The 121,896-nt window shown below is 44.6% G+C and overlaps 4 long non-coding RNA genes and 1 pseudogene across 4 annotated transcripts; 4 read left to right on the forward strand and 1 right to left on the reverse strand.

Annotated features, from left to right (window-relative positions):
- The first annotated feature begins 13,226 nt into the window (after positions 1–13,226).
- LOC144374338 (uncharacterized) lies at positions 13,227–14,988 on the forward strand. The gene is made up of 2 exons (XR_013433783.1): positions 13,227–14,151; positions 14,734–14,988. It is a non-coding gene; the product is annotated as an uncharacterized LOC144374338 (long non-coding RNA).
- Positions 14,989–41,033: 26,045 nt separating this feature from the next.
- LOC144374331 (uncharacterized) lies at positions 41,034–98,000 on the forward strand. Its single transcript, XR_013433776.1, has 3 exons — positions 41,034–41,223; positions 54,175–54,271; positions 97,495–98,000. It is a non-coding gene; the product is annotated as an uncharacterized LOC144374331 (long non-coding RNA).
- Positions 70,440–81,214, forward strand: LOC144374332 (uncharacterized). Its single transcript, XR_013433777.1, has 2 exons — positions 70,440–73,920; positions 74,659–81,214. It is a non-coding gene; the product is annotated as an uncharacterized LOC144374332 (long non-coding RNA).
- A 6,763-nt stretch (positions 98,001–104,763) lies between the features above and the next one.
- Positions 104,764–113,241, reverse strand: LOC101977913 (ankyrin repeat domain-containing protein 33B pseudogene; annotated as a pseudogene).
- A 1,613-nt stretch (positions 113,242–114,854) lies between these two features.
- LOC101977638 (uncharacterized) lies at positions 114,855–119,732 on the forward strand. Its single transcript, XR_013433766.1, has 4 exons — positions 114,855–114,968; positions 115,533–115,613; positions 116,030–116,238; positions 118,175–119,732. It is a non-coding gene; the product is annotated as an uncharacterized LOC101977638 (long non-coding RNA).
- The last annotated feature ends 2,164 nt before the right edge of the window (positions 119,733–121,896 follow it).

The following is a 121,896-nucleotide window of genomic DNA, read 5'->3' on the forward strand; positions in this document are numbered from 1 at the left end:
ACTCTATTAAATTTTCTCATTTTAAACCACGCTTCCATTCTTGCAGCCTCACATTTGCACATTATTTTTTAAAATACCACTGTTTTATCTCTGATGTTGTAATGATGACATTCTTCTGTGTTCAATGTGGGTGGGATTGGGCAGTTTTCTCACATGTGCCCTTCTCTGTAGGTTACAGGGTTAACTGAAATCAGGAAAGAAAAAGGAGAGCCTCATCCTTCCTGATTTGAAGGAAGAGTCTAGGATTTATCAAGAAGATATGACAGAATTCCCCAAGGAAGGCAACAGTTTTCAGATGGAGGTACAGGGTCTTTTTTGATTACTTTCTTAATTTTTTCCATCTTAGGATTTTCTTTAGATCTTTAGAAATAAAATCCTAACACAGCATAGTTTTACAGTCCCCATAGTTACAGCATCATAGTCCTACACATTTCTCTTGCAGCAGATAAAATTATTCTTTTGGAGACTGGAGACATATTTCACCATGAGTGTTTTATCTGTGGGAACTGTTTGGGGTTTTTTTCCTACATTCAAACTTTTCTTTCAAGTAAAATAAAATCATCTCCCTCAGTCTTTCCTCTTGTTATTACCCAAATGAAAGATAGCAGATTGGGGAAAATTGCCAATCTCTTGTCTAAACTATGGCAATTTCTACATGTCTGGTGGTTCCTTTTCAGCCAGTCAGAACATTACAGTGACAAAATATTCTTCTTAACAAGAAAGCAAAACCAAAAGAGAGATCTGGGGGAGAGAAGGACAAAGCAAAAGGAATTTCTCAGCATCAGAATCTTAAAAGACCATCATAACAATTCTTGTACTTCTTTCTCAATGTTCATAGGCTATTGCTACAAGGTGGACATTAGAAGTCAACTAAGATTGTTGGTTAGAACAGTTTTAGGCAAAGGAGTAAAGAAATCCAATATTTCAGTTATAATATCAGGGTCAGAGTCAGTCTATAGACCATTCAGAACAATGACTTTCTTTTCCATAACAGAAAAAAATATTGTTGAAAATGACTTTTAACTTTTTTAAACTTGCCTTTCATAGATTTACAACTGATTCAGCACAGCATTTATTAACAGTAGTTATTATGGCAGTGTCCATTTTTCTAGACATTCCCAGTCAATATTCACTAAAAATCCTCATTGGATTTTTTTCAAGTATTCTAAGAAATGATAATAAGGCCCAAGCCTCATGTAACTGGAGCTGGGTATCATTTCTCTGTGCGTATTTCTAATTGTGAGGCTCTTCAAACCTGGAATGATAGAAGAGGTGCTCATAACTGCATTAAGACAACAGCCTCTCCTCACCCCCAGTTTGTCTTAGCTCAGATTTGAGAATGTGGCTTTTATCTGCCCACGCTATGCGATCACTCCATAACTTACCTATTTAGGTAAATGTGGAATATGGCAGGCTGCAACCGGTTTGCTGCAATGTCTGAGACCAGGACCTTTCAGGTTCCACTGAGTGTGATTTTTCTCTCTAGTCCTTCCCAAGGAAACAGGAGAATAATGGGTGGGAGCAGGGTCTTGCAGGCCAATAGCTCAGAGAATCTGCTTCATTTCATTTACTTCTTCATACTTTTTTCATTTGCTTCAAAAACGCTCAGCAAGTCAATCCCTAAACTTCTGACTTCTTATCATAAACATGTCCCCACCATAGGAAGGTTCTAAGGATTAATCAAGATGTCATTTACAAAGGGCTTGTCATGATGCCTGGAATGTTGAATGGTTCCTAGGTAATATTTTAAAGGCCTTAAGGAGTTATCTAAAACAATGACCTTTCCAAATTTCTGAAATAATATATTTCAACAGCTCCCAGGATTAACAAGAATTCTTTTCATATTTTCCTTAATGTAATATTGTCATCATCTGGATCATGGCAATCATGTAGGACCATGATTTCTTAGGCCATGTGCTATAGAAGTTTATGTTCCCCCAAAACTCATATGCTGAGATCCTAACACCAAGGTGGTGGTATTAGGAGGTAGGGCCTTCCAGAGATGCTTAGGTCATGAGGGAAAAATTCTCAGGACAGAATTAGGGTCTTATTTTACTTAGGTTTTGGATTGCTATGACAAAAAAAAAACAGCAAAACAACTTAAAGGCCAGGTGCAGTGGTGCTTTCCTTTAATCCCAGCAGCTCGGGATGCTGAGGCAGGAGGATTGCGAATTCAAAGCCAGCCTCAGCAAAAGCAAAGCACTAAGAAGCTCAGTAAGACTCTGTCTCTTAATAAAATATATAATAAGGCTGGGGATGTGGCTCAGTGGTCATGTGCCCCTGAGTTCAAACCACCCCACCAAAAAAATACTTAGAGTGACAGTTTATTTGGGTTCATGGTTTCAGAGGTCTCAGTCCATAGATGGTTGACTCCATAGCTCTGGGCCCAAAGTGAGGCAGAACATAACAGGAGAATGTCCCAGAGGAGAGCTGCTCAGCTCATGGCAGAGACAGGAAGCAGAGCAAAAGATAGAGGGGAAGATGTGCCCTTCCTGAACATTCCCCAGTGACCCTCCTCCTCCTGTCACGCCCTACCTGCCTACAGTTACCACCAAGTCAGTCCACTCAAAGTAGAATGGACTGATTAAGATACAGTTTTCATAATCTGAACAATTTACCACTGAATATTTCTGCAGTAATAGGAGATTTGGGGTAACACTTCAGGTCCAAACCATAACATGCTTTTTTCTTGGAGACCCAGAGAGACAGTTTGCATCCTCCATCAAGTAAGGACACAGGGAGAGGCCCCATGTGTGGACCAGGAAGAGAGCCTTGACCTGATGCTAAATTCACCAGATGCTAGCAGCTTGATCTTATAGGCTCCCAGCCCCCCAGAACTATGGTAAACACATTTCTGTTGCCACTAAGTCACAGGGTCCATGTGATTTGGCTATAATAGCCCCCAACAGATTAAGGCACTTGCTCCTCCCTTGTTTTTGTGTTTGTGAGAGGTGTCATCCAAATTCCTTTGCAGAAGATCTCACAGAGATGTCATAGTCCTCCAAGCAGAGAGATGAGGTGGGAGAACTGAGTCATCACTCAGTACTGTGGAGCATGAGCAAGCCTACTCAACACCTGCACAGCAGGAGAGAGCCCCTGGCTCAGGCTGCAAGGTGAGCAGCTAAGGCCCACACCTGCAGCAGTTCATTGGCAGTGAGCACAGCAGAAAAGATTCAATGATGACATTTTTCATTAGATGCTATTTTTATGCTTTGCCATTAGATTTGGGAACCACTTTTGCATTAACTGATTCATCAAAATAATTCATCACATATTTCAAATAAAGTCATAATTAGAAAGGAACATTTAAACCCATAACTAACACTGGAAGGACACTTATGCTACATCATGCTATGTGCAGGGCATCCTTCTAAAACACCTCACTAATTTCTATAAATGTGTCACATCCTCTAATTCTTACTCCAACCCTCAAAGGCAAGTGCTAGCATTTTATCCTTATTTTACAGATCAGGAGAGCAGGAGACAGAAGCAGAGTAACACACAGGGCCATGTAAGCCCATATGGCCACCTCAGGCTTTAACATCGACAATTTTACCCACATGTAGTGGGTATTTCACTGTGACAGTTACTCAGGTGACAGGCCATCCTCAGGAAAGTTGTATAACAGTCTGACAAGAGGAAACCATAAGCCCATTTCTAAGTCCATTGTAGGCAATTTAGGTTCAGGGAAAAAAAAACACTCATCAAATTAAATTAAAAGTGAATGTTATTGGTTTCATGGTTTAGTTTGTATGTAATTTACAAATATGCTTATAACATCCTTCTTAGAAATGTATATTTAGTTTTATATTTGTATTTAAATAGTTTTGTAAAAAAAATTGTTTAGGTCAACACTGAAAGGTCAAAATATTCTTACAAGGCCCTGTATCCCAAGTTTGAGAACACAGTGGGGTGACATTTCTTGTCTAACCCCCTCATTTTATCACTTACAATGTTCCTCCTGCCCCAAGGCCCAGTACGACTCTGTTTTCTCTTACAAACCTTGACCCTAGAACAACATGGAAGAGCACACCACATGCACCCCTGGGGTACACTGGACGCGGTAGCTCACCTCCCTTTGATTCTCTCTCTCTCTCACCCTGTGTGTAACTATCTCCTCACATGATATTTTCATCCATGAGGACAGGAAATCTGTTTTCCTTGCTGTTCATGCAGGGTCCTGCATCTAGTAGATGTCCCATATCTGTTAAATAAAAAGAGCTCCACCCAAAGACTAAGACCATCCTGCACTGTTAATTTATCTGCTTCCATGTTTCACAAAGCCCTGGGGGACTGAATTTTGTAATCTTACTGCAAGTTCTCCAGCAAGCACCCTCTGGTCTGTGCTCCAAGGCCTGCAGGAATGGAGAGCTCATTCTGGAGGAGGCACCATGCTGGTAGGAGTGCTATGGGGGTCAGTCCATCTTGAGACAATATTAGGCAACCTAGTATGGTCTTTGTGCCATTGCATTAATAGTATCGTATTAGACTTTGCACTGCTGGGCCCAGATCTGCTCTCTGGTGTTGACAGAATCAGCCTTGTCCATCAGTACAAAGAAACATACCTGGAAGTTGGTTTCCTTCTCCATTTTCTCATGAGAGAACTAAGGCCCAAAGGATCTAAAACATTTGCCTAAGGTCACTCAGGTGAATACAGAGGCAGAGATAGTTTCACATGTGAACTAGGCCCTCTGGATTGGAAGCTACTGGAGATCTAACCCACATCTCCAGTTCATTTGTACCTTCCTTACCACTTCCTTACCACTAGTCCTGGTAGATTTAAAATGAGTGTTTCTTCAGTGGAGGAATAGGTGCATGAATTAATCATTCTGGGACCAATAAATGTAAGCTAAGTACCCAGATACTGTACCCTGCAGTTTCAGAAGGCAGGCAGCAATTAGCCTGTGCTATTTTGTGGAATAAAGCCACAAGGTGATTCATGAGACTATTTGGAGATGATACAGGATTCTGGTGAGATTCTTGCCAGAAACCATACACTACAATATGCTGCAAAAGAGGCAGCATTTGGTGACTTGGCTCATGAAATATACAACATGGGAACAGCCTGAAGTGCTGTTGAGCTCTGTCCTGGCATTTCCATGAATTCTCTAAAGACATGGAGCAAAAGCCTCTGAAGAAGAGGGGTGAAACTGCTCACTCCACCTGGGAAATCAAGTGGGCAGACACTCAGTGCTGGAAGGCAACCCCTTTTGCAACTTCCTCTGGTGGAAGGAAGAAAAAGCCAGGGCATCCTGCCCTGGACAGAGGCAGCTCTGCCCAGTCAGTGGGGGTGGCTATGGTATTGCAGCAGAAAAAGCAATGGAGGGTTTCTTGCCAGGAGAAACAAAGGCCAAGTGTCCAGGCAGGGCCAGCATTTGGTCAAGGGTGATAGCAATGGTAGGTATGCCAGGTATCTGCAAGGGAAACCACATCATCTTTTGTCAAAACCAAGACTTGTCCTTGTCCACAGTGGCTATCAGTGTGATGACTCCCAGATGGAGAACAGAAAGGAGCTACAGGAGAGGGACTTGGGGTGACATGTGCTGGAGGGTTGGAGGCTGGTGCTCAGCCTAAGGGAGTTCAGGGAGCTGGAGGGCAGCAGCCACGAGAAGGAAGCTCTATAGGGCTGTAGGAGCAACTTGCAGAACAGCCATGCAGACCACGAATGAAGCAGATTGAGTGATGGTCCTGAGAGTGGTGGCAGCTGGCCTGGCAACCAAAGGAGATGGGGACATCCGAGAACTCCCTGAAGCTTTCCCAATATCCTTGGAGAATTGAACTGGTTTTCCTGCAACTGAGCAGGATGAGAATTCAAGTGATGATCATTTGGAAAATTAATGTGGCCTCATGAGTCTTTTCATGGAAGAAAACTGAAACTTCAGCATTTGACAGCTTCCCTGGCAGACAGGGGACATCCACTGGATGAAAATGAACTTCCCCCGAGTGCTAAGACTTCAGTCATCGTCATAAGACCCACACCTCCAACTTCCGAAACCAGCTTAATGCCAAGAAAGCTTTTGTGGATCCAGAATTTTGCAAGGTGGTACTAATACAAAAGTTGTGAAAAAGAGTACTTTACCCAAGTGGCTGGCCGTCTTTAACACAATCCACCCATCTTTCAGGAGTGAGACTTTGATTCCTGCATGCACTCTTAAAGAGTGTCCTCCAGGTTTACGGCTTTTCTAGTCTTCTAAATTTATATTCTTCATTTCCTAAGCAGCGAACTTCATTTTAAGGAGTTTTAGAAATGTCTAAAAAAAAGTCATTTTGAGTGAATTACCTCTCTTGTAGATGACGGGAAGGATGTTTTTTTTTATTTATTTATTTTTATCCCTTTGTTTCCAGAGCTGTAGGAAACAGACAGTAGGGGTTTACATTGGAGGCAGGACAAATCAATGGCTGAAGAAACCACACACAAAGAACCAGTTAACCAATTACCTGACTTTTCTTTGGCTTCAGGTGATTCGCTCATTGTTCCTCCAAATACAGCCCACCTGTCCAGTAGTGGCCCTCCATACAGCAGATGTCCCAAAGAGAAAAGTCAACTTTCATTGGAATTAATACATTTTTCTTACACTGATCTTCTTTTAAAGAGGTTTCTTTCATTTTTCTTTGTTTAAGAATAAAACGTGCTATTGAAGAGAGCAAGATGGAGGGCCACATCTGAAAGCCCTGGACTCCTTGAAGGCCAGGCTGATCACCACCTGCTGCTCCTCCCTCTTTTATTCCATGGCAAAACCAGCTCTGACTTCCTTCCTGCAAAGGCCTCTTTTATCTCATTAAAAAAAAACTCATTAGCACATTTTGTCTTTCCCTAAGAATGTTACTGAGCTTAAGCTGTAACAAATGGAATTATGTAATCAGCCACAATCTTTGAATATTCCCCCTAAGTTCATAGAAGGAATGAGATCATCAAAATAATCTCTGTGGTCCCACAAAACCCAGGTCTCACAATCATCTCAGGTGGCATCTGCCCATGACTTGAAACTAAAGCAATTCTGGTTGCTTCTTCTCCTTAACACTTGGTCCTGTTGATGGACAGTTGTTCCAATGTTTCAATTATGTCACTGAGACGTGACTTGCCCCCTCAATAGCCATGGAGAAACTCCAGAGTCAGGCCAGCTGCTAGGCACTATAGATCCAGCAGTGAGGTAAACTACCCCTGCACATGTGAATTTTCCATTCCAGAGCAAGGAAACATACAATCCACTAACAACTAGCAAGTAACTCTGCACTATGTCAGATGGTGACAAGCAATATATTTGCCATTTGATATGCGTCATTTCAGAAATGCCAAGTCAAAACACATAAATTTGAATGAGATTCTGTAATAAACACAAGAGATTTCTAATAAGCCAGAAAATGGTGAGCCCAGTGAGCTGGATGATGGCACAGTCCAGAGTTAGCATCTTCGTGTCTGAGCTTCTGCAATCCAAACTAATGTCTGAATTACAAAATTGGATTTGATCCACTTGGCAGGGAGGAAAAAAAAGATGAATCAGAGACTGAGAGCAGAAAAAATGTAACTAGTGACATCTACTTAAAAGCATGGGTATTATGCACCTAATGTTATCCTCAGAGCAATCTAAGAAAATCAACAAACTGGACATCACCCACCACACACACACACACACACCACCCCAGTGGTCACAGGTCACAGGCCAGCAGCATGGGACCCAGGTGATTATACTCTCACTGGATGTCAGGGCAGGGTGTGCACTGGCCCCAGTGCCCTGCCCCAAAGTTCCTTCCACTAGATCAAGGTGTCTTCTTAGTGAAGTTAAATGCAAGGTCTCCAAAATGACAATAGGTGGTAATAATCCAAGCATCTGTGCTCAGCTCCATACTGAGAATTCACCTGATTGAACTCCCTGATGCCTCCCAAGTAATCTCTGTAGCAGATCACACCTTATCTCTGCCTTTTACAGATGAGAAAACTGAGGCACCAAAATGTCATGAAATTTACGATCATTAGTAAACTGTAGGTGGTGACTCTTGGTGCTAACATCCTAATCGATAGCAGACATCAGTCTCAGTCTTATTGCTGCTGCTATAATAGAATATTACAGATAGTGTAACTTGAAAGGAAAAGAAATGTTACTTTCTCACAGTTCTGGAGGCTGGGAAGCCCCAGGTCAAGCAGCCAGAATCTTTTCTAGCAGTATCCAAAAGGGTGCAACAGAGAGACAAAAGGGGGCAAATGTCTTTCCTTTTATAAGGAGTATGTTTCCACAACTTGAAATCCATTCCTGTGACAGCAGTGTTACCATATCCACTGTGCCTTCATGACCTCATCACATCTCAGTAGACCCCTCCCGACATGATTGCCTTGGGGGTTCAGTTTCCAAAAGGCACCTTTTGAGGATACCTTCAAAACGGTGATACCCTAGCTGGAGATTGGATAATCTTACTTATTCTGGAATTCTCAAACACCAATTCCCAGGATGAGCCCTGGGAACTGAGCTGCACACACCTGAGTCCTGACAATTCAAGGCCAACATCCAGATATGAATATCCACTTTGGCCTGAGAAGCAGACCAAGGAAGATGCTGCATCTGGATGAATAGAAAGAGGCTGTTCTTGGGCAGAGCTATTAGGAATTAGAGAGATGATTTTCAATTCATTTTGCTTCTCTAGATGAGGACTTATGGGCTATGTACTTTAATTTTATTTTTAATGTTTATTTGACAGAAGAGCTGAGATGCCTCCCCCCCACACGCACACACCACATCTTCCCAAGATGGTGTTACTTTCTTCCATCATTCTATTTTCTGAGGGAACCTTGAGCTGAGTTGTGTGCTTGTTAACCCTAACTTATTAATAGCACCTCTGTCCAACAGCAGGCTGCTGCAACTCTAATGCAAACTCACAGAGAGCAAGGAACTCAGCACTCCTTCAGGTTGAATTAAATAAATATAGAGACAGTATGAAACAAGGATGGCCCATCTAGCTCAGGAATGGCGAGTGTCAAGTTTGTCACAATGAGTAAAATCACTCTGGCCTCCTGAAAAGGCAAGTCAGAGTGCCGAGCCGCAACCTCACCTCTTTGTCTGTCTGCTGGGGACACAAAGCCTCAGAGACTTTTTTCAGCAACTCTTCCTGTGATATGAGGTGGTCTAGAAAAATCTGCTCTGTGTTGTGCTGTGATGATTATCACATCTGGGCTGCTGCAGGAGCCAGGAGGAAGCACAGAGACAGTTTGAATTCCCACACACTGGGATTCTGCAGGCATTTCTGAGTCTATGTTGATGAGGAAACTGCACTGACTCTTGGTGCCAACATCCTAAGGAATAGCAGACATCCCTGTTCAAGAGCAGGTCATGCATTCTGGCATGACTAAGAACATAAAGAGAATTAAAGTACTATGAGTTAGGAAAGGCCAGCTGGGAGATGGGAGGGATGCCTCATCACACCATCGCTGTATTAAACTGCCCAGAACAGAAAGTTAAGTGAAGAACACAAAGGGTTTTTTTATTATTATTAATGAGAATACCCCCAAGTTATTCTTAAAGTAGTTTTTTCAACTCCCATTTCCACTCAAATTGATTTCACTAAAACTTTACCAATCTCTCATCCCATCTCATACCCAGCAGGTACCAGAATTCCATGAGCTTCCACTACTGACTGCTCTAAGTCCCTGACAGAAGGGACAGAGAATGACTTCAGGAAACAGCCAGATGGCTCCACATGCCCCCGTCTACCTGCCACGAAGAAAACTCCTCAGCTGCATGGCTTGCAACAGAGCCAAGTACGTGGTTCCTCCTGCACCACTTGGACCACAGGGGTCGACAGCCCCAAGTGACCCACCCAAAGGCCCTCTGAGCTTTCCAGAATCATATTCCTAATTACTAATAGCTTAGCCCCAAATTGGACACGGAGGGTCAATCTGGGATGGCTGCAGGTGAGTTAGTGAGACAGTGTCTGGGATTGTCCACCCTATCAGAGCCCATTATCTCCTGCTCTGTTTGAGCCTGGTTCCAGGATTTATGACCAACCAGCACCAAGGGAGCCCTGGCTAAAACACAGACTCCTAATCCCCACCTCCCAGACCTGGGGAACTGGTATGGCATTTCATGAGCCCCTCTTCATGAGGAGGTAGGACAGGACCACAGGCAGGAATCAGTGGAAGGAACCAACAGGGGCACAGGGAAGGGGCCTGGGGACACGAAGCCGGACAGCTGGGCTCTTGGGGAACAAAAAAGGAATATTTTGTGGTTTGGTTTGGGAATGGCCTGTCACTGTGGATGATTTCCATATTGGCCAGCATGGGGACAGAAAGATTTTTCTTCTCATAACTCTGTCCCTGTCACAGGCCAGTCACAAACCTATGCTGATTTATTAACAGGGCAGGCTGACCCACCCTTCCTTGACCTCACCTCAGAAGGCCCTGTCCAACCTTTCCACCTCCTGCTTGGGCAGATAAAGTCAGAGAAGAGCCAAAACCATCCTCTAGGGCAAAACGTGTTCATAAAAGCATTGCCCTGGTGCACAGTATTTGAAAGCCCTCCTCCACATCAGCCCTGCTTTTCCCTTCCAGTCCTATGAGTAGCTGGGTTCTTGGCCTCTGGTTCCCTGGCAAACCAAATTACAGCACAGGTAATGGCCCTGGTTGTGGTCACTTACATGAGCCCAGAGATATTGCCAGAGGTCTCTCTGGCCAACCTAAGTTCTGCTTTCCTGGCTCCATGACAAAGTCCTCAGACAGCCCACATGCATTCCAGGGGCCAGAAAAAGCTCTGCCACATGAGGTACCAAGGCAGCAGAAGTGTCCATTTACCCAATGTCCTCCACAGCAGGACTGCTTGTCCAAAATTCTGCATAGTATTGCAGTATTGATTGAAAGCCTGCAATAAACGCAGTGTTCTACAGCTTAGAAAAGTGGGTTTCAGAGAAATTCAGAGTGCCTCTCCCAAATCAAGCAGCCAGCAAGTGAATTATTGGTGTTTCAGTATTCCAATAAACTAGACTCTTTTCAAGTACTGAGATATGGTACATGTGTCAAAATTGCTTTACAGCAACAAATATACAATTGGTTGTTATAAAATCTACTATTTTGTTGTTGTAAAATAGTCCTGATTTTTTTAAAGAAAGGACTCTGAATCACTTTATGATTTTTATTAAAGATCAATGACTCAATTATCCAATCAAGGAAAAAAAAGCCCAGATCCTATGTCCAAACTGCATGTCTGAACAGATCTCTGCCTGAGCTGCCAGGATAAATAAATATTACAGTATCAGCAAAAGTTTTTATTTCAAGAATAAATCTTAGTCTGCATTTTTAAAGTTTTCAAACAAATGGAACAAAAACAACAGTATGAAATTGATGTAGCCACCTGCCTTGTCTTTATCATCTGCACCCTAAGAAAGCAAAGAAAGAAAAGATCAAACAACACACTCTCAGAAAAAGCAAAAAAAAATATGTACTTAGCTCCTGTCTTAGTCAGATATGGCTGCCTATCAAAAGACCAGAGGTGGGGTGGCTTAGATAACAGACACCTCTTTTCTCACAATTCTGGAGGGTGGAAGTCCAAGGTCAAGGTGTGAGTGGGGTTGGCTTCCCTTGAGGCCCTCTCCAAGTCTTGCAGGTGGCCATGTGGCCTTCCCTGTGCCATGCATGCTGGTTTCTCTTCCTCTTCTTCTAAGGACAACAGGCATATTGGATTAGTGTCCCACCCTTCTGACCTTACTTAACCTCAACTACTTCTTTAGAGGCAATGTGTCCTACTGTGGTGACACTAGAGCTTAAGGCTCAAAATGTGAATTTGGGGGAAGATCACAATTCAGTCTGTAAAGCTCAGCAGTAAGAACACATTCCAAGAAAAAAAAAAGAGTATTCAAACACACCTCTTTACAATGATCAAATTTGAAATTAGCTGATAATCATTCCATCACCAATTCTTCTCTAATTAAAAAAGATATTTTTAGCAGCTGGAAGAATTTGCCCCCTTACAATCTTTCTTTTTGGTCTTGAGGATTGAACCCAGGAGTGCTTTACCACTAAACCACATTCACAGTGCTTTTTACTTAGTATTTTGAGACAGGGTCTTGCAAAGTTCCTAAAGACCTCACGAATTGCTGAGGCTGGCTTCAAAGTTGTGATCCTCCTTCCTCACCCTCCTTATTCACTGGGTTGACAGTAGTGTGACATCATGCCTGATTCCATACAAGGTCTTGAATGAATCAGTGATGCAACAATGTATTTTAATATGGCACTTTGAAAAAGAGATCAAACTGGGCTCGGAATATAGCTCCATGGTAAACACTTGTCTAGTACATGCAAGGCCCTGGGTTCAATCCCCAGTACATAAATGATAATAATTAATAAATTAAATTGAAGAAAAAAGACATCAAATGACATTTTATAATTTTTCACTCTTATTTAAATTATTTTCACTTGGGGTCAATAGTTTTTTATTACTATTATATTTGTATTCATTTAATCTTCTGAGAATTTATATGGGTATGATAAAAATGTTTTACCTTCTCTACGAACTCTCTGCTCTAGGGAGATCTCACCTATCTCCACAGCAGTTGTGTGTCACGTTAGTTCTTTACCTTTGTATTAGTTCTTTACATTACATTTGACACTTAACCCTAGTGTGACTTTTGGTGTTAATCCAAGATCTACATCATTGTAAGATTATAATGTTCTTTAGGGCCAGGAGGACAAGCTTCACCCGTATTTGCACAATGTACATCATCAAATATTTGCTGAACTTGGGACCACTTACCTAGATCCAGAAGCCAATCCACAGCATTATTTAAATGGTTCTTTCCGTCAAATAGTCATTCAGCGATTGTTTTCTGCACTTTTATTCTGCTAAAGTTTTTTACTGGTCTTGACAAAATTTCAAGATGATATTAATGAGACAAAAAATAGAGCTTGATTGAGAAGATTATTGCACAAATGCAGATGCAGGGAGCCCACAGGGAGCTATGGTCCACAAGAAGGTCTAAGGGAGCTAGCAGGATACCTGTTCTTCCTCACTGCAGTATGTGCTCAGAGAAATATCATCCAAAGAAAGGATGATATCAAGCTGATTGCAGAGCTGGGAACTGCTTCAAGGTGGCCACTTGCCTGTGGTTCTCAACCGTGGCAGCCCATCAGAGTCACTGACAGGGCTTGAGAAGGAAATGCTCGTAGGGCCCACCCCAACCCAATGAACTCACAACCCTGGGGCTGGACTCACAAGTGGACTTTGTTATGCTCCCTGGGTGGTCTAGAACACTGACTTGTTAGTCAGTAAGTTTGTTGGGGGTAGGGGGTCTCAGCAGGGGCTGAAGCATTCAAGAGCCCATCTTCTTCCTGATTTCTTTCCCTCTATATCTTCCTCTTCCTCAGTTCATTCCAACCATCACCCAGAGAACTTAAACTCAAGGAGCACAGGAGAGGAGGATGGTCAAATGGAAATGAGCCCCACCACCACCATCATATGGGATGTATGGCAATATCTGGAAGTGCTCTTAATGGCCACTCCTGGTGAAGCAGAGTTACAGGTTCGGGCCGAGTGGCACCCACTGAGCAGAGATTCCCCTCGCAAAACCTGAGCGACCGTTCCATCAATTGTTGGGCTCAGGATTGCTGGGAGCCCAGAACGCTCCAAGCGCGAAGGCAAGGGGAGAGGAGCCGGCCGCAGGCGGGGGCTGAGCGGAGCTTGCCTACCTCCCTCGCTCGCCCCAGCAAGTCCTTTCGCCCAGGACGCAGGGCGCAGGGCGCGCGCGATGAAGGCGGTGAGCCCGGTGCGCCCTTCGGGCTCCCTATTTTATGTAATAGTCTCATGCGGGATGAGACTGTTGAGCTATTGGCCTCCGTTGGGCTGTGACAGCGGGGAGCTGGCGCTGTGCTGTCTGGCCCAACACGGCCACAGGGCGGCGGCAGCACGCTACAAGGCAGCCGAGGCTGTGCCTACAGTGCGATAAGAACCACTGCTTCAGTCGCCTGCGGAGGCTGGATCCCGCCCAACAAGAAAGTCAGCAAAGTGGAGATCCTGCAGCACGTTATCTACTACATCCTGGACCTGCAGCTGGCGCTGAAGACGCACCCGGCTCTGCTGCAACAGCCACCACCGCCCGCGCCACAGCACCCACCCGGCCGGATCTTGTCCAGCAGGGCCGCCGCTGACCCTGCTCACAGCGCTCAATACCGACCCGGTGAGAGGCCCGGTGGCAGCTGGGGCCAACGACAAAGGGGGTGCAGGAGGGTGGTATCAGAGTGGCGGGAAGTGGGTATTTCCTCTCTTCGGAGTGGGAGCCGGCCGAGAATGACAGTCCCCAGTTGCTCTCCTGCAGCCCTTGCAAACTCCCAGGTAGGATGAGTGTGCAAACTAAATGAAGAGGATCTGCTCATCGCAGATACAGTAGGAGCAGTTACAAGGCAGCAAAAATGTCCAGGCAGCCATTCTGCTGTGTGCTCCGTGGCCATTTCTCCTGCACTTGGGCCCTAACTTTGCTGACACCGCTGGGGAAGCTTCTGCATTGCTCATAGGGCAAGAGGCTGCCGCAGTTGGCAATGTGCCTCACCTGCTCAACATCGCCATGGCTCATCAAAGGCCATTAATCAAGCATTTACTTTTAAATCTAAACAGTTCTAGAAAAACAAATTTCTGGCACAGTGGCCCTAGCCTGCCTAGGGTTGTGAAAACCCAGCAAATTTGCTGCTGACATTCCTCGGGTTACAAGCCACCTAGCCCTGCCGGCAGTGCGAGTCATCTGCTGCCCTCTTTTGAATCTTAGGACACACTGCACCCTAAGAAGGGCCAATGGCCTGAAGAAGGTCTCTTCCCCCTGTCAGGGGGCAACTTCAACATGGCTGATCCAGGCTGGCACAGGGCTCTAACTCTCCCTGGTAGCACTACTTTCTCTGAAGGTGCACCTCTGAGGTGAAAGCAAACCGGACTCTAAAGCAGTAAAGGAATTAAAAGACATGAGGTTATGTTTTTTTTTAAATTTATTGATATATAATTGATAAAACTGTATATATTTAAGGTATGGAATCTGGTGTTTTTCTATGTAATACAACGTGAAAGGGTCACTGCAATCCAGTTAAGTGACACATCTCTCACCTTAATGTCCTTACTCTTTGTGTATGTGTGCTGAGACACTCAGAAAATATTCAGTACCTGACACAGTACTGTCAACGCCAGTTGCCTTGCCATGCGTTAGAGCTCTAGAACTTCATCCTGCAGGACTGGGACTTGGAACCCTTGGGCCAGCATCTTCTTATTCCCTGACCCTTTCCCCCCAACCAACGTTTATAAGTCTAAGCTCTACTTTATGAGTCTCGATATTCTCAATGCCATGTCCAGGTGCAGGAGGCATCTCTCTGGGCCTGGCTCATTTCACTTCACACTGTTCTTCAGGTTCATTCCTGTTGTCACAAATGGCAGCATGCCCTTCCTTTTTTTTGAGGGCAAATAATATTCCATTGTGTGTATTTGTGAGTGTGTGTATGTGTGTCTGCACATTTTACTTATCCATTCCTCCACCAGAGAACATTTAGTTTGTTGTTCCACATTAGATATTATGAATAATTTCTTTTCTTAATCCAGGTTTTCACCCAAAAGGCTTCCCCTCTGACCTAATTTATTTAATGCCCTAAAGTGCCCAAAGCATTGCAGGACACATTTCCTGAGCCTCTCCAGTGGGTCCTGTCCATGTAGGACAACAGTGAGATGAGGTCTTCCCAGGTCCTCACCTGATACACTCATGCAGCTCCTCCACACAGCACCCTGAAGCCTGTTGCCTGCCTCTCCACCAGCTGTGTCTGCTGCTATCACCCCCCACCCCCACCCCATGCTCCTTCTGGCATCCCACCACCCCCACCCCTGTGCTCTGGTAGTCTGGGCCCCACTTCCCAGTCCTTCCCTGATCACATCTCCTCACTTGGACTTCGTGCCCCCTAGTCAACCCCTTACTCCCAAAGAATGCACAAAGGAGCAGGTCGGAATGTGTTCCTGAGAACATAAAGGAAGAAGGAATTGCCACCTTCTCATCAGGGTCAAGGGGTTATGTAGAGGACAAGAAAATGGCATCAAATTAGTGCTGGGAAAATCAGGAGGCAACTTGTCTAAAATCTTGGCCATGGCAGTCTCACTTTGAGAATGGCCACACCACAACCATGGAAATGCAGATCCTGGTGGGAAAAATGATGATAGCACATTCCTCTTCCTGGGGGAAAAAATGCTGGAATTTTCTGATTTCCCAATCAGACCATTAGGAAGTTAACATGCACCCAGAATGTAGATACCCTCCCTGTCCCTGGGCAAATGTTTCTCTGCATCATGGCCCACTCCCTGGGCACACATCTCATGAACTGAACAGGGTCCTGAACATAGTTGGGCACACACAGTGTGGCTTTGCTACCTACCACTGTCTTGTAATTCTTAATAATTTCTGAACAAAGAGCTCCTCTTTCCTGTTTATGTTGGCCCCACAGAATATGTAACTGGTCCTGCCCAGCACTCAGGGATGACCGGTCCTGTGGCACCCTGTCCCTGCTGAGATGGATGTCTTCTCTGCAATTCCCAGATCTCTGTGGTCACTTCCTACATTCAAGGAAAGAAAAAAAGGAGAGTTCAATATTTGTATATCGGTATCCCTTTTTCTAGAGGAAGCAAAAGCTTTCTCAGAAGTACTCTAACCAGACTTATATATAGCTTATATACCTTGTGTTCCCAACCCTTAACAGAACATGACACCTTGTAAGTGACTGTTAAATGCTACAAAATGTTTTTACATTAGCAATCTAGTCAACAAAACTCTAGCCTTAGAAATTCAGACAAGAGGGGATATAAATGTAAAATTAAAATACAAAGCAATCAAAAACCTCTCATTCCAGTCAGGCAGGTGGCTCATGCCTGTAATCCTAACAGCTCAGGAGGCTGATATGGGAGGATCACGAGTTAAAGCCAGCCTCAGCAACTGTGAGGCACCAAACCAACTCAGTGAGACCCTGTCTCTAATAAAATACAAAATTGGGCTGGGGATGTAGCTCAGTGGTTGAGTGCCCCTGGTACTGCCCCCGCCCCAACAACAACAAAAAAACCTCTTATTCCTCTTTGAAAGAAAACCTTAAGTAACTAAAGTGAGACATATTTCAATATTCTTTCTTGCTTGCTAGTAATTTAAAATGAACAAAAGAGGCTTCAATAATATACAGCTGATGATGTTTCTGTTCAAATAAAATAAAAAGAACAAAGATAAAATAAGTGATTGATAAATTTTTGTTGTAAAGGTTTTCCTGGTGAAATATCAAGATACCAAAGATGAAAAGGAAATAAATATTCAAGGTTTACAGGGAGGAAAAAGAAAGTTTAAAAAAATCCAGAAGCTCGTTAGAAATGCAAAATCTCAGACCTCAACCCAAACCTCCTAAAAAAAAAGTATGTTTTAGCAAGATCCCCAGGGAATTTGTAATGTGCCCATATTTTTATTCTTTCTTCACCCTCAATTTTTAATTATACTATCATATAAAAAGTGTTCTATTATTTCACATAAACCTAGGAAGGATTCTCAATGTTATTATAATTATGTATATGACATTTATATAGAGCTAAGTAATATGGTGTGATCTAAGGTAAGGAAATGTATAGTCGACCTCCATTTACATTCTATTTAGGCATCAGGGTTTCTCAATGTTGACACTATTAACATTTGGGGACCCATTGTTCTTTATTATGAAAAGCTGTCCTGTGCAGTGTAGGCTGCTTAACAGCATTCCTGGCCTCCTCTCCCTAGGTGCCACTAGCAATACCCACTCTAGTTGTAAAAACCAAAAGTGTTCCTAGATATTGCTAAATTTCCCCAAGGGACAAAATAGTCCTGATTGAGAAACAATGCTATGCATTAAAAGTTTGCCATTTGACAAAGAATCTTCAATGTAGTGCTAATTTCTTTCCTCTTTCTTCTTTTACTTCTTAGTTTATACCCAGATCTACTGTTTACTATATTCCATGTCATTCTCTTAGCTTGTATTTGTTTCTTCATTTTGTTTCTATTTTTCTTTGAATAATTTTTTCAGTAGAGGTTGTGTGGATAGGAAACTTAACAAGTTCTTATTTATCCAAAAATGTCTGACTTGACACTTACTAGTTTGACTCAGTATGGAGTTCAATATTCAGTAACTCTGGCTAATCCTATGTTGCTAATGTGAAGTCTGATACCAGTATTATCATTTCTCACATATCTTGGTATAAATCTGCTATCTTAGTGTGGGTTGGGTTATATGAAATTGTCAATATTTTACCATTCTTTATACTACAACCCAACAATTTCATGTGGTTTAATCTAATTTGCCTTCTATTTTTCTTGCTTATTCTATACTTACTTTCTCCCTTTAGTCACCTTCTTTGGGAATTTTTGTTTGCTTGCTTGCTATTTTTTTTTTTTACTCATCAGTTTGAATGTATACCTTCTTTTAGTATTAACGATTTTACTAGAAATTATAACATGCATCACTGACTTGCCAAAATCTAGTGGCACATGATATTTTTACCTTCTTCCAGACAATTCTGGGCATCCTTTAACTCCAATTGCTCCCTCAACTTGATGCTTTGAATGTATATGTGAACCCACAAAAAAGAAAACAGTTGTTATTATGTACCATGTTTATTTAGATTTATTCCCCTGATTTTGCATTTTGGTTGCTTCCTTCCTGTATCTCTTGACTGTCACCTGGGACTATTCCTTTAATACAAGGAGGGGGTGTGCACATTTTAGATCAGTTCCCATTGTCAATCTGTGAGGTTTTGTTTACCTGAGATTGTCTTATCCCACCTTTATTCTAGATGGATATTTGGCTGGTTATAGGATTATAGTTTGTCATGTGTTTCTTTTAACACATCACATCACTATCCTGGTTTCTATTTCTGCCCTGCAGAATTTGGTATCAGTCTTACTTTGTTACTTTCCCAATAATCCTTTTCTCTTGCTAGTATTAAGATTTTCTTTTTGTTTTTCTACAGTTTCATTACATTTGGGATTTTCTCTCATTCCTTACCTCCTTCTCTGCCCCATCCCCTTTCTTTCTCCTTCTGGGAATTCAATGGAAATGTGGAATCTATATGGAAGTCTTTTATCAGGAAAACTTTTCAATAATTATCTCTTAAATACAATATTTTAATCATGTTCACAAAACTATCTTTTATACTTGCACCATTAATTTATAGCACCAAGAAAATTAAAAATAATCCCACAGCCAATTAAATAAACTTTAAGATATACCTCTGTCATTGAATTTTTCTTATATTTTATGTAGAAATTCCCTTTTATTAGAAAAATTATGCCACATACACATATTTCATTGTTCATACCTGTATTATGGTTCTCCAGATAAATATAACCACACACACATTTCATTCTCTTGAGAGAAAGGGAATGGGAACACAAGTGTATTTTATGAAATCGATTTACATGGTTGTGAAAAGTTGACAAGTTCAAAATTTGACAGGGAGGAGATGAGAAGAGTTAAAATGCTATTCCAAAGGCAATCTGTTGGAAAATTTCCTTTTGCTTGGGAGAGGTCAACATTTTCTTCTGTTTGGACTTTCAATGGATTGAAGAGGCCTACCTAAATTGTGGGGGAAATTTTTCTCAAAATCTATGATGGAAATAAAATTCTCATCCAAAAACATCATCACAGAAACAAAATATTTCCTCAAATATGTGGGCACTATGGCCCAGGCTAGTTGACAAATCATCACAATACCCAATAAGGAAAATATCCACAAAATAAATTTCCACATTTGGTCTACTGTCTGTGTGGGGTATTTCCTCAAAGATTCCATGAAAGAACTAAAAACCATCAGTTATGGACTCTTAATCTGGCCTTGGATGTATGTAGAAGTAGCCTTATTACTGACTTCTTAGAAAACATATCTGCTTGATCCCCTTCATCTCTTTCCCATGACTATTTACTTTGTAGGGGGTGAGAAGAGTGCTTCATTATTGTATCTGGGATTTTGTTCCAAACCACTGACCCCCTTTCTAGCCATGCTTACATTTTTTTTCCTTTTCTTTTCTTTTTGGTACAGGGGATTTAACCCAGAGGCACTCTACCACTAGGCTACATCCCAGCCTTTTTTATTTCTTATTTTGAAGCAGGATCTCACTAAGTTGCTTAGGGACTCTGAGTTGCTGAGTTTGGCCTCTGACTTGAAATCCTCCTGCCTCAGCCTTCAAGTCACTGGGATGACAGGTGTGCACCACTATGCCTAGCCATGCTTATATACTTCTGATATGCATTAAGACACAGGCAATGAGCATTGACAGCTGCTGCCAAGGTTTATTAAAAATAACATTCTATAAATTTTAAGAAACATCCTGATTTCAGAAAAGGCAAAATGTGAAGAGTATATGTATCAGCAATGAAATTTTGTATAACCTCTATCTTTTCATCTGAGACTTCAATTAAATGCATGCTAAACTTCCTATGTACTTAAGTACCTCCATCCTTCCACTTTTTTCCTTTCTTTTTTTCTTTTTTTCCCCTAATGTAAATCCATCATTTGGGTCTTTAATTTTCCTTATTGCAGGCCTGGGCTGTGGCTTAGTGGCAGAGCATTCATCTCCGATGTATGAGGCCCTGGGTTCGATCCTCAGCACACATAAATAAATGAAAGTTATTATGTCCACCTGCAACTAAAAAAATATTTAATTTTTTTCCTTATTGCATTTTTCAGTTCTTGAATTTCCAGTTGTTTCTTTTGAATATTAGCAATATTTTTAATTTTATGGTTTCCAATTTCTTGCTGAGATTTTTACGTCTGTCTTTTATCCCCAGAATTATTGTAGGTATTATTCTACAGGTATATTTCTACAGAGGACAAAGGTCTTTTAAAAAATAAATGAATTCGCTCTGTGGAATAAAAGCCACTTTATACAACATGCAACCACAAACAATATACACACAATTTTATATTTAATTTTATATATATAATTATATATATAATTTTATATATATAATTTTTATATATATATATATATAAAATTATATATATATATATATATATTTTTTTTTTTTTTGGTTACAAAAGTTTTCCCCAGACTCGGCTATAGTTATAATCATTGGGAAATATTTAGTGCCTGTCTGTGTGTATAGCCTAAATGAAACATGATAATGGTCATTTGGGGACAGAAATTGGAACCCACTTATTAATAACCGTTCTCCTATTTGAGGCTAATTCCTCCACCTGTGCTCTGGTTCCCTCCCCTCTTGATCACTCCTGAAACCTAATCCATTAGTTGTATCTTTTCTAACACTTGCCCCTTTATTTCTCTCCTTTTCTCTCCTTTTGGGATGTCAGTTCCAGGAGAGCAGGGACTTTGTTGTGTTCACTGTTGTATCCTTGGCATTGAGAACAGTATCCAGACTACTCAACGTGCACACTAAGTGTTTGTTCAATGAATGAATAAGAGTCAAATACAATAAAAAGGAGTTAATAATAATAATAGTGATAACTAACCTCTATGAGTGGTTCTATATGCGAGCCTTGTGATAAGTATTGACATACATTATCACCTCAAATTCTACAACAGAGAATTCTCCCCATGCATTGGTACAGGAGGAAACCAGAGTTACTTCCCATCATCCCATTCTCCATGAGGCAGTGTTTGGCTTAGGGGTAGAATTCATAGTATCAAAGAGAAGCTCAGAATCTGATGGTTGGAGGAGAAACTTCTTTCTTCTGGATAAGAAGCAGGAAGTATGTGGTATCCTGAAGCAGGATACCACAGCAATTGTTCCACTACCAGAGACTCAACTTAAGGATGAAACTAATAAGAATACAAAGGAAAGAGAGGGAATAAGTTGGGTTCATGCCCGACATCATACAGCTGCTGGATCAAACCTTACCTGAACTTTGTACTATTTATTTTATTAATATAAACTAATAAATTCCCTTGATTATTTAATCCAGTGTGTGTGTATGTGTGTTACTTGCAATTGCAAATATCTCAACTAACCCAGGTAGGTACTATTTAGTAGTGTGGGCTCTAATACAAATTATTGAGGCTCTCTTTTCTTCTGTTCCTTCATCTGTAGAGTGAGGGTGAGAAGTTAACTCTGGCTTTTTGTGAGGATTAAGAGACACTGTAGATAAAAACACTGCATACAGTGTCTGACATATAGTAAGCAGTTTATGTATAATATTATTTCAAGAAGCATTGAAAGATAAGAAAAAATAGAGGACTGTAATTACTTTATATCTTATGTGAAATATCTAACCATACTTACTCCCATGGCCACCTCTACTTGATGCTTTTATTACCACAGAAATGTATTTCAATACATTGTTAACATGTCAAACTCCTGAGCTATACTGTGAGCTTCTAGAATCTGGCAGGAAACACAATGTCTTAGTATTCTTTGTATCTGTCCAGATGCCCAGAATTGTGCCAGGCTTATGGCAAGAGATTCCATGAAGTTTATTGAGCTATAGATTTATCTTTCAAGGAAGGCACCTAAAAAGGAACAGCTGTATAATGTCAGCATAGGCCCAACTTATTTCCCTCTCTTTCCTTTGCATTCTTATTGGTTTCATCCTTAAGCTGAGTCTGTGGTAGTGGAACAATTGCTGTGGTTTCCTGTATCTCATGCTTCCTGCTTCTTATCCAGAAGAAAGAAGTTTCTCCTCCAACCATCAGTTTCTGTGCTTCTCTTTGATACTATGAATTCTACCCCTAAGCCAAACACTGCCTCATGGGGAATGGGATGATGGGAAGAAACTCTGGTTTCCTCCTGTACCACTGTGTGGGAAGAATTCTCTGTTGAAGTATTTGAGGTGATAATGTATGTCAATACTTAGCACAGGATTGGCATATAGAACCACTCATAAAGGTTTATTATTATTATTATTATTAAGTACTTTTTATTGTATTTGACACTTATTCATTCATTGAACAAACACTTAGTGTGCACGTTGAGTAGTCTGGGTACTGTTCTTGATGCCAAGGTTACAGCAGGGAGCACAACAAAGTCCCTGCTCTCCTGGAACTGACATCCCATATCAATGAATGAATAAGCATATAGTAAAGAATATAAATGGAATATGTACAATGAAGAATAAGGAAAGGAGACCTGAAAGAAGTACGCTCTTATCCAGTTGTTAGAAAGTGACATTCGGGCAGAAGATTGAATGAAATGAGCCTGAGAGCCAAGTGGGTATCTGGGCAGCAAACATACCCAGAAGAGTGAGCAACAAATGCTTCTAGCTTTGGGGGATCCAGGATAATGCAAGAATCATAGGGGATTTTCTGACAGTGTGAGCAATTCACAGTAGAATGCCTGCAAGTCACTATAACATTTCATGTGTTTTTAAGTCCACAGCCTCTTTCTCTGCTACTGCTTGAGAAACAAGGAGGCTTCTACTTTTCTTCTTCCAACTTCACACACCAACATTTTTTATTAAATCTGTGTTAGTGCTCAGCTAGCAGTGTTTCTGAACAACATACTGCCCCCCCCATATTTGCAATCCCTTCACTATATGAGAGAGCTTAGGAGGGGAAAGTGGTGCTGAATTGTCAAAAAGACAAAGGCATTGATGGGCACAATAATTATTTATATATATATATATATATATATGTATTTATATAATATATATTACATACATGCACACTTTAGAGGATTAGAAGGATAATATGCTGCTTTATACTTCTTTCATGAATACCATTTTACTCAACTCAGGTTTGGGTAGGAAACTAGGTTGCTGTCAATTTAAAAGTTAATTTCTGGCATGTGCCCAGGACTTGAATTTTGAATGAGAGAAACTTCATTAATTTTCAGTCCTATCCGTGAGCATGATAAAAAAAAGAAACTATTAAAAACTCAAAATGCATGCTCAGTTATTTTAGGTGTTGGGCGACTCCACTGACATACTATTGGTGTGCCCCAGGACTGAAGTAACACCCATTTCTTGTAAATACTGGCAAAATATCAGGAGTTGGTCTTTCTGGGTTTTGCCTGCAAACAGGCAATACATTCTTCAGGTGTGGGAAAGCAGTAAAAAACTTGGGGATAAGACTATGCCTGATAACAGACAGATCAGAGTCTATGTGTACACTTGACTCAGGGTGAGTACAGCTTAAAAAAATAAAAGGAGCTACATCCCAATAAATCCATCAGAAGTGGAAAATGCATTTAATACACTTAACTTAGCAAACATCACAGCTTAACCTAACCTTCCTTAAATGTATTCAGAAGACTTCATTAGCCCAGAGTTAGGGCAAAATCATCTAACACAGAGCTTATTTTAAATAAAATATTGAATGTATCATGTAATTAGTTGAATACTGTGCTAGCAGTATGAAAAAAAATGGGCATGCTTTGGTATCATGGTAATGTCAAAAAAAATTATAAGCCAAACCATTTTAAATTGAACATTATCTGCATTGAGATTATGTCCTGTGTCATCATGATTATATGATGCGCATAGAAGTTCATTTTGCTTATTTTCACTGATTAGAGCTTCTTATCATTTCCTGACTTTAAAAAAAAATCTAATCCTTCATTTAACACCAGTTTAATATGATTGATTGTTCTTCAAGAAGATTGATTGTTCTGTGCTAGATATTGACTTGACTTTATCCCAATGAAATGAAGGTTAAAATATGCATAGTGCTTTTCTTTTCATTGTACAAATATTGCAATTATAAGAGGAAATTTTATTAGTTGTTTTAATAATTACTGCCATATTTCACAACCTTTGTTTGCAAAATTGGGCAGCCAAACCTTAATAAACCATGTAAACAAATACTCTGGGGAAAGCAATGCTAGTCTCCAACTTTATATCTGCCACCAAAGAGGGCAAGTTGTACAGTATGGCATCTACCACCTGACAACTGAAGGCCTGTTGAAATATACCTTCTTATTGAAAGGTATTCTTGCATCTGTTCAGACCCCACTAACTCCCTATTTATAAAAAAAAAAATCACAAAAAAATGGTGGAAATGGTTGACATAACTTCAAATGTAGACCTGGAATGCAGATGTTCAACCTTCATCACTGCACAACTCTGTGAAGACAGGGTTAATGCCCTCTTTATTGTGAAGTATTACAAAACTACTGTACCCTCTAAGATCTTACCTTTTCTCTTTCAATTAGAAGACAATAAAAATATACCCAGAGTTAGGATTTTGTCCTTTCTAACATTTCTAAATATCACCAATCAAAACTTTATTTAATAACACTTAGAAACTGTAACTAAATTCTTCATGCCTCATTATCCTAATAAGTCTGTGGACTTACAAATCTGGGAAAATAGTGAAAATTTTAAAAATACATCTCTTCAGTCACAGGAAGTTTTTATGAATAAACTTCAATTCAGTACTCTAAGTTCAAGTAAAACATTCTTAGCTTATAAACAGAAATAAGAGTATTTGAAATTTGGTTTTCACAGAACATTTTAGGAGTCTGTGCTTATAAAATACAATCAATCAAACAAAATAATAAATCACTATATAATGTATAAAAAGTGAAGCAATACTTCTATAATATACCACATTCCACACTTAAGTCAACTGTCAAAGGGCAGATCATTGGAAAACTCATTTAATATAAACTCAATTATGCTTTATGAAAATCTCATGGGGCAAATGTCCCACATGATGAACTTAAAAAGCAGGTGAGCCAAAAAGAGATATAGCTCAGTGGTAGAGCAGTTTGCTTAGCACACACAAGACCATGGAGTCAATCCCAAGCACTGAAGGGGTAAAAAGACAGCAAATGAAATTAACTGATTTAGTTGATCCAAAGTGTGAGAAAAAACCAAAAACAAAAATGATAGAGCACAAATTATTTTCTACCAGTTTAAAACATACACTAATGTATTAATGTTAAGGAACAAGAATAAATTGAATTTTATGAAATATCTAATTTTCCTCACACAAAAATGATGCACATTTTAATAAGAAAAAAAGTGACATTAAAGAGATGCCACCCATGAATATAATTGTGATATAATTACACAGAACCACTTAAATCAGCTATGTGATCATTAAGTGTTCCATTTCAAGACCATGTCTATTGCTATGACCTTTACTGGGCAAAAAAAAAAGTTTTTTTACAACTCATTAAGATGACCCCAAATTGGGAGCCCCTGGGATGCATACTCAGTAAAGAGAGAGGGCAGCTTGTCCGTCCGTCCCATTTGGACTCCAGTGAACTGGCCATTTACTGCATAGCTCTCTATTTCCTCAATTCTACAACACTACAGCTCAATACTACAGCACCCAGAGGAACACAGAGCAATAAATAGTATTGTAACACTCAATTATGCTCCCAGAGGGCAGAGGACTTCTAGAGAATTCTAAAACAGAACCCCTCTCTTTTGCATGAAAAAATTAGATAGCTCTCTAAGTAAACACACGAGTCCTTGAAACATGCTAGCTTGTTTTCTAACATAAAGCCTCTCTTGTTAAATTTAACAGTTTTCCAGAGATCTCATTGAGACCCTCAAAGAATAGACATGTAGGGTCTGGTTACACAGTATCTAATATTTGAAGACCTATAAATGTATTTTGGACCTACATCTTATTTTCATGACATTGAGTAAAATAGAGTGCTCGGAGCTATCCTATTCTCAAATGAAGAGACTCAGGCAGAGAGCTCAGACCGAGGCTGCAGATCACTGACTCAAACAGGGCCAAGGCCAGCACCTGCCTTGGACTGCTCAAGGCTGTGCATTGACCAGAGGGATCTCGATGCACTTCCCAGTGATCAGGTCTCTGCTTTGTGTCTAGCTTTGAGACTGCTGCTCAACAGAGAGAGCAGACGGGAAGGGACCTCAAAAGCAATGGATTCTGTCTGAATTTAAAAAACTAGAACCTAAGAGTAAAAAAAGAGAAGTGAGGAAGACCAGGCAGAACACAATTGCTCAGACAACATTAGACTTTTTAAAATCTACCTAGAATGATGTCCACTCATCCATCTGATATAGACTAGCATTAAAGCACAGTGAACATTTCCATTTGCAGAGCTGCATGGAGCCCTCTGGAGGTGTGGCAGGGATCCTGGAGAAGATCCATAGAAAGAAGTAGCTTGGGAATGTCTAATGGGTCTGCAGGGCCGTCCCCTTTCAATCTCTGGCTCCTCTCCCCGGGGACCCTTCTGCCCACCATGCCTTTCCCTGTGTGAATCCTGGGCAGGGAAGACAGCCCTATGCTTATGTTTTGCTCTGAGTTACCACAAAAAGAACACAGGACTTCAAGTCAGGAGCTGGTCCCTTGCTGGTCTGCCTTCACCAGCTCTGTGACCCATGGCCAGGTGGCTATAGCCCCTGGGCACCTGATTCTCACTTGGGAAAGAAAAGGACTGAACTGGCTGATTCTAAGGTTATGTTTTGCCTTGAACAGTAAACCAGGCCAGACTAGAGACATCTCCAAGATGCCAGGATCTCCAGGTTTGCCTTTCCCACCTTTTTTTCCAGAAGCATCTTTAGTGTTTTCATGTTAAAACAGGGTGAGATATAATGCCATTATCTGTGCTTTGGCAGAAAGCCTTTATGCTGCCCCGTTGTCTCTATTATATTTACATGGAAGGCTCTGAGTCTATGTTCATCTGGTTGAATGAGCAGAGTTTGAGCCAAAGGTAAGAGTATGAACTTGATGTGTGGCAAGGAGGCAGAAGAACCATCTTTCAGCTCCTGCCAAGCCTTGTGCTGTGGGTGATCTGGCTGGGATCATCTCAGAAGATCTGGGGGGCCTGAGGAATCATGGAGAAGTAATGCCTTTTCTCCCCTTCCCCACTCTGTCCTTCTTTGAACCACCTTTTCTTCCAAAGAGAGAGGTGGGATGTGGCAGTCCAGGCCATATCCCAGTAATCCCCTGGAACATGCTCAGTGGAGATTCAGGAGAAAGAAGCTCCTATGGCACAGAGTTAAAGCCCGTGAGCATGTTTAGGGGAGCAGAAGTGTGTGTGAGCAAGACATGGAAATTAAGTATCTCAAGGATCATGGAAAATGGTCCACTGGAGACACAGAGCACCAGTGAAATCAAGTCAATATCGAACACAAGGGAACTGACAGCATACTTTGTTTATTCTTAGTTATGGTGAAGCCCAAAGAACTCTTAGGTACTGTTCATCAGAACTACCTGTAAAATGTTCTCTTTGCCTACAGAAGTGCATATTAGCCTAGCTGCTGCACTGCAGACAGGCCAGTGGGCTTCCAGACACCTGGACACCACACCAGGGGTGATGGACTCTGCAGGCTCAGGCTCTGGCAGCAAGAAGACTCTTCCTGTTGAGGTTCTGTAAAAAAAAAAAAAAAAAAAAAAAGGAGCTGAGAAATAAACGTCAGCATGCAGTTGCATTTGCTGCCTTTGCTCTGCATCCCCTGTGTCCTGGTTTTTTGTGACCCTTACCCAGGGACCCGAACGCACTAGACGTTCACATCTTCCCACATCCTGATTTCCAGAACTCTGCCCACATCCTCCTCCCCTTCCCGTTGGTCCTCACACCTGAAGACTCTCTGATACCACCCAGGTTGAGGGCTCCATCCTCAGCTCAGTGACTGGATGAATGCAGAAGAATCATGGTGCTCAAAGGAGGAGAAAAAGGGAGACCCCAAACCTCGTGGGGTGCAGAGTGTTCATTTTCTCTGATTCTTCCAAGGACACTTCACTTACCTTTATTTGACTTTTGTCTTTCATGTTTCTTCACAATGGCAGAAAGATAGCTGAAGAGATTCGTAAATCAGAAACACAAGAGTACGTACCAAGAGCATGAAATGAGATCCCAGCTCTAAAATCTGATGCATCCTGTAGACTGTTCCCTTCAGATCCAGTGGCTCAACACCTCTGAATGCACATGAAGGGCTCATCTACAGGAGGGGGAAGGGCTTCCATGCAGAAGAGGGCCCAAATTCACAGCCCCAGCCAAGGTGCAGTGATTTGCAGGAAAAGCAGAATATCAGAAAACAGAGAATGAGACTGAACTCCAAGAAGTGGCCCTCTTCACTGGGAAGGCGAGCCTTTGAGTCTGGAAGTCCCTTGTTCAGTATCATTTTGAGACCTGCAAAAATTAGAATTCCAAAGATGCTGCAGGTTGTGACTAACAAAAATAGATAAATAGCAAAAAAAAAAATGACTTGCTCTAAATATGACTTTCTTCCCTTTGCTAGAAATCAAATTTTAGCATAACTACTCTTGTATCAGGAAGAAAGGGAAAAAAGGCAGAAAATGTGAAAAGCCAAGAAAAACAGCCCCACACTGTAATGCTTTAAAATAAAGCAAAAATATTGACTCCAACTGGAGGGGTAGCCACATGCAATTTCCCAAATAAGAAGTATTTATGGTTACTGCACTTTGGAAAGCAGGTGTGGAGGGGAAGCCTCACTTTGGACAACTGCAATTTAAGTAAAACAACACCTTAATAAAGTGTCAGCAGCTCCCTTGCTGTTTAAAAATAGATGGGCCTAGCTACCCAGGAAGAAGGGGAATTTTTAGATGTTCTGCAATTTAGAGAGTCTACCTCCACCCTTTACTGAATTGTTAAAATTCTGAAAAGCATAAATGATGATAATATCTCCAATTCTCTTCAGACACTCCTGTGCTATGTGTCGGATTTGGTCAACAGCAACACCATCATCAGTTTCAAATTACAATGCAGAGAATAGGCATTTATACACATGAGAATTTTGAAGAGACTGTTAGCCAAAGTATTTTTTCAATTCTTTTCTCTTTTTACAATGGAATAATCCTCAGGCTAAAACTAACAAGACAACAAACATTTCACAGTCAGCCATATGAAGCATATCTGTCTGTCTGTATACATATGCATAGGTACACATATGTCTAAACATACACACATATACATATACATATACTGATAAATAGGAAAGTAGGTAGGTAGATGGATGACAGCTATGCAAAGTATAGATGTCCTTATGATGAGCTTAGAAGCTCCTTCCAGTATATCCAGAACATCCCCATTTGGGGTCTTAAGCAGCATTTTGGGTGGTTGTTCACCCTCAGCCTCAATGTTCCTATGAGCTGCCAAAATCAGCAGTGCCTTTCTCATAAGGGGCGGTCCTGCCTGTTGACATAAGGAAGATGGGTACCCATTGGTCCCTGACCTGACATGTGAAGCTGTCACCTGCCTTCCTGTCCTGTGGAACTGGAGGCCACTCCATTGGAGATGGAACACACAGTTCATGAATCCTATTCCACAGACAGTCTTAGGAGTTACCAAACTCTCAGTTGTTCTGTTGTCAGAGGCCCTACAGGATGCTGAAAATGAGGAACGGTCCCTTTTTCTCACAAAGGCCCTGACCTGTGCTGTAGACTTCACTCTGGTTGACCAGTCAACTGGAAGGCCAGGCTCAGGGCTGTTATCCCAGGAGTCTGACTCTGGGTGTTCCCTGCTTGCTGCATGTTTGAATCTGCTCAAAGAATATTTAAATGTGATTAGGATTACCTTATTACCTTTGTCCTTTATGATTAACTAGAAGAGTCCTGCAGGCTGATAAGTATTCTTTGCTTAAATGAAAACTAAATTAACATCAAGGCCAGGGCAACAACTGAATCCAGATAATTTAAAATGATAGATTACAGTATTACTAGTAAAATAGATGCTTCATTATACTAAGTATCTGATCATTGATTGTATCTATCTCTCTGTATTATCCGTCTGGTCCCCTGGTGATCAGCATTAACATCTTGCAAAAAAAAAAAAAAAAGAACACTTCTAGAACCAATTATAATTTCTACCACATGAAAACAAGTTTCTAAATGACACTACACCTTATGTTTACTAATGAAAAGATGACAATATGGTGCCATCTGATCAAACTACTAGATACAGTGGCTTTTCAAGATAGAAGAAATGGTGCTAGACCATTAGCCTGTCTCCTTTAAGTAGAGACATCACACAAAGTTTTATCTTAATGTTGTGTACTTTTCTCATTAAAACTTGATTCTCTTTGCTTTAGTCTTTAATCCCATCTTGGCATTTTATCAAAAACATAAGTTCTTATCATGCCAAAGTAGAAATGATGATATAATGAGATAACATTGTACCATTGTACCATTGTGGCATTACCAAGTTGCAGATCTTAATACACCAAAGCTCTATCCCAAATTGAAAGAGAATGAATCCATCTCCCTCTTTACTTTTTGCCTTTAGTAGGAAGGTCTGCAAGACCAATTCTTTATCTATTCACACTTTTCGTGTTGAAGGAGGAGTAAGTCAGTACAAAATTAATTAAAGGAGTTAGTTAAGCAGAAAAGAGAATTTACCAAGCAATTTTCCACTTTTTGGTAAAAACTGTATCCCAGGCCACAGAGTCTCCTGAACAAGTGGCTTTATTCTGTGATTTAACAGTAGGATATTTCTTAGCTCATCCCATCTGTATCCATTTTCACCTTGATTGAACAAATGCAATTAGCTTGCAATGAGCCAAGTAATGGTTTTCTTAAAGGATTGGGAACACTTTCTTAGACTCTAATGTGTACAGACGTCTACTGCAGCTCTTCCAGCCAGGCTCCTGATAGGAACAACCACATGTCTTTTTCCAGTGCATTACAACAAAAGTTTTGCAGCAAGAAAACAACATCAAGGGACAGAAGAGCTGGCTGAGGAGTAAATGTGTAGATGCTGGGTCTCCCTGTCATTTCAAGGTTGTGATCTTGACCAGGAAAGAAAGGAAATGAACATCTTGGTACTCATACTGAAGGTTGATGCTGCATCAAGGAGTGGACACCCATGCCAGCATTCTAGAACCTCAGTGCACCAGAACAGAGATTTTCTCCTGCCTTGCTTACCACAGTATCCCTAGTGCACATGGTAGGCACTCAAAAGACAACCCTGAGGAGTCATTCTCCATCCTTGGATTTAGTGGAATCTAAGGTATTTCCTCACTGTTGGGTAGTCCTAGAAATCAGTTGGCCTCGTGGGAGTCATCACACTTAGGAATGCTCTGAGAGCCCAAATATAGTTTCTCCAAGACCTTTAGATTTAAAAGCACTGGAAAACATTTTATCAGATAAATTCAGTTCACTAAGACAGAGGACATAAGTACATACTACATGCATGACTATATATGGATAGAAGACTCCTGCAATGCAGACCACTAACCATATTTTATCAAATTCAGAACATACCCTGTCACCTCTAAGATGCCTGCTGATTTCCAAGATGGTAGGAGGTGAAGCTCTCTACATTAGTTCTGCTCTGTGTGATCTCACACATGTGTGCGTGCGTGCATACACACACACACACACACACACACACACACATGATATAAGAAATCTGAAATATAATGATCATGGATAGAAGTGGGTCTGTTCTCATGGTAATAAATGCTACAGTGTAGACTCCCTGTTAAGACCTTCATTCCAAATCTTGCTAACCTTCTACTCCCATGATCCACCCCATCACCTTCATTTGGTATTTACTTTGCTCACACGCAAAAATATTTAATTAAATTTGAATTGACAGAAATACATTTGAATAACAAATAAAATAAATTGATATTGAAAATTAAAAATAACTAGATTCTTATACTTGTGTACTATTTGGTAGTCCATATATAAATTCAATTCAATATTTAAAAAATGAATTGTAAGTTTTTCAAAATCAATACAAAACTATTCACAGGATAACTTTTGCAAATTTCAAGTGTATTTTGTTTTCAGTAGAAACTTTGCCTAGTTAATACAGCAGTTATATCTAAAGGTTTTTTTTCAGAAACTGATACCAGTATTGCTTCTGTTTTTGTAGCCCAGAGGAACTTGTTCAAACAACTTAATCAAAAAGTAAAAAGAAGAAGGAAGGAAAGAGGAAGAGGAGGAAGAAAGAAATTAAAAGTAGTCTTATTTCTATCATTTTTGGTACCTGGGAGAGGGGATTTCACCATTACTAAGTAGATTTTTACAGATAAATAAGTCAGGACTTCCTAGTTATAATGATTTCTAATACTGAATCTTGGAGACTTTTACGATACAGAAAATTGATCAGTAAAGAGCCCATTGTACCATGAAAGGTTTACTCTTTTGTAAAATTACTACAACAAAGATATTCAAATAGGAAAGCAACAGGCATAAAGACAAACTGCCCTGAGCATCAGCCTCCCAAGGGGCAGGATGGGTTCTAGGTGTCACAACACCGGGCAGCAATCAGTTCTTGACACTTATGTATTAACTGGAGGACTGAGTGAACGAATGGCTTGCATACATAGCCAGGTGAGAAGCAGTTGTGGTGAGCAAAGGGTGGCAGCTCCAGAACTGCATAATGTGAAGAACAGCTGGCAGAAATCTGCACAGAGTTCCACTGGCTGGAGGGGAAGAACTTGGAGAACAAACTGGCTAAGTGAAGGTCATCATATACTTCTGGAAGGATCATGGGTGGGTGCTATGGTTTGGAAATGAGGTATCTCCCAAAGAGCTCAGGTGTTAGACAGCGAAGCAATGTTCAGAATGAAGCAATTAGGTTGTGAGAGCTGAAACCCAATCAGTGGATTCATGCATTTGATGGATTAATAATCTGAATGGATTCTGGGTGGAAACTGTTGGCACGTGGGCATGCTAGTAGGTCGCTGGGGGCATAACTGTGGATTATGCTCTGCTCCTGGCTCCACCTGCACACTCTGCTTCCTGGCTGCCATAGGTGACTGAGTTCCAGTAGAGTGTCCTCCTGCCTTGATGATCTGCTCATCTCAGACCTACAGCAATAGAGTTGACTAACCATGGATTGAACCTCTGAAATTGTGGGCCCAAATAAACCTTTCCTCCTTGAAATTGTTCTTGTCAGGGCTTTTGGTCACAGCAACAAAAAGCTGACTAATACAGAGGGTTTATTCTGATCTATAGAGCCAGAGGGACTGCACATGACCACAGAGGCAAACTCAGGTGAACACAGATGGGCTTTCAAACAGGGATTGTAGGAGTTGCAAAAGCCACATATGATCCTGTTGGCTTCCCCTGTGGACTCTGCAAAACCCAAATGTGTGGGGTACACAAAATGGGAGGACTCCATGAATTGTTTCTTGGAGGGCACACATCCCACAGACAGATGTTGACCAGGGTAGACCTCAAACCTGTGATCCTCATCTGGAGCTGGTTTCCCTAAAATGTGATACTTTCCTGGCCTCCTGCAGGGGCTCCAAGGGCACAGCTCTTGGGTTCAAGTCCTTAGAATAACTGAAAGAGCATTGGAAGGGAGACAACAGTGTCTTCTGACCCAGAATCCCCCATTCAGCTGTCACATCTCATCATCAAGGAGAGAGGAGCAGGTTATGGTACTGAACACTTACTTGCTGCCCAGAAGCTGCAGTACAGCTTCACCAGAACTGCTGAGCTGGTTTCTGCTGTGCCTCAGGTGTCACTGGCAATACTGTCAATTAAGCAGGGATTGCCGAATCTTTATTCCTGGCAATGAGGTGAGAAATAGAATGTGCACAGCTGGATTTCCTGAACACAGGTTGGGCTTACAAGGCTTAGGGTTGGGGAGCCTGGGAGTCATCTTTTACTGTGCTAACAGAACAGTCAAGCTGGAAGTCAAAATGTATAAAATCAAAGAGGGAATCCCATATTTTATCTGCTTCTGGTTCTTGGATAGAGCTGTTCTTGAAAAAGAAGTAGCGATTTTCTTTCAAATAATTAAATGAAACAAGCAAAATGCCCTGCCCCCCACCAAAAGTGGAAATCATTGGATTTAAACAATTTAAAGACAAATCCTGTCTTCTCTTCATAGCTAGCCCATCAATATCTTGAGAGAAAGTCCCTCGCTGTCCACCTCTTTTATCGTTCGTGGTGCATTTTATGGTGTCATGCACATGGCAGAAATGAATACGTATTTGGGCATAAGGAAAAAAATACAGACTGAGCACAGCTTCATTCTCCGCCAACCAGAAATGCACAGACCTGAAAAGGAGGTGTAAAAGAAACACAAAGAATAAAAAAATGCAACTAGTAGATTAGGCAGGAAATGCTCCTCATAGGTACAGCAGGGACCTCAGCCTCATACCGGGGTTCACGTCCTAGCTCCACTACCTTCTCTGTGTGACTACTAGGAAGTTTTTCATGTCCTAAAGGATGAATCACTGCCTGTGCAGGGCTTTTGTGTCCTGTGAAAACACAGGTCAGATGGGTCAGTGCTCTGCTCCAGGTCCTCCCCCAGTGGTTCCTCATCACCTACCAAGTCAAAGCCAGTGTCTTTCTGGGAACTTAGAAGCCCTCCACCACACCCCTTTACCTCTCTGAGTTCATGTAACGAGATTCACCCTCTTACAAACTGTCCTCCCCATTGGTCACCACTGCCTCCTTTTTTCCCCTTGTTCAAAGCATCAGCCCTGCCCCATCACCTTCTTAACAAAATGGTCTGGCTTTCTGATAAGCCAGCGGAAAGCATGATCTGGGAGTGTGAGGAAGTTAACTTCTGTGGGGAGAAGTTTCCCAGTAGACAGAGAAGATGGTTTCGGGCCAGGCTGAGGAACTTCTCTTGTGAATATTCCCAGACACTCGTCCTTGGGAGCCCCTTCCCCAGGACTCCAGTGCATGAGAACCTGCCACTTGCCACACCCCTATCCAGCTCACCTTCAACCTCTGTATCCTTGTTCTACATTCTCCCAGCCCCAGGTCTCACATCTCCCAAACTTTCTAGAAAAGGCAGAGCTGCAGAAGATTCTCTTCAGTCTGTGGATTCATTTCATAATTTTCTGTCCTCCTCCTGGAAGGTAAGTTCAGTGAGGGCTGAGGTTTCCTTGTATGCACAGCAGAGTGAGCAGTACCTGGAGTGGATGAGTTTCTAGCCTGGTGTCTGGCAGTGTACCTGGCCCTGAGGAGCTGCCCATGGGATGGAGATCTTCACAATTATACTTATTACCTATGATGTTCAGGAAGAGCTGTGCTATATGCTAGGTCCTTTGCACCAAAACAAAACAAAACACTCCCTCCCCCCAGAAATAAAATAAAAAGACATGTCTGGAAATATTTGCACATATTTTTAATACCTGTCCTGCAGTGGATGTTTTTTGTTTAGTCCTGATTATACTCCAATGTTCTTTCCAATGGAAATATAACCAAAAAATATGGCAAAAATAAGAGAAGCAGAAACAGGAGACATAAGCAGAAGAGTAAAGAGGAGCTAAAATGAGCCCTAAACAGCGGAAAGGTAGAGAATTCATGAGGAAAGCAGACCCTGCATGCTGCAGTGACTCTCCTAAGAAAACACAGTAAAGGAGACAGGAAGAAAGGGCTGTCAGAGAGACCAAGAAAACAGTGACATGGTTTGGTAATGTTTTTCTAGCCTTATGAGTTGCAAGACGAACACTTAAAAAAGCTGTCATCATCTGTTATACCACAACAAATCCCACTCTTGTAAATATTATAATGCACTAATTAAAATAATGATGACAATAATAGAAGGGAGATCCATAGAGTAGAGCCGGCACATTGGCAGGTGGGAGGAAAGAGGCTGAGGGAAGGTGACTAATGGAATTATGTCAGGTGCATGTACAAATATGGCCATGAATGCTGCTATTATGTGACAGTAATAAACCAATAAAACAACAAATCTTAAAAAGCTCTATTTGCTTTCCATGCCAATATTTTACCTTATATACTTCCCACAAGTTTTGGCAATTGCATTGACTGCATTCACAGGGTTCCTAAGAGGCACTTATTTCTTTCTTTTTTTTAATATTTATTGTTTAGGTGTAGATGGATACAGCACAATGCTTTTATTTTTATGTGGTGCTGAGGATCGAATATGGGTCCTGCCCATGCTAGGCGAGCGCTCTACCACTGAGCCACAATCCCAGCCCCAAGAAGCACACTGTCTCAGAGATTCAGATTTCAAACATTTCTTCGAGTTGGTAATATAAAACACTTTTTTTTTCACTTTTCGATTACATATGTGGAAAATTCAAAAGAATCAAAGGGAAAGATACTATGGCATTAAGAGAATTTAGTGACGAAGCAAGTTTAAAATTATCAGAGAAAAATAAGTGCACATCATAAAAACCTGGCTGGCATTCTCCCTTGAACATGCATTCCTTGCTTTACCCTACAGTGTCTCTCTTGTGAGCCCCCTATGACCCTTGGAATATGTACCTACTTTCATAAACAAACCCCTGTATATGCCTTTAGGGGGAAAGGAAAGGAAGAAAAACTTAGGTGTGGATCTTACAAAAAAGCGTCCAAACCTTATGTGGAAAAAACCATAAAACACTTCATTTATTAATTATTAATCCTCCATAAAACCACAAAACACTCATGGAAAGTACAAAAGCAGACTAGAACACGGGTGCCAAGCCAACCTGTGTTCTTTGAAGGGACTCTGCATTAAAAAAGTTATTGGAAACACAAGTTATTGGATTTGTCAAGTTAATAAATGAATTTAATGCAATCTAATTTTTTTAAATTCCCAGGTTTTTGTTTGGGGGCAGATAGACTGATGAAAGAGTTCATTTGTAATAACAAACAAGCAAGTATAACTAACACCCTAAGAAAGAAGTGCTGTGGGGGAGAGGGAGGCGTCAGACCTCTGGGATGTCAGAACACACTGTGATGTGTCTATCCTTTAAGAAGCTTCAGATAGACAGGATGCAGAAGAGAAAATCCAGAGACAGACTCAATTGACTATGAAAATTTAGTATACAAGAAAGAACACATCTTAAGTCAGTAGAGCAAAGCTGTACAACTTTGCATAGCTGTACAATCCTGTGGGAAACAAAGTGGAATCTACTAATGCTGTATGCTAGGATAAGTTTCTATTGTTGAATATTTAAATGGAAAAGAAAACAATTAGGTCCTAAAAAAAAACTGGACAAACTCATCGTTAACCTGAGAATGAAGAAAACCTTAGTAAATATGGTTTAGTGTCTAGAAGCAATAAGATTGATTACTTTTATTAATTAATTTATTAATTAAAAAATTATGGAAAAAAAGCATAAGTAAAAAGACATATGATATACTAAGGGAAAAGTACAAGTATCCATCAATAGACTTAACTCATAAAAATGTTTTTATAAAAGACAAAATAAAAACCACCTTGACTGAAAAAAAATCTAGAAATATGAACACATACTTTGTGGAAAAAACAAATAATCAGTGCAACTGACTCTTTGACACATGGGAAGATATTCTAGCTTGGATCTGGCCATCCACACAGCCTCCAAGCACAAGGACTCCATATAACAGGGACTTGTTTTCAAGTCCCATGTGCTTTGGACTTGTGCCCTGCCATCCTCCACGTGTGGTTTTCAAGTCTTTGGCTGCCTCAAGGTGATAATTCATTTGTTATGTTATCAAAATACCTGATGCGAAAGATTTATTTTGGTTCACGGCTTCAGAGCTCTCAGTCAGTGGTCAGTGGCCCAAAGTCTCCATGGCCTTGGGCAGGAAGTGAGGCAGAACACCATGGCAGAAGGGTGTGGAGGAGGAAAACTGCTCAGCTCATGGTCACAGTGAAGAGAGGGGATGGGTCAGGATGGAAGAAAGATCACTCCAGGAAAGGCCCCAGTGACCTTCTTCCTCCAGCAAGGTCCCACCTCCCTATGGTCCACTTGGCTTCAATGGCTTTGATGAGGTCACTTCTCAAAAGCCTCATCTCTTAAATCCTGGGAGGCATTCCAGATTCAAACCAGGACACTGTCCTCTGCTTTCCCTCCACAGAGTCCAAGTACATTTCAGAGGTCAGAAAAGCGACACCTCACCATCCCCTGCAAGGGAGGTTGAAAATCTGTGTTTTTAAACCTAAGTTCAATTCCTCCTTAAATGACAGTGTCTTATTCAGCAGGAATGCTGCCCAGTTGGCACACTGCTGGAGTAGCTTAGCCCCTGCTCCAGAGAGGAAGCTATTGGTGGGTAAGTAGGTGACCAGGAACTCTGCTCTGAACATGTGGCACTGTACATGCTGTTACACTAGAGGGCCACATCAGTCTAGTCCTCTTAGACCTCAGGCCATCCCATTGGTGTCTGTGGTCTCCAGACCCTTGGGTCACTCTGCTCTTTCCTCAGAAATCTCCTCCTTTTACCCCAGCATTCCCTAACAATCCTGTTTGTTATTGAGTCTGAGATGCCACAGCTTATGCCTGCTACTTTATGTGCCAAAAAAAGGAAAACATTGCCAATTAATCTTTAATATAATGTTTTCTTTCAAACTAAAGTTTTATTTTGTATTTCTGAGATATAATTATTTTTACAATTGTTAAGCCTTGAATTTTTAGTCATATACAGAAAAAGGAAAATATTCATAAAATTAATTGGTTAGGTATTCTTAAAGCTTCTCAGTTCAAAATCCAAAGCACTGTCTTCAGATTCTCTCTGTTCCTTCAAAGGTGTTAGTGAAAAGAGCACTTTGGGGCTGGGTTGGTAGAATGCCTGTCTAGTATGTGCGAGGCCTTGGATTTGATCCCCAGTACTACAGAGAGAAAAGTGCTTCACTGTTATTCCAGGATTTCCTTCTAAGCTGTTCTTACTGGTTTGCAACTTCTGGTGTGAATGCAAGACAATGACAATGTATCACAACCATAAAGTGGCCCACAGCCATTAGTGATAATGAACCATGGAGGGTGAGTGCAAGATCAGCATATGGCCAGCATCAGTGTGTGTAGCCTGACACAAAGAACTGGGAAGCCCTGAAGGAGGCATCTTCTTTGATGGAGTTTTAGAGCCAATGGAATGTATCAGTCAAGACTTCAAGGACACAGAAATAGGTTTGCAGGGCTGGGATCTGTAAGCATGTGGATAAAAGTCATACTTGTGGGCTTGCCTGTGATAGAAGGCATCCAAGATGTTCTATGGTTTGACACATTCCTCCAAGGTTCAAGTGTTGAACTTAATCCTGAATGCAACAATTCAGGAGATGGGGGCTTAATATGAAGTGATTAAGTCATGAGAGTTATGCCCCCATGAATCAAGTTTGCTTTTACGGGGTCACCCTTACAGTGAATTCATTAGGAGAGTTCAGCCCTCTTCCTCACCCTTTTACTTTTCACTCTGAGGTGTTGCTGCACCAAGGCTTCACCAATATGCCATCATTGTGCCTTTGAACTTCTCAGCCTCCAGAACCCAGGCAAAGACACCATCTAAGCCTAGGGAAAGGGGCGCGGGGGGGGGGCAGGAAGCAATATTGAGGCTTGGGACACTCAAATATTTAGAAATCTAGACTGTACATCCAGGGTGGCCCCAAAACTGCAAGACGAGGCACTAACATGGCATCCCTGAAGCTGAACAGGAGGATTGATGGCTTCTTCAAAGTACTACTAAGAGGTCATGTAGAATCAATGGAAGAGTGACCACTGGATTTGGCAGCATGGAGGTCATGTGTGACCTTGTCTAAGGGATTTTCTCGCAATTGGGGGAAGCCACAGGGGAGCTGACTGAAAACCATGTTGACTGCTGGTAAGAAGGTGCCTGACCACTTTGAACACTTCTGTCATCACAGACAAACATACAGCCAAGAGAGGTGATGGTGTTTCCTTCCAACGTCTTGGGCATGTCTGATTGCTAATCCAGCCACAGACATGGCGGGCCTGGAGTCCCTGGAGCTGCAGGGCGCTGGGGAGACCCGCGAGGCTGCGCAGCAGGGAGCCCAAGGCTCCAAGGCCGCACCCACCCAGCCGCTTGGGAACTAGCCTTTTCAGGCGCTGCCTTTCTGTCCTGGGGAGCAGGCTCATCCTTTGCGTCGTCTCTTAACAAAATCCGACCCCCGGTCCCATGAGGGGTCTAGCTGAGGACTTCAGGACGAGAGAGATCTCAGCTCCCCACTGCGTGGCGGTCCACGTGGGGACACTGGCGGCCGGAGCGGTTTCGTGGAGGAGGGAGTGTTCTCAAGCTGGGCCCTTTTTAGTCACCAGCTACTCTCCAGGTCCTCAGCCAGCCAAGACCCCTATTTCCCCTAAAACCGAACGCCACGCCCTCCTTCCCGTTCGCTTCTCCCCACTATCCCCAACGTGGCATGGCCCGCTGCGCATGCTCTGTAAGCCCGCGCAAGAGGCCGGCGGGGCAGGGCGTCCGCAGTGACGTCGGCGCGCCCGCTGCAGGAGGGCGGAGCGTGCCACATTGACGCTCATAGGCCACGCCCCCGCCGTGTGGGGGGAGGCGTGCCCTGTGGGCTGGCTCGCCCTCTGGGCTGGCTCGCCCCCTGCGCATACTCTCGCTCTCACACACGCTCCCTTCAGTTCCTCCAGCCGCGCCTCCGCGGCCGCCCAGCCCCAGGGAACTCTGGTGGCACCATGTCTTCTCCTCCCGAAGGGAAACTACAGACTAAAGCTGGACACATGCCTGCAGGTACTGACTGGTTTCCGCTTACTCTCGGGGCGCCAGGCGCAGGAGGCCCCGGAGGAACTGCGAGCCCTGATGCCCAAACGCGGAGCGCAGGGGAGTGCGGGCGCCCGGGCACGGTCCGCAGGCCTGTGCGGGATTCCACCGCTGCACCACCCGCTGTGGTTGGCGCCCGCCAAGACCCGCTGTCGTGACGAGTGCGACACTTAGTCTACCTGTGACCGTTGCTTGCTAATGACAACGGCCTAAGCCTAGTTGCACAACTTTACAAAAGACAAAGTTTGAGCTGTTATGGTTTACTAAGAATGTACAGGGTTTCTTTCTTTCTTTTTTCTTTTTTAAAGAGTAACAGGAGTCTGTGTTTTTAATATCGGGATGATTAATTGTAGCCCGACAGCATTGGGTACTGATAAAAGAACCAAAGGGGTGGAAATCATTTTCATCCTTATTCACTCAGTATGACTTCTCTTACCCTACTTTCTTTCAAGTTCAGCTTTTTTTTTTTTCAAATGTGCTTTAAAAAAAAGAAAGAAAACGCTAATCTTCTGAGCCAAACAAGCTAAACCCAGGAAAGAGCCATCTTTCTTAGAATATAGGAATTTAAGCAGCCTTTGGGTTCACTGGGGCCTTCTCTCTCTCTGCTCACAGTTCTGTTTGCTGTGATGTTTTCCAGACTGGTCGATTTCCATTTCTGCTGCCCTTTCAAGGGACAGTGGATCCATATGGAAAGACACCTGGTGAGCAGATCAAAGTATTTAGGTGACAGAAGACAGGTCACATTGAGGTTTGGGGTTCTTTTAGGGTCTTAATTGCAAATGTCAGTACTAGAACTCAATCTTATGCTGACAAATCCTCAGAGGACTGAAGCTTTTTTTGGTGACACATCTATGCCATCTATAGTGAAGAATTCGTAATCTGTCTCCCACTGTAGGACACAAATTCTCTGCCTCATTACAGGGAATAGGGACAATTCTTTAAATATGTTACACTGCAGAGGAGGAATATACTTCACTAGTGACAGCCTCTCAACAGCAACAACTTGCGCTAGAGTGAAAAAAAATGGCTGACTGTTCCAAGAGGACTTATCAGGACCTGTTAGAAAAGTGTCCCACTGTAATGGAAATGGCTTTGGGAGCTTTTGCTCATAACAACGAAAACAAAGAGCTAAGGTGTTGCTAAGAGACAGAGTACCTGGTGCCCTGAGTGCTAGCAGTAGCACAGAGAAACAAAATACAAAACACAAGCAAAACCACCTTCGAAGGGATTTCCTTTAAGGATAGCTCTGATCTTTAATTCCTACAGCAAGGTGTCCCTGCCCAGCTGCCTGTAGCTCTGTGCTTTTGTGTTGGGAGGAACACCTTTATTTACCCTCATGGTAGGGTTGACACCCCAGAACCTTGCAGCAGCAGTCTTCCTGAGACTGCCCACTCTCCCAGGGTAGTGAATTCATTCAAATATATTTGCTGGAATGATACCAAATCAAAGTAGCAGTAATTAAATTGCATATATAGACATATCCATATGGAGATTTTTAAGATCATAATTATCAAGTGTACATGTTAAATCTGGGAGAAATTTTCATGCAGAATTCTAATTTTGCTTGAATTTTAAACTACAAGGCTTTTGAATTAAAAAATTAATGACTTATTTATGCCTAACAAGAGAAGAGGCAATTTATTTGCACCTGTATATCAGTGAACTTGGGTTCCAAATTTGGAGACAGGCCACTCCATTTCCCTGGGACTCAGATTTCCTTATCTGTGAAATCCCAGGATGGCATGAAGATCTTCCTCTGGATAAGTCCCAGCACATAGCCTTTGCTGCTGTGACTCTTTCAAGCTCTCAGCTGCCCTCCTCAGGATCAAAGCCCCCAGGTGAGTTAACCACAGTAAACTCCAGGGATTTCAGGGCACACCTCTGAACTGTGGCGCCCAAGTCTAGCAGGAGTGCTTTGGGTAGCTGTCACTGTCACAAATTTTCAAGGCCAATAAGACTTGGCCAGAGTTGAAGGAAAGGCCCTGGGCTCTGAGCCCAGAGGCCTAGGTAGACTTGGAATGTACAGTAGTTGGAAATTGCAATATTGGCTCTGCAGTGCTCTTGGGAGGCATGCTTTCCCCAGTTTACAGAGGACCTGTGTGCAAGCCTCTTTTCCCAGGAAGCTCTCAATGTTCTTCAGTCTGGTGTTGCCAAAGAGTAAGCTATTCTGCCAGCCACTATAATAATCATCAAAGATAGCCAAGAGCATAATTCATAATTAAAATAATTGCCTTGAAAACTTTGGGAACACTTTTATTAAGTGCTTAAATTGGATAACAAACTTGTGCTTAAATCCTTAATCAGAAATAATAAAATTTTCTTACAGTGACTGTCTTGCTGTTCTTTTTGTGTTTTCTCTTTATTGCTCTCTGGATCAGGTCCCCTCTTCCCTCTCCCCACAGTAGTCCTATTTTCTTTATTGCACTTACCTCCCCCTGTCTGCCTCTCTTCTCCTGGCTTCCAGGGCTGGGTCTTATTGATATCTTTAAATCCCAGGGATCTCAATGTGCCTGGCATGAGATACTCCACAAACAGCTTTTTCCTGGGAGTTACTTTAGGCCCTTTCTCACCTTCTATTCCCCAAAGCATGGTAAGCCTCCAACTTCCCTGTGTGAGACCTCTCCATTGTGTGCTAATGGTGCATGTGGTCCCCTTTCCTCATTTAGGTTGCGGAATGCAGGAAAAGGTGACTGTAATTTGCTGGGTGTAATACTGTGCCAGCATAGTTCTAAGCACTTGGCACTGTCATTAAATTAGTAGTCACCTTATCATTGGGACTCTGAGGACAGTGCCATTTAAAAAACTGTCTAAACTGTTTGGAGTATGTGACTAGGGGACCAGGCTGAAGGGCCTTTGCTGCTTACGGCCAGACAGGGGACCCTGTCACTTGCCAGTTGCTGCCTCTGAAGGTGTGATCTTATTGGGGCAGTTTGTAAAGGCTTCTGGTTAGTGTGAAAGGAAGGTTCTGTTCAGATACAAAGTATCGTCACTTGAGAGTGATGGATGACCTACACTACATTCTGCCAACTCTTTGCAGAAGAAATCCATTTAGTGACTGGAGACCCCACCACTGTTCTCCACTACAAAATATTTGCAGAGAAATGGGGTGAAGAATGCTTATTTTATGAGAAGTTTTGCAAAACTGGATTAGCAAAGTTAAAAGTTGTGAGATTCCTTGCTATTTCTCCCAACAGCAGCAATAGCCTTCCACAGCAATAGCTTCCATGATTACAAGCCATACTGTTACTCATCTCTGCCAGTCTCTGTGGGTTTTGGCAGTGATGTGAATACATACATGTTGCTGGCCAAATTCTCCTGCCCCCATTTTTCAGAGGAGCCAAAACCATGTATCAGTGAGGTCTCATAAGTCTGATATGATAGCATTGAATGTTACTAATGTTATATAGTTTTCTTCAAAAAGTAGGAGGCACCCCCCGCTGCATAGAACTAAGTCAAGTGAATATATGAATATGAACCAGTTGGTAAGTCATGAGTTAAGGGAGAATTTATAATGTTGTAGGTAACATTTCTCCCTGAATTATCTTCCTGTAGGAGGGTTTTCAAGTTATCCAGGCCATTCTACTGAGACAAATGTGAAGCTACATTGTTTTTTATTGTATTAAGCATATAGTCACAGACTGCCCAACAGCATCCTCATGTTCTCAGCTAGATGCAGGTCAGAGGTGTGCTTTTGGTTCCAGCATGCCAAGGGGAAAATATCCTTCAGTTAAGCTTCTGGTCAGGCTGGACCATAGCCTTTCTAGATTTTGCTATTGTTCCCTAGCCACCTTTGGTTATTTTCCCCTTCTAACATCTTCTATGTGTGTGCTTTTCATTTCAGCCAGTGCTCTGTGTGTTCTGACTTGGTTTTATGTATAGTTTCCCCTTCTTAACCTCAGAAGTCTTTGTATTTATATAAAGGATATTCACTTTTGTAAAAAGTACAGTAAGTGAGCTGAACAAATTAAGGTTTATTTGTTTCCTGGGCGACCCTCTATAAGAAACAGTACAGAGGCCCAGACCACTCCTGCTGCAGGACACTGCTGTTTCAAGGCAAAGCCACTACAGAGAGGGATAAGTGTGGGTCAGCATGCTTGGGGCCCGCAAGCAGCATGCTTCACTGGGTTAGTTTTTATGACTACTATAGCAAAACACAATAACCTTGTTATTGTTTAAAATCACTGTAAACTTAAAATCATTACACATGAGTGTATTTATTTAAAGTCAAGTGGGAAACAGGCCACTGTGTTTGTTTTAGTAACTGCAAAATAATTCACTTCTTTATTAACTTATGATTCTGGAGGTGAGAAGTCCAATACGAGTCAAGGTGTCAGCTGGGCTGGTCCTTCTGGAGGCTTCGGGGGAGAACGGTTCTCCTGCCATTCGCAGAGTCCAGAGGCAGCCACTCACCTTGTGGCCTCTTCTCCATCTGCAGAGGCCACATTGGCTGCTTACATCCTTCTTCCTTCACATCCAACAACCCTGACTCTTTCTCTACCTCTTACATGTTTGAATACCCTTGTGATCACATGGGCCATGTGGATAATGCAGGCAATCTTCTCATGATCAGATCAGCTAATCAGCCTCTTACTCCCAGCCTTGATCCCTCTTTGCCACATAGCACATCTAAGGTCCTGAGATGAACAGCACTATGCTGCCCACCAGTCACTTTTCCCATTCCTTTGTCTAGGACCCAGTTTAATGGCCCCAAACCAATTGCAAGGGACACTGGGAGTTGGATAGGAAAACACCTGACAGTCCCTGCCTCAGCCAACAATCCTCACTGCTGGGCTTCTCCAGTACCTCCAGGCAATGGATCCTACATTCCCCTGGCAGTTTTAGAACTAATTTCTTTTCCTAAATTCTAGATTCCCTACACTGCTGACCCTCACACTTCTCAGCTTGAAGGGGACATGGTTATCTGCCCACCAGCGACCTCTTCTAGTTCCCCACCCAGTTCGTCATTGAGGTCAAAGCTGTGTCCTGAATGGAGTATAAAGCTATGGAAGATACACCCAGCCCTTCTAGCTGAGACAAAGCCCTCAGGGCCTGTGGGCCACAACAGTCTCTGGAAAGTGAAAGGAGTGGCCCTCTGTGGCCTGAGTGCCTTAGCACCTTCACAGTGGATTCTCCTTGCTCAGAAGCACTTTCCCTTTCTTCCATCTGGGGTGCAAGTTCAGCAGCATATTGGGGGCTCAAGTTTTAGCACTTACACCTGTGTGTATGTACGTACTAGAAAGCCCCTGTCCATTTCTACAGTCTGGGGTACCCCACAGCTGGTGTGCTCTCAGTCCAGATGTCAGAACCCAGTGCCCCACAGCTTCTTTCTGCCTCTGGCCTCTTATCCTTTCCACTTTGTCTTTATAGGGTTCCCGCCCTGGGGGTGATGAGCTTCCATTAAAGGGGGTTCTTTTTCTTGCCAAGTGGTTCTCTCCTAGTAGAGCCATTTCTCTTGACTAAAATAGATGGCATCCCTTGCCCCGTGCCTCTCAGGAGGCTCACCCTCCAATCTCACATACCAGAGGAGAGGTCCGATTCCATGTACTTATCTGCCACCACAATGCCCTAGCCATCAAGTTTAATCCTAACCTACACACTCTGCTTGTTTCTATTTTGTTTTCTTTTGTTCTTCCTACCAGAATGATCCTCAGAATCTTCATTTCTTGTAGTAGATTAGCGTCCCTATGAATAATGTTTCAATAGCCCTTCTCAGGCAAGAACAAAGGCAGCAACACTTCTAAGTCACGCTCCAGTCTCCACAGTCAGTGCTTTGGGGACATTTGTGTGCATCCACAGCCCTTCCTCTTCCATGCTGGGCACCACACTGGGGCTCACAGGTCTCCTCAGGTACTGAGTGACCCTGGAAACACCCTTCTCTTTCCCTGCTCCATTTTCCTGCTATAGGTTTTTCTAGCTAGCTATTGAGCATTGCCAATAGCTAACTGCCAGTGACTTCCTCACACAGTTCCCTCCTGGAGGGGATAGAGTACTCTGGACCTACCTGTAGGCCCCAGACTACATCACTGAAGAGCCTCCATGCTCTGCATCTTGGAAGAATCCCCAGCATTGGAAGATCTGATTGGGGAGCAGATCCTGGGTCTCAACCTTCTTTGCTGCTGGCTGCCTATGCATGGTGGCTGCTGCTTCAGGCCCTGCCCCATGGGGAACTGATGAAGTGGGACCATGCACATGAGGGCCCAGGGCAGTGCCCAAACATTGACAGCAAAGAAAGCAGAAAGTGGGAGGATTGTCCAGGATTGTCTGGAAGCTTCACTGCTTAGGTGGTGAGGTAGTGGTAACTACCTGGTGATGGTCAGCTGACTACATGATCAGCAGCAGCACAGTGACCAAGCATTTTGCAGGCCTCTCCTTCATTCCTCAATGACCCGGAGGTCATAGGTTGATGTTGTCACCACAGGGAGGAGACATTCAGGCACCAAGGATTTGAGTACTGTAGAGGTCTCTAAGCACGCAATTCTAATTTTTAAAACCTGCCTGTCATGGTTTAGTTGGGAGTTTTCCCACAAAAGCTCTTGTGAGGTAATGCAAGAAAGTTTAGAGGTGAAATGACAAGGGATCAACCTCCTAATAGAGATTAACTAGGTGTTGACTGCAGGCAGGTAGGGTATGGCTGGAGGAGGTGAGTGGCTGGAGGTTGTGCCTTTGGGGGCTATATTTTGTCCATGAGGAGTGAGTGCACGTGTTCATTCTCTCTCTCTCTCCACCCCACGGCCCCCCTCCTCTCCTTGCTAATCATGTCCTGACCTGCTCTCTTCCATAACACCCATCTGCCATAGTGTGCTGCCTTACCCTGGGCCCTGACGGCACTGAGGAATGGAATTAGCCATCTAGGGACTGAGGTCTCTAAAACTGTGAGCCTCAAATAAACTTTTCCTCCTCTAAACTTGTTCTTGTCAGGTGCTTTGGTCACAGGAGTGAAAAGCTGACTGAGACCCCGCGTGGTGAGACTAGCTAACAGCTACACACCTCTGTGTTCCAGGCCTACTGGAGGTATTTCTAGGGTGCCAGTTCACATAGTCTCAGCTGTCTGTGGGAGGAGGAATACTGACGCTCTCTTCACAGAGGGGGATCTTGAGGCAAAGAGAGCTTTGACAGCTTGCTAGGCAAATTCACACACATGCAGATGCCTGTGCACACACGTGCACATACATGCACACAAACACGCAGGCAGGGGTGGAAGTGAGCCCGAGGGTCTGGCCCCAGGATCACGCACTTCTCCTCTGCATAGCACTTATGCTGAGAGGTATGTAGTTCTTCCTTAAATTAGAAGCTCTTGTTTAAATAAAAACCACCACTACAAAAATTCAAGTTTTTTTCCTAATGTCTCACAAAAATATCTAGATTGACAAATAATTCTACAAAGATTTCTGAGAAAATAATTCTGCCATTATAGTTTTACCAATGGAAAGTTCTTGAGACATGGATACAACAATCACAATAAATCTGTGTTGTCATATTTTGGGGCAGTATTGCACCGTAAAATTAGTCTGTCTCAGTTTTGGATTATTATTATTGTCACTTCTTATTGCTGCATTAATCACCAAACATACTGAGAGAGATTAATGAAGTTAATTGTTTTTAGAAACAGAATTAAATTCAAGTGCTAATGCTGGGTGACTGGCCCTGACACTGTGCCCTTATTTCAATGGAAGAATGGACAGGCCTTTCCACAGTGCTTCCAGAGACTTGATTGTTTCAAATGTCACCTTGGTGCTCAGTATCAATTTTCTTTGTAGTTGGTTTCACAGCCTTTTTTACTTTTAGTTTGTTTATGGAATACATCTTTGAGTTACAGTTCAAAGGTTTTATGTCTGCCAAGTAGAAATGATTCAGAGATTATTTTTAAATGGGCACCTGAATGAGTTTGCTAGGGATGCCATAACAGAATACCAAGACCTTTTTTCTCACAGTTCTGGAGGTTGCAAGTCTAGGATCAAGGTGTGGGTAGGTGTTTTTTCTCCTGAGGCCTCTCTTTGGCTGGCAGTTGGCTCTTCTCTCTGCCTTTTTTTCTGTGCAGATGCATTCCCTGCATCTCTTCCTTTTTGGGAGAGGGGTATTGGGGATTAGGAGTGCTTAATCACTGAGCCACATCCCCAGCCCTTTTTATGTTTTTATTTAGAGACAAAGTCTTGCTGAGTTGCTTACGGCCTCATTAAGTTGCTGAGGCTGGCTCTGAACTCAAAATCCTCCTGCCTCAGCCTCCTAAGTCACTGGGATTATAGGCTTGCACCATTGTACCCGCTTCTTATAAGGACATCAGTGTTATTGGTTCAGGAACTGACCTAGTTTTAACTTAATTATCTCTTTAAAGACACTCTATTTAAGGTGTTAAGACTTCAACATATGCATTTTGGTGGAATAAAAAAAAATCTCTAATCAATTTCTGAAGGGCATGGGATCAAGGTGTGAGAAAAGAAAAATGTATTGTGAAAAACATTTCATGGGGGCTGGGGCTATAGCTCAGTGGAAAAGCACTTGCCTAGCTTGTGTGAGGCACTGAGTTTAATCCTCAGCACCACATAAAAATAAGTAAATAAAATAAAAGGCTTGCTGTCTGTGTACAACTATGAAAAAAATTTTAAAAAGAAAGAAAATTCATGGGATGGTTCTAGTCTCTTCTTTTGGTCAAAAACATAATTCTCAAATTCCACATTTCAAGAGAGTGGAAAGACATTTACTGTACTGCAGAATTTTATTTTCAAACTCCATTTCTAATAGAGTACTATACAGGCTGGGAAATCTTAAATTTAAAAACTGTCCACTAATAGTAGATTTCTCTCTCTCTCTCTCTCTCTCTCTCTCTCTCTCTCTCTCTCTCTCTCTCTCTCTGATATTGAACTCAGGGGAACTTAACCCCTGAGCCACATTCCCATCCCTTTTATTGTATTTTATTTTGAGATAGGGTCTCACTGAGTTGCTTAGCATCTCACTAAGTTGGTGAGGCTGGCTTTGAACTTGTGATCCTCTTTCCTCAGCTTCCTGTACTCAACTATCTTTTTTTTTTAAATATGAATTTAAAGTGAGGAAAATCCTTAGAAACCAAAAACAAGGAACTGAAATTCAGATGCCAGGATAGTTGGTTCACAGAACCCAGACTCCAGCATAATGCTTCATGCTCAGAAGCCAATCCCTGGGGGAGACATGGCAGAGGGGACCCTCCCCAGCAACACAGTGGAATGGCAAGGAAGGGTCCTTGTAGCCTTGGATGTCAGCATGGGCTCTGAATGGAGGCACAAATCTCCTTGAGAATTGGTAAATGAGGCCGGCTTCTATGAGTGGGGTTCAGATTACACTGTCAGGTCTGGCTGTTCCAGTCTAAGAAATCCTTGGTAATGACTTTCAGGCACCTTCCTCTTGATCTAGTAGAAACAAAGCAGCATTTCTTGAAAGAATTGCTGTCTACACCACAGGCCCCATAAGATCTTCCTGACAGATCTTCACTTCCTGGTGAAGTCAAGTATGTGATCCATAGTCGCCTGCACGAGAGAAAGAAGGATCAGACAAAAAACCAACAGGAGGACTAACTCCTAGGGCTTCAGGCTGCATATACAACTCTAAGTGCACACACAAGTGTGCCCAAATGGTTAAGTTTATTATAATGGGAAACATGAGAAAAGAAGCAGAGCCTATCAAGTAAAGACTTGATGAGTTGGAGACCACAAGGCATAAGCTCTCACAGTCAGATGCAAAATGATTAGAAATGAATTCCTAGAATAAAAAGCGGATCACTAAACAGGATCCTATTTCTTTCTTTCCAAAGTAGAATGCCCCCACTCCATGAAAGAAGTGGTGGGGCACAGGGAGATTGTGGTTCCAATCCCAGACCAGCATGGGCACTGTTTAAACTGTTTAAACACAACCCTTTATTTTACTTGATGCCTGTTTTGCCTTCATCTGAGGGACAGCAGCTAGGGTGCCATTGTCCCTGAGAAGCAAGTGTCATCGTCTTCCTGAAGTCTGAGAAATTTAAGACTAATCAACTTGGAGCATGTGAGCCTGAGGTGACTTCAAAGTCTCTTCCTGTTCATCAGCATCATCAACTTGCCCTGGACTTTTGTGAACCAGCAAGGTCCACCCAGATTTGGGACTCCGGAGGAGCTGGAGTGACAAATGGATGGTACTGTTGGATGTGGCTGCTTTGTGGCCGAAGACCCAGTAGCTGCCCTGAGTAGGGCAAGGGTGGGACTCCCTAAGGCCTGCATCAAGAACCTGGGGTAAATGCAAAAAACAACCACAACAACAAAAAAAACCAGCCCTTCTTTCCATCAAGCACTCCCCTCCTTGAGAGTTGGTAAATGAGGCCCGTGGTGTAAACTGCTGTTCCCTCCTTTGAATGTCTTCATCTTAGAGTTTTCTCCCCTTTATGCAGATGAAGCAACTACTGTCCATGTAAAATAACAACTGTGCTTCAAAGGAAACAAGAAAATAGTTTATTCTAAGCCAAAGAGGAGTGACTGTGGTCTGGGAAGTGGCATTGCATGACATACTCCACCATGCAACTTTTTACAGCCACAAAACAAAGGAAGTCCTAATCAATACATTTAGCAAACATTTGGTAGATCATCAGGTAGGCTGGCTATAAGCAGAGGGAGAAAATCTTTCCTGTAGTTTTAGCCATTACCTTAAACATGCTTAGCTTGGTGGATTCTTATAGGTCTGCAAAGCGTAGTGGTTTATTCTGAGAGTTTTATCTGAAGTTATAATGGCAGATACAGGAGTTGAAATTAAGTGGCTACTAAAGAGCCTAAGAAATACCAAGATGCTTGGGATCCCGATCTGAAATCTTCCATCTCTCCTCAATCACAGTCCTCTTGCTCAGCCAGTCATCAGTTTGCAAGATCTTCTATAAGGATGCAGCTTCTTCAGAGACCCTCAGCTCCATATAACCCTGTGAGGTCAGTTTTTTGGATATATGGATAGTATTTCCAAATTCTATTCCATGGGACACTATGGTGCTAAAAGATGATAACAGCATTACTGCAAAACCAAAAATAGATCAAAACAAAAACTGAGTCAAATGCATCTGGGGCCAGGCATACCAGTAATCCTAGCAACCTGGTAGGCTGAAGCAGAGGGATCACAAGTTTGAGGCCAGCCTGGACAATTTAGTGAGATCCTGTCTCAAAATTTGAAAAAGGGATGGGGATGTTGCTTAATGGTAAAGCTCCCCTGGGTTCAATCCCCAGTGTGTCTGTACGCACACACACACACACACACACACACACACACACACACACACACAAAGAAAAACATCTGGGGGAGACTGCATGCTCTATGCCCCTCATAAAGCTTCATGTTGCACATTAGTATGCTAAAGTGCCCCAAAATCTCTCTAAAAGAAGCCCATTTGCTTTTGTTCAGCCTAGTATTTCCTATACCCATTAGATCCTAGGTCCCATGTCCCACTCTCTTCCTCCTTGTAAGATAGTATTAACATGTTAGTGTTTGGCAAATGTGAATCAAATTACTATGAAATAGCACATCACACCCACTAGAATAGCTATAATTAAATAGACAATAACAAGTGTGGACATATGTGCAGAAATCCTCACACCGGTGAGAATGGAAAATGGCGCACAATTGAAAAGCAATCCTGGTTTCTCACAAGTGTAATGCAGAGTCAATATGTGACCCAGCCATTTATTCCTAGATGCAAACCTAAGAAAATGAAAATATGTACACAGAAAAAGTCACAAAATGTGTTCAAAGCTTATTATCCATAACAGCTGAAAAGTGGAAACAACCCATATATCCACCATGTGATGAATAGAGGAATGGAAAGAGGTGAGTCTGTTCCATGAAGTGTTTTGTCCTAGAGAAGGATGGAGCCCTCACACTGCAGCACAGGAAAACCTGAACATGTGCTCTCTGAAAGGAGCCAGCCACCCAAGCCCATGTGTTTTATGATTCCATTTCTATTCCAGGTGTCCAGAAGAGACCAGCCCAAGTAACTGTTGTAAATGGTTGCTGGGAGCTAGGGGACAGGTGAAAAGGGAACAACTGTTCATGAGTGTGGGATTTTCTGCTTGAGTGACAGAAACTTATTGTAGTGATGGTTGCATAACTTTCAATTCACTCAAACCACTGTATTATATAATTTACATGAATGAATTGTACATAAATTAGATCTTGATGAAGCTTTTGGTGGGGGAGATTGAACCCAATGTGAAGAATGTGAACCCAAGGGCACTTAAACCACAGAGCCACATCTCCATCCATTTTTTATGTTTTATTTAGAGACAGGGTCTCACTAAGTTGCTTAGGGCCTTTCCAAGTTCCTGAGGCTAGCTTGAACTCACAATCCTCCTGCCTCAGCTTCCTGAGCCGCTGGATTACATGCATGTGCCACCATACCCAACTGCAATGAGGCTGTTTTCCTAAAAATAGAATGATCATCTACCAATAGGAGGGTTTCACAGCACAGCCTGGGAAGGGCTGCTCTGGAAATCTTTGCCACTCCTGACTAGGCTCTGTGACTAACATAGTAGCTGTTCTGTGTCACCTGTAGCTATGTCACCTATAAAAAGCATCACTGGTATTTGAGAAAATAATGCTTACAGGGAAGGGCAGGGTTTAGGGAGTCCCTGTATCAATAAGATGTGCAGAACTAAGCAGCCACTGCTCCGCATGCTTCACACTTTGGTTATGTGACTCTTCTTACAAAATATGTGAGAGGTAACCAAAAAGGGACCCCAGAGTCTTGGAAAGTTTCTAACATCTGGAGTAAGAGATAGCATTGCACAGGTAACACATTGAATCTCCTCCAAACCACACTGCCCCCTACCCCCAGTTAATGATTATCACTGCCAGGGTCTCCAAACTGACTTGTGGCCACTGGGCAAACCTCCAAGGCAGTTCCCCATCTGGACTAATCATACTTGCCTTTTGTTTTCATTTCAGTGAAAGCTGGTGGAATGCTGATGGTGCAGAAACACCCACATGCTGGAGACACCAAGGAAGAAAGAGACAAGGATGACCAGGAATGGGAAAGCCCCAGGTGGGAGACGTCTGATGACTTTTAACAAACTTTGCAAATAATGATTGTTCTGTTAAACATTAATGTTTGTCCTTCCTCTGTTCTGATAAGTCCTGGACAGCTGGACCTGTGCTGTGTATTCTTGCCTTTCCTGTCAATGAGGTAGAATTCTGTGCCACTTGGGCAGGAGACAGGGCATGTAAAGTGCACCATTTTCTCTGTCGGCAATTCACGAGCCCAGGCAGGTGCAGGGACTGCACTGATGTTGGCAGGCACAGGCAGCCTCTCTGTGCCCTAGGTAAGTCAGACCCCCTCCCTTCCTGCAAGCCTAGGGGCTGTTCCAGCAGGAGCAGGAGACCCTGGAGAAGCTTACTGTGGCTTCTGGGTCTCCGGTGGGGCACAAAGCCATCATCATTTCCCTCCTGGCCCAAGTGGAGGAAATAGGTTAATTCTTGGGACTGCGGGTCCTTTACACTCTAGCTTTCTATTTACTATTCCATAGAAGTGTGCACTAACAATCTGTGGACTGCGGTTCTCCACTGGAACTACAGTTCTGAAACCCCTGGGAACCCTGAGATACTACATTAGTTGAATCTTGGCCATCTGTGCAGCTGGGATGGAGAATTTCTGGTTATAGAAATGTTTATGGGAAAACCTTATGTGACATCTCTGCTCCCTTTGGGTCTTGGAACCTCTCTGCTTACCTTTCTGTTGGGCACCTCTTTTCCTTGGAGGTTCTGAATTCAATCTTGGCTCAAGGGCCTTGTCCTTTGCTGTGCTTGACCTTGCTGTGTACAAGCAGGCACCACAGACATATGCACCTCTCTAAGTGTCCATGAGGAAGAATGTGAACATTCAGTTTTCTGCTTATAACTTGTCTCCAGACAGCAGAGGAGGAAACAAAGGGTGGGAGGGAAGGAGGGCGTGGACAGCAGTGAGCTCTTGCTCCTGTGGGTCGGGCACATGATCTGACTTCATTTCACTCCTGTAGTGCTGAGAGGCAGGAAGTATTCTCCCCGATTTACACACAAGGAAATGGGATCCACATCACGCTCCTTCCCAGTTAATAGAGCGGTCATTTAAATGCAGTCTAGTGGGGTTCAGAGAAGGCCAGGTTTCCAAAAGGGGACTCCTGGGAGTGTACACCAACAGGAAGGCAGGTATACTTGGTACCATGTGTCTGGTGGCAGGTATCCCCCGCTGGGCATTTTCCATAAGCCTTGTATGGGTGCTTCAGATTCTAGCCTCTCGTTCACACAAAAGATTGCTCTCTCTCTGTGTAGACCTAAGGTTTTGAAACAAGCTGACCACAGAGTACAGACCCAGTCAAGTGCTACTTGAGGGGAAGACATCTGCATGAAGTTTCTGTGCAATCATTTCCCATTTTGAATTGAGTGAGCAACGTCAAAGAAAGTTCAGCCTAAGTCCTTGTTTTATTTTTTTAACTCGTTTTGTCCATTTGTTTGATGCTGGGGTTGAACTCTGAGCCCTGCACATGCTCAGCATATACCCGAATTCTGGTTTTAAAAGAAGAAAGTAGTTTAAAGAAAATTCCACAATTATTTTTCACTGACTGTTTTCCAGAGCTGCATATGGGTTTCAACAACAGCAGTAACTCCTCCAGGTCCACAGTCTGGGGCCCAGGATGTCTCAGGCTCCATAAAGGTTAGGGTTTTAGAGAGTGATGCAGTGTTGCACACACCATCAAGCTACCAGGGCACAGGCACCTGTCACAAGCTGCTCACTGCCCTCCAGCCAGGTGGGCTGAATGCTCACCTGTAGGGACCTGTAAATAGTGCAGGTGAAGTTTTGCCTCCATAGGGGACATAGGGAAACTCACAATTTCAGAACTTTCCAGAATAGAGGGCAAGAGGATCTGGCCTGCAGTGGTGTCCTCCTCCGGGACACCTGCTGCTGCCGTCCTTCCTCAAGATGCAGGAAGAGGTTAAGAGAGAGAAGGTGCCATTGGAGTGAGGTCCTGCATGAGTAGGGAAGGTGCCTTTCTTAGTGTCCCTGGGGCAAGGACACATGGCTCATCCCCTGCCCAGTCAAGTGCCAAGAAGCCAGAGATGCATGCTTAGAAAAAAGGGCAGAATGGTTTGTCAGTTTTCTTTCTACTGATATTTCCCTGAAATCAAATACAGCATACATGGAAGATGAGCAGTTCAAATAACCATGCCAGAGGATGAACAGTGGAAATGGAAAAGGTGGCTCTTCCCAGCACTTCAGATCTATCTTCTTCACCAGAAAGATCACTCCCTCTCTCTCTCTGTGTAGACCTGAGGTTTTAAAGCAAGCTGACTACAGAGTACAGGCCACAGCTGACTGCTGGTTATCCAACCCAGTGACAGGTGGCCCATCAGTGTCCTGGCCAGGACCGCCTCCTGGGTCTGTCTTGACTTAGCTGCTGTGTGGTGTCTGCAGACACAGTCGGGGGCTTTGCTTGTCAGTCTCTGCAGCTGAGCTGCAGTGTGTCACTCTTGTCCTCTTCACCCTGGCTGACTCCTGTCCAATATGGGTTAAACCACATGACACAGAACACAGGGAGTGCAGGGAGCTGTGCTCTTCAGCTTCTGACCTGTGTAGTCAACATAGCTCCTAAAACCCTGCATCAGGCTGTGGACCCTGCATAACTATTTACTTCTACCACCAGGCCCACCCCATTTTCCAGTTGGTAGTTGAATAATTGGTAATCATTGCTAGCTCTTATGGAGAGGAGGGAATCTGCCAGTTCTAAGGGCTCTGTCTCCCTTACTTCATTGAATTCTCATAACTGCTCTGTTATTTTCACTATTTCAAAGAAGATTTGTGATTATTATCTTCATTTCAGATTCTAATCTCTTTTTGGTGCCTCAGAGAGTTAAATGAGTTTTCTAAGGTCACACAGCAAGTAAGTGGCAGAGTGCTGGCAGCTGGGTCCAGATTCTTCACTCTTAGCCATGAAGCTGTGCCTGCTGATTCCCATTTCACATCAGCTTTAATTCCACTTTCACCTTGGTGTTAATATGTCCCTCGCAGAGATGAAGTAGGAAGGATTAGGGTAGTTATCCAACCCCATGATAGGTAGCCAGTCAGTAGCCTGGCCAGGATTGATCCCTGAGTCAGTCTTGACTTAGAAGCTTTGTTAGTCAACTTTCCACTATGAAAAAATACCTGAGAGAAACAACTCAAAAGAGGAAAGACTTATTTGGCTCATAGTTTCTGAGTTTTCAATACATGGGCAGCTGGTTCTGTTGCTCTGGGCCTAAGGTGAGGCAGAACACCATGGCAAAAGAGCACTGCAGAAGGATGATGCTCATCTCATGACAGCCAGGAAGCAGGTGGGGGTGGGGGGCATTGTGAGGAAGGGGCCAGGACAAGAGGGCCCCATCCCATCAACCACCCCCCCAAAATGCCATTAAATTACGAACACATAGGTGATTATTCACTTCCCAAAGGCCCTGCTCTGAACACTGCTGCACTGGGGACCCAACTTTCAACACATGAGCCTTTGGGCTCCAGAACTAAACTATAACAGAAGCCCAAATCTCAAGTTGTTACAGAAGCCCCTGATCAACATAGCCTGCAGTCTGGATCCTTTCTCAACGTCATCATTCTGAGGTTGCCTATGATATTGTCTGTGCTTCTCAAACCCATAATCCTACCCATCTTTAGCCTCCCATTCCAGAGATGGCCTAATTGTCAGTTTACAACAAGGTTTCAGGGGGTTGGTTTTATTTTACATATGGGAAGATCTTTTTATTTGCAGAATTTGTAAAACATGAAATGATCCTTTTGGAAATGTCATATGGCCTATGACTCAGTCATATCCCAATTCTAAAGTTTTGTGTTTTGATGCAAAGTTCTTCAGATATGATGATAAGTGCATTGTGTTGGGTGCCAATTTCCTCTTTCAACATAGATCTACATTCAGCTGCCAGCACTCTGCCACTTACTTGCTGTGTGACCTTAGAAAACTCTTTGTTTTCTTTCCCAAATATTTACAACTGTTCTTAATTTACCAACTGATTTCTGGTGGTTTTCTTCCCCACTCATTGAGAAATCATACAATGATTATAGAGAAAATGAAAACTTGGAGCATTAAAAAGGTTATTTTGTGACAAATAGAAATCCCAAGACCTTTACTAGTAATTACTTTTGTTTTGCAAATATTTGTACAATTCTTGCTCCCTTTAATCTTGTAATTTTCCAGAAATTTAAAAATAATTTCATGTGGCTAAGTTGTTTTGAGATAGTATTTAAAAAAAAAAGAAAAGAAAATGGCTGGAATGTGAAAATGTTGCCTAAGAATTCCCATCAGGCTGTGTTCTAGCCATCTATGAATCTTCACATCCAAGGAGAGTACAAGGTTATTTGTGCTCTCCTGAGTGGCTCCTAGTTTCCATCTAATAAGTGACCCAATTGAGAAAAGCAGAGGTTGTCCTCAGATCCATTTTTGGGGAATAATAAAATGATGCGCCCAGCTTCACTGTGAACAGGAGAAACTGCAGGTGTGGGATGGGCTCCAAGAGTCAGGATTCATTGAAGGAAATGATTAATGTTGAGTATTATGGAGGACCTACCACGAACCAGGCTTAATACAAGACATTAAGAAGCAATGATTGTCAGAAAGAGTGAACCAAAAATGAATGCGCTGTTTACTTTGTTGTTGTTTTGGGTTTGGGGTCAGAGACTGAATCCAGGGCCACTTTACCACTGAGCCACATCCCCAGCCCTTTTTTATTTTTTTCTCACTAAGTTGCTTAGGGCCTCTCTAAGTTGCTGGGGTTGGCTTTAAACTCGTGATCCTCCTGCTTTAGCCTCCCCAGTCACTGGGATTACAGGTGTGGGCCACCATGTGCAGCAAATGAATGCATTTTGTTGCCACCAGGATTGGGAGGATAAAGAGTAATAAGAATGATTGGATGGAATGAGCAGTCAGGATCGGGAGGGAGCAAGCGGCTCCTCACTGATCTTGGATTTTTGTGTTCCTCTGAGCTAGAACCATGGTATTGTTCCACACATCCAAGAAATAAGCAAACCATTGACATCAACCAAATGCAGGAGTCGGGGATCCAACCTGCATACAAACAGTAACATATGAGACTGACTGTACTATAATATTAATATGACAATATGGAAGGGAGTAGGAGGTAACCTAAGTAACTTTGTAAAACAACAGTTTGGTTGGATACTGTAAGGCTGAAGATAAAAAGCATCACACCCCAATGTTGTACTACAGTTAGTAAACAGTTTTCCCACAGGGGGTTGGAGTAGCTCTAAGTATATACTAGAATTGAACAAGTTGGTAAAAATGTTGTAGATAAAGTTTCTCACTTCCAGAACAAGGGATCACAAATAGAGGGAGGACTGAAATGGACTTTGTGCTGATTGATGGAGGGTGGAGGTAACTGTCAGAACTGATGGTTTTAGATGGGTGGGTGGATGGAAGATGAATTTATATACATACATAGGCACCAAAATAAATGAAGATGAGGGGTTAGTATACATATGATTATTTCCTGCTTCTATGCCCTGCCTCTATTCACTGAGGGGACATAAAAACCAACACCCATGCAGCCATAAACACCTAGGGCTGACATCTTGGTTTCTACACAGTATTCCCAGTCATGGGAACAGGTCCCTTAGAGAAGTTGTGGATTCCAGGACCACAGAAAGGAAAGGACTAGATTAGCCCAGAGCATTTGTAATGCCAGAACATAAGGAAGTGCTTCAGAAAGGCCTAGGCATGGCAGAACACACAGAGGCCCATTCACAGGGTCTCTTAATGCCAAAGTTGAAACAGTCTGCCACAAAATATACAGGCGCCACAGCAAAATTAATATCCACAAGTCCATGCTGACATGAACAAAAAAGGAAGGGATAATACATCTCTTCTTTACTGAATAATTCCAATTAATAAAAAAGGAGGGAAGTAGAATATCACTAGTAGGCAAATATTACAGTAATTTTTAAAAATATTTTTGTAGTTGTTGATGGACACAGTATTTTTATTTATTTATTTATTTTTACATGGTGCCAAGGATCGAACCCAGTGCCTCACACATGCTAAGCAAGTGCTCTACCACTGACCCACAACTCCAGCCCAGTATAGTTATTTTATAAGCAAAATTCACCAGTGGAAATTAGGATTTGTGGGTGTAAATTTGGGAATGACAAGAATATTTGCATAGTCTCAAAGTATTTTCCTCAATATATTTATTAGTTATAAGACAACACAGAGAGAGTGACTTTATAGTAGAAGCCATGAAGAGGACATGTGTTTACAGGATGAAGAAGGCAAGGGTTACCTGCACGACCCCAGCTGGGGAATGCATATTGAGACTGAGTTCTGCTGCTTGTGTGAACATCTGTGAGTGACCCTGTGAGCACTTCCAGGGTTTGCAAGTAGGCAAGTGCATAGCAACAGGGATCTGTGAGCAGAGAAGATGGACCACTCACTTACTATGTGGCCCTTTTAGAAAAGTTTGCCAGCCCCTATTTTAATTTAGTTTATCTCCAAAAAATATTGTACTTCATAAACAATTAAGAACCTTACAACAGTATACTTTTAATTTCCTCTTCCCCACTTTGTGCTGTTGTCAGATTCTTTACTTCTACCTATACTCCAAGGAATAATGTGCAGATAACTACTTCACTACTCACTCTACAGCAGCACAAAATCCCTGATCTGTGGCAGTTACTATCTTTATGGTGTAAAACCTCCCACCATGGCCAGTTCTAAGTGAGCAACATGACGTTACTAAACATGAACTTCTGAAGAGATGCTTCCAGTCAGCTCTGTCACACTAGTGGCTACAACCAGTTATTATTTTTTTGTTTTAAAGATCAATTGTCTTTTAAAGAGATTTAAAGAAAGTTGTGAAGTATTTGTAAAGGTCCACTATATATTTCCACAAAAACATCTCATAGTGTAGGCACTCTGATTTTGCTGTGACTGGAGTGTGTCTCCCAAGGGTTCACATGTTGAGATATAATTTTCAGTTTGAGGTCTTAGGAGGGTGAAAAGTTCATATGACTATGGTGTTTAGAGGTGAGGCTTCTAGGAGGCAATTAGGGGTAGATAAGATCATGAGGGTGGATCCTCCATGATTGATTCTAGTGGGTTTTTAAGAAGGGGGAAGGAAACCAGAGGACACCACCATACATCTACATTCTGTTCTTGCCATTTGATGCCCTGCACCACCTTGGAACTCTACCAGCAGGAACGTCTTTATTGGATGCAGACGCAGGACCTTGGATAGAACAATGAGCCAAAATGAAACCTCTTTCCGTTAAAGTTATTCTGCCTTAAATTGCATTATAGTAACAGAAAATGTACCAATACAGTGTAAGAAGGTACTTATCTACTAGGGATGAATTCTTTCTGCTTGTCTCTCTCTGAAAATAAATTTATTTTGCTTTAACTTTGAAAAGATAGTTTTCACTGTTGAATTCCTAATTATGTTTTTTCTTCTAATACTTTAAATGTGACTTTCCATTGTCTTCTGGCCCCCATTGTATACAAGGAGAAATCAGTGGTTTTTCTTATCATTGTTCCTATGTGTAATAATTCTGTTTACCTTTGGTACCTTTCAATATTTTCTCTTTGTTTTTGTTTTTCAATAGTTTGTGATACAAGAATCATAATTTTCTTTGTATTTGTCTTATTTAAAGTTCTTTGAGCTTCTTGGGTTTATGATTTAATATTATCCATTTAGAAAAATTGTTAGCCATTAACTTTTTAAAAATTGCTTCTGCTTACTTCTCCTTTTCTAAGACTCCAGTTGCTTCATTAAACCAATGGTGTGCTCTCAGGTCTCAGATGCTGTGTCCTTTTCCTGTGCCCCAACTCTATTTCATCTTTGTATTTCTGATTAATTTCCATTAGCCTGTATTCATGACTACCAATTCCCTCCGCTGTTGTACCCAGTCTCATTCTAAGTCCCTCAAGAATATTCTTCATTTCTCATATCCTGTTTTTCATTTCTAACATTTAAATTTTTTAAAAAATTCTTTAAAAAAATTCAGAGTTAAAAATTCAGAGTTAACTTATTTTTTTCTTTTCCATTATTCTTTTTTTATTTATACATGACATCAGAATGCATTACAATTCTTATTACACATATAGAACACAATTTTTCATATCTCTGGTTGTATACTAAATTTTTTAAAAATTCTTAAAATTAAAATTTAAAAATTTAATTTTAAAAATTATATCATTTCCATTTCTCTGCTGAAATTTTCTACCTTTTCAAACTTATCATAGTTATTTTTAGATTTATACCTGATGAATCCAACATCTGGGTCATGTTTTCTGGATCTGTTTTCAGGTCTGTTTTCTACAGAAATAATCTTACTGTTTATTTATTTACAGTGGATCACATCATCTTTTCATGTGTCCAATAACTTTTAGTTGAAGTAATAACTCGTATGTGAAAGAATGGCAGTGGCAGAAGTAAGAACACTGGAGACTGATATAAATGATTTTTTACTCTAGTCCAGAAAATAGTATGCCTTTTGGATTAAGCTCATTCATGTGTCTGTGTGTGTGTGTGTGTGTGTGTGCGCACGCGCTCGCTCGAGGGCTGTGTCATTTCTGTGTCATTCCTCTAGTTGGATTCAAGTCGCCACAAATTTCAAGTTAAGATTTGAAGGTGGGATCATAAACTTCTCACTACTTATGGTCTAGATTTTCAGTGCTGAGATTTGTCTCTGTTTTCCTGTCCTGGTCTCAGACATCAGCAGGCCCCTTGTGTGATGCTGACATGCAGTGGAAGGTTCTCTGCTCCCCTGCCTCTCCTACCTTGCCAGGCCTCTCCATGGTACTCTGGGTGAGGTATGGAGTGCTGGCAGGAATTATATTTGAAATATATATTAATGCTTCAAACCATTTCAGGTATTCAACAAGAATAATAATTATTATGATTATGATGATGATGATTATTATTATTATTATTATTTTAGAGAGAGGGGGAATTTTTAAATATTTATTTATTTATTTTTTATTCTCGGCAGACACAACATCTTTGTTTGTATGTGGTGCTGAGGATCAAACCTGGACCGCATGCATGCCAGGCGAGCGTGCTGCCACTTGAGCCACATCCCCAGCCCAGATAATCATTATTTTTTTAAACTGTATTTTGAAATAATTTTAGACCTACAGAAAAGTTGCAAAAAAAAGTACCAAAAAAAACCTCATATACTCCTCACCACACTTTCTGCATGATAAGATTTTTACCTTGTTTGCTTCTGTTTCTTACTATTGTATACATCCAAATCTATATCTGTCTACATGAACTCTCCCCTGAATCATTTCAAAGTGAATTCCAGATATAAAGTCTTTTACTTTTGAATGCTTCAACTGCCTTACTTAAAACTTAAGTATCCCATGAGCATTAAAATCAGGAAATTAGCATGAAAACATAATTATCTAATCTGCAGACTTTTTAAGATTTGATTAATATCTCCAGGTCAGATTTCTATCCAGGATAAAAACTTCATGTAGTTATATCTTTTAAGTCTTTTCCAATCTAGAGTGGTCCTCCAGCCTTTTTTTAACCTTCCATTACCTCAGTGTGTTTGAAGAGTGTAAGTCATTTATTTTGTAGAATGTCCCTCAACTTAACTTCTCTGATGTTTCTCCATGATGGCGTCCAGGTTGTGATGGGCAGGGATACCACACCTATAGGATGAATCAAATCAGAAGGCACATGATATCTTCATGTCCCTCTCCTGGCAGTGTCCACTTCATCATCCTGAGTAAGGTGGTCTCTGCCAAAATTCTCCTCTGTACACTTTCTGTTTTTCCCTTGGTTATCAGTAACTGTCTTGTGGGGAAATAACTCTGAGGCTATCTAAATATTCTAATTCTCATCAAACTTTGACCTGCTACATTAGCATTTACTGATGATTTTGCCTGAAACAATTATTACCGTCAGGGTATACTTTTTAGATTTCTGGAGCTGCCTTAACAAAGTACCTTAAACTGGATAGTATTTCAATATTCTTGGGTCTGGAAGTCTGAAATGGAGGTATCAACAGGGTGAGTTCATCTGAAGGCTTGGGGGGACCCATTCCCAGCCTCTCCCTGGTGCTGTAGTCGGGCTAGGCTGCCCAAGTACGGCTAGGCAAAATAACCAAGAGGTGACAAGCAACTTGAATGTTGAAGCAGGAACTACTTTATTGCCAGTGAACTCAGCAGGAACTGAGAACTCAAAGTAACGGGCACCCAGGGTAGGAAGAGCCGCCTCTCTGCCAGACTGCAGAGGTACATATACCTAACTAATTACACACAGCTTAACTTAATTGACATCATCTTGACACAGCAGTCAGTCATTAAGGAATCCTAATCATCTTAATGGCTTGCTGGCATTACTTCACAAACCACTCCTTTTGGCATGCTGCCAGGCGCCATCTTAACTTGGTTGTGGCCCTCATCACCCTGTTTATGGGGACTTACTGGCTGTCCGGCATTGCTTGGCCTGCAGATGCATCCCTAGGATCCTCTGCCTGTACCCGGTGCTCTTCCTCTGTCTTTCTCAACATTTTCCCTCTGTGTGTCTGTCTCTGTGTCCAAATTTCCCCTTCTTATTGGATCAGGGCCCACTCTGATGACTTCACTTTAACTGATTACATCTGAGAAGTCCCTATTTCCAAATAAGGTCATATTTTGATGGCCTGGAGGTTTAGGACTTCAACACTTTTTTTTTTGAAAGATACAAGTGAACCCAAAACCTATGCCATGTTGTGATCCATGGCAGTTTTTAAAGGTTCTCTCGAGAAAAATAATAGTTAAGAAATAAAATATTAAGATCTCTGAAGCTTAAAAGTGGCACAGCTATAAGCCAGCTGGGATCTCATGGCCTACCTGCCTGGGAATGCTGTGGTCTACAGGTGTAACTTTAATGGCTCCTTGTGGAGAACCAATGTCCATAACCCCCACAAGTCCCAATGTCATATTTTGTATACAGGCTGGTTGTCGGCTGCCTGTTTAAAGAGTACGTCCTTCTCCTGTGGTATCTGCAGATATGCCAGTTGAGCAAGGATACTGAGAGCCAGCCAGCACCAAGTCCAGGGTTGCTTTGGATCCCCTACAACAAGACAGCAACAGCCAGCCCAGGTGTGGTATATAGGGGCCACAGAGCCCTATTCTGCCAAAGGCAGCCTTTCCATGTATTCAGTGTTTTGTGTGACATACCATGTCTTTATGAGGTAGCTAATTGGCTGTCCCCTGCTTGTGGACTTACATGCCTCAGTAATGAAGGTCTCAGAAGGCACAGTGAGATGCTCAGATCCAAAGCACTTGAAAAGTAAATTTTATGGCAGCACAAAATGGTAATAAATATCCGGTCTGCCCTGTTAAAAAAAATGGAAAGAGTAGTGGCTATTTGGTGGCTCTTCCATTGGGACTGTCCACATGAGCCTCAGAATTAATGCTCTAACTCTGTAGGCAAAGGGGGCATTGCTGAAGTGAGCAGTTTTCATACCAGCCAGGGAGAAGTGCAGGTCATCTTTGCCTATGGTAACCTGGGCAGTGAAAGGTGGGCAGAGCCAGCTCAGGCCCTGCATCCCTCACCAGAGCCCAGGTCTGCTTGGAGCATCAACTGTACACTACGTACCTCTGAGGTGGCATCACCAGCGGCCATGGAGGGAGGTTTGGTGACGTCTGCCTTATCCCCACAGTCTGCCCTAGGAGCCACATCTCTCCATTGCCCTGCAGAGGCTCAGGCTGACTCCGTCTCATTGCCAGCAGGCTGCAGTGGGCTTCCTGGGGCTACCCTAGTAACATGCCACAAACTGGGTGGTTTAACTGAAATTTGTTGATTCACAGTTCTGGAGGCCTGATGTTTAAAGGTAGCAGCAGGATTGCACTCCTCTTGGAGGTGCTGGGGAGGATCTGCTCCAGGGCCCTCTCTTAGCCACCTGAGTTCCTTGAATGTGGCCACAGAACTCTAATCTTCCATTTCTCTCTGTGTACATGTCTGTTTCAAATGCCCCTTTTCAGAAGGAGAGCTAGCCTATTGCATATACCCTACTTCAGAATCCTCTCTTCTTAATTACATCTGCAACAACCTTATTTCCATATACGGTCACATTTTGAGGTTCTAGGGCTTAGGACTTCTGACATACTTTTTTTTTTCCTTTAGGGCACAATCCTGCTGTAGGCATTGGTTGGCAGTGCCCCACTCCCCCAGTCCTTTGACATCCCAAGGGTAATTAATGGCTGCACAATAATTTATTAACTGAGGTATACTTGGCTTTTTCCTCCTGGGCCAGCACTTCCCGTTGAGCAATGTGGCAGCCTGCCTTCCATATCAGGTGGGCGCTCTACCGATCCATTAGCCTGCCTGTCAAGTTAAAAGGAATGTGCTCCGCATTCATCTCCAACATATATGCATATGTAAATTAAACATGTGTAGGTTGTAATATGTATACAAAAATGGATGGTGACATGTTACAGGAGAAATAAGCAGTATTTTAAATGTGTTGCTAAGCACTGTGACTTCATACTCTCATTAGCTAAGATCACAAAGTCCAAATACCCTTTAGGTGAAGTTTCTCATTAATGATTCAGGATGTGAATCTGAATTTCTAAAGACCTTCCGGTAATTCCAGGTTTTGTGGGGAAGAGTGCTCCTTGTCAGGTCTGATTAGATCCCTGGTATCTGTGCTGCTGTTGATGAGAACTCATTCCTCTCGTACTGTTTGCTATGCTGTATACAGATCAACTTCAGCATCCAGCATCCAGAGTGTCTTTTTGTAAGAATTTTCCTTTCTTTTTTTTTCTTTTCTTTCTTTTTTTTTTTTTTTTTGGTACCACGGAATGAACCCAAGGGTGCTTAACCACTGAGCAACATCCCCAGTTCTTTTGTATATTTTATTTAGAGACAGGGTTCACTAAGTGGCTTATGTCCTCACTAAGTTGCTGAGGCTGGCATGGAACTTGCAATACTCCTGCCTCAGCCTCTGAAGCTGCTGGGATCACCAGCCTGTGCTACCACACCTGGCTTTCAGGAATTTTCTTAATCTACTTGTCCATTTTGTAAAAGTTAGTTTAAATTTATTCATAATGTAACATTTGGGCATAATTCTCGTACTTGGGATACATTGAAGATATAATCAGAGAGTTCAGTCACTCTATCCCTCAGAGTTCAGTCACTCTATCCCTCCTGTGTGAGTTTCAAAACACTGAGAGTAAGTGTTTGGACACAGAGCCTGAGGGTGGCGACCCCAGATCTTCCTCAGGAGCCCTTAGGACCATGGGGCCAGCTGAGGGACAGTTTTTCTGTGGACAATTTTTACAGTGCATGTAGTAAACAGTGACAAAGCACAATTTGTTTTGTTTCTTTGGATTAAAAAAATGTGAAAAGAACAGATTTTCATGTTAATCTCAATTTCCCATCTAAATCATAGCCTTCTTAAGCAGAAGGAATTGCGTTAGCCATTGCTTGTCTCCTGGTGATCCCAATACAGTTTCATTGTTGTATATGGTAGAAATTAAACATTTCATTCCAAAACCTGCAGGCACATGTGTTTTAACACAGTCAACAGGAGTGCGATATGTGTGTTTTAAGAAGCTTCGCCCAGCATCACCTGTGAGTGCAGATCAGGATGTGTGGGATGCAGACACTTATTTCTCCTCTAACATGTCACCATGTGCTAGAAGTCATGGCTTCTGTGCTGTCAGGATCTCCGTCTCTGATTCCTCCTCTCGATGGATGGGCAACAGAGGAAGGCCCAGGTCTGGCAGGTTCCAGTGCTCTGCAGCCATGGAGCATATGGGTACCCATATGTCCCAGGATCTGGGCTGGACTCCTCGTGTATGGAGGAAGGAAAGCCCACCAGGCTGGCTTCTTTCCCACCCTGGTGCTGGCGAGAGGCTTTGTGGTAGTGTTTGTACAACATCTGGTTGCGTGAGAGGGGTGGAAACCAGGTGTGATTTACTAGCTTCTGAACCTCCTCACACCAGGAGAGCCCTTCTTGTCAGATGGGAAGAGACAGATAGGAGTTGCAGCCCTGGGCCTTCCCTCCCAGACCCTGCTCTGCACATCTATGCTGGAGTCGGCCTCGCCCAACAAATGATGTTCCGTGCTTCTGTTGCTATCAGGAATGTTCTATATAAATGTGTGAGCCAGATTCAAATAAGCGGTCTAGTAACTGGATTTTATGAGATTAAATACATAATAACTACATAGAAAAAAGAGCCCTCTATTGAGCTTATTACATCAAAATTACTTTGCTTGAAACTTAAGCATATAAGCAAACCCCATTGACTTCAACTGTGTAGGAACACACAGCACTCTGAAAATGCTTGGCACGTCAGTGACAATTAGCTTAGACTTGGATTCTTTGACAGTTATGTAACTTAATAGCATAATTACTTCTTACTTCCCAGATGGTGAAAGTGGGTGACTGGGGCAGTGTCAGTGTCGGAGAAGAAAATTCTTAGTCTTTGTAGCCACGTTTTGCAGGCTCTCTGCTCTCTCTAGGCAGTGTGTTTACTTGATTTTTGGTTGTGTACATCAGACTGTCTGAATATAGAAATGATGTGGACTGAAGGAGGTAATAGGGCTGTAGGTGGAGCTATACCCAGAGACTGCTCGTAGACTCGTCACATTCAGAGCTGGACCCACCTGAGGGATCCTCAGACCTAGCGCTCTCAAATGGGACCCCCAAGGGGCAAAATCCAAGACTTTGCTGAAGATCCAGAAGGATTCAGACACCAAAAGCAAAACATGTGCCAGGTAAGTGTCTTATCAGCTTTTTTCACGGCTGCAGCTAAAAGACCCAACCAGCACAATTTTGGAAGAGGAAAAGTTTCTTTGGGGGTTCACAGTTTCAGAGGTCTCAGTCCATATACAGCAGATTCCATTCCTCGGGGCTCAAGATGAGGCAGGACATCATGGCAGTAGAGTGGGGCAGAGTAAAGCAGCTCAGATAATGATCAGTAAGCAGAGACACTCCATTCAACAGATAAAAAGTAAACCATACCTCTAGGGACCTGCCTCCTCCAGCCACACCTGCCTTTAGCTACCACTCAGACAGTCCCTATCAGGAGATTAATCCACTGATTGGATTAAGGTTCTTATAATCCAATCGTTTCTCCTCTAAACCTTGCATTGTCTCACACATATGCTTTTGGGGGGCACCACATCTAAACCATAACAGTAAGGACCCACAGAGTTATTTCATGCTAAAAGCAAATCCCCACCCACTTCTGAGTAGGTATCCTAATGCAATGTCTCCTACATCCACAGATGCATTGTGTGCATAGCCAAGAGAGGGAGCAGTCAGATGTCCATTGACAGATGGGGGTAAACAAAGGAAATCCTGCCACAGGCTGCGGGATGGATGAGGCATGAGGATGTGGAGCTGATTGAGAGAAGCCAGTCACCAAGGGGCAAATACTGTATAATTCCCCCTATGAAACATATAAAGTGGCCACATCATAGATTAGGAAATAGGGCAGTAGCTACCAAGGGCTGGGCAAGGGGTGGGGAGTTAGCATTTCATATATCCAGAGTTCCAGATACACAAGACAGAGAAGTTTTGGTGCTCAGTTTCATAACCATGTCAATAGACCTGGCACTATGGAAGTGTACACTTTAAAAGTGTTTAAGATGATAAGTTTTATTATATATTTTTATCACTTTAAAAATAATTTTAAATTATTTAAAAAATAATTTTAGAAGACAACAAAGAACTTAACAATAACCCACAACCCGCGGACCAACTTGGGTTTTGAACTCCCCAAATACATAATACAGACTCACTTCTGTTACATACTCACATTTTTACATAATGGCATATTAGTGACTGTTGTATTCTGCTACCTTTCCTATCCCCTACTATCCCCCCTCCCCTCCCCTCCCCTCCCATCTAGCCAAGCCCTAAAAAACAAATGTCAAATGTCTTCTTTGATATAAAGAGAGCCACTAAGAATAGAACAGGAAGGAAGAGCATGAGGAAAAGACTAACAGTAAACTAAGACGAATGGGGGGAGAGAAAGGAAGAGAGAAGGGAAAAAATATGGAAATGGTAGGAGACCTTCAGTGATACACAAAATTATAAGAGGTTATGAGGGGCAAGGGGGTGGGGGGAAAAAGGGGGAGAGAATTGAACAACAGCAGAGGAGGTAGAGAGGGAAGATGGGAGGGGAGGGGAGGGGAGGGGGGATAGTAGGGGATAGGAAAGGTAGCAGAATACAACAGTCACTAATATGCCATTATGTAAAAATGTGAGTATGTAACAGAAGTGAGTCTGTATTATGTATTTGGGGAGTTCAAAACCCAATTGAGTCGAATGTATGAAAGATGATATGTCTTGAGCTCTGTAATGTTTTGAACAATCAATAAAAAAAAATAAATAAAAAAAATAAAAAAAAGAAGACAACAAAGAAGCACTGGCTGCTGTTGTAAATGGCTCCTAAAAGAGCTAAAGAGCATTCACATATGACCAACAATTCTAACTCTAGGTTTTACCCAAGAGAATTGAAAATAAGTGTTCAAAACAAATGTGTTCTTGAATGTTTATCATCTTACTATTGACAATAGCCAGAAAATGGAAACAAGCCACACATCCATCAACTGATGAATGGGTAAACAAACAGTATATCCATGCAGTGGAATATTATTCAGCCATAAAAAGGAATGAAGTGCTGACTGCTGTCACAGCCTCAGATGGACCTTGAAAAACAGGTAAAAGAAGGTAGTCCCAACTGCTCACAGGTTAATTGATTCCACTTATGTTAAATATCTAGAAGAAGCATATCTATAAAAACAGAAAGCAGATCAGTAGTTGCCAGTGGCTGGGTAGTGCCTGTGTATGGCTCCTTCTGAGAGCAGAGAATGTGCCCAGGATCAGATAGTGATGAGCAGTCACTATCTAATAGTAAATGCAAAATTTAAGATGGTTAAAATGGTTAATTCCATGTCCTATGAATATTTCTTTCAAACACAAAAGGCTTTATATATAAAGAGTCTTTGGTCTAGCCCAAGTTTTTTAGCTGGGAAAGTGGAAGCTCACTTCTGGGGGACATGGCTTTCTGGAGGCCATAGCCACAGTCCTCAAGACACCAGGGCGCTCCTGGGGGAGGTGGGAAGCAAGGCATCCTCGTGCAGCAAGGCCGGATGCTCAGGTAGTGCAGGCATGCCAGGTTCTGTGAAGAAGGGCCAGCATGGCATTGGCTGCAGCAGAGGTGGAGTCACTGGGGCTCCTCCTAGAGTTACTTCCCAGCTACAGGGGCTCGCCACAGCCAGTCCAGGCTCACACCCAGACACGTGTGATCCAAAAGACAAAACAGGCATCTCTTACATGTCTGTTTAGGAGCAAAACAAGATTTGCTGGAAACTCCCTGGCAAAGCCATCGGCCACGATTGGGTCAGGTGACTCCCTAAGTCCAACGAGGCTGACAGGCTTAGGCCCATGGTGTGCAATGGAGAGCATAGGGGGAAGTTAGACACAAAGACCAGTCCCATAGGCCAGGCATCAGGCAGAGGCCAGGAACCTCACGTGCACCTCTGGGACGAGCAGGTGGTCAAGATAAGCTGACAAGGAGTGATGTCCAGGGAGAGCAGCTGAGTTGTGCATCAGAGACTAGAAAAAGAACGTGGGAACAGGGTTCCAGACCAAGGCTCAGGATCCTATCTTGTGTGGCTGGCAGCAGGAGGTCAGCATCCCAGTCCAGGCTCTGAGAACAACTGGCTTCCAGCAAAAACTGCAGAAAGATTCCCTTCCCAGTATCCCCAGTAGAGCCCCGAAGAAAGCAGATCTGTCTCCAGAATGCACACACTTGAACCCAGAGGCCGACACAGCAGTGCCCAGGCACAGAGTGGAAAACCGGGGCTTCTGAGGAAAGCCAAATCATTTTAAAGTTCAGTCCCTGCATGTACCATCGGCACAGAATAGAGATGCCTGGGTGTGTTCCTAGAATCCTCTGTCCCCCACTGTACAGTTGACAGACATGGGAGAGAGAGGTCAGGTCACTAACTTCTCAGCAGCAGTTGTTACCTATTTCGAAGGGTGCACACATCCACGTGGCCCACTATGCAGTCCTTGACCATTCACTTGTCCCCTGGCACCTATACACACCTGCTATCCATTAGGCACTCTTCTACACAATGGGGACATGTTTGTGGACAAAATAAAACCCATCCCTCTTTTCCCAGACCTTAAAGTCCAGTGGGGGTGATACACATACAGATGATCAAATTTGTGGCATGGCAAATGAAGTTATCAGTGCTGCAAAGAAACCAGAGCAGGCAGAGGGCACTGGGTGCTTCAACTTCTAAGAAAACTTCATGGGAAAACAGCCTGATGAGTGCTCTTAACCACCATGATAGCCAAGGCCTGTGCAGAACGCATGTGGGAAGAGAGAAATGAAGACAGATGCTGAGCAGATGTCCCAGACATGGCCAGGCAGGTAGTGTCTGTGGACCCAGGAGCTGGCGGGAGCTCTCTGAGCCATCCTTCTGCTGCATGCCAGGATGACAGCGCACTTCCACTCCAATGTTGACTTGGACACCACAAAGATGAGTTTTCTGCTAACAGAAAGCCAGAATGCAATCTTATGGGTGTGGCTTCAAGATCAATGGCAGGTTGGCCGGAGGCTAAGGATTTTGCCAATAACACACAGTCACATCAGAGTTGTTTGGTGCTCTGGTCTGAGTTTAGTTGGCTGCTCCCTCCCTGGTATTCTACAAAACAGATCCCCAAGTGGAAAACCACAGAGCACCAGAGAAAGAGCACCATCTTCAGTGTGCCAAGAATTTGTCAAAAAACCTGGACTCCCACCACTAACTAGATAACTTGGAATTTATTCACACTGAGAATAAGAAGATTGTGAGTGACATCTGCTAGGTGTTCCTTTGTAGCAGTTCCTCCCAGAGCGATGATAAAGGCATTCAGGCAACTTCAGGCAGCCTGACTAACTGAGAAAAGTAATGGCTGCTCACTCATTGAGGGTCATGACAGCAAGAAAGGAAAGGAAGGGGAGAGAAGGGAGAGGAAGAAATTCCAAGACAATGCAGCAGAAATCACACATTCTGAGGCAGGGGCCTATTTTGAAAGATGATGGTCCAGGATAAAGTTTATTTCACTTACAAGCACTAACTCATAGCATTCCCACCTATGGATTAGCAACAGCATGACCTCTGTAGGGAAGATTAACTTGCAGCTACACAGGGATTCAGCAGAAAGCAGACATGAGGGAATTGTTTTGACAGTTTTGAAATCTATATTCTTTGTGGGAAAAACATTGTTGAAATCCTGCTCTATTAAGCCGTTTTGCATTACTTTCACTAATTACCAGGGGTTGGATAAATTTATCAAGAAAAAATGTTTTATTTTGTCTCGTGGTTCCAAAGATCCAAGGCCAAGGGGGCATATCTAGTGATATCCTTCCAGCGAGCAGAATTCCAAGGCTGTGCATGGTATCACATGGCAAGAACAAGGAGTGTACACGTCTGTGTGCCTCTTCTGGTCTCTGCCCCTCTCTTTATAAAGCCACGAGGATTCAGTCATGGGGCCCCCACCCCACTGACCTTATCTATCCCTAATCACCCAGAGGCAGCACCATGGTGTGATGAAGTCTCAACCCTCTAAAACCTCAAGGTGGCAACTAGAGTTCAACACGTGACCCCATGGAGACACACGCCAACCATATCCAACCATAACACCTGGGATATTAAGTAAGTTTTGTGTGTTGAGAGAAAAACTCAGACAGTTAACATTAGTCACTAACTAATAAGCGATTTAACTTATATGGGAAAAGTGATTCTCTCTGAACCTAGATGCACATGTAGAATTTTGGTAGGTTGCTACACAGGCAGTCTGTGCTTGTCAGGAGACAGCACATCCATGGACTTTTTGAAAAAGGCAGAATCTTTTGTGCTGATGCTGGAGAGAGTATGGGGCTGCCTCCTTCCCTTCCCCTCTCATCTCTCTCTCATCTCTCTTTCTCTCTCTCCCCCTCCCTCCCTTTTTCTCTCTCCCCCTCCCTCTCTCTCCCTCCCTCCCTCCTCTCTTTCTCCTTCTCTCTCTCCCTTTCTCCCTGTCTTTCTCCTCCCTCCCTTTCTCTCTCCTTCCCTCTCTTTCTCTCTTTTTCTTCTTCCCCCTCCCCCTCTCTCTCCCTTCCTCCCTCTCTCTCTCTCCCTCCCCCTCCCCCTCTCTCATAAGTATATTATGGGGACATATTTCTCCCTAAGGCTTCAGTGTCTGATAGGGGCCCCTGGCCCAAGTGCTGTGTGGGCCACAGTCAAACAGTTGCATTTTGGGACAAGATAGGTGTTCCTGGTTTGCCATGAATTGGAACGTAGGAGTTTGATGACTCTCCACACCTAGATTTACTGGCAGGCCAAGTTTCTAAAGAACACTCAGAATTGGTAAGATCATAAATATGTATCACTGCTTTACCTCCTTAACCCCAGGATCTGTGGCTCTGTACATCTATCTGTATCTCCTTTCCCTGAAGCTCTGAAGAGTAGGGCAGAAGACCGTGGTTGTGGGCCACCAGGGCCCCTACTGTATCTTTCTTGCCTGTACCTGGGTAAGTCTAATTCTTCCCCCAGGGTTTTAAGTAGCTCCATACTTATCTTCTTAAAAGTAAGCATGATAATTAAAACCCAATACAGACTGTCCAAATGAATGGGAAGTTTATACAAATGAATAATAAATAAATCAAACTCCCAACAGATTAAAAAGAACACAGACAATTCACAAGAGTAAATATTTGTAAATAAATACTATTAGTGAATCAACAAAAAATAAATAAAACTTCACTCTCCCTGGCATCTAGAAAAAGAGATTACCTCCTTGATGTTGTATCTTGTTTTTACTAATCATAGTCAGATCTGCTCTCAGTCTATAAGCCCTGCCATTTTTCCCTCTCCCTTCTCTCTTCTCATGGCTTTTCAGAACCTTGTTGGGTTCTCATTTCTGAGTTAACCACACAAGGATCAGGTAATTGGTGTTTATTTCTCCTTCTCCCGAGTCCCCCAAGACCAGAACCTCAGAATAAACCAGGTCCTTGGGCATCAAGAACTAGGTTGCAGCCCCCTCCCGTGTACCTCTCACACACACACATCTGTCCTGCCATTCTGAACACTGAGCTCAGCTGGGAGTCAGCAGCTCTAGGGACCCTTCCCAAACAGCATCTCCCCCACCTCCCTGGGCTGAGGGTGGGAAAGGCAGGCTTTGGTGGCCTGGTGTTCCCAAGGACACCTGGGACTTCCCCTCTCCCAGCAGGGCCACTAGATTGTGGCACCCTCTGCTACTAGCTTCTGGGGCAGAGCAGTGTTGTCCCCTGCTGTGTTCCAGGCACCTGTCATCTGGACACAGACACACCAGGCATCAGTTCTCCACAGACATCTCTTGTTCCTGCACTCTGGATTCTCTGAGAAAAGAGAGATGCAGCCGGGTTAATAGTGTTCATGTAAGGGAAATTTCAGACCAGGGAAGCTCAGAGAGCCTTCCCTCCCCAGAGGTGACCCAGAGCAGTAACCCTCCCACCGCCACCTCCCAGGACAACTGCATACTTTCTGCCCCGTCTAGTCCCTGTCTCTCCAGACAAGACGGAGGGAGGTCAGCAGATCCCTGGGTAAGATGAGGATTCCCTAATTTCAGATCCTTCTCCTGTGGGGGTGCCCTGCATGCACAGGTGACCCCGTGTCACTGTCACTGTGGGAACAAGTGCTCCAGGAACAAATTCCAGTCCACCACTCATATCCAGGGGTTTGGTTTGTCTGTTTTTGCTGTGAGTTATAAATGTTCTTTTTCTCTGACTTCCCACACCCCATGTCTGTCTGTCTGTCTGTCTGTCTGTCTATCTGTCTGTCTGTCTGTCTGTCTCTCTCTCTCTCTCTCTCTCTCTCTCTCTCACACACACACACACACACACACACACACACACACACACACACACACTGTGGCAAGTTCAGAGGCTGAACAATCAGAATCCTGGTCTCCTAAGTTCCTGGCCAGCACCTTGACCTCTGCATGACCTGTGTGACTGAGGAGTGAGCAGAGCTTCTCATTGCAAATCACTTGGGAGCCAGGTCAAAACTCAGGCTCTGCACTAGTAGGTCTGGGCAGGGCTTGGGGCTACTTCTCTCCAGCCTGGCCAAGGTGGTGCTGTCTGGCCTCCCCCACCCACACTCGCAGCAAAGCTTTAAGGCCTGTGCCACAGTCTAAGTAATGCACACTCTGTAAAAGGAAGAAACTTTTTGTGAATAACTTACCTGTTAGTTGTGGCTGAGAAATTACTCTTCTGATCGACCCCCATGTTTATAGGTGCTCTGGAGGGGAACTGGGAGACAGTGTGAGAGCTGCTCATAGAGCAGAACTGGATTCTTTTCCCCCATGGGACTTTTTGTATTTTGGAAATGTGTGACATTCAGCCTGTTGAATTTATGTTTAGGTCTCATCTTTGTGTCACCTTGGGGAATTAGAAGGTTAGAATATTGTCCTGAGTGTTAAACAAGCAATTCAGCATCATTATGAAAGTCTAGAAGTCAAATAATGGCAAATGCTTTCATCCTTAGCCTTCCTTTGTCTTCACATCCTACAGGGGTGTGGACACAACTTCACTGGATGGTCAAGGAGATCTGATGTGGAAAGCTGAGGATATGTACATTGTCATCCAGCAAACTGTCAGAAATAATATTTAAGTCTGAATGTGTAGATTGCAGAGGCTCTGGCTACTCCCCTGCCCACCATTTCTCTTCTAGCAGCTGGTGGTCCTTTTCTAAAGCAATAGGGGGTGTGGTTGTGAAGAACACCTGCAATTCTACCTGCTATTTTAAATTCAGAGGTCTTTTGGCTAGCAGAGTACACTACTAGGCACCGGCTTCCACCCAAGCTCAGTTAAGATGCAGGAGTTCCTGTTATTTTCCATCTCTGATCATCAGCTTGGGCTTGTGGTTTTACAAGGCACCAGGACAGTGTAGGATGCTGTGCAGGGGCATCGCGTCTGTGGAACTGCCACCTCCCCAGCACCTGCCACACCAGGAGCCCCAGAGCCAGCAAAAGACCATCCTAGGTGAATGCTTTGTACTGCCTGTGGGCACAGTGACACCCCCACCTCGATTTCAAGGCCAGAAAGTGGGGTTCCCCAAGGAGGCTTCCAAGAAAGGAAATCTGGATGGAAAAGTACAAAAAGGAAGTTGGAGTCAATACAACCTGATGAGTCCCTGCAATTGAATTCATAATGGCTATTAGTGGGGGGCGGAACCCTACCCTTAAATGGAATGGGTGGCATCTCTGGGCCCCAACAAGAGCTGCTAAAGAATTGGAAGATTGTATTTCCTTTTGCAGGGATCCAAATGTGGGGGTGGATAGAAAGGAACCAGACCAGCTTTGGCAAGGCAGAGCCAGGTGCTGGGTGGAGGGAACCCCCTTGGGACAGGAGAAAGACAGGTCCTACAAGCTCTGTGAGACCCTTCTTCTCCTGGAAGAGGGAGGAAACCAGCCCTACAGAGCTGGCCTGTGTCCACTTCCTGGGTGAAAGGCACTGAAAACCCAGGTCCCAGGGAGCAGAAGGGCCTTGCCTCCTTGGAGTCCCTGAGCTTGCCCACATCTCTGAGGGAATGGAACCAGAAAAGGAAAGTGTTTGCCAGGGGCATGACCTTGAAGCAACCCAGACAGCCCTGCCCTTTCCTCTGTTGGTCTTTATAACTTTTTTTTTTAATTAGATACTTTGGTTATGACCCTGAATTAAGCAAATTAGGTGCATCCATTCCCTAAAAGCCTGCTCTTGTCCTCCTGAAATGAGCATTTCACACTTTTTGTCTGGGAGCATCCTGAGCTTAGGGGAGGATCCCTGGGCTCCCCAGGGTCCTGGGACAAGCCTGGAGGCAGTTGGGGATGGGGTGCTCAAGTAAATCACTGGGCTGTGGCTCCTGTTTTCATGGCTGTAGCCAATTTATACATGTGTCTGCTCCTCTTTTAGGGCTTTTATGATAAAAATGAGAATCTGAAAGTTATGAAAAGAATTAAAAGCACAGCATGAATCAATAACAGCCTCATTCTTGTGTGTTTTCTGTTAATGTGGGTGAACCTCACTAGACGTTAAAGAAGATAAGAAAAGAGAAATTAGCCTGGAAGAAACCCCCAGAGCCTGGCTAATCCTCACTGAGATTGGCTGGTCCTGTGTGGCTTTGGTGGAAGGGTAGGTCCTGGGTAGGTGTTCAAAAATTATTTCAGTCATGCAGGATTAGAGGTGCTGTGCTTTAAATGTTTTTAATTTGAGGTTTTTACAAGAGATGTTTGTGAAACAATTGTATGGCAGCACAGGAAGCACTGAACCAGCCTCACAGTTCATTTTTGTGCTGTATGTTTTCTTTCTCTTCCGCAGCCAAACAACTTGTCATTTGTGTTTTGACCTTTGCTTCCATAACCATCCAAATAGAGACCTTGCAAATGCAGAGGATGACAAACAGCCCCGTGATGCACAGTAAGATGGACCGACCTGTTCTCAGAAGCCTGGGGAGCTCTGCCAACTCGGGGCTGTTTGTGGGATCTGCTGAGGGCGGAGATAAGGGCCATAATGAAATGTATAGCCAAGGCAGACGGAAGGTGTTTAATGAGAGAGGTCTGGATTTCACATTTTTATTCTCTTGCTTTCTGGCCTGCAGCCTGGGCTAGAGCCTCTCCTTGGAGAGTGCTATGTGTTAATTAGTGACTAGAGCCTGCTGTCTTTTTTCTTTACTAAAACTGCTCAGGACCTCTTTTGTTTGATCTTTTGCCTGGTTCTCTTACTGCTTGTTTCTCCACCTCTCTGCCATGCCTTCCCCAGATGCTCACTCACAGTAAACACAATCCTGGTCTCTACTTACTGACCAGAGAGCCGGCATTATTTGCAAAGTTCCATAGGCTGCATTTTTCTTATGAGGCATGGGGAGAATGAAGTGCAAGACCCCCATAAAACTCCTGATAAAAGACCTGAGGTGGGCAGTCCCACCACCGGCCAGGACCTTGCATGAATCAAACTATATTTATAGGATAGAAAAAGAAATATGTAGAGAGAGAGAGAGTTGAATTAGTTTCTCTGATTATTATCATTCTCCTATTTTTTTAATGTGGTGGACTATTAATACCATATCTGTCTCCCTCTGTCAGCATAAGTCTGTCACAAATTCTGTTTTAGAGTAACTAAATATTTGGCTTTTTATCTTTAATAACTTATTCTCTTGGAGGAGAACATGATGGCAAGAGGGAAGAGAGAGAGAGCAAATAAGCAAGGTGTGTCTGTCTGAATGTCCTTGGTTTTGACATTTCATTTCACCAGGGAACATGGCTCTGAAAGATGGCTGTCCCTTCTAATGGCTGGGAATTTGCAGCCGCAATGGCCAGAAGCATAAAGACAAGTAAAGAGGATTTCTTGGTACATGGAGCACTAAGTGCCTGGTTCAGTGAGTTCTGTGATTGATACCCATTTCTGTGTGCTCCTTCCTAACTGCACTCCCTAAAGCATGCTGGGGAGTAGTAATTTCAGGAAAAAAATTGGCATGTGCCATCAGTCACTGGGTGGCGGGTTTAGGGAGGGCATTGCTGATGGTGGCTGCTGTGTCATCCTCCCCAGGATGGTCTTAAAGTATTCATGGGGAAGAAGCCGAGGACCAACCCCAGTGGTTTTCATTAGGGTGACATTCCTATGGCATCTGGGTCCAGGTGAGGTATGGCAGACAATGGCCAGTCACCATGCAGCTGTCAACAATCTAGAGTTAGTTTGGGGAGAAGGGCTGGATAATATTATTTTTTTCTTGCTGCCTATGGGTATCTAGATCTCAGAGAAGGTTTGTTTGCTCCTTGCAAACCACAATTTGAGGCTGTTTCCCTCTGATTCTCCATTGACAGCACTCAATTTCTGTTTGTTCCCCTCATGTCCTTTTTGCCTCTAAACTGTTAAGTGGTCAGTAGATGCCCATGACAGCCCATGTGTCCTGACACTGGCCATGTGATTAGGAACAGGGAGCAGGTCTATAGGAGTCGGTCCCCAGGTGAGAGGACTAGCGATGAGGGAAAGCTGTCCTGGGTTGATGCCAGCATTTTCTGCGGGAGAAATCAGCAAAGGTGTGTTTCTCTGATAAATCTAGGCCTGGGGAACCATCAAGGTGTCCTGTCAGGCCCAGTTTGGGATCATCAAATTAATTGTTACATGTTACAAGCCGACATATGTAGAAGGTGATAAATAGCTGATGCTGAAACTCCACCATGCATTCCCGCCATGAGGCGGAGGGTGAAGGAGGCTGCCAGCTTCCACCCACTGAGAGCAACCTGCCCGAACTTACTGTTTTTCCTGAGGCCTTCCTTAACCCACTGTCTCTCACCATTGCGTTTACTCGTCGCATCCTTCTGCTGCTTTGGAGGGGTGCTATTTACCTAGAAGTCATGTAGCAGCTATTTTAGAAGGCCATTTGCTAGGTCCTCAGGAGCTGCCTGTTAAAGCCAGCATGTGGGGGTCTCTCCAGGCCAACATGCACTGAGTTGGGAACCAGGACTGATCCAGCCTCCGCTCTATGTCCCTGTGGGTGGATTGGAGCAGGTGTGGCCAGGCATTCGAGTGGCCCTGGACATGGGTGAGTGTCAGTAGTGGACAGGCCGGAGAGTTACTCCCACTGCCATCCTGAGCCTTGGACTTCATCCAGCATTTCTGTTACCACAGGAGGTTGCCACAGGGTGGGGTACAGCAGCACACTTCCTTTGGACATCTGATGACAGTTCTTCAGCTTCTGCAGTGTCTTAGGTGTGGCCCTCCTTTCCCTCTCTTCTAAAGTAGGAACTGGGCTACTATCTCTTAGTGAGAGGGAATGCCAAGTACCAATGAGATGTTGGGGGAAGCAGAGATGTAGGGATGGTCAACTGGTCATTAGTTGGTTCCCCTGCCTGGTTCCTGGGTTCCCTGGGTTCTACTTTTGGATGTGTTGGAGTTGATCTGTCCTCATGTCTTGGGTACATTTTATAATAAAGCATGCATGTCTAAACTCCTATCAGGTCTCCTCTTATTTTCTGTGACTTCAGACAATTTTCCTAAGGTCTGGATTTCCGTGGAGCTCTGATGGTTCTGAGCCCCATGTGTACCTCCTCTGAGGAAAGAACCTGCGTCTTCATTTAAGAGGCTCTTGGCAAATCTGCTCTCTGCCAGTCTAAATTAATGTTTTCCATTGCAAATAGGAAGGGAAAACACACATGCAGAGTGGTGGGATTTTCCCCAGATGATGAGGGGTCCCTGATACCCTTCCTTAGGCTTCTGTGGATGATGAAGTTAAAGGCTCCATACCGACCCCTATGGGAAACTGTCCACCTCCCAGAGCAGCTGTAGGTATGATGGCCAAGCTGATTCCTGGTTCTGCCCAGCCCTCACTGTGCCTTCCAACGTGCAGAGGAGTGTAACCCTGTCCTCTGCCCTGTCCTCAAGCCTGGAAGCATGTACCCATGGTAGTATTTCTTTCATGTTTAAAGATTTTGAATATTCAAGGGGTTGAGTCCCACATTCACTCATGTTTAACCAACACCCTCAGTTGCCATATGACATTTCTTCTCTGTCCCCTGTCCTTTCACACATGCTCAGAGGGATCTCCTTTCAACTTCAGCTTTCCAGGCAGTGCATCTGTAGAGAGCCCCTGTGCATCTCACACCTATTACTGCCCTGTGGCAGCACATTGCTGGATATACCCCAACATGCATGCCCAAGACATCTTGCTTGGATCATCCCAAACCAAATTCCATTTGCCTCTCCTCCATACCCACTTCTCATTTGCCCCACTGTCCGCTCAACATGAACCCACACATTCATGCGCATGCACAAACACACACACACACACACACACACACACACACACACACCCCACTGTGTGAGTGCCTGCAGCCCCGTGTGTAGGAGATTCTTGTGCCTGTGATAAAAAGTCTAGATGTTTGTAGCCAAAGTAACAGTCTGGTGACTCAAGTAAGCCTCACAGCAGGTGCTCTGCAGTTTCTTTAGTGGGAATCCCCATTCCTGAGCTGGTTACTCATCTTAAGTTCCTCTTCGGCCTGTGTGCACTCTGGTGCCCCTGTGGGGTGGGAGCCACTGGAGCCTCAGTGGGCCTCAGCCATCATGTGTCTCCAGCCCTGGCACAGGGCCATTTCACAACAGGTAAAATGTGCAAGCCTTCCCCTTCCCACCTCCTGACCCCAACTCCTCCTGACCACAGCTCCTCATCACACAGCACTGGGCCTGAGCACCCACCAGGGTGACACCCCCTTCCTGGCTTCCCTGAAGCGCTGAGTAGCCTTTAAGCCTGGGTGTGCTGACAGGTGTGTTTTAACCTACCTCCCTGCCACAGATTTCCCACCACAGAGTCCTCGCCAGCTTTGGCATAGGTCAGGGGAAGCCCTGAGATGGGTGTACAAGGGCTGTGCTCTGCAGCAGGCCACCTGTCCTCAGGGGTCGTGTGTGTCACCCTGGGAGGGGCTGGAGCTGGGACACTGGCCATCCAACCTGGGCATTTTCCCCAGGGCAGGGCCTAGGCTCCTGTGGAAGCCATCAGCTGCCTATATCCAGCCATGCCAGGCTCAGGCTGCAGAGTAAGTCCACACACTGCCACCATCGTTCTCAGAAGGCTGCGTGCATTTGTCCTCCCTGGAGATGCCTCTCTGGCCTCACTCTCTATTTGCTGCCTGGCCACTGGACCATCCTCTAGGTTGGTCCCTCTCTCCCTTCCCCTCTGAGCTTTCCCGTGCTCCCTACTATCCAACTAGGTGTCCAGACCCAGTGACAAAGGCAGCCTGACTGCACACAGAGCTATCGGCCACCCTGATCCCCCTAAGTATCTCCCACAGTCCCTTCAGTGTTGTCTGGTGCTGTGACTGTGGACCCGATTCCCAGGAGGACCATGGTGCAGTGGGCTAAGTGTAGGGCGAGATCAGGGACCTGCTTATGTCTCCCATGCTGCTGGGTGGCGTTTGCCAAATAAACTCTACGCGGAGAGTCTGCAATGCTCTGAGCCTTGTCATGTCCTCCCATAGGATTTTCCATGATCGAGGCCGGCTAAGGCCTCTCTGTAAATGGCACCTGGCCAGCAGCAGGCTCTGAAACACATTTGCTCAGCTCCACCCAGGGCCTTAGGACTGGATTTCTCTAGAAATGGCTGGGAGGGAGGGCATCTGAAAAGCACTTCCTTGTTTTTCTCACTGCCCGGCCCTGGGTACTGGCTTTTCCCTTATTTGTTTCTAAAGGTGGAAGTGGTAGAGGCCGCCCAGGACTGCCCCTTCCTGTGGGCACTGGACCCTCCAAGGAGAGACAGATTCTCGACCTTGGGCCACACCAGCATCACCAGGAGCTGGCTCAAAGCAGGTCATTGGCCCCCAAGATTCCAAAGGAGGTGTCTGCGTGTGGCTTCAGAATATGCATTTCTGTTTCCTGGGTGAATTAGTGCTGACACCTAAGTCCTGGGGTTCTGCTTTGACCTACTGCCCTAATGAATAAGAGAGAAACGCTGATGAATTTGGGGCAGCAGACCTTAATGTTCTCTTTGGGGCATCGCCTGGGACATGGTATACACAGGTGACTCTCAGCTTCTTTAACAGCCCTGTCACTGCTTTGTGGAGTATGGGCATGTTCTTTGTTGTGTGACATCTTTCTTAGCCATTTATGTCAAGCACTCTGATGAAGAGTTCTGGCCAGGGGTCACAGACACAGATTCTCCAAGGGCCGCCTCTGGGGAATTCACAGCCAATCCTAGCTTAGAACCCAGCCAAGGGGTGTGCCTGCTTGAGAGAAGGCCGCACACCCTGTTTAACCCACACCTGCCAAACCCGCCTGACTATGAAGCGGCCCAGAGGAATGTTTATGAGCCCACCTTGGCAAAAGGACCCTAGTCAAACCTCTCCAGTGGGGCTTATTTACCTCTTTCCTGCTTCCCCCGTGTGCTGGGTTGGGGTCTTGTGCACCTTGCCCACTGGGTGCTGGGATTGGGGCTCCTGTTTGTCTTCCATGGCAGTCAATTCCTAGGGCTATTTATAGGATGCTTGTGCGTATTCTGAATAGCAAACATAGAAACGTTTATGAAGTATTCCCTTATGCTGTAGAACCTTGCCATCTTGTATTAATTATAGTGAATAGTAGTTTGATCTGCTTTCTAAAAATCCAAATTATAAAATATTTATAAGGAAATGTGGTGTTACTTTCAAATCACACCATGGCTCAGACTTGTCTAGCAGAGAGGCCCAGTAAATTTCTCTTACAGGATGCATGATTCAATGTACAAATAGAATTATTTGTAATAAGCACATCAATTATTTGTGTGTAAGCTTTCACTACAAAATATTGTTGGGTTTTCCCAACCTTGTTTTCTTGGGGGATTTTAATATTCTTCCATCTTGTTTGTGTTTTCTATGGCCCTTAACCAATGAGCACAAATTTCACATTGGTGAAATTCAGCTAAATAAGGCTTGAGTCTGTTGGAGAAATGATTCCCCTATGAGAAGCACATGTGATCCCCTGTACTCCCAATGTGTCTGGTCACAGGTTCTAAGTACCTGTGATGGTGGTCACTGTCGACTGTTGTCTCAAACCCCATTCCTGTGACAGACCTGCAGCATAGGAACTGACCTGCAGAGCCACAGTGTCATCACTCACTGCTTGTGGTTACTTAGGAAATGGAAGCTCCTTTAACCTGTTCCTTCAAACTAGGTTGCCACCCACTGGCAGTCCATGAAGTGAGTAGAGATCAGCACTTTCAAAACAGGAAACAGGATCAAGCAGAAGCTCGTAGAGTGCATGCTACACTACAGGAAACATCACACAGCAAGGTCTTACTCTGCCCCCCACCACAGGCTCCCTGGCATCCCTGCACCAGGGCTGCTGGGTAGAGAAGCAATTGGCCCATGCCCCAGGAAGCTGGCTACACCAAAGCAGTGATGTTTTATGAAACCTAACAATCTCGTTGTACTAGTCCATTATGAATTATTGAATCACCATTGCATATTTATAGCAACATCTTAATATTTTAATAATTTATTTATCCCTTGTGGGTCCTTTTGTCTATTTCTTTTAATTGATAGAGGAAAGAGTCTTTTTGGAGCTAAGTTCACTGGGCTACTCCCTTGAAATGATGCTTCCAGAATTCAAAATAGATTCCTGCACATTTGTCCCTGAGTTGAAGTCACCCAGTGTACAGTAAATAGACCTACTCACAGGAATCAGAGAGGCCCCTGCCCTCCCCTGGGCTGCCACAGCTCTGTGGAAGACAGCCAGTTCAGGTCTCAGACTGAGAATTAATAGCCACCTGTATTCCGTGAATTACAGCAGCTTAGAGACCTGGGAAAACCCTACTGTGTCCACCAAGGGCGCCCTCTACTTGGGGAGCATCCTTCATAAGTGGCCTTCAGTTCCAGAGTCATTCCCACAGGCTCTGAGTGCCTCACTCCTGTTAGCTGTGCTCATGAAGAAAAGGAAGTCAAGGGAAATAGCCTGTTTCCTAGTAGTTACACGTGATGAACTGGCTGGCCCTGATAAGGAGAACTTTTAAAACTAAGGTGTGCATCCTTCAGGCTGAAGAAGCCGAGGTGGTCCTGGCTAGGGGTGAGAATTGTGGCAGGAGGTCTTAGTCTTTTGAGAATGCCCGGGGGGGGGCTGTGGTCCCTTTTGCATTGACTTAGGTTGTTTGTCATGAGTGACATCACACACTGAGAACACATTGAGCTCTTTACAAGACGAGCTGCCTTTAAGTCTGCCCCTGTATCTTCTAGACCATTCCAGATGTTTGGGAAATATGGCGAGAGTCCTGCCGAGGATTGTTGTGCTGTTACCACTGCCTGGAGTTGCCACATGGAAAGCGGTTGGAGTTTTTCCCCCATTAAATGTACTCATTCAGTCTCTTGGAAGGGGTCTTTGATAAGGTGCACACCCTCTTTCCCTACCTGCCCCCAGCTAAGCGACCTCATTGGTTAAGTTTGAACTTGGTTCCATCATAATTCTAAAGTGTAACTTGAGACTGTGTGAAGAAGTACATCTTAGCCTGGGCTCCTTCTTAAGAGGGAGAAAAACTGTTGGAAATCTTTAAGGTGCAGCAAAAGCTGCAGGAAGAGCCCTTTTGCTTGAGAAATCCAAGGCAGTGCCCCATCACCAGTGGATCCAGCTCTACCAGATTGTTAGTCATCAGAAATAAACCCACATACATCTGATGACTCTCTTGCAGCACTTTCAGGCTCACTGTGCACAAGGAGTTTCATTTCTAAGAAGGGAGCTACAAATGGCTCAGGTTAGCCATCCTGATAAATTCACCCGCTGGCCGCTGTTGCAAATTTATACCAAGCTAAGGCTCACTGTCCAGCCATACTCATGGTGCTAACAGTATTTGTTGGGCATCTGTCAGGTAGGATGCTAGGCATACAGCAAACTCCACCCTGTCCTTGACCTTGAAGCAGAGACAGGCAAGCAGGAGTAGGAAGTTCCTGCAGCCACACAGCTGGGAAAGGTCTGCCCTAGGAGGGTCAGGGGAGACTGTGGAAAGTTAAGAAGTGAGCCAGCCTTTGGAGCTGGTGCCCCAGCTGCCTCAAACATTAAGATTGTGCCAGACAGAGGGAATGCCAACATTTCTCCCACCAGAAGTGAAACTCTTGAGAGCCCTGGTAAAGTTGAGGATCATTGTGGAATTGTCTCAACCTGAAGTGACTGCAACAGCATATGTAGTCTGGAATACCTTTGAGAGAGAAAGAAGGCACTATCAGTAATTATACCAGGACAGAGGACAGATACCTGAACCCAGCTACTCTGGGAATTGGGATCCTATGACCAACCTGCAGAACACTTGAGGCCTATATCTGTCTCCTTGAGTGAAGTGTCTTCCTCTACTGGTCAGAGAAGAAACAGCAGGTCATTTGTTCCTGTTTTGTTTTTTTTTTGTTGTTGGTGGTGTTTTTTTTTGTTTTGTTTTGTTTTGTTTTAAGAAAAGGGTGGAAGACAAATACAAATGCCATCTGCCATTGCAATGGCAGAAAATGTTTGTACTTGTGTCCCTGATAACCATTTTAGGATTGTCATTAAGCCCTGTTATTGAACCATAAAGATGATGGTGTTTACTTTATATTCAAATTGGTACCTTTTGAAGCTAATGCTCAGGAAAAGCAACAAATTGAATCTTGAACTTGAAAAGAACTTCTGGTTTGACTTGTGCTCTTCATGCATGACAGAAATTACTGCCTTTACACAGTGTTCAAGCTAGCCTTGTTTTCCATCCTCACCTTCCCTGAAGAACAAGCAGCAGAGATATAAACAACTTCTCTGCGGGCTTTGCCTAGATAGCTCAATTAAGACATAATGTGCTTTATTTTCTTGGAAAAAGAAGTCTTCATCAAAAACAGATGCTTCAAGTGTTGGCCGTGCACCCAGGTGCCCCAGCCAGACTCCCTGATTTTCTTCCTGGGGTTGCCTCTCCCTGGATCCTTCCCTGGATGCTCAGAACAGGGCAGCACAGGCACAGCCTACTACTCCAGAGTTCGGGCCACACAGCAGGTTTTCTGGGACAGTGCTAGTCTCTGCGTTTTCTCCTGTTGTCTACACAAGGACTGGTAGATGGCAGGCAGTGTATTCTGGTCCTGGATGGCAGAATGCAAGACAGTGACCCCCCCCTCGGTTATTTTGCTATGGCAAGTGACATTACCTGAAAAGTAGCATATGATCCAGAGACACGGGGGCCTCGGGTGAGTAGGCAGAGCAGTTCAGGGCTGCCCTGAATCCACACCACTGTGGATCCCAACACCCTGCTCTAGTTAGGCTCCAGGGGGGCAGGCCCATCTATGTTGGCAGCTACTGAGCCTGCAGCACTTAGCTCTGTGGCAGGCCCGGGGGCTGCTTGGTGGCGGTATCTGATGGGCAGGCACAGCATAGGTGATGACGGGCACAGGTTTCTCTCATGCTGATTGTTGTGTCCTGGGCTCCACAGCGCCAGGCAGGGCATGCCACTGAAAATGACCTTCCCCAACATAACCCCTGCCTCCTTCTAGCTCCTCTGTTGGCCCCAAACTTAGTTTACATTCTAGGTCAGTCATCTTTGTGGCCTTGGCTGGTGATGGCCAGTGGTTGTTCACAAACATCTCTGAAAAGCAGCCGTACTATTCTTACACTCCCCCCCCCCGCTCACAATAGCCAGGCTGGGTGTGGGACAGTGGGTCTTCTGGCCCATGCTGATGACCAGGAGAGTTTCCAGTTTTGGGGTCTCAACATGCACACGATCTTAAAGTGAGATCTATAAGTTCTCCTCCAACTTCTTAACTGTGAGTGTATACTTAGCCTTGTTGTTCCCTGGAAGCAAGTCATATCCAACCTCCAGGTCCCCTCTCTGTGCTGTGTCAGGGTGCATCTCAGATCCTTGAGTGTCCTGCAGGGCACTGCTCATCCCATCTTGCCTGCAGAGAGATGGGAAGTTTCACTCTGTGATCCCAGAGCCTGAGCGCAAACTGAGAGTATCCTCAACACCTAAGGACAGTGCCTATCTACTCTGATGTTTGTAGCCTTCATCCTGTCCTGCTGTCCCCACACTCTCAGAATTCCACCTCTACAACTGCTTCCACTGACATGTCACTTACTAACAGGTCTCTTCCTGAGTCACACTGCATGTGCTACAAACATAATGTTTGGGAACTCATTTGACCTTCCCCAAACTCCTTCCTACAAGCTCCAGAGATGATGCTTGGCTCTTTGTTTCAGGAAGGAAACTAAAGTTCCAGGAGTTCCAGTCTGGCTCTGGGTTAGAACATTCATCTTTTGTCTCCTAGCCTTGGTCTCATGTCCCCCTGTGGGACTGCCTCCTCACTTTGTAGATAACAAGGCAGGTTGACTATCCAATGGGTAAGATGGGACCTGACTGTCCTCTGGGAAGCATGGAGAGGCCCCAGGGCAGCCCCTCAGGGAGTGTGGGGAAGCAGGAAGATTGGGGCCCTGGGCCACAGCCTGCAAGTCGTGCATAGCTTGACGCCTGCTCTGCCCATGACCTGCTCCTTCACTCCTCCCCCGAAACCCTTATTTGAGAAGTTTAAAGAGATGCTGTGGTTCCCTGGATGTCCCAGGGAACTGGAGGGAATTAACTCTCAACAGAGGCTCGGACATGTGGAAGTCCTTCCCACCCATAAGGACAGTTTCCTCTTGGTTGTGACAGATGCTGTCCACACTGACACAGGGACAACCCTGTTCCCAGAAAATCCTGATGACCTGTTTCTCATGCCAGCTTCTGGCAAACCTCACAGTTGTCCCACTGGCCTCTCAAAGGGCCTTTTGGGACCAATCCATGTCCTCACCCCAGCCCTGAGCCCAGAACCCTGTATGGTGTGTGATCACCAAATGTTTGTTAGTGCAGAGGACGGAGGTACTAACTGACCCGTGCTGACTCAGCATCAGAGCATCAGTGGGTAGAGACTTAATTCAGTGCTCCAAGTGCTCTCAGACCCCACAGCTGAAGTGGCCTGGTGCTAGCCTGCCTGCAGTCCACACTGCTGTGCTCCATGCTCCACCATCACTGCATGCTCTGAACATCCAGGGCAAGTGGGTTCCTGGATGAAACAGAAGTCCTCCCCACCAGCTGCTGTTGAAAGGAAGCAGAATTGGTGGGGTTTTATTTCCTTAATATTTGACTCTGCTCCCCTTCTGCTAATTCCAGAAAAGGCTTGAGCACTGAGTGTGGTCTGAGGTGGTCCTCAGAACTGGTCTTTCCAATTAGACAGCTGTTGGATTTGCACATCCTGAGACCACTGCTGTCAGCAGCTCATCTGCCATCTGGGCAGAGCTGCTCTCCCAGGTCACCAAGCCCCTACCACAGGCACATGGAAGGGGGGTTACAGGTACAGTTCCCATGGATCCAGCAACAGGAAAGCCAGAAAGTTCTCTCCATTTCTCAGTGTTTTGGGCTTTGGCCCAGTTGAGCTTCACCCTCCCTGGCTGAGCTCCACCCTTGCTAGATGCACACTCCTGCCACCAGGAGAGCAGCTGAAGATACACGAGAGCAGGGAAATCACTTTTCTCTTCTTTTATTTCTGAGTTCTGTGCAAAAACCTAGTGACATCAGTCGCATTTAAAGCCAGCCACCTGTACTTCTGGGGATGGGATGAGATGCAGAGAATGAGATTCTCAGTGTCTATATTTGATTATCATGTCCTTTCTAATAGGAATTTTATTAGCAGTTTTCTTGTGAAATTTTACTACTTACCTAATCCTTCTCCTTTTTAAGCCATAATAGCTGTCTTGTACCAACCACACACTTTGCATTCTGAACCAGGGATACCCTCCTCCCCAAAACCATTGTAAAACATGACCCTTGAACCTGAAGCTCCAATTTCAAATGGAATGATTAATGCTCTGATTTTCACCAGCTGTCTAATAAGCAGGACTTATTCACCAGCACCTCCTCATAATTGAAATTCAAAGGAAGGAGCCTAAAACATCAATGTGTTCAGAATAAAAGATGGAATCACTTTAAGTGTGATACTTACTGAAATCTAGTAACTTGTAAAGTTTTAATACATGTAACATGGTCATACAGACTGTCCAACGACCACACAACTTGTTCTTCGCTGTGTGATGAGCAAGCACTTTCCAGCCAGGCCTGGGAGCCTTCCCCAGCATCCCAGATACCTGCAGGCTGGGGGCTGGCGGCCACTGGCAGGGGTCTTCCAGCAGCTTAGCAGTGGAGCAGAGTAGCAGGGGGCTCCCCACCCCACCCCCAACAACTACCATCTTTCTTCTGTGCTGCCACTTTGTAAAACACATGCACAAAATGGCTTCATTTTTAAACAGGTGACTTGCCTTTGATCTTAGCCTCCCTAACAGCTCCCTAAAAATGATCCTCTCTGGCACATTTACTGAGGCTGTTGCCATGTGCTAGTGGGGATATATTGTTAGGGATACACAGGATGGGGGTGGAGACAGAGGAATCCACATTCTGTGGCACTGGAGGATCTTTTCTGACTGTAACACCTCCAGTCCCACCCTGTGGTATCCATGGTGCTTAGAACAAAAGAGAGAAAACTCAATGTGAGGAACCTAGCATTCCTCAGAGATGCTCTAAGAAACCCCAAAATTCTTTAGCCACCCCAGGAAGACAGGGAGGGAGAAAAGGAAGGACAAAGGAAGAAAATAAAAGAAAGGAGAAAAAAAATCATTCTCAAATTATAATTTAGAAGAAAAATTAGCAACTTCAAGACTTTTTTGTCCAATATTAGACATTGAACTAAGAGGCTCTAAACCACTGAATTCCCTCACCAGCCCTTTTGATTTATTTTATTTTGTTTATTTATTTATTATTATTTTTTTGAGAGAGAGGATCTTGATAAACTTTCAGAGCTGGCCTTAGAAAACTTGGAATCCCTCTGCCTCAGCCCCTGAGTAGCTAGGATTACAGGCATGTACCACCATGCCCAGCTCTAGACTGACTTTATACAGTCAGTTAATTCAGTTTTTGCCACTAAATATGAGATTGTCAATAGAGGTGCATTCTAAGCAAAGTAAAAATGTTATTTCATTAAAACTCCCAAATATTCTATGAAATGGGTGTTTTTTCCATTTTACAGATGGACACTGAGCACAGACGAGCTTCTTGTGTGGACCCAGGGCTCTCTGTCTCCAAAGTCCAGGCTCTCAAACACACCACTGCATGGGGCTTTCCTCTGTGCTTCAGATGCTCTGCGCTCTGCAGGGGCAGCAGCAGAACTGCTGGGCACAAGCCCTTACACCCTCACCTGTCACGATGTCCTCTTCTCCGTGTAGGGATGGAGGTAGAGGCCCACAGTGGCCCTGGACCATCACTGTGTATTAAATCTGTGAGATGCAAGATAAGTAACCAGAACACATACTGTGATCATTTGTCTTCTTTGCATCCAGGGAAGGAGGGACTAGGTGACAGCAGAGGCAAGAAGGAGTGGGAAAAGCCCAAGTCAAATTCTCTGGTTATCAAAAGAGAAAGCAGCTCTGGAACTATATCCATGGGTACAGTGAAGATCCCAGCACCTGTTAAAACAGCTAGCAACCTCCTCCTCACCCTGGGGAGGAAATTGAACCAAGAGGCTCTATACCACTTAATTGCCTCACCAGCCCTTTTTATTTTATTTTATTTTATTTTATTGCATGTCGGTACATGCAAGCTGTGAACACTCCATACTCAGGAGGTGGGGGGTTCAAGCCTTCTCTAGCTGCAGAAGGGGGCTGGTGAGGTTTCGAGGTATCCATCAACAGCTAGCCAAGCACTTGGTAGGAGTGTTTTAGAACCCAGGCAAGAACTGTTCTCCCAGTGGCAACTGGCCCTGCTCATCTGGAGACACTCAGGGAACCAGCAGGGTTAGACTTTGTGTATTTGCAGCCCTGATGAGGGAAGCAGCCTCTACCCCCTCTGCAGGAGGGAGTGGATCACTAAGAAAGCAGAGCTGGTTTGCTGAGTCATGGGCCCTTCACTGGAGGATTTGAAGACTGGGATTTTGGTGTCATGAAGCACCATCTTCTCATTGGAAATCCAATGTCATTGAACCAGACTGAACAGGAGCTCACAAGTTCCACCCCAGCCAAGATCTTCTGCTAGGGATCTTTTGAACAAAACTATAAATTCCACATACCAAATCTGGAAGGAATTGGGTTCCAGAGTCTTTTCTCCTGGGCTTAGAATTGTACTTAAAGCATTTATGCTGAGGTTTTGTTTTTGCTTTTTACCTTCAGTCAGACTCACTTGACAATTAAGGGACTCCTTAGAGAGAAAGGACATGCTTGCCAGCAGGGGACACCAGGTTTCTGTCATCTTGGGGGTAACATCTAGCCTGAGGTCCCTGAGAGGACCAACGGTGACATCTTGTGGGGGTGATGATCTCAGCACCTAAAGTCAGGCCACAGGAATGAAGCCCTTGACTGTCAGGCTGTGAAGAATGACAGGGCAGAGGACGTAAGTGGAGCTAAGCTTTCCCTCTGCTCACCAGCCACACTCACTGTTATTTTGGCGTCCAGAAAATTAAAAAGCCCAGTAAGGTAAGACCAGGTCAGGACGATATTTTAAGAACTAAAAATAGCAGGAAAGCATTTGTTTTCTGGCTGTTTACTAGATAGTCTTTGTGAAAGCCCCTCAGATGGGAATAGACTTTTCCATAAATTTCATGAAAACACAAAGCCACATGTTCAGAGCAAAGTCAAAGAAGAGTTTCAGAATTTGTTTCTGGGTTGCCTTAATAGCCCACACTTCCATTAGGAGGATGAGTAGAAGGAAGGCTTTCCAGAAAATGGCCACAAGAGCAGGCTCTACCACACCCACTCACCCAACTGGGTGCCACAGGAGCCCCACTACCCCACCCCCCGATCTCATTCACTTAGCACTGGTGAATACTAATTAAAACATGTCCTTCCTGAAAATAAGCTCTCTGTTCTTACACAGATATGCACACTCATGTGCACTCATGCAGAGCTCAGTGGCCATGTCTGGGTCTACATGGACTCCCACAGCAGGTGCCTGCCCCTTGCCCTAGGCGCTCAGCACCTGTACTGTGGAGAGGCACTTGGAGTCCTTGGTGGACTTTAATTGTCTCCATCTGTTCTGCCTGGTGCAGAGGAGGACACAGTGCTGTCAATTGCAGCATGGGAGTGATTTTGAAGACCCCACAGAGATGATCACATTCTTTCTAGCAGGTGCTCACCCGCCTGACCCACCAGCAGGTGGGAACACACTGGGAGTGTCCATTAGTAGGACTGGATCTGGTATGACAGCAGCCTCTCCCCCCTCTGTTGACATAGCACAGATACCCTCATGGGATTCTCCGTCTTGGAGCAGCCTGACACTCCTCCCAAGCATACTGCTGGTGAACTAGGGCTTTGCTGTGGGTTTGGCCTCAGATAAGCACCTTTCCATGAAACTGAGTGGCTTTGCTTCAGAAAGTGAAATCAAAATTCTGCACATAGCTTCATACCCTGCCCCTGGCTCACTGGGCAACTTGGACTGGCAGGGAGATTTTAGGGGAATATCCTTTCTGCATACTGACTACTTTTGTACCAGGAAGAGAGGGAATTGGCACATGATGGGCCCCTTCCCACTCCCGATGGCACTATGCACCACTGACCACTGTCAACAATGGTGGTGTTCCTTCTGTCCCTGTTTCATGGGCTGCATCCGAAGTGGGAGTGGAGGAGGAGCTGGTGGCCCATTCCTGATGGCCTCTCACCCTCTCCTCCAGCCCTCTTCCCCAGGGCCCCCCGTCAGCTCTCAGGGTGCTCGGCCACCGTGCCACTTGCATTTGTTTCTTCTTGTCTTCAGTGGGCTAGGAAGCTAAATTGCTGCCTAAACCATGTCGAAAGCTCCAGCAAAACAGAAGAAGGGCCTGGAGATATTTTCCTCAAGTCCAGTCCAGCGATTGTGAGGCCCTTTTTTTGCTTACTTTGAAAACCCTTCTGTTCCAGAGAAGCAGTAACCACACCTGGCCGTAGAATCCACAGTGAAGCAAAGCTGGACCTGTCATGAATGAGTGGAAGTGCACGGCAGTGTGCATGGGACAGGTGGGGATGTGTTGTCATTGACATTGTCATTGTCACTATCCACGGCTAACATTGATGGAGTGCTTCCTGTATACTAAGCAGTGTGTGTGTGTGTGTGTGTGTGTGTGTGTGTGTGTACTAATAAGCATACAGTCACCTGGTGTGGTACGTTCTGCTGCTAGCCCATTCCACAGAGGAGGAAACCTGGCCTCAGTAAAGCCAAGCACCTGCCCACAGCTGGTCCCTGGCAGACTCAGATTTGAACATAGATGTCTGACAGCAGAGCCCATCTGAAAGGTGTGGGTTTGCCACCTTTCCTCCTGTCCTTCCCCATGAACCTGACCACTGCATTTTGACTGGTCAGTTAGAAATGCACTGTATTCCTGAAGCCTGGGAACAGAGACCTATGAGGTAGGTAGAGTGTGGCCTGAGGTCCTCAAATCTCTGCCCCTGGGACCTTGAACACATTTACAATGCCCTCTGACCCTCTGTTTCCTCCTTCAAATAGAAATCACACCTGCTGAGGAGACTCAGGTGAGCAGAAGTATTCTGCATTCCAATTAAATGCTACAGACATAAATGATAGTTTTTATGAAAAAACTTCATTTCACATTAGAAAATGAAAGTTTAGATAGACTTAATGTACTAGCTGGTTGAACAAGAGATTCTTATATTGCATTTAGATGAATATCTGAACTCTAATTCATAGACAGAAGACAGACCTATAATTTGAGGTCCCTTAAAATGAGTGGGTGGGGCTCCTGGCCACACTCATGTACCCTGGATGGCCTTTGTCCCAAGTCTGGCTCCCAGCACGTAGCTATTGTATAGCTTTCAGGAAAATTATTGACCATCTCTGATTTATCATCCTTATCTGGAAAATGAAGAGGTGAACACTCCCTGCTATGCAAAATCCTGTTTGAGGTGGTGGAGGGCTTTGCATTTTTCCAAGGGTGGAGCAACACACCCCAGAGTGAAAGAGGACCTCACACCACTCGATTGAAAAGCTTAGATGCAATAATTCTAAATAATGCACTTCACTCTAAGCCTGGCCCATAGTAAATGATCAATAAGTAGTAGCTAATATCACCTAAGACCTCCCTATCCTTGAGAAAAGACTATAGAACTAAGCATTAATGCTCCGTGTTGGACTGGGGATGTAGCTCAGTGGTAAAGGGCATGCCTCGCATGCTCTAGGCTCCCGCCACACACACACACAAAAAAAAAAAATTAAAGAAAAGGGTGTAACAATGTCTGTTGTATCTTCTATAGAAACACCTCCATTGGCTCTTTTAGAAGGTGTCCATGTGAATAGGAAAAAGCATTTGCAGAAAATAAACCCATGTCAAAACTACTAACCTGAAAATGGTTCTGCCCATGCCGCCATCTCGGCCTTCCCTAGGACCTGCACTGCACCTGGGTTTCCAGGCTTACTAATAATGTGCATGCATGCATGGTATGCGTCTCCCCCTCCCCAAATCCTCTCACACGGTAGCACCCTGACCCCAGTCCTTATCAGCAAGCTTGGGAAGGACAGGCTGACCAATCGGAAGGGCAGTGAACCCTCCTTGCTATGCAGAATCCTGTTTGGGGTGGTGAGGGCTTTGCATTTTTCCAAGGGCAGTGCAGCACACCCAAGGGTGAAGGAGGACCTCACACCACTAACTTAGGGGAAGAGGGAACTGGGTAGGTTACCCCGAGCACAGCTGCCTAGCAGTAGCCATGCTGTGTGACAATTATCAGCCGTGGGTCCTTTCATAATCATTTGCCCAGGGAGAGCAGTGTCAATAGTCGGTGCCCTGTGGGGCAATGAGGAGGTTCTGGGCAAAGCCGGAAACCATACTGGAATGCGTTAGGGAGGGGCCTGTAGGAGTGAAGGGATTTGAAGTCACCCCTGAGCCTGAGAGGGGATGTCCCAGAGGCCATGGTAGACTTCCTCAAATTTGGCAGGGCTGTCCCACTGAAGAAGGTAGACCTGGGAAGGGCCTCTGGGCAGAGTACAGGAAGCCTAATTCATGTCACCAGAGACCCTTGGCCTGCAGAAACACAAGAGCACCCCTGTCAGCCTTAAATTCCCACCTGGCCCTTAAGGCCAGAGGTGTGGCTTGAACCTCTCAGAGGTGGGGCAGAAATGCCATGTTGTTGGGGAAGGAAGTCCCAAAGTCCTAGAACACTCAAAAAGGGCCCTGTCTTCCTGGTAATTTATCTATTAATCACATGTTGAGAGGGTAGTAAGTGGGGCATGAATACAGTGTGTTGGAATTGACTTCAGTCATTGCTGCTTTGGAGTCCAGCGGAGCTTAAGGATGTGAATTCAGGTTCTTGGCCTTCAGGGCTCTAGGTGAACTGAGTCACTGGAAAACAGCCAGGCCCCCTCTCCTGTGCCTTTCTTTCCCCCACCACCACCCAGGCCGGGCCCACAGTCATGATGGCAAATCTGAGGCTCAGGTTTTGTTCCTTTCACCCCTAAAGTGGATATGATCACAAAGATCTAGCAGGGGAAGCTGCCAGCACCCAGCTCAGGGCAGAGCAAGTCCTGCTGTGCATCTGTCTTGTGGCCTGGGGCAGAGCCAGTAAACACAGTCCCTGTGGAGCCCTCCCCCCACCCTCCCCTGGTTCTGAGGCCCCCTGAGAGCCTCAACCCCCAGCCACAGGAGAGGGGCTCCTAGCTGCTGAGATGTCACTGCCCCATTGCCTCTCAGTCCCTGCTTTCCCTACAGAAAACCAGTGGACACTGGGTGTGGGCCCTGGCACATAGCCCACTCTTTCACAGTGGCTCATTTGTGTCTCCTGACAGAGTGACAAGGACTTCCCCCCAGCAGCTGCACAGGTGGCTCACCAGAAGCCTCACGCCTCCATAGACAAGCACCCTTCCCCCAGGATCCAGCACATCCAGCAGCCTCACAAGTGAAGGAGCACCCGCACCCCAACACCCCGGCAGACCTGGCTTCACTTCCGTGTGATGTCCCCTATGGAGACCCAGCACCTTCTCCAAGAGCTGCTCAATCTGGGAAATCTAAGACAAAGCCAAGCATCCCTTCCTTTGTCTTAAATTTCCATATTTAAAATTAGAAACATTCAAACCCCAAATGTGCCCTAGGAGTCTTGGCGGGATGTCATTGAAAGATCCTTGCACCCTCCCCCAGAAGTGCCATTAGCAGAATATGCTGAGACCCAAGTAAAATGAAGTCCTTCACCCTTTAGCCTAATTCTGTCTCCACAATGTTCTGAAGTCCTGCCTGTGGTCCTGAGAACAAGAGGGCACAGTGTGGCAAGATTCAATAAAGTTAAGGAAAAGCACAACCATTTCATGCTTTTTAGTAAAAGCATAACAGTCTGTGTGGCCATGGGAGGGTATGACATAGGGCTGGGCTGGCAGGTCTCAGGGAGGGTCTTTGAGCAGTCACTTTACACTGAATCCATACCCTGGGCAACAGGGGGTCTCAGTACCAGGTACCCAAGCATCACAGGATGCAAAGGACAGAGGTCAGCTATGAAAAGGCTCTTTCTTTCCAGAGGCCATTGTGCTGAGGACGTGGGCAGGGGGATCCCAGGAGCACTTGCTGAGTGAGATCAGCATCATCTCAGTCCAGGCTCTGGGAAGAAGGAGACAGACCTCAAGGTTCACCAGTCACCTCTAGGGCTGCTCTGGCCTTCTGGAGGTGACCACTGCCCAGGGTGGAGGAAGACACAGCTAGCTCTGGGGTGCTTCACACAAGAGTTAAAATCATGAGAGATGGGGTCTAGACCTGTCCTTTGCCTCCCCATGGATCACCACGTCCCCCCAAGCGTGGTCTGTCTCCCTGTGACCAGAATCTCTCCTACCCAGACACACATCTGCCCGCACCCACCCTCACTTGGGCACATCAGATTGTGCAGTTTCTTACATGTGTCTCCTGCCCCGAGATGCCCTAGATTAGTCCTTGGCTTGAGGCTATGGTGTGCTCTGCTTTTCCAAAAAAGCAGACATTAGAAGTTTCTGGAGTGCTGCTCAGGAGAGGATGTGCCTGACTGTCCCACCCACTAGCAGTGGAGTCTGCTGGAGGTTCAGGTGGCACTGTGGGCATCGTTCATATGACCAGCCTTTCTGGTACCTTCTCCAGGCTTGTGTTCCAGGTGGCAAAAAACCAAGGCAAGCTGGTCAGGGTCAGCTTGTCCTCTTCCCTGATGGAGAAGCCCAGCACCAAATTGTTGGGCAGCATTGGTTTCCTGGGATGTCAGGGCATAAACCTCAAGGCCTATGTTTCATATTTCTTAATAGCTGAAACGTAGGTATGAACAGAGGGTGTATCTGGAGACCCAGACTAGGCTGGCAGTACTGCCATGGAACACACCATAGGAGCAGCCTGCCCCTGTCTTGTTGAAAGGACCTCCTGCTCCCAGAGGCATGCCAGTTTTTCCAGAGGCACATTCCATAAACTTCAAGCTAGATTGCACGTGCGACTGTGGACTCTAGATCCCTGAAAGCAATTGCTTTTCTGAATGAGTTTATCAATCGCCGACTGCAAGAATAATAGAGATTCTAATAAAGCTCCCACTTGTTTCTCTCACATCTTAGAGATTCCCTTTTACATTTTCCTGGGGTTGCCAAGTGGTTTCAGTAGAAATACAAATGTACATACATGATGAATATTTTCAAAAAATCATTTCCCAGTCACAGATCTGAACTGTTGAACACCTGGCAACTGGAGCATAATCATCTACTGAGATTGGCAAAAAATGGAAAAGCTTAATATAGTTGGTTGAAATGTATTACTTGGGCCCAGCAGCTAGGCTGGCCTTGTGCTGACCAGGCCCATTGGGAACAGATTTTAAAGAGAATTACCACCTAGGGGTGGTAGTCGGTAGTTGGTTCTTTGTTATATGCCAAACATCTGCCTGCATGAGAAGGTGTCCCAGAGGAGACCAGGAGGCAGACAACCCAGAGGTGTAGGACCAAATCCAAGTTTGATCTGGGAGGGACCCCTGGAATTTTCTCCCTGGAAGCTGCAAGGTCAGGATGGACCAAGGTTGGGTGTGGCCGTTATGCACACAATGCAACTCCCTACATTCCTCTCCATCACATTCTGCTGCCTCTGGAAGCTGTTGTTTGTATGTGTGTGTGTTCTGTCTCCTGGGGACAGGGCTGAGGGTCTTACTCATTTTGTGTCATGGGACAGTCGATATTCTCCATCAATCCTCAGTGGTTGATGGAAGCACCACACACACATCAGACATGGACGGGACTGACCCCAGGGGTTTCCCTGTCACTAAGAAATACGATTGTCCCCTGCATTGGTTCCCTGCTGCTGCCATAATAGAGTCACAAACTGAGTGGCTCCAAACAACAGAATCGCATCCTCTGCCCATTCTGGAGTCTGGATGTTGAAAGTCAAGGTGCTGGCAGGACATCTGTCCTCCCTCTGAAGGCACAAGAGGGGCTCCTTCCCAACCCCAAGCTTCAGGCAGCCGCGAAGGAATGAGCTGTCATCTCAGGAGTGCCCAAAGCGGAGGGGGTGATGGCCTTGCAATTCTGAGGTATCTAGCTGCTGGGAATCTGCTAGGGTAGCCAGAGAGGCTGCACCATGATGTCCGTGATTCCCAGGATGTCCATGATGTGACGTGGGCAGTTCTCTACAGCAAGCAGAGAGGAGCATCCCCGACTCTCCTTGCTCCTTCTTGGTAGGCTGGTGCCGGGCCGCCTGTGGGATGCTTAAACACACAGCAAATGGGAAAAACCGCATCAGCATCACTCTGTACCTGCAGCATCAGACTTGGCGTAGCCAGCTCTAGAGGTAGAAGCCATGAAGAGCCCATCTGTGTTGTCAAGTAGCCACCTCTTCTCACACAGAAGCGACTTCACAGCCACCCCACAGCCAATTCCTCTGCCAGGGTCCCCCAATCTCCAGTAACCAAGGAAATCTCTGCCGAAGGGTAAGTTTCAGAAACCTCACTTAAAATCAGCAGAATTAACAAAGTTTTCTAAATATTTTTTCTGTCCAGTTTAATCACAATTTACTCAAGCTCTAAAATGTATTAAAATATACTTCAATGTTCTCCTAACTATATTTATATATAAATCCCTGAGAAGATACCTGTCAACTTGAAATTCACTATTTACAGTTAATAAACATCCAGGGTACAAGCAGAGGCCCCAAGCCTGCACCCTCTGTGCTGTCCCATGTCAGGAGAACAGACCAGGCCACCCTTCCTAAAAGTGGGAGGGGTTGGATGCTGAGGTGGGACCCCAGCACAGGAGCGGCAGGGCATGCTGTTCACTCATCCTTGGGGACTCAGAGGTCCTGACCTGACAATGCAGCAGGGCCACCATAATGCTTCTCAGGGACCCCTGTTCTGATTTTTTTTAGACCTCAGGACAACTGGTGCCAAAGATGAGCAAGGAGTTTAACCAAACTGCGAGAAGAAAACAGGCCCAGGAAGAAAAGGAAGGGGGAACTAAAGAGAAGGTAAAGAGGATTTCAGAGAAGGAATGTGGAAGCTAGAGGGGACACTGTGGTTGGGTCCTTGCCCATCAGCACATGATGATAAATGGAGGGCAGAGCCTCAGTGACGGAGGTGCCACTGTTCAAAGCAGTAAAAACACACAAAAATGACACCAGCTTAACTTTCAGGGAGACCAGGGGTGGTTTCTCTCTGCCTCAGGGGCCAGATGATCATATCTTCTCTGCGAATCCCATACCCAGAAAAGGTCACCCTAACAATGTTGCCTAAGAAGGGACTGGCTCACTGAGCCCCACAAGCCTCCTCAAGGTGACCCAGCTTACTCACTCTCTCGGTGGAGCTAATCACAAGCCCAGCTGCTGCCCCCACATGCCTCCCCCACCCTTCTCGAAGTGACACTATCAAGCCTGGGCAGGAGGGTCCCACTTGAGGATATCTGTCCTTGTGCTCACACAGATCCCCAAATTGAGAGACTCTAAAGGCCACCTGCTGAGAAGCATCCAGACTTCTCTTCCTGACCTCCTGCACTGCCTGCCCAAGACTTGGCACAGTGTCCACTGGTTGTGGTGTAGCCCACTCCAAAGAGGCCGACAAAACAAGAGCAAAAGCCTCCTCCTTAGAGAGAGAAAAGAGGGGAGAGACATTGTCCTTGAAGGAAAACACTGCTGGCAAACATGCTTCCACACAGCCACAATGACAAGTGCTCAGCACCTGGTCCAGAAGCCACCTGGATCCCACCTGAGGACATCCCAGAGAAGGGCCTCCCCAAGCAGGACAGTGATTTGATTCTGGAGAGAGGGACTGGTGAGAGTTTGCACCAGGCTCTGCACGGACACTTCCTGCACTTGAGTCCTTTGGGCTTCACAGACAATTTCTGGGGATACAACTCAGCTCCCCTCCTGCCAGTCAGCTCTCCCACGCATCTGTCTTTCTTACTTCATGAAGCCCACCAGGTCATGGCCACTCCCACGGAACAGGGAATGTGGTGGGTTCACTTTCAAGTCTGCCAAAGAAACTGCTGGGCTGACCCGAGTTTGCTGGCCTAGTAGACTTTCTAAATGCATGTATCTCTAGAGCTGTCTTGTGGACACCAGCAGTATTGCTGGCCAAGCCCCATGCTGGTCAGGTACATCCTGTGCAGCTGGTCAAGGCTGGAACAAACAGGAGAGGGGGCCCCAGAACAGAAACTGAAGAAATAACCTGTCATGCTGTTGACAGTCCACCCATCAATGGACACTGACAATGGATCATGTGAGGTAGGGGGCCGGGTGGGACCAGGAATGTGCACTTCTGATCAGGTAGCAGCAGAGACATGGCTTGATAGGGTGCGGGGCTCTATACCATTCCCAGTGCATAGGTCCCATGGTGGTTAGCAAGCAGGATTACTTGGCAATGCAGTGGCAGGCAGATGCCAAATCAGCCAGAACAGACACTGCCTAACACTGGCTGTTCCAATGACAATTTGACATTCTTACAAAGTTAGAGCCTTTTGTGGGAGCTCAGGATGGCTGTTCAGGAAGAGCAACCCCCAAGTGAGAGGAGAAGCTGCAGTTCTCAACACAAGCTGCAGTTTACTCTCCGAGGAACTCAAACACAGGGGTTCTTCTCCCCAGAACAACACAGTGCCAGCCTCTACAGTAGGGGTAAAGGCAGGAAATGTTGACAAACTGCCTGGTGTTCCTCAGGGCACCCAGTATTGAAAGCTACATATTAGAGGCCATTTGGCACTTCCTGGCTGGGCACTCAGCTGATGAGGGAGGAGCTTGTGACAAGCTAGGTGAAGCTGTGGATTCCATAGACATGGCATGGAGATTCCACAATGCCAGGGACCCAGAAAAGACAACCTGCAAAGATAACTGAGGCCAAGAAGATGTGGTCAAACCCAACTTCTAAGCCATAGGGGTGATCCACAACCAACTAATATGCATAGTTCTAAAGGTGGGTTCAGGATTCTGTGGCATTCATCTTGATGTCTTTCTGGGATTAAGAAGAAACATGCTAAAATCTGATTCTGAAATACAGTATTTTTATCTCACCAGTCTCTCCAACAGCCTGGGCACAGCCTTATGATCTGATAAGTGGGGAAGGGCTAGTGTGAGATCCCTGATTGCTCAACAAGTTGCTGATTCGAAGCTGCAAAGCAACCCAGAGCTACCCACTGCCTGCATCATGAGACAGATAAGTGCATGTCAGCACGTATCCAGGGTTATAGTAAAGAGCTTCCAAACAGTCTATGATAGTTTTTGAATCCATGGTTCCCAGTATTTCAAATAAATATTTAAATAAAGTGCATGTGTAACAGATACTCTAAGATCCAGTAAGAATTTATCAGTCTTTGGAGATAAGAGCATAAACAGAAAACTCCCTGAGAGCTCAGGGCCCAGGCAAATCACATCTGCATCCTGTCAAAGTCCCCACATCCTGGACATCTTATACAGTTGGCGTAAGGATGAACTAAAGTTCAGGGACAATCATCAAAGGAGAAATAAAAGTAAACTCCACTGGAGCCTGGATGAGGGGGCTGCCCTGAAAATGTCAAATACTCCTAGAAATTTGCCCAAAACAAGCTTGTTAAAACTCAGTTCTAACCTCCTGCTCCTAAAAATCACCTTCCTGCCCCCTTCAGCAGTTCCATCCCTCTGGAATCCTATCTTTCATGCATTTTTACATTTTAAGGATATACAGATTTGACTTATCTAAGAGCACGTAAGACTTAATTTTGTATTTCCAGTAATCATTTGTTGAGGTCACCCCACTTATTAAAAGACAATTTTTCTCTTATATCCAATAAAGGATTTCCTATGCAGTTTATCCAAAGCCCCTGTTTAAAATGAGTCTAGCAAGAAATGCAGTTAATGCATTGTTTCCTAATAATTTGACAATGATTTTCATTATTATTACTGTATGAACAAGAGAGTTTTAAAATAATACACTGAAATGTGAACTATTTCATATGATAATTTTGCTGTAAAAGTCAATGCCTCCATCAAATAAAAACAAATATTCAGCATCAATTAATCAAATAGGATAATCTACACCAAAGCGTACCCACAATGAGATGGAAAGGCAAAAGTCAAAACCAATGGCAAAAAGGAGAATCCCATGTATTGTGTGAATTCATACAGCTCTCAGAAATATTTATTTCTAGATACAGTATTTTAAACCAGGAGTCTTCAGACTCATATATTAAAACTGCCTTAAATACAAAGAGCCCCATCACCTGTAAAATGCTGCAGATTGGTAAATAATGATTAAAAGTACAAAATTATGCAAAAACCCCACCCTTTGATAAATTGGTTTTTAAAAATTCTTAATTGAGGTTCTCTAAAGTGAGACATTAAGTGTATTGCCCACTAGGTGTATTGGTTGCTAGGGGAAGGAGGGTTAGGCAAATCAATACTTGCTGTTCCCAGCTCCCTCTTGGGAACACTGGACCACATCCTGGGATCCCAGAAGGCGGCTTTCAGAAGAGGCAGCCAAGTGCGCTATGACCGCACTGCAGGAGCCTGGCGCGCACCTCTGAGCGCCCAGCTGTGGTGGGGGGGGCAGCCTCCCCTGCGCCTTTCCACCTTCTCCTGGGTCACGCCCCCGCCCCCGCCCTGCCCTCCTCCCCGCTGGGGCTCTTCGACCCCCGCAGCCCTAGCCCTAGCCCAACACAGGCCCTCTGCCCATCGACCTCTTCATGTCCTTTTCCTCCAGTGTAGCTCCCGCTTTTCCTTCTGCGCTTCCTCCTGGCGCGTCCTCTCGACCTCTTCTGCCTTCTTCTTTTCTTCCTTGGCCTCCTTGTACTGCCACTTGGGGCTCTGCAGGTGGGTGCTGTCCTTGGTGCTGCCCTTTCGGCCTATGCTCTCTGGCTGGAAGGTGGGCGCAGGCGCCTTGCTGATGCCGACCCTGGAGACCACCACACCCGGCCGCACACTGCTCCAGCGCAGGAGCTGCAGGGGCAGGAGGCTGGCCTTCCGCCGGCCAGAGGCTGACCCCTGGGCCCCTGGCAGGTAAGGAGACGGGGGATTGAGCCTCCTCTCCGGAGCCCCCCACCACCTCAGAAGTCTGAAATTGCTGTTCAGCACCTTCTGCCTCATCCCTCTCTTGGGCAAGGGTGTCCTGGTCCCCCTTAGTTGCCAGGATTTCCTGCACTGCCAGCCGCCGTTTTCTAACATAGGAAGGGTCCTCAGGACACACAGTTTGGCAGACGATGGCCCCAGCAGGACTATAAAGGCTTGTGATCATCCTGACGATATGGTCAAGGACGCCCCCCATCCCCCAGGCCCCCACGTGAGCGCGAGGTCAGTAGAGACCACACGAATTCAGCGAGCCTCTGCAAGCAGTGTTTGGAGGCTGCAGGCTTCAGAACCGCCTCCAGGGTCAGCGGCAGCTCTGGCTTGTACTTCTCGCCAAGCTGTTCAGGGCAGGGTCGCTCCAGCAGCCTCTGCATGAGTTGGATGGCCTCCACCCTGCCTGTGTAAGCAACCCACTCCTGGAGTGACATCCTGCGGTGGCTGTTCTGGGAGTGTATATCTGCCCCTGAAAAACAAGAAGCACAAATTGATGGCTTCAGCAGCAACTCAAAGAATGGAAGAAAGGTTAATTTTCCAAAACCTAATAACAAGCTCTATCCTGGACCACTGCCACCTGCATGTAACAGTCACCTACTGCATTTACCACTGCAACAAGAAAAGGTTTCTCATGCATCATTTGATGTTTTTGTCTTTTCTAAATAAAAAATTTGTCTGAATCTAAATCATAATTTTTTTTATTTAAGAAATAAGATTCCACCGGAGCACAGTGCCTCACTCCTGTAATCTCAGCAGCTCAGGATGTTGAGGCAGGAGGATTGATTGAAAGTTCAAAGCCAGCCTCATCAATAGCAAGGCACTAAGCAAGTCAGTGAGCCCCTGTCTCTAAATAAAATACACAATAGGGCTGGGGATGTGGTTGAGTGCCTCTGAGTTCAATCCCTGGTACCCAAAAGAAAGAAAGAAGATTGCATAGCTCTCTGCCAATGGAGACATGATTAGACAACAAAAATGTCTTGAGATCACTTCATGATACAGCTGGAGTGCTCTAAATGCTAACGGTAACAGTCACTTGCAAGGCACTCGGTACCATATCTTCTGTCCTGTCACTTGGAAGGCTGCTGTGGATCCTCTTTTGTGGAAAATGGTGGTCCTCCACATCTTCCACTGGGTAGTTAACTGGCTGGGGGACTGCAGCCCATATTTCTACAGACCAGACAGTGGGCTATTCCAAAACAGAGTCCATATCTTATGCATTTTTCTTCTGCAACACATCTAATCCTGGCAGGTAGGAGGCATGCCTATAACAAAGGTTCATTACAGAATGAATGATGGTCACAGTGGCTGGGGGCCTTCCTGGGCTGCAAAGCTGGCAAGCTCCATGGAGTAGAGAGCTCCAGGGAGCACCTTGGGTCCCCTGCACTCAGCTCTGTGTGCTAACAACCACCCAGCAGGGCAGATGTGATGGTCAGTATTCTGTGTCAGCTTGGCTACACTAGAACATCCAGTGCTTTAATCAAACACTAATCTAGGTGTGGCCTGAAGGGATCTTGTAGCTTTGGCTAACACCTTCTAATCAGTTAACTTTAAGTCAAGGAGATCAACCCCAAAGAAGTGGCTAGGCCTCATCCAATCATTGACTACCTTAAGACCAAAGACTCAAATTTCCTAGAGAAGAAAAAGTTCTTGTTGCATTTATATATGAATATGCAACAGCAAATCCCATTGTTTTATATATAATTATAATATACCATACTACAGGGATGCAGCCACATCAATGTTTATAGCAGCTCAATTCACAATAGCTTATCTGTGGAACCCACCTAGATGCCCATCAGTAGATGGGTGGATAAAGAGACTGGTATGTATGCACAATGGACTATTTATCAGCATTAAAAAGAATAAAATTATGGCATTTGCATGTAAATAGATAGAGCTGGAGAATATCATGCTACATAAAGTAAACCAGTCCCATAAAACCAAAGGCAGAATTTTTTCTCAGATTAGTGGGGGTGGGGGGCATGGGAAGAATGGAGAAACTTTTGATTGGGCAAATAGGAGGGTGGGGCAAGGAAGGGGACGTGGGGCAGGAAAGATGGTGGAATGAGACAGACATCATTACCCTAGATACATGTATAATGACACGAATGGTATAACTATATATCATGTACAACCAGAGAATTGAAAAGTTATGCTCCATTGTGTACAATGAATTGAAATATATTCTGCTGTCATATATAACTATGTAGAATCAATAAAACATAAAAAATTATAATGCACCAACAAAAAAACATGAAATAAAAGGAAAAGTTCTGCCTCTAGACTTCAGTATTAACTCCTACCAGTGGGCCTAGCCTACAAATTTTAGACTTACCAACCCCCACAACTGCATAAGCCAATTCCTTAAAATAAATCTCTTAATCTATGCACCCTATCAGTTCTGATTGTCTAGAGAATCTTTAATGATGTATCCCCAACGTCTTTCTGAATGTCTCTCCATTCTACCCACTACCCTCCCACATTCAAACATTCCAACATTAAACTCCAAATCATCCTGGTGAAATATGCATAAATTTAAACTTGGCAATGTAGAAATTATTACTAAGTTGCTGTTAATCTTGGTCCAAACTCAGCCCCACATACAGTTAGAAATCATTCAGGATTTCAAGTCCCACTAGTCATATCTCTACTGGAAAGCAATGTGAAAAACTAGGGCAATTATCTAGTCTGTGAGCTCCCTGGAGACAAGCCTGGCAGAGGCAGCTTCATTTATATTCCCGACAGACCCAGGTGTTGACATGCAGTAGCTGATCAATACGTGCTGAGCTGAGAGGGGCGGCGGCGGGCTGCCACTTCCTTGCCCTGCCAGCCAATAGTGGCCTCATAGCCAGGCACACCTGGCTCACCTGAGCTCACCTGCTAATGGTCTTAATTCTGGGACACATTAAAGAATAGCCATCTTACAAGAGTGGTAATTATTTGGAACCAGAAATCAGGAAGTACAATTTATAAACTGACTAAAATGAAAAGGGGGCAGTAAAAATGTCATTGCAGAAAATAGATGACACATTAAACCTTAATTAATTGCTTGTCACTTAAAAAAGGAACAAATTGCAAAATTAAAATCTTAATGAACACTGTGGGAAAGAGACATTTTTCAAATGCTAATGGAAAATGAAAGGAACAGCTGTCCACAACGCAGCATTCTTCTTCCTGTTGTCCCCACCTTTTCAAAGTGCTCAGAAAATACAAACACCCCAAAGAACAAGAGTCATTGTGACTGCCATGCAGTTCTAGGATCTGAGGGGTGCTCAATTAGGGATTCAATTCCTAAGAAACCACTTCTAAGGGTGACATTGATGGCCAGGACATAGCAAGTAAATTATAAATGACAAGCAAAGTTACCCTTCAGTGTCCACAGGGGATTGCTTCCAAGACCCCCATGGACACCAAATTCCAAGGATGCTCAAGTCCCTTCTAGAAAATGGCATGATCTTTGCATATAACCTATGCACTTCCATAGACACCAAACCATTTCTAGATTACTTATAAAACCTAAGGCAAGGTAAATGCTGTGTAAACAGTTGCTAGGCTGTATTGTCTAGTGACCAGTGACAAGGTAACAGGTCTGTACCGGTTCCATACAAATGCATTTTTTAGAGATATTTTATATCTGTAGTTGCCTGAATTCATGAAACAGAACCCAGGACATGGGAGGATCAAATGTACTGATGATTAACATTTTACTTGAATACCTTTAAAAGAATATAGAGAACTTCCAAAATGCCACTGTGTCCATCTTCTCCCAGGACACCACCAGCATCCTTGCCTCCTACCCAACAGTGCTTAAACCTGTGGACCAAGGGTGTGCTCTTGCCAATGGGTCCACTTTCCACCTTGCTGACAGCTAAGAGTTGTCTGCACAAAATCATCCTCTATTGTATTGAAAGCAACATACTCAGTTCTAGGCAATGGATCATAATGATCTAGCCTAAGACTGCCCAACCTCAGCGTTATTGGCATTTTTGGCCATGCTTGTGGTGAGGGCTATCCTGTGCACTGAAGGACTTTTAACAGCACCTCTGGTGACTACTCGAGATATTAGTAGCACCCCACCAGCTGTCACAACCAGAAATGTACCCAGCTGTTGCCAAATGTCACCTGGGAAACAATATAATCCCTGACTCTGAACCATTGGTTTAACTTAATGACTGAAGTCTGTTTCCCCTTTGTCCAGCTGCCTGTGTCCAAGCAACCTTGTGCTGGCCTGAGCCCTATGGGGTATTCACCTCCTGAGAACAGGGACAAGTGTATATGCTGCTGTTGCCATTGCCTCCTAACAGAGGTCTGGTGACTGTCTTGGAATCAAGAGGTGACAAAGCAGGAAGCCAAGGGAATTGATGAATAGGAGAAGAAACTCAGGTCCATGTTGTCTTCTCTAAACCAAAGCCAGCTTTGGACATTGACCACCAACCTTAAGACTCCTAGTGAGATACAAGGAAAAGACACCTGTCTAATCCACTCTCAAGCCTGGACTTCTGCTACTGCAGTGGAAAACATCCCAAACTAGTGCCAAAGGGGAAAAATGATGTTCCAGCCCTCTCAGTTCACTTTCCCTGGGAGTCAGGCCAGGCCCCCGAGGACAGTGGGAGGTGGGCGCAGTAGTCACTTTCTTTTTTCTTCTCCACCAGCCCCCACCATGAAGGCATCCTTCCTAGGCAGCCCAGCCCAGGCTGCCCTCCTGCAACAGGAGGTGACACACCACAAGGGTGGGCCAGCCCTTGCCAGCTTCCTGCTGGGCCACCTTGTAGCCTTCTTCTGGGGCACTGGTTGTGTAATCAGCTCAGCAAGTCAGGATTGCAAGGTCATGGGGGAGAGCCTGCTGTCCAGCCCAGTGGGACTGAGGAGCTACCTCCGTGGCACAGCAAGTGGGAAAAGTGTACCCTGCCCCCATGAGGGGCTAGAATTGGAAGATAAATCCCCCAGTGTCCTTGTCCCTTGGGGTATCTTCCAGATGGATTCTGCTCATCTCTCAGAGGGCCCAGCAGGGCTGAGTCCCAGTCACCCACCAGCAACTGCTCAGGAGCCCGAGGTCACTGAATTAGCATTGTCTCTTCCCAACTCACTCCCCCCACCCGCACCCTGCCAGGCTGCTTCCCAAAAGCAACCTTTGAAAAAATCTATTTGTCCTCAAGTCCTTGTCTCAGGGTTTGATTTGGGTATGAAGGGGTGTGGTATGAATTTCCTGAGTTAATTTTTCTCTAATAACGTGAAACAACTCCAGTGTGGCAAATTCTCAGTTCACAAAAAAATTCCCGTTTTCCTCATAAACAGAAATCAACATCCTACTATAAGTCCCTGGTTTACCAGAAGTCTAGTCAGGGCTTGCTGGAGATGAGCAGAACTGTGGAGCAAGAACATGGTGTCTTTTCTGGCTCTTCATCTTCCTTTTAATCTATGTGCTCCCTGGAATCATGCAAGATGCAGGCCTTTGATTGTTTCTCCTCCTGAGGCAGCAGCCTTATTTTACAGCGCACTTCAGTATAAACAGGGGCTCTCAAAAGCAACCTGGAACCTGGCAATCTTCATAAAAAAATCCTGTGCTCCATGCGGCTTCTCAGAGCCAACCAATTTAAATAGACTTGTCACTCTGGGACATTAATATTCCACTGAATCAACAAGGTCCTGCTGCCTCCCTTGGGATTGTCATCAGCACAGAAGACAATATTAGGAAGCCAAAACCAAAGACCAACTAAATCAGGTTTCCAGAATCCGGTTATATTTTTTATTTAAATTAAAATTTATGATACTTCTAACATTCTTTTGTTCTATTGCACAATGCAGACCCAAGCTGATCTGTACCTGTACATTACAGATGGTGAGAAAATCTAAATATTTGAGGGTTTCATCCAATTTGATCATTCATCACATATAAGCTGAAATGTTTGCTATTGAAAATAAACTGCAACTCAGAAACTAAGGTGCAGAAAAACATTCAGGAAATGAAGATTACCTCATCTGAAGAACTTAGAAAGGCATGTTTTTATAAGTAGTAATGGTTGCACACTTTACTTTTCAAATTATCACAGGATGACAATTTTGCAGTTAGTTGCTGGGTAACCTTCCTAAGCTATATTCACTCCATATTGAAGGGTCTGTCAATCTAAAAGAAATGCTCAGGCTGTTGGGAACTTTCAATGCTTTAAGTTTTCCTGATATGGATATGTTTAAATGGAAATAAGAGACATAAAAATAGTTGAGAATTGTAATCTAACTTAGTAGTGACAATAGCAAATGACCACTCCCAACTAAAGCCTAAGGGGGCAGCTTGAATGCTCCCTTGAAAAGGTCTCATCTTTATTTTAGACAACATAGAACCAGCTGGGAGGGAGAAACATATCTAAGAACAAAAAGATCTTCTCTTTTCTTTTATCCTTTCTCATTTATTAGCTATATCAGTAGTCCCTGCCCCCCCCCACACACACACACAGAGGATGTTTGGCAGTGCCTGGGACATTTTTGGATGTCATGACTGGGGATACTTCAGCCATCTAGAGGGTAGAGGCCAGGGACATCAGTTGTTTGAACCTCCCCCTACCTCCACAATATGAACTTATCTGGCCCCAAATCTCAAAGTCATGCCAAGGTTAAGAAACCCCTGATTTACATGCTTACTACCCTAGTAAATTAAAGATCTCATCACAGGATATTTTTCAAAGAGAAAAATATGCCTTGTTATTTTATTCACTTAATGAATAACTACAGAATACAAAAACTTCCTAATAATGGTAACCACACAATTCTAAGTGACATGCCCTGATGGCAGGCATCTAGGGTGGCCCTGGCAGGAGAGAGCTCCCTCCCTCAGCATCATCACAGTTTCCATCCCAGAGAAGCGGAAACCACAGTCCAGAAAGCTAAGTGACTGCCACAGGTATGAAGCTGGATTGAAGCCTGGGCCTGGCTTTCTGGGTCACTTACCCTCAGCACAGTGCAGAGGGAAGCCCAAGGCATGGACAGGAGAGGGCCTGTGCCCACAAGGGCTCCAGACTTTACTAGGGGAGAACTCCCAAGGGTGACAGGGAAGAGCATCTACAGATTCGATGTCTAATCTGTAACACAACTGGGGGGTACAGGACACCTTAACACCCAGCCCATTGCCCCCAGCACAATCTCCCCCCAAGAGATGTGGAGGGCATTTCTGTAATCCTATAACTACTGCAGTAAATGCCGGAAACTTCTAAGAGACACAAAGAAGACAAAATGACAATGATAGAGAGAATGAGCCCCTCATCTTTTCCAGGGTGATTAGAAGGCAATTGACCCCCCACCAAAAGGGAAAAAAAGTTGGTAATTCAAATTAACTTGTTGGTAAAAATGCATGTGATGTGATTGACACCATACACTGTCAGTTGAAAAAGTAAATTACTAAAAATCTGAACTCAATTAAAACTCAATCCAAAAGTAATAAAAGTAGATGAAGCTTCTGCCACTCACAAGAGCATCCTACAATCACCATTTAATTAGGAGGGACCACTTCTCACTGATACAGGACAGGCAGGACCTAAACTCTGCTGAAACTGAGATCTTGCTTTTCAAAACCAAAACTGCTACTGAATCAAAAGCACAACCAATGGGATTAATTTTAATTATGATCCTTTTATATTTCTAAGTAGATTTGCAATCTTCAAAACCTCCATCCATGTTCTTCGAGTTTATTTGTCCTATAACATCCTGTAAGACATGGAGTTTAAAGCAGGAAGAAAAAAAATTAAAAGTTGTAAATCCCCAAATCTCAGAAGGATGAAAGAAAAACAGGGAGCCAGCTGGGGTCCTGGGACAGAGAAGGAGCATTAACGGAGGAGATGGGATCTGGAAGAGCTCTGATGGCATTCCCAGGAGAATCACTATCTGAATGTTGGCCCCCGCCAGACTTCATATGTGTGGCACTCCATACTCAAGGAGATGGTATAAAAAGGTGGGGGCTTTAGAAGGTGCTTGGTCACAGGATGGACATCAGGAATAGGATTGGTGCCCTCATGCAAGAGGCCAGAAGGTGCCCACAGCCCTTTCAACACGGAGGACATGACAAGAGGGAACAGGCCCCCACTGGACATCAATCTGCTGGTGCCTTGATCTTGGCTTCCCTGCCTCTGAACTGTGAGCAATAAACATATTGTTTATAAATCATCCCATTTGGTATTTTGCTATAGCAGCAAGAATGGACTAAGAGAGGGAAAATGTCAGTTCTTCAGGAACTCGTAGCACTAAGCAGAATTGGCTGACCCCAGTGCCACAGCAAAAAATAAAGATAAATTAAGGCAGCAAACAAATACGAGCAACAGCTATTGGATATTGAGTGCATTACATGTACTTAGACACATCTTCTCCCTTAATTCTCAAAATAACCTGGTGAGGTGGCACTAAAGACTATCCTGGACCCCAGTTTCAAGTCAGGAAAAAATTAGCAGTTCATCAGAAGGAATTTGGTTTATCTAGCCCCTTTTTAATATTCTATTTTGAGGCAAGGTCTCACAAATTTGCCAAAGGTGGCCTTGAACTTGTGATTTTCTGGCCCTAGCTTCTGAAGTCACTGGAATTACTGAACATGCACCAGTACACCTGGCCCCAAAGTAATGATTTTGAAAGTGAATAAAAATAAGTGCAATTAGAGTTTTTTGACCACCCTCTCTCCCCCCAGTAACAATTTCTTCTTGTGCAAACATTTTGCCTCTGTGCTTTTAGCAGGTCTAACCACAGGCCTGGGAAGAGAGCACAGGGGTAGAGCATGGAGATATCTCCCATGAGGAGGAAGGGCTTTTATTCTTGTCCCAGCCTTTGTCCCACCATGGTGGCTCCTGACCATCTCAGTCCCCGGGTAGTGGGTGGGAGTATAATTGAAGTTTTTTTTTTCCTTTTGCTCATTGGTGTATTTTTTCTTTTAAAGTTTTTTAAATGCCCATGCAGTATTTCTGCAGTCACTTATGTTTTCAATTGTAAAAGAGCACAATTGGCTCTGTGCTGGGCAGGTTGCTGCTGAGAAGGCCTGAGAATGCTGAGCACAAAAGCATGTCCACTATCTCCAGGGAAGTGGGGAGGGATGGACAGGGGTCACCACTGTGGCCTGGGCGGCTCTGAACTGTGACCTCCAAACACAGAGGGAATTAGTAGTGGTGGAGATACACTCTTGCCTCATGGACACCAGTCATGCTGGCTTTGGCCACTGTGCTAGGAAGGTCAGGAACAGCAGCCCCACTTAGCACCCAGTGTGGAGCAGAGGACAGTGATGACTCCCTGCCCTGTCTTCTTCTCCACTTTTTGTGTGGCACTACCCAGTGTTTCTGGTAGAATGGAGCATGGATTTTCTACATCCCAATGCCAAAGAAGTGACCCATCCAGGGTGAGCATGGGGAGACAGAAAGCTGGGTCCCAGAGTCAAGCTGGGGGCTGGTGGTGGTGCTTGAAATCTATACCTGAGGATGCCTGGCATTTGGTGCTAGGAGGGGAGAAATACTAGATAGGGCCACTGGGTGCTCTGGAAGGGGACAGATGAGGGGCTGAATCACACGCCACAATCCTAAGGAGGTGGTTCCAGATGTGAGAGGTGCAGGTGGCTTGGGTGCATTTCTGGAGCTAAAAACTCCAGATCAACTCATGTAGATGTGGGTCTCTGAGGCCAGCCAGGGTCCCCAACTTTACCTGCCTGATGTTTCCACAGCCTACAAGGAGAAGATGGAGGAGCTCCCACTTGTGTCCCTGTTCTTCTCCTGCTTCCTGGCTGACCTTCTGAATAAGTCATCTTACATATATGAAGGTCAGTGAGGACTCAGTTGAGGAAGAAAGGAGTAGAGGCTCCCTCCTGTGCATGAGGGTGCAGTCCCCAGCCCCCATTTCATGAAACTCTCCTTCCCATGCACATGCTCCTACCCAGAGTGCCAGGGTCCAAGCTGCAGGGGTCTAGCCTAGGGCACTAGATGGCAGCTTGGCTCTGAATCAGGCCCTTTCTAGAGCACTCCCTCTTAGCTTCACCTTTGTTCATTTCTTGAACAAACAACACCAAGGGGAACCAGGCAGAGAGTCCACCCTCAGGAACAAACCAGAAGGGAAGAGGGGATACGGGTGGTTGAGGGGTCTCCTAGGGAAGGAGGAGATGCTCCAAGAGTCTGGAGGTGGGAAGAGGGCTTCCTGCCTGGGCTGTGGTGGCTGTACTGCTCGGGGCCAGTGTCAGAGATGGTTCCTAGACACTGCATGTCCAGGTTCTCCTGCTGGGTGTGGGGGACAGGTCACCTCTTATTTCCTGTTGAGAGGAAGGGGTGTGGTTGTCCTGGCAGTAGGTGATGGTGGGTTTGGATGACCTGGGATTGTCTTTTCTGTTTAGGCTGGTGTGGGAAACCGTGTAGGAGGAAAGATCAAAGCCAGATGAAAGACAGTGCTGAATGGACAGAAAGAAGAGAACAGGGTAGGAGCAGTCAGTGTCCACAGGCCACACAGTCAGTGGGTAGCAGGACGAGGAGGGGCCTGGTTGGGCAGTGGGTAAAATGCACCACTGTCTGACACCAGCAAGGACAATGGGTGAAAGAGCTAATCCTCGGAGGAGGCTGGTGGTAGAGGCAGAAGCCAAGGCAGCTGCTGTTGCTGTGGCTGGTGTCAGACATCACATGTCCCCAGGGCCCTAATTGAGGAGCCTGGGGCCTTACTGTTGCTATGGACCTTGGGCCCTATCAGCCCTCTGACCTTAGGTAGCAGTGCTCAGGACAGAACCAGGCCCAAGGCCACTGGTTTGCCACAGGGACCCAGCTCTCCTGGTCCATGTGCATGTTTTAGGGGTCCCAGCTATTCTTCAGCAGGTAAGCAGTCCTCGCTCTCATCATGCAGCAGACACAAGGGACCTGAACTGGTGCGTCATCTTGGACATGGAAGTCATTGAACTGAACAAATGCACCTCGGGCTAGTCCTTCAAAGTCATCCTGAAGCCACCTTCCTTTGATGGGATGCCCGAGTTCAATGCCTATTTTCACTGGCGGCAAGACCCATCACTGGAAGAGATCCAGAAGAAACTAGAAGTGGCCGAGGAACGAAGGAAGGTAAGTGCTTCCTTTTTTTTTTTTTCCGCTCCCTCTTAGCATGGGCAGGAGGGAGTTAGAGAAGATAGTTTCTTCTCCATGGATCTGTACGTTGTGCAGGCCCTGGCTCTGGTCAGCACGTGCAAGCCCCTCACTCTGATGCTATCCTTTGAGGGGCACCAAGGCCTCTACCAAGTACCTTGTGGGCGGGAAGCAATCTGGGTCTGATTTCAGGCTTCCCCAATTAATAAGGGATGACTCGAGACAAACTCTTGAAAAAAAAATAAAAATCTACAGTCACAATAGAAGAGGGCATGGGCTCAGAGGCCACGTCCAAAACAAATAATTGAGGCTGGTCTGGTGATAGAGAGTTTGAAAGACTATTTGCAAACACTTCTGTCTCATTATACTACTGCCTCACAAGTCCATGGTGGTAAGCAGAACAGGCATTATCCTTGATGTAGATGAGCAAACCAGTCAGAGAGTCAGATGATTGTGCTGGATGACATAGCTAACATGGGCAGATTTGGGACTAGAAACCAGTGCTTCAGCTCTGCATCCAGGTGGCTCTTTGCTTGCCTTTGTTAGGGAGAACAGCCCACCATTGTGTCAGTAGGCTTTCATCACTGAGAGGGCCTTTGGAGACAAGGAAAGGGGGGCTGGAAACCCAGGGCCCAGGAGCTTACCTGAGAAGCAATTGGAAAGGTTCACACTGGGGAACATGAGCTGTGGAGGTAGGGAAGACTCCAGGCAGCAAGGTGCCAGCACAGACATTTGAGAGGGCATCTTTCTCTGGGACCTTGATCCTACTCACCTTTATTCACTGGAGGAGACAGCAGGTGGGGTGGGAAAACCTTCTGGGCCAGTCTTTGGGTCACCAGTGGTCTACACCAGAATTATTTGGTGCAAAGTTTAAAACTACACATACTTGGACCCTGCCACACACCTACTACCATGGCTTTCTAGGGATGGTCTCTGGGGACCATAGAGGTTCCCAGGTGATGCTGACACATGGTGGAGTTTGAGAACTACTGCTTGATCTACACTGTTCTCTGCCTCCAACCCATGGGAAGTTCCAGGTCCTCTCTAGGGACAGAGCTCTAGATTAAAGTCTAGCTTGGGAGCCTGGGTTGCCTCAATGGGTCTACTTCCAGTCAATTCTGCCATTTGAACGTGATTATACCAGGGACTGAAAGGCGGGTCATTTACCCAGCACCTGCCAAATGCAAGGTGCCATTGTGGGAAATACAAACTAGAAGACAAGAGGATCTGGAAGTTTGCACAGTGAGCAGTAGCATGAGGCAGGCAGGATGCAGCACTGCAGGTGGACACTGCCTTCACAGAGCTCAGGAGGTGCCAGAGCTGCCCTCCAGGCCCGGCCGTGATCAGAGAACGTGACCCAGCTTGAGGAGTCAGCTGAGGCCATGCAGCTGGCCATGTAGCTGGCCATGTAGCTGGCCATGCAGCTGGCGGGCTGCAGAGGGCGGGGCCTGCCTTTGGGCTGAATTACAAATGAAGGATCTCTTACCATAAGAAAGCAGGTGAAGGAGGCGGAGGGGGGTGGGCAATAAGCAATAAGGGGAATGGACCAGGAATTCAGGCAGATGGCGCAGACTGGTGACTTGTAGGCGGGGCTTGCAGTGGTCCTGCTCTCCTAGGGGCTCCTCCTGCACAAGCTACCCCAGCAGCTCCCTATAATAAGTCAAGCCAAGCTGCCAGTCCAGCTGTCACAGTAGCCAGATAAGGGGGAAAGAGGCTGGGGGCCCTGCGGGAGGCTGGGACCCACCTGTCCCTGGGCTCACTCACCTGCCGCATTCTGCCACTCCCAGGACGCCTTGGCCGACACTGCTCTGCTGTTCCTGATAGCCATCCTGTGCTGCCCTTCTCTCACCCCTCTACCTTCCTTTAGGCCCGGCGAAGCCTGTGTGACCTGCCCTGTCCCTCCCTTTCTTCCCAGGACAAGCATGCGGAAGAGGTGTGGAAAAACAAGGAGCTGAAGGAAGAGGCCTCCAGGTAAAGCCCAGAGGCCAAAGAAGTTTCCAGGAAAGCTGTACAATCCCACAGCTCTGGTTCCAGCAGCCTCCCCGTCGACTGCTCTCCCAGCACTGGGTTTGGGGAGGAGGGGGGGCCTAGGGGCGTTTCCTCTGCTTTTGGTGTTTGTACATGTAAAGAATTGACCAGTGAAGCCATCCTATTTGTTTCTGGGGAACAATGATGGGGTGGGAGAGGGGAAAGAAGGAGAGTTTGGAAAGGAGAAGAAGTCACGGACATTGTGACACTACCCACTGCAGAATCAGGTGACCAAGGCCTCCGATTTTCAGGCTCTGCCTGGAAGAGCAGCCTCCAGGCACCCTGTTGAGGGAAGATGAGAACAAGGGGCAGTGGAGTTCAGGATGAATGATGGGCAGAGTCCTGAGGAGCCGTGGCTGCAGGGCCCACAGGATAAGAAGCCCAGCCAGAGCAGTGCAAGGCAGACATGTCACTCTGCCTAGCAGCAGGAGGAATGAGGTGTGTGTGTGTGTGTGTGTGTGTGTGTGTGTGTGTGTGTGTATGTGTGTTAACCATCATCTTTTGATCATCATGACCAATGAAACGTTTACTACAAATCTCCAGTGCTTTTTTTCCTGAATTTGTTTTTTGAATGACTGGTAGAAAGTTCTAGAAATGTATCCGCCTCCCATCTGATAGCAGGTGCCTCTTAATTTTGCCATCCATGTATCTGAGGTGCTGCTGGGAGAGGTTGGTTAAATTATGCTGGCCTTTGGAATAATTGAAAGGTTTGCTTTTCCCTTCTTTTAAACCTTCCCTGTGGGTTGTTCCTGCCCTGTCCCTCCCTTTCTTCCCAGGACAATCAAGTGGATTGAGTGTAATGAATTGATAAGAAAAGAAACCCAATCTTCCTTACTATGGACTAACATTCTAATACGGTCCCCAGGATTTATTGTAAGAAAGAAGTTGCCTTAATGTGTTAGGCTGCTATAACAAAATACCTTATTCTGGGTCATTTATAAAGGAAAGAGATTTATTGCTCACACTTCTAGAGTCTGGGAGGTCCAAGATCATCTGGTCAAAGCTGCTCTCCACTCAGTCCTCATATGGCAAAACGGTAAAATGAGGGTAAAGCCCTCATGAGCTCATCACCTCCTGAAGGTCCTACCTCTTAACACTATTGCATGGGGGGTAGTTTTCAACATAGGAATTTGGGGGGAACCTCAATAGTCAGACCCTGGCAGAAGCCCTTCTCACCCTGGGAGCTTTGGGATTCTCAGTGCATCAAACTGTGATCAAGAAAATAAAATGTTTGCTAGTGGAAGGCAGAAAGAGCCATTCAGTACCAGAACTCATGTTCTCCAGGACCAGTACCATGGCTGGAAACAGAAGCCCCTCCCACTCCTCCACTGCAAACAGGAGCAGGAGGGCAGTCTGCCTGTCCAGGGGCCCAGAGAATTGCTACACTCTGCCCTGCACACTGTGGAGTTTTGTACAGCTTTGCAAATAAACTCTTTGATATTGCCTTTTGTTTTTTCCACCAGTGGTATTGCAATTTAGCCTTGTTTTAGGAAAGGATAACTGGAGGATCAACATTGATGGTGGTGATGAAGAAGAAGGAGGCGGCGGCAGCTAATGCTTTGAACATTCTTACTAGATGCCTGGAAATTTTCTGAACTTATATATTACCTCACCTAATTCTCACACCAGCTGGAGGAGAAACTTATTCTTATTATCCTATTATATAGGAAAAGAAATTGAGGTATAGAAAGCATAACTCTTGCTCAAATTCACAAAGATAGTTAAGTGGGAGAACAGGGACTTGAATTTGGCAGCTTGCTCCCAGGGTCTGTATTTTTAGCCACTTCACTGTGCTGCTTCTTTTTAAAAAAACTTTTCATTTGTTCATTATAATAATACAGAACATTGGAATCCATTCTCATATTCATACATGCACACAATATAACACTATAATTTGGCCAACATCCTTACCCTTTCCCTCCCTATCTCCCCTCTTCCTCTACTCTACTGGCCTCCTTCTATTTTCTGTGCTGCTTCTTGACACTTCCAAACTAGGCTGTGAGTCCTAGATCAGTGTTTCTGAAGCTGTGAGATATGACTCATTGGATTGTGAGCTCAGCTTTATTGGCCCTACCCAATCTTCCTTCCTTCAGAATAGAACAGAAAACTAAACATTAAAATGAATTCCAGGTAATAAGTACTTTTTCCACAGAAATTGTATCTCAATTTTAGATTTTGTATATGTATTTCTAGCATGCTGCATAAAACATATACATATATATGCACATATATATGCATATATAAATATATATTTTTAAATTTGGGGTGACAATCAGACCCTTTTGAATGAGCATGGAGACAGGATGTCCACTAAGCCCCAGCACCTGACCCTGAAATTTCAAATTATGTGCTCTGCATGGTGCACCTTCAAAGCATTAGGAAACAAATCCTGCCTTAAAAATATTTACAAATGGGGCAGGAAGCTAAGTGGCAAGGCCATGGTTTTTAAATTTCCAATTTACATCAAAATCTCTCAGAGCTTGATAAAGTGCGGATTTCTTTGCTAAGTTTGTAAATGAAAATAATTGACTAGGCTTATTGAAATAGGGTCTTTTGAGGATTCCATCTGCCCTGGAACCTACAATTTAGCAATCGATTTCCATTTTTTTCCTTTTAAAAAATGGTTTAGTAGGATTAAATCTTATTTTAAGTTTTTTTTTTCTGGTAATTGGGAGGATTTATACTAAGTTGGTATTCACCAAGATGGGCAAACTCATTGCTGACAGCTTTTACCTGTCCTCATCTGCCAGTGTCCCTCTGTTTGGCTGCATACGGGGCCCTTCCAGCTGCACAGCCCCTTCCCTAGGATTATCTGGGCCTCCCCACAGTCCAGGAGCTGAAGAGTTTTGGCACTGCAGGGGGCCTCTGAAGACTGTCACTTAAGCCTGACAGCTGCCATCTATTCTTATTGGTTGCTAAGTACAGTATTTACTTATTTTTAATTAACAGATAAAATTATATGATTCTTCATGAACAATGTGATGGTCACAGTTTAAACTGTTCTGAACAACAGAAAACTAAGCCATAGGCAATGCATCCAAGGGTAAGAGGATGACAGGTCTCTGTCAACTGGAGTGGGAGAAGCCTTCCTGTAGAAGAGGGACCCTGGGAGCACAAGGTCACTTCCAATAGGCAGAGTGGAAGAGGCGGGCTGGGGCACAGTGGGTGCTGTGCTGGGCACTGGGGCAGGAGCTGACCCCCTAGAAGGGAACCCATCCATCATCAGTCAGCAAGAGTGTGTGCAGGAAGGGCGCCTGGGGTCCCCATTATGATGCAGCAGAAGGAGGAACTGGGGCTGAGAAAGGGAGGACTGAAGCAGAGGTGTGTTTTAAATCTTGCTGCCCTAAATCAATGACCTTTGATGGAGCTATAGCACTCCTGACAGGGGGAGGTTGGAAATGTGGCAGCAATTTTGGTTAGGACAGGAGAAGGTGCAGGTGGAGGCCTGGGATTCCATGTGAGCACCAGACAGTGTCTCCAGTCTCCCTTGACCTCAAATTGTAAATGAGAGATCTGTTCAGGATGATCCAAGCCCAGGACTTACAGGACCTAGCTTAGTTCTGCATAAGAACAGTGCCCAACCCTAGCCTTTCTAGCTCTGCTAATCCT

The sequence above is a fragment of the Ictidomys tridecemlineatus genome, unplaced genomic scaffold (genome assembly GCF_052094955.1).
Source record: "Ictidomys tridecemlineatus isolate mIctTri1 unplaced genomic scaffold, mIctTri1.hap1 Scaffold_64, whole genome shotgun sequence".
In the NCBI taxonomy this organism is placed as follows: Eukaryota; Metazoa; Chordata; class Mammalia; order Rodentia; family Sciuridae; genus Ictidomys; species Ictidomys tridecemlineatus.